This window comes from Camellia sinensis, chromosome 12 (assembly GCF_055761805.1).
Source record: "Camellia sinensis isolate YWXY chromosome 12, ASM5576180v1, whole genome shotgun sequence".
Lineage (NCBI taxonomy): Eukaryota > Viridiplantae > Streptophyta > Magnoliopsida > Ericales > Theaceae > Camellia > Camellia sinensis.
Window position 1 is genome coordinate 74,923,156 of NC_138972.1, and position 144,179 is coordinate 75,067,334.

Genomic DNA, 144,179 nt, shown 5'->3' on the forward strand with positions numbered 1-144,179 from the left:
ATTGATTGACCCTTGAGGTCCTATTGTTATTAAAACATTGTTACTCTATCAAATGTGCCACATGTTTGATTGAAATGGTTATTGATGTTAAGATTGATATTTGTAATAGTATTGAACTTCATTCATATAACCACTTTATTTTGTTATTACTCATTGGGCACTAGCTCACTATTTATGTATATATATAGGTGAGCAAGTTGAACATCAAGGATAAAGATCGTCTCTTAGTTACCCTATGGTCAGCCTTTTGTGGAGCTCCCTAGATGGAGCCAACTTGGACTCGTGAAGAGCCAAGCAAAGTTTTAAACCCCCCCTTCCCTCTTTTGTTATGAGACGTTGGTTGATTTTTGGTATAAGGGTTTTAGTGCATGTTGACAAGTTTGAATTTGTGGCTGACCATTTGTTTTTCTTTTTGAAAGCTTTTGTAATGTATATGCACTTACCTTTGGGAATGGCTGTAAGGTGTTAATGTGAACTCTTTTCACTTAAGCACAGCTTGATGGACTACTTCTATATTTAATTTGCTCCCGCTAAGCCCCATAATTCATATCAATTTAGTTTTGTCAATAGAGGCCGTAGGTAACCTATGATTACTGGCCAGTCATGACGCTAAACCTATAGGGGCAGGTTTGGGTCGTGACATCCAGGGTCGACCCTTGTCTACTACTGTGTTCTGGGTATTGCCACTAAAATATAAGATCGACACCACTACTTCCTAGGGTCAACCCTTGTCTGCTACACACATTAGTGTCTCAGCTTTTCTTCTTGAGGGTCGACACCACTGTCTTGAGAGTCGACTCCTGTGAGTTATTTTCAGAAATTTTGGTTCACTTTTAGGCCCAACTTTTTTGGGGTTTGACTTATTGTTTTCTTTGACTTTAAGGATATTATTCTACCACTATAAATAAACTCCCAAACACACTTTTCTCATTCACTTTTTCTCTCTCTCTTAGAAACTTAACATTTCTTACATAGATCTTTAGATCTACTTGGTTAGAGACATCTTTTCACCTTGGTCCTTTGAGAAAGATTGTAGATCTTGTCAAGGGCTTTCTTTTGATCCAAGAGTTTCGTGGTTTCATCGAATTTGAGTTTTTCAGAGTTCTCCTCTTCGCTTCAAGACATAGAGTCTATTTCCTAAACTCAAATATGAGTTCGGTAACATATTTGTGACGTATTTTATTATTTATATTTGGTAGTCATTTGGTTGATTTTGAAATGTTATTTTAGGCTTGAGGGTTTTGTGAAATTGGGGGATGTTGGGCTATGATTTACTACTACAATTATTTTCGGCAATCAAAAATGCATATGGATTTCTAAAAGTGGAAAAGCCGCAATTTGTAGAAAAAACCCTATATGCTATTGTTTTGGGAGTTGGATTGATTTTGGTAAATGGTTTGGTTGGAAAGAGATGGGAAGGAAACGGCTGTGGGATTTTGAAAATGGGTGTTGTTATTCTTTTGGAAAATATATCTATATTGTTATCTTTTAATTATTGCATTAGAGATAATCGTTTTGCTATCGGTGGAGAATAACATTGCCATGTGTTAAAAATTGCATATGGATTAGGCAATTTGAAATCATTCATATCATGAAGCATGTAATAGATTTTGAAAATGGAAACTGTATGCTTTGGAAAGAGGTTTTGGAAATTCTCACATTATGTTTTGGAACATTTGCATTGTTTTGGAAAAACAATATTTTGAGTTACATATATTGTACTATTGAAAAGGGTAAATAAAATGGTGAATCTGGGAAGTTAGTATTGTCTCGTTAAAATAAGTTGACATGAGTGTCCATGGTGAAAGTCCTAAAATCCGCACGTATACATGGGTGTCGATCATGTAGACAAAATTTCTATGAAATGGCAATAGTAGTGCTTGTATAGTCTACGTTTACATGGGTACCGGTTTACGATTTCCTACGGATGAAATTTCCGTGAAAGGTTGTATTTGTTTTGGAGATTTACCCATTTTATTTACTATTATGTTGGTTTTGGAACTGGACGTTTGGAAATATTTTGAGCAATGTATTTGCCTTTTGTTCAGCGATGTAGTCGCATTTGATTTAGCAATGTTTTTGCTGGTTGGTATTGAGATACATGGATTGGTTTTTGTAAAAAAAGATTTTATATCAAACAAATGATTTGAACTCGGAAAACATTTTTGATTAAACGTAAGGTTTTAGTAATTGGAAAGAAAGGATTTTGTTGAGAAATCAAATGGAGTTGAAAATGCATTTTGGGCATATTGTATATATGTATTGCATCATGATCATTTATGCTGGTGGAGCATGTTTAGTTTTTTAAATATTTTCTACTGGGCTTTTGCTCACCCTACGTGGCTGAAAATGTTTTTCAAGGGTACACATGTGGATGTGGACTAAGACGTGAAGCTGTGTTCGGAACCGTGTAGGGTGGTTATGTTGTTTGTAGGCCTAGGGCCATTTATATTATTTATTAGTTATGTGCCATTCTTGTAAAGGTTACACCCTTGTGTATGATGTAAGCCTTAAGGCGTTTAATTTGATTTTATAACATCTGTGCATGTTTTAGTTATAGAACATCCATTCAACTTAGTTTTTTAAATATTTTCTACTGGGCTTTTGCTCACCCTACGTGGCTGAAAATGTTTTTCAAGGGTACACATGTGGATGTGGACTAAGACGTGAAGCTGTGTTCGGAACCGTGTAGGGTGGTTATGTTGTTTGTAGGCCTAGGGCCATTTATATTATTTATTAGTTATGTGCCATTCTTGTAAAGGTTACACCCTTGTGTATGATGTAAGCCTTAAGGCGTTTAATTTGATTTTATAACATCTGTGCATGTTTTAGTTATATAACATCCATTCAACTTAGATGTTGTATCTAGGAATGTATAAAATCGGATAAACACATGTATTGTGTGACTATATTATATTCATTTACATGGGAGTTGTTATTTATTGTTCATCGTTAGGTGATTTATTCATGTGAGTCGAACTGTGTAAATCTAGGGCATGAAAATTTTGCTAGGAAAAGCTTTCTGTAGAAAAATGTTTTCCATTAAAAAAATGTTTTTTACCCAAATAAACGGAGCATAAGTGGCAAAGTGCAAATGTGATCATCAAAAAATGACATTATTGCCCTAATATTCAATAAATGTGTCACGTATTTTACATATGATCTGATTTTGTATAAATTTTTAACAAAGTCCTAACAAAAGGGGTTGAAAGAGAGTTTACCGTAATTTATCCAATTTGTTTTTATTAGTGTAGACATTAAAAAAACCCTCATTTTCATATCATTTTTATATTTGTAAATTTTTTTTTTTTTTTTGACATTCAAAAATTGTTTTGGGAATAGTTGGTCAAACTTTTTCATGTTAGTTTGCAATTTTTTATTTTTGAAAATTAAAAAAATTTACCAAATGCCCTCTAAATTCTACAAATCTTATAGAATATATTCATCACTAATTAATACTCATTTCCTATTTCTAGTTAGGATGATATTCTTTCTTGTAGCCCTGGATATTATGGATTATTGTTCATATCAACACAACTTTGCCTAAAAGAATTATTGTGGCCCTAATTTACATCAATCTTAAAAGTATATATACTAAAACATACAATTAGTTAATAGAGAAGTGAATTGTCATTTTTTTTTTTTTTTGTTCAAGATTATAGAATGTTAGTTTATTAGTAAGGTTCGATTACAATTAAAGAGGTCGCCTCTGCTCCATCAGCTTGAACCACTGACCTTGCCACATCCTAATTAAGGTGTGGCTACAAGACCACAAGACCACTGGGACAAAACCCAAGGTCCATTTTTCATAGGTCGGAAATGGTTCAAACCACTTTTTCATTAGCTACAATTGCATTAATTATTTTATTTTATTTTATTTATGTTCCTCTTGAGTAAGGAGAAGAAGTTCCATAACCATATCGAAAAGGAAAAATATGTTTAAATTATCTAAGGCATTCAAATGTTATATGAATGTATGACGGAAAGTCTTCATGTCTGAATTGAGGAAGTGATCGATCACAAGTAAATTTTTTATTGAAAGTTGAATCTACGGTTAGTTTTGAGAAAAGTGTATTCCTATGGGGTCATATGTCATTTAATTTAAAGTTCAATTTCTTTGGTGATGATAAAGGCATGTCTGGAAAAGTCACCAAGAAATTGGCCAGAAAGTCTCTAATGGCCGGCCAACGGTGGCAGCTAGTGGCAGTGAGATGAATATACAAATAGGTGATATTGAACAGATAAGTAAATAGATAAATGACATATATACAAATAATAAGATATTTGAAGAGATAGTTGAACATTTTAAAAATCAATTGCACATATAGGTGACACATGTATATATAGTGGCAATGAGATGAATAGATATGTCATATTGAACAGATAAGTAAATAGATAAGTGATATGTATACAAATCGTGAGACATTTGAAGATATAATTGAACTATTTAACAAATAGTTGCACATATACAGATAGGTGACATGTGTACAAATAGGGAGATATTTGAATAGATAGATAGATAGATAGATAGATAGATAGATAGGTAAGCTTTGAATAGATAGGTGTCCTTTTAGACAAATAATGTCCTTTTAGTTCAAAAAAAATTAAGTTTCGGCTTATTAGCCTAAGATTTCTAAAAATGGGCTAATGATTTCCATGCCTTGAAACTACTCATATTTAAGTTTATTTCAACTAGCCAAAAGAATAGGGATGATTATTCGGTAATCTGGGAATACAATCATGTAGTGTTTCATGGTAGTATGATTGGTGAAAAGGTGGAGTATTAATTATTTATGTTGGGTGATTGAGTAATATGAGGGGGCATAATAAATGGTGATTGGTGAAGGAGTACAACTACGTAATACTCCAAAATTATTGTATAATTTTCCTAAAAAAAAGGTTGTGCATAATTTTTTGTCGTGAAAAGCAAGGAGACATTCTCATTAGAGGGAGATTTCATAAGAAGAGAGAAATAGTCAATCCAATAAAAACATCCCACTAGATACACTAACCCAATGATTTTAGCCATGCCGGTGTGAGCAGCTCAACTCAAAAATAAAAAAATAAAAAAAATTCAAATCCAAAACGAAACACGTAATAAAATAAAATTTTATAAAATTTGTTGAGAAGTTTTCTAAGACTTTAGCCCAGGTATATATCAATGTTATCAAAAAACCTCTAATACCTTACAATTTATGGTAAATTATCATTAGGTACCAATAGTTTCACTTAATTTCCATAAAGTCTTATTGAAAATAAGTCCTAATAAAATCGTCGCTAAAAGTAAAAAAAAAAAAAATTGACGATTTTTTGCATATGTCGCTAAAAATTGATAATTAGTGACTTACAATAAGTGATGTTTATTTGTGACAAAATTTTCAAACTATCGCTGAAAGTTGAAAATTAGTGACATTTTTTTGTGACGATTTTTTTAAACTATTGCTAAAACTTATAATTAGTGACATTTTTTGCGACGAAATTTTCAAATTATCGCTGAAAATTAACAATTAATGACTTTTTTAATAGTGTTTGATGAAAAATGTCATTAATTATCATAGGACCTATTGGACAATAAGTCCACCTATAAAGACCTACACGCAAGTCCCAAAATTTATCTTTTGGAATGCATGTTCGAAATATGCATTTTTGTTTCAAAATTGTGAAATTAGAGATCCAAAGCCATCCTAAAAATATTTTCCAATATAACTTTAAAGGTCTGTCTGATTTGAAAAAATAAAGGGGCATTTACTAATAAATCTTATATCCATAACTTATAAACCATTTACTCCCATAAATATATATATATATTTTTAATGATCGAGGGTGTCCGGACTAGTTTACACGTACCTCGACTAATCTCGGGATCCACACAAAACGTCCTCCTCCATATGGATCATAGTTCCATAAATAATCTTATGAACCCACATAAGTCATTTCTCGCATTAAAATCTTCCAAATTAAGCATACCTACATTTGAAAATGTAATGAGGCGATAATACACACATTAGAATGATATTCCATTGTCACACTTCAAAAATGATACATTTGATAAAACCTTAATAAGACAATAGTGCACAAATGTCCCATTGTCACATTTTAAGAAGAATGACACATTCAACAAAAGTTTAATAAGACATTAATATACACATTAGATTGATGTTTCATTGTTACATTTTAAGAATGATACATTTGACAAGAGTTTAATAAGACAATAATACACAAATGTCTCATTGTCACATTTGATAAAAGTTTAATAAGACAATGGATCACATTGTCACATTTTAAGAACGATACATTTGGCAAAAGTTTAAAAACAATAGTGCACAAATAAAAATATATCCACATTTGTTGTCTCTAAGAAATATAGTAAAAGCACCTCATGATATACATTTTCAAATTCAATGGGACTTAATAGTTTACAGGAAAATTTATAGGACAATCCGGTATACACTTATGATGACTGGTGCGTATTTTGCTTTGCTCTCTTGAGGTTATGTTGGAATTCTCGTTGTTAAATGTCGGGTTTTCAAAGCGTGTTTCTGTCAACAGTTGGATTCGTTATTTCTGAGAACTTCTCCTTCAAATTTCACTCTTGTTTGTTTCAATTACGAGTTTTCACTCGTTGCGGAGGATGCGGGGTTGGCACCGGAGGATCGGGAAGAAGCTGGAGTTTTTCCGAATAGGAGGGCCAGGGCCGCACGTGCAAGGCCTTGGGCCACACGTGCGGGAGGCCAGGCCACACGTACAGGAAGCTGAGGCTTGGGTTGGAGCATACTGCCTAAAAGGCAAGTGCGAAAGTGTGGTGCAGAAGAGCCCGCATGTGCGGGGGTGAGAGTCGTACGTGCAAGAGAGGTGCTCCGCATGTGCGGCCAAGCGCATTTCTATCTCAATTTTCGTGCTTTTCAGCTATGTATTGCATTTTTGCCCGTTTTCACTTCATTTCTGATATATCTCTCTCTATACAATATTTTCTCTATTTTTCTCTCATCTCTCTCTACCCAAACCCACAAAACATTACATTTCTTTTCATCCCATGAAATCCATTGGGATTTTGATGCTAGTCCCTTATACCAAAATGATAAGCGTGTCGAGGGCTTCATCTTGACCGGTGGAGATCGTATTTCGGCGAGGTCGATTTTTGGGCTCTTTCTCCTCTTCTCTCTTGAGGTAGGGATTTCCTTGGTCTCTTTTCAATACCTCTTTTATAGATAGACATGTGGTATATTCTATTGCATAAAAATCATATTGTTATGGATTTTTGTTGAAAATCATGAATAGGGGTCCAAGATGGGTTGTGTGTGTGGTTGAGAATTGGGAATGTGTTGTTGTAGGATAAATTATGGGAAGTAGTTTAACTTGTTTACGTAGAGAGAAGGGTGAAGCCCTAATTTTACAAAAAAAAAATGCTCATTTGATAAAAGGGTTTTAATTGTGGGTTAATCATGTTATGAAATTAGAGATTTAAATGATGAATTTTTCATGATATGAACTTACGAAATTAATTGAGCCTCATAAATTCTTAACATTGACTTAGTGTTGTGCTATTCATAGTTGTTTGTAGTGAATTGATAACGTGTACATTGAAGAGGATGGAACTAACCATGAGTTTTGAATATTATTGTGTTACACTACCATTAAATAGAAGTTGAGTAAATCATAATTTTGTTGGCCATGATTGGAAATCCCTTATTTAAAATGAAAGAATGTGAGTTGGTCATACTCCTTTGTGAAAAGAAAAATAAATGAATTGAGGCAAAGGGTGGAGAAGATTAATGTAGAAGGAAAAGACAATTGATTTTGCAATGGAAGAATGGAATGCTAACTTTGTGTGAGTCTTGGAAATTAACTTGGGATTGAATCATAAATACTTAATTTCATTATTGTTGTAATTGGATCCAAAGTTCCATGTGAATTATTGTTATTAATGTGTAAGCGAATACGTGTTGCTTAGAGGTTTTGTCCTTGGTCATTGGTAGAGGATGACATTGTTGTGTTGGTTAGTTGTGTTTATGTATTACGTTTGTGGGTTGTACCTTATCATGTGGTGATGGTTGAGAATGTGTGTGTGTTGCGCTGATAATAAGAGGTACCATTCCCTTCCAGCTAGTGCCTAGAGAATTGGCTATGTGTGTTGCATTGATAATGAGAGGTATCATTCCCTTCCAGCTAGCGCCTGGAGAATTGGCTGCGTGTGTTGCGCTGATAATGAGAGGTACCATTCCCTTCCAACTAGCGCCTGGTAAATTGGCAAAGGTACCATTCCCTTCCTGTAATACCCCTGTCTCGTAATATGTTAATTGGTCCTTAATAAGATGTGATTATGTGTTTGTTATGGTTTTGTATGCCATTATGTGAAAATATGTGGTTTTGAATTTCTATCTGTTCACCGTAGGAATATCTGTTTGATTTTACCACTTCGGAAATTAAATTGGAGGCCTTATCGGCCGCAGAACCCGAAATTGATTACGCCATTGTGGTCGGCATAATTTTTAGAGCCTACGGTGAAATTTAATTAGAAATTGATTCGGGTCAGATTAAGTTGATTAAATTGATAATTTAGTGCCCAATTGTTTATTATTATTATTTTGGAATAGTGGGGTTTGATGCAAAAGGGCACTACACCCTCAATTCCTTCCCTTATGTGGCTTTGGCTGATTAAACTCTCTAGAGAGAGTGAGAGACCCGAAATTGAGAGAGAAAGGGGGAAATCATCTAAGTTTGCTCTTGAAGCTTTGGAGTCTTGAAGGCTAGCTCAAGAATTAACCATAGTTGTGAAGATTGAAGCTCCTAGGTGAGTGATCAACACCTAATTCATGAATTTGTGTATGTAATAATGTGAATTCGCAGAGGATATCTGATCAAGAACATGAATGGTGTTGAGTATGATGAAATTGAAGTTTATATGCACATGCATGCATAGAATTGCCATGAAAATGTATAATCTAGCATGTATTGAGTTAAACATGGAAATAAAGGTGTTAAATCTTACATGCAAGCATGTTTTTGTTGAGCTCCATGAGAATGAGCACCATTTGCATTATTTGGAATGAAAATGAAGTCAAGATTAGCATGCATGTTGAATAATTAAAGATAGGAGCTTTGGAAGGCATGAATGTGTATGATAGAATTGAGCTTGAATTAAATTAAGCCATGCATGTATTTGATTTATGAAATTGGGCTCCATGAAGATGTATTTTGGTGTTTATACCATGTTAGTACAAGTATATGTGAAATTGGAGCCACCAAAAGCATGGAATGACGGTTTGAATGTTGAAGGGAGCTCAAGAACACAATCTGGAAAACCCAGAATTTTGATGTCCGCTCGAGCGGGGAACCTGACGCTCGAGCGGAGAAATCGAGCTCCCAGCACTTTCTGCAGACATGGTTCCCGCTCGAGCGGGGAAGTTGACGCTCGAGCGGGGAGCTATGTAGACAGGCAGTCCGCTCGAGCGGCCGAGTTCACGCTCGAGCTGGAATTGAAGGCAACCAGTACTTTTGCAGACCTAAGGGTCCGCTCGAGCGGGGGAAGTCCACGCTCGAGCGGGGACCCTATTTTCTGAAATCCTGTTTTTGCATTTTGTGTTCTGTTTTCCGTTCTCTTTCACTTGCAAGCATTCTTAGGCTTATGTTAAGCATTGTAAATGAGCTAATGAGATAAGAATAAAGCCTAAAAGAGGAATATGTGAATTAAGGAACGGATTGAATTGTTAATGACCCCTTTTGTGTTCATGGAATGTGTAGGGTCAAGCTCCAGGGCGAATCCACAAGCCAATCACTGTGAGTAATATCAATATTTGAATGCTTGCGAATGTCCAATTGTTTAATCCCTTTTAAGCTTTATGAATTGCTAATTGGGTTTGTGGACATAAGTCTGATATGGATGAATGAATGGACCAAAGGTCGTTTTGATGTGAATGAATGGACCAAAGGTCGTTTTGATGTGAACGAATGGACCAAAGGTCGTTTTGATGTGAACGAATGGACCAAAGGTCGTTTTGATGTGAACGAATGGACCAAAGGTCGTTTTGATGTGAATGAATGGACCAAAGGTCGTTTTGATGTGAATGAATGGACCAAAGGTCGTTTTGAAATGAATGAATGGACCAAAGGTCGTTTTGATGTAAATGAATGGACCAAAGGTCGTCCTGATATAAATGAATGGACCAAAGGTCGTCCTGATGTAAATGAATGGACCAAAGGTCGTTTTGACACATGTGAGTGGGCCAAAGGCCGTTTTGACATGAATGAGTAGGCCGAAAGCCGTTTTGACATGAATGAATGGGTCGAAGGCCGTTTTGACAGAAATGAATGGGCCGAAGGCCGTTTTGACAGAAATGAATGGGCCGAAGGCCGTTTTGACATGAATGGAAATCTGAGTGGGCCAAAGGCCAGAATGGTTGGAACTACAGTCACTTGATTTGAATTTCGTATACTTATATATCTGTTAAGTAGAAATAGGAATTGGGCCTAAGGCCGTTTGGAACCTGTTGTTCTACATTGTTTACGTAATTTCTGTATTTGATATTATTCACTGGGCTATCGCTCACGCTCATTCATGTGTTTGTAGGTGAGCCCGGAGAAGTCCAAACCCAGCCCCAGTGAAGTCTGTGAGGAACAACAGAGGTTTTTGGAGAGTCAGCCCTTGCGTCTCACGCACGAGACCCGTCTTCGCCCTTCCGTTATGTATTTATATCTTGTCATGGTGGCGAAGTTTTTGATTATGTCTGTATATAGTTTCATGGGTTGACTTAGTTGGACGATCCTGTCTGTATAGAATTTTATGCTACTACATTTCTGACGTGAGTTATTAACATGAGTTGGTATGGAATGTTATGATGTGCATATAAGCACGGCTCTATGGGCAAAGTTTTAAATTTTGCTTCCCTTTTGGCCCCTTTACTCTGATGTGTTAAGTCTGTTTTGGTCTGAGGCCGTAGGTAATCTTAGGATTACTGGCCGGTTACGTCCTTAACCCATGGGGGCGGGTTCGGGTCGTGACACTTCCAGCTTGTTTCTGGTAAATTGGCAGTGCATTGTAGAGAGATGTATCATTGGCTTACCATGCTTTGGGCATGTAGAGCAAGGATTATTTATCATTGTTGTTTCAGTTTGACTGTTTGTGTCATGCATTATGGTGATTATGAATTGGTAATATTGAATTGCCTTATACGTTGAATGGATATGTTTATGCAAATTTGGACATGTTAGAAAGTGGATGAAGGAGTTTTCCTACCAATAGTTGGTTATTGAAAATGTCACTTTAATTTGAATTCAAGATTGAGAATGCAATGAACATGTGGAGTCGGACCATGGATATATAATGGGTTATAAGTAGTGTGAGGAAATCGGAGTTAGTGAGCGTGCTTTCACGAAAAAGAAATAAAAATGGATATTGTGGGGTGTTTGGTCTCAAATGGAGAAATTTCGGTTATTGTGTAATAATTGTTTAAATGGGAAATGGGTAGAAAAAGAGAAACTTGGTGTTGTTGAATAACTGAATGATTTTGAGAAAGTACGTATGTATGTATACTTTGGTTATAAAATGCCACATTATTTATATGGTATGAGATTAGCATTCGTGATCATAGCTATCTGTAAGTTGTTATTGTTGAGGATCATGTTGAGATCCCTACTGGACTTTATTTTCATCCCATGTTGTTAAATCTTTTTCAAGTGATTATCAGGATGTGCTAGAAGATTACGGATCTTCCTTATTTGTTGGCCACGGGGCCTCTATATGTATAGGCGGAATGCCATTGATGTAAGGGTTAAACCCTTCCTCTTGACTTAAATGATGTAAGCCTACGGGCAATTTATTTAGTTATGTTCATGTTGCATTCGTTTTCTATTCGCTTAAGAGAACTCTTCCTTATGTTTTCTTTATAAAAATGATGAGCTTCTGTATGCTATCTCTGAAATTGAATCTTTAATAATGGTTTTGGTAATGGAATCCGAATAATAAAAAGTGGGGCGTGACAACTTGGTATCAGAGCGAGCCGGGTTTGAATACCTTGGGCTTGTGGGAAGTGGTTTTTACCACAAAAGGGTTTGCTATGCTTGGTGAGGACGTTGCATATAGTTAGGATAAATGTTAGGGCTTATGTGTTGCATTTATGTGAGCATGGGATTACGTTTCTTGGATAGTACTTGTGGCCGGTGAACTTACTTTGAGGTCCTCTTGGAAACACGCCTGATCAACGTGGTTTCTGATAGGAATTCTTGGGAGTTCCGAGATGAGTGGCTATCCTTGTGAACTTGATTCGATTATGTGTTTAGATGTTTAAATTGTTTATATGCATTAGGAATTATATGTTTTGGGTTTAAGTGTGTTCTGTAACTTAGTGATGGTGAGCGTGTGCCTCTGGGAGGCCGTTGCGATGTGCACTTAGTTGATTTTATTTTTGAATTTTATAGGATGTCTGCACGAGGAAATAGAAGACGGATGAGTAGTAGGGGTGTCGGTAGAGGCATGGCAGTTCCCCTAGCACCTGTCGTTATAGCATCGGCTGTCAGCGAGGAAGTTACACGTGAGGTTGTGAAAGCGGTGCAAGACGCTCTAGCTCGCTATGAGGGGGACAACGGGCGTACCCTCAAGTTTACTAAGGAGTTTCTTCGCTCCAATCCACCGGAGTTTTTGGGAAAAGCAAGACCGTTGGAGGCAAAGAGTTGGCTGGAACAGATTACCAAGACTCTTGATATGCTCAGAGTCGAGGACGAGGGGTTGAGGGTTTCTTTGGCAACCTTCCAATTGAAAGGAGATGCAAACTATTAGTGGAAGTATGTGAAGGGTACCGTAGGTGCCGCGTGGGTTGCGTTTTTCGAGGCCTTCTTGGCCAAGTATTTCCCTCCTTCTACTTGGGAAAGGTTAAGGGAATAGTTCGTTGAGTTGCGCCAGGATGCTATTCCTTTAGCTCAGTTTGAGATGAGGTTCACTAGTTTGTCGAGGTTTGCTCCAGAGTTGGTGGCAACAGAGGAGCGTCGTTGTTACAAGTTTGAGAGGCGGTTACGTGATGATATTCAGGAGAAGGTGGTTGGATCTATGTGGAAGAATTATTTTGCTTTAGTTGAGGCGGCGGCCCATGTGGAGGCCATGGTTAGTAGTGTTGGTCAAGAGGAGGCCACTTCGGTAACTCCTACGGTTCATAAGCACTCTAGGCCTAGTAAGAGGTGGAGGCGAGTGCTTGCCTACTCCCAGACTCAGTCCTTGTCTTTGTCGGGGGTTTCGGACTCATCCGTTGGGAGGCCCAATGAGGTCCGGGCTCCAAATCAGGTTTAGAGTTGGGAGACCGCTATTTGTTTTGGTTGTGGTCAGCAGGGCTATGCTAGGCATTTCTGCCCTTGGCGTGCTAGTTCTTCGGTTGTTTTAGAGCCTAGTCAGACCTTGGCTCATCAATCCAGTCGGGCGTGTTATAGGTACCAAACCCGAGAAGGCCAGGCTTCGAGAGCTTCGCAAGGGTCGACTTTTCAACCAGCGTGGTAGTATCACCCTTGAGAGGGACTTTTGTTTTAGAGATCTATGTTATTAATTGTAAAACTTTTGTAGTTGATCGGTGCACTGTGGGAAGTTGAGGCACCATGGCTATGTGTTATATATGTATTATTGTTTGTTTACTCTCATGAGTTGGGGCATGCAATGAGTCTTGAACACTCTTTCATATATATGTGTGATGAAAAGTTGGTAAAGGTATTGATGATCCTAGTATTATTGTATATCAACTGTTGGATTTTGTGATAGTCTTGTGATGGCCTTTGATTTTTGACCAGTTTAGAAATGGTTGGTGGAGATTCAAAAGTCAGCGGAATTTTTGTGACTAGTGTAATGTTAGGATGAGGGCCAAGATTTTATTTTAAACCTTTGTTGTGTTAAGATTCAGGAAATATGGGACCTTAGAGTTTTGTGAAGATTTGGGAAGTAATGTAGGAATGACTAAGGGAGTGTGAGATTCACTTCTCGGAGGAGTGATGAATGGTTTGTGTTCCTAGGTAACGAGTATATCATGGGTAAGAATTGTCTCGAGTGACCGAAATCGTGTGATCGTCGTTGACCTACTCAGTCTTGTGTTGGGTATAAGAGTGTGTTGGCCATCTAGGCGTGTGAGTAGAATTCCTTTGGGAATGATATGTGGGTGTTTGAAGACCGGGAGAGGACACTCTCGAGTGATTAGTTAAGTTGATCGGTATCAAGGTGGGTGACAAACAGTCACTTTAGAATGGTTTAGATGTGGGTTATAAAGTTGAACTTTTGGAAAACTAGTACAAATTTGGCTAGAAGGCGGCGTGGTGCCGTGGGTTGTGCTTAGGGCGTTGAGCCTTACGTATGTGTGTGGCTATTAGTATGCCCTTATCTATGTAAATTTTTGAAGCCCGTGAATCGTGGTAAAGTGTTAGCTTCTTGGTTGGGATTACTCATAGGCCTTCGTGTGTCGATGGTCCTTTTTGGTTAATGTTTGTGTTGGTATGAAACTTTCGGAGTTTGGAAAGTTAAGTGTGTTGCATTATTTCTTTTAACACCATGATTCTTTCTATTTAATGTGGTTATAGAAATGTGGTTGTCTCATTGTGAAAACACTGTAAGTGTGATGGCTGTGATTGGGTGATGGTGGGGATTCACCGAGCGTGTTGAGAAAATAATTTGACAAGTGATTATGGTTTTGAAAATTTTCATGGCATTTTTTTTTAACAAAAACCCTTGGGGTGAGCTTTGAAGGTATGTGTTGGGAAAATGTTTGCAAATAACATGGTTTTACCCGAAGTTTATGTTATGAATTCAGAAAATCTGGACCAAAGGATTTTGATGTTCTAGCTCTCTTACTTCGTCTTGGTTTATCATCAGTTAAATCTTGTTGATCAAGACCATTACTAGTCTCTTCGGTTTGATTGTCATTAGTCTCTTAACTTTGTGCACAATCATAAGTTCTTTTTTGTGAACTTAATTCATGTCGTTTCTTGTAAGGAAAAACATTTTCAAAAAACACAACATTCTTTGACTCTATAATAGTGTTCACATTTATATTTGGTATTTCTGATTTATAAGTCAGAAACGGATATACACTACTATTCTGAGCATCACCAATAAACACACAATCTACTATTTTTTGTCCTATCTTAGTTTTTTTTCGAAACAAGAACTTCTACCTTTGCCGAACACCCCCACACTTTTAAGTATTTGTAGGAAGGTGGTCGACCTTTCCACAATTCATAAGGAGCGCTATTAGTTTTCTTGTGAGGTATTCTGTTAAGAACATAATTAGCAGACAATATTGCTTCCCCCCACAAGTTCTGCGGTAAGCTTGAACTTAGTAACATGGCATTCATCATTTCTTTAAGGGTTCTATTATTTCTTTCAGCAATTCCATTTTGTTGTGGAGAATAAGGTGTTGTAGTTTGGTGAATAATGTCATGTTGTGCACAAAATTCATTTAAATGTGCATCATATTCACCACCCCTATCACTTTCTAACCATTTTAATGGTTTTACCAAGTTGATTTTCAACTTCAGTTTTGTAGAGTTTAAACATTTCCATGGCTTCATTTTTACTTTTAAGTAAATATACATAACAATATCTTGTGCAATCATCGATAAATGTTATGAAATACTTTTTGCCTCCTCTAGTTTGAACAAATTTAAGATCACATATATCTGTATGAAAAGGTTCAGTTTTTCTTTCAATAGATTCAAATGGAGCATTAGTTAGTTTCGCTTCTACATAAATCTCACATTTGTGATTAGGATCAATTTCAAACTTTGATATATAATCCAAACTAATTAATCTACGCAAAGCATCGAAATTTACATATCCTAATCTACCATGCCATAAATTTGATTGAAGAATATAAGCAAAAGATGTGTTATTTTTATTAATAGAAAGTTTTGGCACAACAGTCATTACATTCAATTTGAAGAGACCATCATTCATGTATCCCTTACCAACATACATACCACTCTTTGTTAATACAAATTTATCAGACTCAAATACAAGCCTAAAACCATTTTTACTTAACAAAGAACCAGAAACTAAATTCTTTCAGATGTCTAGTACATGTAACACGTTGTTGAGGGTAAGTTCCTTCCTCGATGTCATCTTCATTATCACTTTCCCTTGTCCAACCACAGCAGAAGTAGATGAATTTTCCATGAAAAGTTGCTCACCATTTGCAGCCTCATTATAAGTAGTGAACATCTTCTTGTTCACATAAATGTGTCGAGTTGCCCCAGTGTTAACCAACCATTCCTTGGGATTTCCAACCAAATTAGCCTCAGACATTACAGCAGAGAGATTGATGTCATTCACCATGTTAGAGGTGTAATCAAGTTCTATCACATTGGATTGATTGGTAGTTTTTTGCTTGTATTCTTGCGATCCTTCTTAGGGCAGCGACAATCAGAAGCTCGATGTTCAGTCTTGCCACAGTTATAGCATTTTTCTTTGAACTTCTTTTTATCATTGTTGTCGCCTTGTTTAGGACCATCTTCAACAAATTTCCTCTTTTTGTTATGTGGTTTGGACACATGTTCAACCACATTAGCCTTGGACTCAATGGGATTTTTACCATTCATCTTTTCAGCTTTCCAGTTATCTTCCTTAATTCTCAGTCTTATAATCAGTTCATTCATGATCATCTCTTTGCGTTTATGTTTTAAATAATTTTTGAAATCTTTCCAAGCCGGTGGTAATTTTTCCACTAACGCAACGACTTGGAAAGACTCACTCAGAGACATACCCTCAGCATGAATATCATGCAAAATTAATTGAAAACTTTGAACTTGAGAAATTACTGTTTGGAAGTCTACCATAACAAAGTCAAGAAATTTACCAATGCCAAATTTCTTTGTACCGGTATCCTCTGTCTTGTATTTTTTCTCCAAAGAATCCCACAACTCTTTTGCTGTTTTCAGAGGGCTGTAAACATTATACAACATGTTGTCTAGGCCATTGAGGATGTAGTTTCTGCACAGAAAGTCAGAATGTTTCCAGGCATCTACAACGACAACAACTTGCCGATCACTTTCATCCTTTTTCAGTACTGGAGCCTCTTCACGGAGAAATCGGGCCAGATTTAAAGTTGTAAGATAGAACATCATTTTCTGCTACTATCTCTTAAACTCAGTGCCATTAAATTTTTCCTGTTTTTCTCCATGATTTATTGGAACTTAAACATGGTTATGGATAGGGACAGGAGTGGTTGTAACAATTGGAGTACCACTTTCAGTTGCAGTAGCCATAATATTTGATTACAAAATTTACAAAAACCAAAACACAAAGTAATTTTCTAGTTACTAAAACCAGAAAATAAATTATAATACAAAATAATTTTACTTTTCTAGTTACTAAAACCAGAAAAATAAAATACTATACACTAATTTTTTATAACACTGCTACACAAAATAATATTCTGAAATTGTTAATGACAACAGTATATTACTACTATTTGTCAAAGAAAATAAACAGTATATTACTACTATTTATCAAACAGTATATGGCTACTATTTGTATTTTTCAACCAGAATATCACTTTCTAAAGCACAAAAAAATTAATACAATGAAGATACAAAAAATAAATTTGTCTTAAGACTTTTAGACAATTTTCACTGTATTAAGAATAAATTCTGTTTGTGTACTTAACAACAAACAGAACACAGAAGAAATAAATGAAAGGAGAGAAGCTGTTTGATTACAAAAATCAAAACAGTATATAAAAATAAATAAATAAAAAATAGATTTTTATTTTGTTACAAAAACAAAATCAAAATCTAGAACAGGAAAAATAATTAAACAGAAAAGTAATTAAGGCACTTACCTTATTATTTCCTCGAACAAATTTTTAATCAAGTCCAGTGTTTAACACTATGTCCTTGAGACAGATTCATCGTCTCCACAGTGCTTTCAGATTGTGGACGTCTATCTCCTAGGATAAAATGATCAACAACAAATAATAGCAGCACTACAAATTATTTTCACAACGAACTCACTTTATGTTTACACTCTTTCTCACAGAAAAATAATGCAGCAAAATGCAAAGAGGGCAATGACAGAATTGAGTACGAAAGTTTAGTACAAATCCAAATAAAGGACTTGTCTATTTATAGGTGCAATGGTGGCTTTTAGATTTGAATTCAACAGGTACAGTACTTGTTCAGTTTGAATTAAACAGATACAAATCTGTTTGAATTTAAATTAAACAGGTAGGGTTTTGAACTAAATCTGTTCAAACAAACATAAAATCTATACAGAAAGGTGCATGCCAAAACTAAATTTTCCAACTAAAATTTGAATTCTAACGGTCAAAATTTATTTTCCAAAATTAAAAAATAAATACAAATGTTTTTGGCCCAAAAAGAATTAGTATTGGGTCGGACAAGCCCAAACCAACCTTACACCATGCATTCGAGCCCAAGCCCAGGCCCAACTCGACCGACTGCGTGTGTTTATTTTGGGTCCAATGGGTCTAGCCCACTTTGCCCATAACCTCTCCCTCTAAAAAACTTGAATGTCCCTTGCGCCTACCCCCAAGTTCCAAACTCAATCCTTATAAATCCACACAAAGTTTACCCATCAAACCAATGTGGGACAAACCTTTAATTCAAACCTTTAAGGAAACTTCACCAATATACCATTTCCATGGAGCTCACTTTGGCTTCAATTTTCTATTCACCTGATAATGGTTTTAAGCAACCAAACATACTACGTGAGTCACAACGCGGCATAAAATGCGTTACCACTTAGACCCGCCAACTTTGGCACATGAGTCCCACCTAAAAATTAGACCAAAGCTTAGGAAAAATCAGTTTTTCCAAAACCATTTCTAACAGTTTCCAACGATCCACATTCTAAATAACACACACACACACACATATATATATATATATATATTTCGTGTCAAATTCTATGTGGTCTCAATGGGGTGCAATAGTTATTGTGCAACTCTTCAGCCCAAGTTCCCAATAGATGCAGGATTGAATCTATGAGACTATTGAAAATTGATATCAATTGATCAAGAAAATTGGTTGTTATAGCCAATAATAATAAGTATTATGATGACTTTGACTATGGGTGTCTCTGCTTGCCATTCTTTTTCTTGGGGGGGAGGGGTTATATTAAGCCATCCTACTAGCATTGCAGTTAGTAAGAACCTTTCAATCACTACTCAACGTTAATTTACCGTGTATAGAATTGACTTTGATTATTCAACTTACAAGCGTTCAATTATGTAGAGAGAGAGAGAGAGAGAGAGAGAGAGAGAGAGAATGAGAGTGAAGGGAAACTAATACAAGTGATTAAGGGATAAAATATTTTTCTAATCATTTTTCAAAACATTTCTCAAATATTGCTAGCTTAGAAAGTAAATTGCATGTTACTAGTACTCATCAAAATAAATGAGCAGAAAATGTTCACAAGGACTGTGATGCAAAACATTCATAGTGCATGAGCTAGTCATCCCATTGGGAAGAGAAAACGTGTAGTTTCGGAGCGTTAGGATAACTTGACACACATTATTGGGAAACCCTATGCTACACACCCTTTCAAGATGTGTACCATATGCACGCTATCACAAATAGTGTAATTTTATCATAAAATTTTGTAATATCAATCGCAAAATGTGTAATTTTGCCACAAATTAAAGTAATAAAATGTTTAAAATTTTGTGGTTCATGTAACAAAAAGTTACGACATTTTTTGTTACGCCAATTTGTGGCGAGGTTACACATTTTATGGTTGATGTAACGAAATTTTGTGATAAAATTATGCCAATTTATGGTAGGGTGCATATGTGTACCACAAAATTTCCCTACATTAGTGGACACATTTCTTAATAGTTTAACCTTTTGAGAAAAAAATTCATTTAACACTATATCAGACCTCAAGTTAGTCTTGGATTCAAAGTCTCTCCGTTTGCATTTTGATCCCTATTTGCATTATTTGTTTCTTTCTTCTCTCTATGCACGGATCTTTGGTGACTTAACATTATCATCTCTTGTATATGTGTGTTCAATCGTTGCCCACAATTAGGTAGTGTTTGGTTTACTAAAATGGATTGGAATGGACTGATCATTTCTTCAAAATATTCATTCTCATATTTGGTTGACTGAAAAAAATAATGAAAAATATATTACAAATAGAATCATAATTCACTATTGTAAGGAAATGATCACTTTGTAGGGAAGCCTAAGGAATGATTGTTTCATTCCATTTCATCTCATTCCAGCAAGGGCGACGCTGCTGCATGGGTGATGGGGTCCCATCCAACTATCACCCTACAAAAAGCTTTGATTTTTCTTTTTTTTATACGGTAAAATTTTCATTTGATAACTAACTAATCCCATTAAATAAAAATAAGGGACCACATCCATTGGAAATCAAAATTCATTAGGAATCTAATCAGTGTGTTTGGTTTTAGTTTTTTGAAAACTGAATTTTTTATTTTTCGTGTTTTTTTGTTTTGAGTGAATATTTTTAAAATCTTAAGCATTTTTTAAAAAAAATTTTGGATATACCTTACTTATATATATCTAAAAAGTAAAATTTTTGTGAAAAAATATTTTAAAAAATTAATAAATATACAAAAATACAAAAATATACTGAATTTTCATATTTAGTGAATTTTTTAAAGATTTTTTTCACAAAAATTATACTTTTTAAGTGTATTTATGTTAGGTGCATTCAAAACTTTTTTTAAAAAATATTGCTTAAAATATTAAAAAAATCAGTAGAAACAAAAAAAAACGGAAAACAAGAAAATAGAATTTTCTTGAAAGTAAATTCTAAAAACTGAAAATAAATAGAGTGAATCATTCTCTATTACATTTTTATTTTCAACACTCAAAACAAATAAAAGATCAATAGTTAAGTGATTACTTCATTATGTATATGAAAAAGTATGTGTTTGACACTATTAATAATGAGGTCATCATGTAATAATTAAAAAAGATGACACCTCATCAAATACAATTGTAAAATTTTTATTTATTTATTTATTTTTGTTAAGATGATAGTATTTTATTAAAAGTTTATTTTACTTGAAGGTGGAGAAATTCAATTGTTAATTAGTTTAAAATGTTTTTTTTAAATAAAGTTTATGGAGTTTAAATTTTTTGAGCGACTGTTAGTAAAAATTATGCTGGGCCTTGATCAACAGCAACCGAGCAATAATTTAAACCAAACAATACTAGAACAATCAAGCAATTGTGATATTGGTTCGAATGCCTCAAAAGAATGAGGACTTCTTTGGATCAACTGGTGGTAACAAAGTAAACAAGCAAAATAAACTTCTTTGTATCAATTGATGGTAACAAAGTAGACAAGATAAACAAGAGTAATTTCAAATTGAAACTAGTGAAATTCACCAAGTTACAAAGTGTAAATTACAAAGGAAAACTACTCCTAAGCCTAAAAGCTAAGTGTTGTTGGATTGTTGATGCCTTTCTCTCTGCCAACTTTCAACTTTTATATTTTCCCTTGAAACTCTAGCCCATGATCCAACCTTGAAATTTGTTGGCTAATCCTTTCCCAAATACAGCAACTGCTTCTTCATCTTTCTCCAACACTTCACACAAACCTGCCATATGTCCCCCATGATCTCTAGCACTACCTTCGATAGAGGAAAACATTTTACTAAAGCCCATAACTACTTGTAACCTCCCTTGCTTCTTTAAACTTTTTATCTTTGGCCTAACTCCACTTTTAAACCTCCAGTCACTTCATCACACAATTTCCCTTCAATTAATGAACAAGATCGACAGAGGAAATTAAGCTTTCCAATTCACAAATATGGTTCCCTATAAATCAGTCTACCAAGACAATTAACCAATTGATAACTAGTTCATGACCCTCTCAGCCAATTGATGCACATGATCAAGTCCTTCACAGCACGTAGCCCCTTGATTGCTAAAAGACTTCATTTTGACTTCACTGCCATATGTCATAAGCAACTTTTCATTCCCTATCGACAAAAGAGTTACAAAAATGGGTGCAAATAGTGATCTCATCTATAAAATTTTCTAGAGTTGCCACTGGATTCTAATGAACCATACAGAACATTATTTATTGCCTTGCTTATATCGGAAAGGAGTACAATTTTAATCAAAAGACTATCAAAGACTTGAATTATGAGTCATGTCTTCCCTCTATAGGTGAAGCTAACAAGCCTATGTTAACAATTAACTGATGCGTGGTTATGAAGTTACACAATACTTACATTTTAAGGTTTTAAGCATGCTTTCAAGAGGAGCTACATGATCTTTCTTTCTTTACGTTTGAAATGATCAAGGGTTGTTTTGTTGGCTCAAAAAAGAGGGCGGTTGTTATGCTTAGTCAGTATCTGCTCATGCAGGAATTTTGCGTGGCCCTCGAGTAGATTAATCTCAAGTTCATTAATACATATTCTGAGTTTGGACTTGTACGCTTTTAGACTATAAAATAGAAGCATAAATTTTATGGACACCTAAAGACATAATAATGCAAACTTTTCAAATTTTGGTTTGTCGATGCAAGTTAGGTGAACATGATTTTGTGACTCTGTTGTTCCTTGGGACAATTATCATCAATTTACATTTTTGATATTATTTTTGAGTATTTTAAGTGCTGAGGACTTGAAAAGTATGAATGGATTTTTTTTTTTATCAGAGATTTTAAAACCCCATAGTTTTTTATTTGGTTTTTAATTTATTTTGCCTGTTTGTATTATAGATATTTTAAAACCAATGTTTTAGACTAGGTTCTTAATTTTATTTGCTATATATTAGTTTGGTATAGCGATTTTATCTGCCTAACCTTAATGTGTGAGATTTTTTTTTGATCTACTAGTATGTTGTCTGTGAATTTAGAATTTTCTTATTCATATTTTCTAAAATTTTCACCTTAAATGCAATAAACTTCTTAAGCGTGTCGAGATATCTAGCCTTTGCTCATTTTATGGTAATAATTCAACGACACTTCTTTGTTGACAAAAGTGGTCATGTGCATGATTATGAGTTCATCTGTATCAATTTGCTTTGTGTTAGACCTACATGTGCACATGTTTGAGACTGATGTCTAGAGATTGCGCCAGGAAAAAGGCATAAGCTTTTGCAGAATCAATGTTGTAGGAATGATTTGGATGCTTGAAATTGACTTTCTAGTGAATGTTTCTGTATGGTGAGGATGTTTTACAATGAGTTTGAATTGATTTTTTTTTTTTCTTACCAGAAGCCCTCCTTTTTTGTTTTTTGTTTTGTTTTATTTTTATTTTTATTTTTATTTTTGTTTTTGTTTTTGTTTTTGTTTTTATTTTTATTTTTATTTTTTGGTCAGCTAAAAGAAAAGATTTTTATTAATCAAAAGTAGATCAAGGAACTCACAAAGAGTGGGAACAAACACTGTATCATTATCAAAAACATAGCATCCCAACTATGTTGGCACCCTATGCATGATCAATCATGAGCAATTTCACAGTAAACCAAAAATGGAGAGGTTCCAATATAGCTACACCAGAAAGAAGTAGACCAGAAAAACAAAAAACATACGAAACAGAGCATAAGTTCAAGCCCCAGCACCATGCCTACACTGCTGCAAATTGAAGATTAGATCATAAACAGAATGCCCTTTTTGAGGTTTAGGGACTTTGTTGGCTTTTTTGGCTTTCGAAGGTTATTTTTGTAATTGTGAGCATGCCAGCAAGGATCAATCAGTCCTTACAGAAATTTAATTGCCAACCAATTATCAGACGATTTTGTTTTAGTTCTTTTAGTCTTAATGAAGAGGATTTTTACTGGTGACTTTGTTTAGGAGAATTAAGCAAACAATGATTAAATGAAGAACAATTGTAGTATTTCATTAAGCAAAATTGAAGACTTACAAAGATCTGAATCAGCCTCGTAGATGTTTACAGCAAGAAGCTACTTGAAAACTACTCCTATGAACGAAATGCAGAACAGGAATTTGAAGCACAGAAATGTAAAGAACAAGAAATGTCAAACTGGAAAATAATGTAAAGTAAAACTGGTTTTCTGGATCTAAGTCTGAGCCTTTTTTCTAGGGCCTTCTCTGCTATTTATACTTCTCAAAGATGACCATCGAACTGCACTTCCAACCGTCGAATTGCTCCTCCATAATCGCTGATCATGTTGCCTTATAATTAGCTCTACTATGCCATCACTTGCAGTTAGGCTTCCCTCTTAATTTTGAATTTGAATTTGAATGTGAGTAACCGTTGGAGCCACATCACTTTGCATCTTTTTGTTGATCCAATGCTATTCAGATCTTGTAATAACCAATACTAACTGCCACGTGTACGATCATGATCGAAAACTTGAATAGTCTTCCTGTATTACCCTTATTCTGCCACGCGTTGAATTGTAATTGGCTTATACAAAATATGTAGCCAACATTAACCCCCGCACTAATATACCCAATACTTGGTGATATTAGTGGATCAAGGTCTTTTATCTACGTCTTAGAATGTGCATGGACTTTGCATTCTTCCAGAAATGCAACCGTCATTCATCATTTGCATTAAAGTCTCTATTAATCTTTTGAACACCCCTACCACCTTAGTATTCGAACAAATTGATACATCTTTTATGGCCAAATCAATTTTCTCCTCTATTGATTGAGCACACGAAGATTCATCTGATGATGTTGTTCCTCCTCGAAAGAACCTCCATGCATTAATTAGCCACCTTTACCCACCTTTCTATATTCAAGTCATGGAAGCCTTTTCAAATTATTAACCCTTGGACTACGAACACACTGCCCCCAATCCTTTGATTCAAAAAACTGCAAATATGGACATGGAAAGCTCTTCTTCTAATTCACCCTTGGACTACGAATATATTGCCCTCAATCCTTTGATTCAGAAAGTTGCGAATATGGACATGGGAAGCTCTTCTTCTAATTCACAATCTTCTGCATGGGATAAGGCTGTGGCTTCTTCTTCCTCTGGGGCTTCTGATTGGGCAAGCTGGTCGGAACCTGAGGCCTGCGATTTAAGGGAGCGAGTTAATCACCATTTTGTCGAGTTCGCTAATCCTCTAGAATTTCCTTCCGATGCTCGAAGTTCCGTGGTTTATCCTTACGTGCCCATCGACCGCCGACGTAGTTTAGAGGACAATGTGCTTGTAGCATGGTACACATCCTCCATGCCTACAAAGATAGTACACGCTACCCAACGCCCAAAAGAGGCACAAGGGTACAACCCATCGTTCTTAGCCCAGAAGGCGAGGCTTTGCTCTTCTGACTGGCTCGATTATGTTAATGCCCTTCCCTCTCCTCTAGAAATGGAAGCTTTTGTACCTCCTCCTCCGCAAAATCCCTGCTGGACAGAGAGACTAAGGCTTGCCCTCTCTGCGGACAAGGTCTTTCCTCCTTCTAAACCTCCGCCTTCCCCTACTCCAGCTCAGCGAAAGCAAGCCCAACTTTTGCTTGCGTCCTTTTCTCAATTGCCTTTCAGTGTTCTTGAAGACGATGTTCCTCTCAAGAACCTTCGATGGGCATGTGATATTATGACTCGGGGTCACGTCCTCAACCCCCTCGCCCAAGCAGAGCTTCACATGTTTTTGGACCAACTCCCATTGCTTCATCATTGGCATTGGATTTCTGTGGCCACCACCCAATCTTTGGACCAACTTTCATCCCTCCGAGTTCATGCCCAGTACGAAGGAGAGAATCTCATCAAAGAATTCGATGACTTCAAGAATAAAGACTCTACGTACTGGGATGACTTGGATATGGACGAACTGGAACAAGGATTAAAAGAAACAGCGTTCGAGATAAAGGCTGAAGAGCTCTTTTATCAAGTGAGAGCACATCAACTTCAGCAGCCAATCTTGGAAGAAATAGAGGATAGAATAAAGAAAGAACAGAAATTCATTGACCATAGCTGGACCAAATTCCATGATCTTATTATTTATTCTATTCCTTACTTTTATAAGCTCGAATTTGTACCCAACGAGGGCCATTCGATGTAATTGTTTTTGCTTTAATACAGCTAAGACTTTTCTCTTTGTTTGGCATTGTTTGATTTTGTCTCCGTTTGTCTTTAAAAGAAAATTTAGGGCTTCTAACTGAACAATCTTATCCTTCGAATCTGGATTTAATCGTTTTAAATGAAGCACTAAAAAACCAACATGAACTTTTCCAATTTATGGAATACAGTTGACAGGTTTTTGCTGATTTTCATTTAGAATCAGTGTTTCAAATTTAACAATCTTAACCCTTAAAGCTTGTTTTAATCATAACCAAAATATGGTCATGGTTAATACGATCAATCAATTTTAAATCGACCATTTTGCCTCGAACAACAGTCCATACTTTCAAAAATATGGAAGCTCTTTTTGAGGGCTACACTGTTCTAGTCCGAAAAGACAATCCTTTCTGTATATATATAAACCAACTATTGGTTTTGATGTTTCGAACACCAATTCCCATCCTTAAGGGGTATCAAGTTTTGCTTCGAAGGACATTACTCTCATTAAGAAACTTAAAACATGTCTTTAATCCCTTTGAAATAAACAAATACTTGAGCATTCATACATCCTTAGGTATGGAATGTGCTTCGAAGTCGGCTTCTCAATTTCGAAACCGTTGTTATTTGACTTTTGGCGCCAAAATCTGGTTTCAAAGCCAAATATTTTATTTCGAAGTGGGCATCAACATCTGGGATGTGTTTTTCCCTCCAAAAGTATCAATATTGAAGGAAACTATTCGTATCTGTATTTTTAGTACTTTACGAATTACACGATATATTTTCCAGACACAAAGGTTTTTAAAACCCTTTTATTTCATGTTCTGAAATCACTCACTCGCTCAACACACAAACCCTTCCCCTCTATTAACCCTCTCTTCCTTGCTGCTTGCTACCAATGGATTCTTCTTCTCTGAAAGTGCTTGCTGGTGATCGTATAAATCCAACCATGGCTTTGAAAAGATGTATTGATGAAGAGATTGCCAAGTTAACAGCTGATGGGTCAAGTGCCATAGACAGACGCCTCTTCGTTTCTCGCCACAGCAACAAACAAGAATATGTCCTAGGTCCCATCTTTCGAGAAGCTCCTGCTCAACTTCCAGCTTTATACCCTCGCCTGGAGGACCACTTTCTTCTCTACGAAGGGGGGCTCGATTGGGGAAATTGGAGAATGACCCGACCTCACCGTTGCTGGCCGACATTGAGAGCTGAATGGGAGGAATAGTATGACAGAGTTGTGCTTGCAAGAGAAGATGACCTGTAAGAGCTCTGTATTCTCAACGCCCTTCGTCTTTCCAGGTTTACCATTCCTGAAAACCCTTTTTTGATTCCTGTTGTTCTTTGCTTTTGGAACATGGCTTTTAATTTTCTTCAGTTTTGGTGTGGCATGATGGCCCCCACCGTTCTTGATATCTGCCATCTCTTAAGGCTTTCACCCCTTAGTACTCCTTTTACTCCCAGCTACCCAAACCTCACTGTTAAGTTTTCCCTTCTACCCTTAAATTCCTCCTACAGTGACTTTGTAAAGGCTGAAAACAAAAGGGTAGGCCCGTGAGAGATAGAGAACTCTTTTCCATTATTTTATACTGGTTGTGTAAATTTCTCTTTTGTACATCATCTCAACGGATTATGCCTGAATTCGCCCCACTTGCGAAGGCACTTGTTTTGAAAAAACGCATAGCCTTGGCTCCTTATCTCTTAGGCCATGTTTATAGAGCATGTTCCCAATTTTGTGAGAAACCTCTTGATGTTAACCAAGAAGGTCCCTTTTGGGTGCTCCAACTCTAGCTCTTCGCCTACTTCACTGATTTGCATCCCATATGCTTAAAATTCCTTGTTCAGGATCCTAGCACTTATGGGGAGAAATATGCCAGAATTGTTCTTTATCCTGCTTCCTTTGCCTATTACCTCACCTTTTTTCACCAACTTATGAGGAGAAATATGCTAACAAAGGACCTGCTTGGCTGCAAACATTCTTGGCTAATAAAGAATGCTTCACCCCACCACACAAAGATATATGGGCTTCTATTTTGTTACCGAGGGAGCTGTTCATTGGCACTTTAAATCCTCAAGCTTATAAGTGTATATCTGAGGTATACTGCCCTTCTCAATTTGCCAGGCAATTTGGGTTTACTCAGGGGATTCCCGTTTCACTTTGCAACCTCTCGAATGTCCATCTTACGGCCAGAGACTTGAGAATACCCAAATTAAAACTAGAGGCGGCAACATTTAAACTGTTGAAAGAATTGAGTGAGTTCAAATTTCTCCCATTTCTTCCCTCTGGCTTGGCTTTGAAAAGATTTCAAAACTGGTGGACAGCCAATATGGAAGTGCGCCTATCAGTACACCCTCATGATTTGCTGATAGGGCTAGGAGTGCCTTCTAAGGCTAAACTAACAACAGTTGAAAACATAGCCTCTCTTTCCACAGCTGCCCAAACTGTTCCTATAGCCTCACTCCCTCCAGCTAGAGTTACTAGAGCTGTTTCGAAAAAGGGTAAGTATTTTCAAGTTCCTTTTCTTTTAGACTCTTTTGTTTGTTTCCTTTACACTCATACTTCTTGATGCAGGGTCTCCACAAGAAGAATCTCCTAAAAGAGCTGAAACTCTAGCTGCTTTCAAAGACAAACAACAGCAGAAAAAGAAAAGGAAGCTAATACTCACTCTTGAAGAATCTGAATCTCAGACTGAAGAGAGAGAGATTGAGAAAGAGCAAGAAATACCATTACAAAGAACAAAGAGAAAAAAGGTAGCTGTCTCTCCATCTGATTTGGTCGAAGACCCCACTCATGAGACAGCTGCCAAAGCAGTGGAAAAGGAACTTACTTCTGAAGAGCCTAAATCCCAGATTGAAGAGAGAGAGAGATTGAGAAAGAGCAGGAAATACCATTACCAAGAAGAAAGAGAAAGAAGATAACTACCTCTCTTTCTGATCTGGTCGAAGACCCCACTCATGAGGCAGCTGCCAAAGTAGTAGAGGATGAGCATTCCAGAGAAATAATTATTTTTCAAAGAGCTGAGAAAATGCAGCAGCAGCAACTATTAAGAGATGAAGTTGCTGCTGCTGATGCAATCCAAAGGGAAACTGCGAGAAGGCAACACATTGCTAAACACTATTCCTTTCGTAGCTTTCCCATTATTGCTATCACTTCTAAAACAAGTAATTTCTTTCATGCCTCTATTCTTTTCTTGTCAAATTCTTGGTATTGAGACTTGACATTACTTTGTACTTCTTCTTTTGCAGCAACAACTACTAAGCCTATTCTTCCAATAAGGACTCCCTCAGTTTCGGTCGAAGTTGATCAATTGCAAAATGTGAAGTCTATTCAGATAATACTCTCACTTCTTAGGCCTACATTCTCTGTACCCTCCTTGAGGCTAAGTATTCCTGCTTCTTTCCCTTCTGGCTTAACTCCATATCTCCTTCATTTGACTTTTGATTTATCTCAATTTAATTCTCTTTCAAGCCTTGCTTTTCCTCCTTCTCCTAAGGGAACTTCAGCCGCTGCTCCATCTCTGATGGTAGCTGATTCCCCTATAGAGGCTGCTGGCAGCTCTCCAACTCATAGTCTATTATCTCTGCCTAGTTCCAGCCCTTCTTCCCTCGACCTACTGGTGGCTAGAACTATAGAAACTGCTGAAGATGCTCTACCTATTTCTCCAATCCCTATGCAGTCCTTTGTGCCTTTCACCAAAGCTCTTTCTACACCCTTCATGTCCATAGATGAGGTAGACATCTTCGAAGCTAGACTAGCTAGTCTCTTCGATATACCTTCTACCTCTCCAATAGCTAATGATGAGACTGAGCCATTAGTTCTGGCTGATTCCTTGCTAAAAATTTTTGAGAGCTCTTCCACCAGTAGTAAGACTTCTTCGCCTCTGATAGACTTGGATAGCTGTCTGGAGCTGTTGACATCCTTTTCGAGGATCCCTTTTGAGGCCTTACAGAGGCTTATAATAAGAAACGGCTTCCTTCAGTGCTGCAAACTCATTGAGCAATCCGGCATGACTGTCTCAAGCCATTTATCTCAGGCAGCAGCCACTATTGACTTTTACATCAACATTTGTCATGCTGCCAAGGCTGTAGAGGAGAAATTGGTTAGAGACCAGAGCTTTGTTTCCACAGTACATACTGACGTATCAGAGTTAAAGGAACAACATTCCTCTGTCTCCCACTTTCGAACTTAACTACTGGAGAAGAAAGCTCAACTTAAGGAGGAGCTATCCGCAGTTAACCAGGACTTAATCCGAACTGACACCAAGTTACAGATTACCAATCAAGGACTGGCCGATCGAAAGCAGGAAATGACCACAGCCATCCAGTTGTTTTCATCATTTAAGAATAGAACATCCATTGTAAAAGAATAACTGAGACATTGTACTGACTTTTGGACCAATTTATGGCAAAAATGTATTCAACTCTTTATGAAAAACAAATTCTCATTTATCATTTGAGTATTCTTATGTTCTTGTACTCAGTGTTTATTTTATTCCTTGTGTTTCCCATATGGTTGGAAAGTAAGGCTTCGAATATCTGCCATTAATCTTTTTGGGATGTACATATCTATTCAGATTTCTCAAATGGTATGCTCCAAAAGGTAAGACTTTATGAACTTGATATGGTCCTTCCCAGTTAGGTGACCATTTGCCAAACTTATGGCTTTTAATCCCTATTGGGAGTATTGTCTTCCATACCAAATCACCTTCATCAAAGCCAATGTGTTTGACTTTTTTATTATAGTTTTTGGCTGCTTTCTTCTTTTGGAAAAGAATGCTATTTAATGCCAAAATTCTAGCTTCATCTATACTTTCTAACTCCAAGCATATACTCTGATGGTATTGCTCAAGATCTAACTGGTCTTGGCATCTTACCCTCAAGGACTTAACATTAATTTCCACAGGTAACACTGCATCATGCCCATATACTAAGGCATAAGGAGTGACTCCTGTGCTTGACCTTGGGGAAGTTCTATAAGCCCACAATACATCCAACAATAAGTTATGCCAATCCCTAGGATTGTCTTCCATAACCTTTTGTATTCCTTTTTTCAAAGACTTATTGGATGATTCAGCTTGACCATTGGCTTGTGCATAATAGGGGGTGAAATTAACAAGGCTAATTCCAAACTCTGCCACAAAAGACTTTATCATTTTCCCATCAAATATAGTCCTATTATCAACAGTTATAGGCTGTGAGATACCAAATCTATGGATTAAATCCTTAATTAATCCAATGACCTCAGTCTGGTCTACAGTCTTATATGGCTTAACTTCGACCCACTTAGTGAAGTAATCAGTGGCCACGAAAATGAAACAATGATGCTTTGAAGAGAGTGGGTGTATTTTCCCCATCATATCCATGGCCCATCCTCTAAATGGCCAAGGCTTCATTACTGCATGCAAGTCAGTTATGGGCACATGCCTTATTGTGCCATGCTTTTGGCATGCCTGGCAACCTCTTGCATATTCTATGCAGTCTTTAAGGATAGTTGGCCAATAGTAGGAATGCCTTCGAAGTAACCATCTCATCTTCACACCAGGCTGATGAGCACCACAGATGCCTTCATGAACCTCAACCATAGTTGTCAATGCTTCTTTTGGCCTAAACATTCCGACAATAAACCATCTCCCTCCCCCTCTTTTGTAGAGAGCATTACCATACATCATGTATTGCATGGATTGCAATTTAATTTTTCTGCTGGCCTTCGAAGATGGGCCAGCCAAGTACTGCATTATTTTATGCCTCCAATCTTGTTCTTGTAAGTCATTATGATTGACTTCCAGGACCAGATTCCTTTTATTTAAGGATAGTATTAATTTCTGATATATTGTTTGGCTTATGTCCCTTTGAGTATTATCCCTTCTCTTGAAATTCGAAGCATTCTGAGCCACATCATTAGCTTTATTATTCAAGAACTGGGACATGAGTCACATTTGCTATTTGAAATTGAGAAAGCAGATGTAATGCAGCAACATAGTATGGCAACATGTTTATACTTTGACATTTGAATATCCCTTTCACTTGGTTAACTACCAATTGAGAATCTCCATATATGTCAACTGCATGAACTTGTAATCCAATAAGAATTTCCAGTCCCATTATTAAGGCTTCATATTCAGCTTGATTATTGGAACAAGTAATTTCATCCACTCTGAAACCATGCATGGTTTTTATTCCTTGTGGTGACTTAACTACCACACCAATTCCCATCAAACCATTGGCTTTTGATCCATCGAACCACATTTGCCATGGTTCAACACTAGCCATACCAAGTTCCATTATCTCTTGGCTTTCTGTTTGAGATGGATGATCTGCCAAAAAATTAGTTAAAACTTGTCCTTTTACTGCCTTTTGGGGAACATATTCTAAATGAAATTCTGATAAGGCTAGTATCCATTTGCCAATTCTTCCCCTCAATATAGGTCTAGATAACATATACTTAACCAAATTTGTGGTTGCAATTATCAAGATAGTTGTAGGCAAAAGATAGTATCTTAATTTCATTGCAGTAAAATACAATGCAAGGCATAGTTTTTCTACAGCTAAATATTTATATTCACAAGAATTTAGAGACCTACTAAGGTAATAAACAGCTTGCTCCTTGCCTTCTTCATTGTCTTGGGCTAAGAAAGCTCCCAATGAATCCTTTGCTGCAGCTATGTACAACTTCAAGGGCTTATCACCCTTTGGTGGCATCAGTATTGGAGGGTTGGCCAAGTAGGCTTTGATTCCTTCGAAAGCAGTTTGATGCTCTACTGTCCACACAAATTACTCTTCATCTTTTAGCCTTAACAAGGAAGAAAATACTTTAGTTTTCCCTGCAGTATTAGAAATGAATCTTTGAAGAAAATTAACCTGTCCAAGGAACTTTTGTAATTCTTTCTTACTTGATAGAGGTCTGGCTTCAATGATGGCTTTGGCTTTATTCTGGTCAATCTGTATTTCTTTCTTGTGTACTACATAGCCCAAGAAGTTTCCAGATGATACGCCAAAAGCACACTTAAGAGGATTAAGTTTCAACTTAAACTTTCTCATTCTTTCAAAAGCTGCTTCTAAGTGAAACAAATGCTCCTCCATGGATTGGGATTTCACTACAATGTCATCAATATAACACTCTAAATACCCTCCAATGAGGTCATGAAAGATAGTGTTCATAGCCCTCTGATATGTAACCCCAGCATTCTTCAGGCCAAATGGCATTTTAACCCATTCGAAGGTGCCAATATTCCCAAGACACCTGAATGCTGTCTTGTGGACATCCTCCTCTGCAATGCAGATTTGGTTATAACCAAAGTGTCCATCCATCATTGATAAAACTTGATGCCCTGCTGAATGGTCTACCAATAAATCTACTATAGACATAGGATACTCATCTTTTGGAGTTGTTAGATTTAAGTTTTTGAAATCAATACATTCCCTCATTTTACCATTCTTCTTAACTACAGGCACAATATTGGATAGCCATTCAACATCCCTGGCTATCCTAATAAAGCCTACCTTGAGTAGTCTAAGAATTTCCTCCTTAACTTTCTGAATCACTTATGGACTCATTCTTCTTAGTTTTTGCTTGCATCGCTTGAAATTAGGCCTCATAGGGAGTCTATGTTCCACTAATGACCTATCCAATCCTGGTAGTTCATTATAAGACCATGTAAAACAATCTTTATATTTCTTCAAAACAACCAACAACTGGTCCCTATCAAGAGCATTCAACCGAGCACTTATATATGTGGACTGTTGTATAGAATCTTCCCCTAAATTTACTTCTTCTAAGGGGTCTTGTATCTGAGAACTTACTGAAGTTCCTTCTTTGATTCCTCCTGCCTTTGAAGCAATCTTTTTGCTTTGTTCTGCTCCCAGCTTCTTTGATTCAACATCTTTACCCTCCTCCTCATAGACAAAGTCTGTCCATAAAGCTTCTTCCTGTATCTCCTGGACTTTTGTTTCAATGTCCAATGCACAGTATTTATCAAGGGCCAAAACTCTGGCCTGTTGCTGCTCTTGCTTACAGCCAATTGTCATGGCTTCTTTCTCTTGCTCTTGCACTTTCTGGACTATTGATTTTACATCCAATATTGAGAACTTAATTAGAGGCAAAGACTTGGCTTCTTGGGCTTCATCTTTTTGCCTACAACCAAGCATCATTGTCATCCTTAACGACAAACTCTTCATCAGCACTCTCCTGGACTAAGTGCTTCAGGTGTGCCAATTCCTCATCAGCCGTCACTTCGGCTGAGCCATCAGGTTTTCTCAGTATACTGAGTGGTGTCACTTCCTTAATATACAATTTGGCCTTTGCAAAGTCTGCACAGGTTATGAAGGGTTGAGGATCTGCATCAATTTCCTCTGTCTCTCCATTGCCCAAGGCCATCATTATCTTCTGATACAAAGAGGAAGGCACACACTTGTTAGTGTGAATCCAATCTCTACCAAGTAAAGCATTGTACTTAGCATTACTGTCGATAACGAAGAATGCTGTCATGCTGTCCCTGGTTCCCACACTCAAGTTGATGGGTAAAATTCCCTGAGCCATCTGTTTGTCTCCAGAAAAGCCAACAATGGTTGTGCTGGTTGGGATTAACCTGGGGTTCTTTTTCCCTAGTTTCTTTAAGGAAGATTTCGGAAGCAGGTTCACTGCTGCCCCATTATCCACCAAGACTCGATTCAATTGTATCCCATCGAAGAAGGCCTTGATATACAAAGGCTTGACATGCCGTGTCATAGATGTCGATGGATACTCAAAAGGATACGAGAGGTTAATACTCACCTCTTCTTCACTCTCGTATTCAGTTTCCATTGGGGTAGCCATTCCGAATTCATCTTGCACCATGCTCACTTGTGAGTCTTCACTAGAGACTGGAATTGGGTCAAATTCTTGACCCTCTTGGTTCTCATTTTCAGCTTGGAATTCATGTGGTAGTATGTGTACCATATTCACTGATACTGGAGGAAACAAGCCAAATTGGATTGCTGGTTGCACCTGTTTCTCCTTTTGGTCACCTTGTTCAGGTACTTCAGAAGCATCTTCCATGCTACATTATGGCATTTTATTACTAACAAACTCCTTTGAATGGTCTGTTTCGACTGGTTTTTCAACAAAAATGTCTGTTCAGCCATGAAGGCTTCAAGCATTTCTTCCTCAACCATTTCTTTCTTTTGGCCTAGGCCAACTTCTTCCTCTGTCTCGCTATCACTCTCCATCAAAGCCTTCTCCAATCCTGCTAAACTGGACTTCTCTCTGGCTTTTAGTTCAAAGTAAACTTTGGCCAACTGTTCTCTGCTGCAACCTATTTTGTCTTACAGAGTTGATTTAGAAGTATGGTCTAACTTTGGATTCTTTTTTCCTTCTGTCTGGATCAATGAAGAGCTTTCTCCACTTTCTTTCAGGTCTTTCTGGTACTGAGTGTACCTACGCTGAATCTTCCTCCTTTGTGATCTAGAAATTATGGGGACCATGTTTGGTTCCTTTGTTTTTGGATGCTTTAGTAACACCCAATTGTTTGGGGCCACCAGGGGAGGTTTAACCATCCTACCCAGATCTCCAAAAGCATTTCTTTGGGCAGGTATCTCCCTAGGTTTGTTCTGCATGACAAACTAATCTGGGACTCCAGGTACCCATGAACACCCCAATTCAGTGGTTGAGCTGTCTCTTTCTTATTTCGAATTCAGTTTTGAAGCTGCCTATGAATGCTATTGTTTAGCCCTGACTCCTTGTTTTGGGCCTAATTCAAGCCTTCCACAAAGGTGGCCACTTTCCATCTTGTGCGAGGCAGGTATGGGGGGCCAATTTCTGGCTTTGATCCCATAACTTGAGCCTATTTTAGCCCTTCTTTCAAGATGATTGCCCTCCACTCTGTAATAGTTGGTAGGTCTAGACTCATGTAGAGGCCTCTTACCCTTTGATTGCACTCTAATAGCTGCTGATTCAGCCATGAATGCCTACTGCCTGGGAGAAGGTGGATATGGCCTTTTGTTATAAGCACTAGTCGGTTTAGGATGTCTCTGCACATCCTTGTAGTATTGTTTCCTATCAATCAGGAGCCCTTTCAACCACTTATAGCTCAACCTACGCCTGGGACACATTCTTTGGATAACTGCTGCCTCTAAGGAATCATCATCCAGTGCTTCTTCATCAGAGCCTTTTCCCTGACTTGTAGAGCCTTGTCCAACAACTGGTAGACTTCTAGTGTCTTTCTTGACAGTAGCCTAGCTAGCAACATGCATTTGCACATTAACCTCTTCCAATTCCTTCAAAGATAAATTCTGGAAGTCTGGTACAACGACATTAGCTGTACTTTCTCCAACTTCTGGGAATGGATTACTGTCAATCCCCATGGCCTTTTCTGCTTTAGCTGGGAATTTTAAACTTCATTTTCGAATTTGTTCTTGGATCCTATCTCGAAAAACAATACAGTTTTTAGTCGAGTGAGACCAAGAATTATGCCATTTACAATACACTTTTCCTTTAAGTTCATCTGGAGATGGAATTTTGACTCTTTTTGGTAACTTAAGGAAGTTAGCCACAAGCAATGATCAAAAATGTCATCTGCCTTTGTTAAATCGAAAGAGTATTTCCTATGAAGGTCTTTTTTTTTAAACTAATGGTCAACTGTTGTGTCCTTATGAATTAATGCATCACAGATCACGGGTTCTTTCCCCATAATCTCTGTTGCATCAATCTCATAATTAAGATCTCTATAATATGTCTTGTACGATGCATTATTTCGATCTTGTTCCTCCTCTAGTAATGCTTCATACCTAAACACCTTATAAGTTAGTTCCACTAAGTCTCTGAACTCAGTTGAGTCAAATTTCTTTCGAAGCCTAAACTCTAAGCCATTTTGAGCCAATCTCACGAATTCTGGCTCTAGTAGGATGACCCTACATTTGTTTCGTGCTCTTTTAAATCTGGCAATGAATTGAGCAGCCTTTTCATCAGGCCTTTGGCTCAACCTTGCCAAATCTGCCATGGAAACCTTTGGCTCTGTTTGGAAGAATTGGGCATGAAATGCTTCTTCCATTTGTTGCCAAGTCTGGATGGAACCAGGTGTACGGTTAATATATCATACGAAGGCTGCCGCTGTAAGAGAATTTGGGAACAATCTTAACTTCATGTAATCATTATTGGTAAATTCACCACATTGAGCAGCAAACTTAGCAATATGCTCTACTGGTTTTCATTTCCATAAAAAAAGGCAAAGTTTGGTATCCTGAATCCTCTTGGGTATTCATGTACCCTATCCACCCATTCTGGATATGGTTTCCTGTACACAAGAGTTTGAACCTCTCGAGCCATTGGTCCACACATCTCTCTAATAATATCAGCAATTTGGTCCCTAAGGACCATATTTTGTGCCTGTTGAACCACTACTAGAGGAACAAACACAGGATTTGGTGGACACCCTTTTGCCTGTGGTCCTCTTGGTCCATAAGGTGGTATATTTGGGACTGGCTGTCTGTGTGGTGCCGGTTGCTGTTGGGGTTGTAAGTAACCCCTTTGAGCCTGTCCTGCGAAAGGACCTGCGAAAGGTGCTGGAACAGGTGTTATGTCTCTTCCATTTGTAGGAAAACCTTCCAACCCCCCAGGTATAAATTCGAATAAAGGATTAGTGAACCCCCTCGTGCCAGGTATGGCTTCGAATATGGGATTTGGGACCATTCTTATGCCATTTTCTTGTACTGGGCCAGATCCGCCAACTTGCATGGCTTCACTGTTAAGTACTGATGCATTTTGGCTTGCCATAGGCCTCGAAATAGGTTCATACCAAGACTGAGGTGATGGTTTTTCATAGTTTTGATTACTAGTTTGACCATTAGAATGTCCATTAATTTGCATAAGCTGTTTATCTCTAGCCAATCTTTGCTGAGGGACATTTGAAATTTCCTCCATGTGTCTTGTGTTTGTTGGTTGGTGGGTATTCATTCGATCCAAAAAGGATGTTGCCCATCTTTCCATTGTGTTCATTAACTGCTGTCCCATAGCATATACTAGGCTACCCCATAGATTTATTGGCTGAGTAGATGGAATAGTGGATGGTCCAATTCCTTGGCCTCGTCCAATATTATGAACATGTGGTACTTATTCCAAAGTGCTAGTCTGTTCAACCATAGGTTCTAATGAACTGGGTGTTTCCACAGGATGTGTTATCACATTATCCTCTAGATTAGGCACTTCTACCTCTCCTTCCACGCCTTCTTCCAAGCATTCATTTTCTCCTTGTCTCCTACGTCTAGCCAATTCAATTAGTCTCACCGGGCGTGCCAAAAATATATGTTGGCTTTTTTGGCTTTCAAAGGTTATTTTTGTAATTGTGAGCATGCCAGCAAGGATCAATCAGTCCTTACAGAAATTTAATTGCCAACCAATTATCAGACGATTATGTTTTAGTTCTTTCAGCCTCAATGAAGAGGACTTTTACTGGTGGCTTTGTTTAGGAGAATTAAGCAAACAATGATTAAATGAAGAACCGTTATAGTATTTCATTAAGCAAAATGAAAGACTTACAAAGATCTGAATCAGCCTCGTAGAGATTTACAGTAACAAGCTACTTGAAAACTACTCCTATGAACGAAATGCAGAACATGAATTTGAAGCATAGAAATGTAAAGAACAAGAAATGTAAAACTGGAAAATAATGTAAAGTAAAACTGGTTTTCTGGTTCTGAGTCTGAGCCTTTTTTCTGGGGCCTTCTCTACTATTTATACTTCTCAAAGATGACCATCGAACTGCACTTCCAACCGTCGAATTGCTCCTCCATGATCGCTGATCATGTTGCCTTATAATTAGCTCCACTATGCCATCACTTGCAGTTAGGCTTCCCTCCTAATTTTGAATTTGAATGTGAGTAACCGTTGGAGCCACATCACTTTGCATCTTTTTGCTAATCTAATGCTACTCAGATCTCGTAATAACCAATATTAACTGTCACATGTATGATCATGAACGAAAACTTGAATAGTCTGCCGGTACACGACTAGAAAAAGGAGCATTTGACACGGAACAATTTGCGACGGTTTAAGTGCCATCGCAAAAGCTTGCTTTTTGCGACGGTTTAAGTGCCGTCACGGAATTTATAGTTTTTGCGATGGAAAAAGTTAAACCATGGCAAAAAATAAGGTTATATGCGACGATAAGTTAAACGTGGCAAAAATTTTCTGGTTTTAATTTTTTTTTTCCTGTTTTGCGACGCTCTTTTGCCAATCCGTCACAAAATTTTACTTTTTTCTCTTTCATTTGTGACAGCCTTAATATCGTCACAAATAATAATTCCTAATTTCGCGCCAAAGCCCCCTCTCCCACTCTCCCTCTTTCCTGATATTCCCAAATTCTCTGTTATCTTTTCAGATTAAAAAAAAAAAGAAAAAAGCCCTAATCTCACTGCTCTCTCCCTCCCTCTTACCCAGTCGTCACTCTATCTCTCTTGCACCGACAACAGCAGCGTCTAGGTAACCAACCCTCTTCTTTCCTCTCGCTCTTGCTCACGCATACCCCCCTCTTACCAAGTCGTCGTTCTGTCTCTCTTGTAGCGGCAACAATAGCGTCTGTAGCAGCGACAACAACTGCATCTGTACTAGCGGCAACAGCGTCTCTCTTGTAGTGGCAACAACAGCGTCTCTCTGGTTCTCCCTCCGGCATCTAGGTATGGCCTTCCTTTGCTTTCCTCTGCTCTCCTCTGCCCTTCTATTTTCTTTGTGTTGAACCGCTATAAATTATTTGCTACAATGACATGCTATATGATATTTGAGTAACAAATGGGCTATTGTAATCTGGTTCTGTTGTGTAATCAACAACTTTGTCTCTTTGTTCAGGGATGCTATGTCTGCATTGTTATAGGGTACTGTGAAGGAGGAGATATATAAGTTATTTGTGTTGCTTAATGTAACAACCCTCATCACTGTTCACCGATTAACTACTGATTATGATTGGTAACTGAATTGATTGAAGTACTGAACTGACTGACTGAAATCTGGAACTGAATTGATTAAGTATATCTGTTTAATTGTATGTCTATCTGTTGACTGTTTGATTATCTGTTCATGCATTTGTGTTTAAATTGCGGATTGAAGGCCTTATCGGCGACTGAATCCGGAATTGATCGATGTTCTATGATCCTTAGAATTAATGTGATTTTATGGCATATTCAGTTAAAATGTGATTTGGTACGATTAAATTAGGTTAATTATTGATAAATTGCACAACTTAGACTTAATTGCAATATTGCCATCCTTAGTGGCCCACTACCTCAACATATTGAGCCTTGTACACAATTAGACAAACTTTTCTTCAGCCCCATTTGAGCACAAAATCGATCTAGAGAGAGAGAGTGAGAGAATTGATGTGTTCTTGAGGGATTTGCTTGGAATCTTGAGGATATTGTAGAAAACTTGCAACATTGAGCCTTCATACCTCTAATTCAAGACTTAGGTAAGGATTTCACCTTCTCATTGTTGAATTCGAGCTAGTCCTTGCATGGTTCATGTCTAATTGAGGAGCTAAGTCATAATTTAGTTCTAACATGTTGAATTATAGCTTAATTCATGCATGCATGTTTGAATTGTTGAGTTGTGAGTTGATTTCATGATAAAATGTTACATGCATGTTCATATTGTGTTTAAGTCCATGATTTCATCTTGTCCTTGGAAGAATTGGCTCATTAGAGCATGAAATTGAAGCTTTGAAATGGTTTAAATTCATGCATGTTATGTTTGATTTATGTTCATGAAAATTGGTTTAAAATTGAGTTGAATTGATCTTCCTTTTGGGCTTTGGTTTTACAAATTGAGCTTTGAATCATGTTATTCTATGTATTTACAAATGTTTTCTGGGAAAAGGGCCCAAAGGAATTGGTTTTAATGCATTTGAACTTGGTTTGAGCTTGGAAGTTCAAATCTGGAAATTCCAGATTTTGAACTTCCGCTCGAGCGGGGGGAAGTGGCGCTCGAGCGAGAAATTCGTGCTCCCAGTACTTTGCACTGTTTTGATGTCCGCTCGAGCGGAATAATTAACGCTCGAGCGGGACCTTGTATCTCACGCTCGAGCGGCTATCGAGCGCCCATCGAGCGTGATTTTCACACATCCAGTACTTTTGCCCTGTTTTGCAGAACGCTCGAGCGTAAAAGTCTACGCTCGAGCGGATACCTTTGTCTGCATTTCCGCTCGAGCGGAGTAACCTACGCTCGAGCGTGACCCCTGTTTTCTGAAAATTCTGAAAATGTTTTCTGAATGCTTTGCATCCTCATCCCATCCTAGGCATTCTTAGGCCTAGTTTAAGACATCTTAATGAGGATATAGATGTAGAACACACCGAGGCAAATTAGGGATTAAGTTATTATATTTCCCAACTATGTAGCTTAGTGCGTGTTCAATCTGTAACTGTGTAGGGTTAGCGACTGGGGACGCGCTCTAACTTTACTGTAGCCCAGAACTCTGTGAGTAACAACTGTGTAAAGATACGTTCAAAATGATTATCTTCTGAACAATTGAACTGTACTGCTTTCTGAACTGATATTGTTAATTAAATGAATGTATGTCCTATATTCTGTACTGTATTGTGGCATCCTTAGCAACTACTGTTTACTGTTACTGTTACAGAGATCTCTGTCGGTTCCCTTGTTAGAACCACTACTGTTACTGATTGATGGCCATCATTTACTGTTCGGTCTTTTAAGACCTACTGTTTACTGTACTGTTATGCTAATGGATGTACCACATATGACCGAATGACTGATATACTGAATTAACGAACTGTTTTCATTACTGTAAGGACATTCATTCTTAACCTCTTTACGCATTACGTTATTCACTGGGCTTTAGCTCACTGCTCATATATATATGTAGGTGTACAAGCACCAGACCGTGGCTAGAAGCGTTGGGGTAACTCCAGTTTTGTCGAGCCAACCTATGTGCCTCACTGCGAGGTTCCGAGCCTGTCAAGCTATGACTTAGGGGTGTTTTAATTTTCCTCGTTTGTCTCTGTAACTGTTTTGTAAACTGTATAGACTGTTACTGTACTGTTTAATAGGGATTAGGTCCCTGAACTGAATGATTGTATATATGTACATACTGTTCTGTATTGTTCATGTATATGTGTATGAAAAATCTTTTTGCATACAGACTCACAGCTCATTGGACATTGTTTACTTACTGTATTGGCTTCCGCCAGCCCCTGTACTCTGTATTACTGTTCTACTGTTAAGCAGGCCTTCGATAATCCCAGATTACTGGCCGGTTACGGTACTAAACCCATAAGGGCGAGTTTGGGTCGTGACACTTAAATAATTTATTAGAAAATAGCTAAATCATTTGTTTGGATGTGATGCAATCTTGCTTTCATGTGACCTTTGAGTAGTTTCCCTTCTTTATTGATATAGGGCGGAAGCTATTAAAAGAGCCAATGGTGTTCATTTTCCTGAAGAGGTTTTTATCTGGCTGCCAACTTTACACTTTCTTTTCTAATTTATAATTTTCACTTTTATTTATTTATTTGGTTTTTTATACAAACTTTCCAAACTTAAAATACTTCCATTTCATTCCTCAATGTTGAATTACATGCAGAAACTCTGTAAGTGGCTAGTTCAACTTCTGATGGCATTGGATTACTTGCATACACACCATATCCTTCATCGTGATGTCAAGGTTAGTTGCCTCTCTATGTGATTTGTAAAGTTTTAAGTGAAGTGTTATATCTCTGAAATCTCAAGGGTTGTTCTGCACTGCTGATGTTTCACACTTGCTTCAGTGTTCGAATATATTTTTGACAAAAGATCAGGACATACGCCTAGGTAAATGAAGTCTTACCATATTCTTGCCATTCCTGACTGCACCTTCATAATTTTGTTAATGATAATTTTGTGTTATTTTATTAGAGGTATTAAAATATATTTGGTTGCAGGTGATTTTGGTTTTGCTAAGATGTTGACTTCTGATGATCTTGCTTCCTCTGTGAGTATCTAAAATCATTGTTTTAGCTTTATGTTTGTTCTTCTGTATAATCTAATTGCTCTGATGTATCGGCTTCAATTGCAGGTGGTGGAAACTCCTAGTTATATGTGTCCTGAACTTCTCGCTGATATACCTTATGGTTCAAAGTCAGCTATCTGGTCTTTAGGCAAACTCCAAATCATTTTTGAACTTTTCAGCTCATCTGTTCTAAATGTGTCCATTTCTTTGCCGATCATTTATTACATTCCTAATTTGTGTTATTCAGGATGCTGCATATTTGAAATGGCTGCCCACAAGGCTACTTTTAAAGCTTTTGTAAGTCATGGATTTGTCATTTGAATAGTTAAGGATTGATTCATTATCCTCATGAAACTTAGACATTTAATTTAATCTTTATGAATTTGGAATGCTTAGTATATTTCCATCTAATGTTTGTTATATGCAATTGTTTAGGGACTTGCGTTTAATGCAAGATCATTAATGAAGTCATTGTATTGGCATTTATCTTTCTCCTGTTGTTTATTTTACATTTTTTAGTGATCTGATGATTGATGTAGGTAGATAGTCTTGATTTCTTTGTGAGGACCATCTTTGCCTGGCTAGGAGCTGGGTATGCAAGGTGTTAAAAGATTAAGTCAATGCAAATCATTTTGAAAACTGTGGAAATATAATTACCTAAAGATTCCAGTGTGCAATCCTGTGGAGCAACTTTGCATCTGAATTTAAACAACTAATTTTGAGGGCCTATTGGTGACCCATGGAAAGAATGTATTAAAACTGAGTGTGGATATTGGCAAGAATCTTCGATGAGCTTATTAAAAAAACTAAAATTTGAACCGTTGCAATTGATGTTTGATCCCAAAGAGTTTGATCGTATCTCTTGTAGTGACAACTTCATTCTTTAAATGGACTAGTGGTGGAAAAAGTAAATTTCATTAGAAAGATTCAAATCATTGTTATAGTTAGAATAATATAGACTTGTTTAGTGAACCCCAAGGGATTGGCCAAGCCGTAAAGACTTGAAAATAAGATCTAAGGTCTCGAGTTCAAGTTACCCCTAGGGGGCCACTAGAGGTTTGCCCTATCGTTAACTTCAGCGACCTAGGACCTAGGATTAATTGAGGTGTGGGCATGCTGGCCTGAACACCCAATTATCAAAAATATAGACTTGTTTGGTGAGAGAAATATGGGTTGACAATTAATTCCTCTACATGGTATTGTAATAATGGTTTCCACCTCTCTTTTTGGGTAAATCAGAATTGTTTGTTATTCTAGGTTTTGGTCTTTTAATGATAATATGTTTTTGTTTCCTATGACCAGGATATGCAAGCTCTTATCAACAAAATAAATAAATCAATTGTGGCTCCACTACCGACCATGTATTCTGCTGCATTGTGAGTTTGTCATCTTGTTCCTGCACAGGGGTTTTATGTTATTCCGAGCATCATTCTTTTTGTTTCTATTATTTGCAGTTACAAATGACTTCTTTTGTTTTACTGATTTGTTTATTGATCTTTTTCCAGTCGAGGGCTTATTAAAATTATGTTACGCAAGAATCCAGAACTTAGACCAAGTGTATGTAATAATCTATATTTAATTGTTCCTTCTACATGTGTACATGCAAAATAATCTTAGTGACTTCACAACGACTATGATATTCACTATAGGATGGTCATCCAAGGTGATCTTGAGGCCGAAATATGATATATTCATAATCCAATTTCATGGGTCAAGCTGATATAACTTTAAACTTTTCATATATATATATATGAGTCATGATGGGAAGGCCATTCTTTGAAAGGATGGTAAATTATCTATATGATCATGTGGTTTCTGGGAACATATAACCTGATTTCCTTCATAAATTCTCCGATCCAAATGGCATAGAAGTTTCCATATTTATACCTTTCTTGTTGGAGAGGCGACTGTTTCTTTCACCAAAGCATACCATGTTTCCTGGAACAACCCCGTTCCTTCTCTTTTCATTCTAATTGGCCTTAGATGTTGAGCTTTTGTGCATTCGATTATGGTAAATGGAATTGGGTATGCTTATCAAGAGTGTGCATTATTCCAAAATGCCACAATCATTTGGAGTGTATCAACCTGGGTTGGTGTATCTAATACATTCCCTTTACTATGGAATGTTTGGTGCCATGATAAAAGCTCAGTCTTCCTTGTGAGAAGCTACTAGTGCATAAATGAAGTAATATAAAAGTTAGGTCTGTATCCAGATTGTGCTCTCTCAGCGCCATTGATTAACAGGACTACCACGGGGTAATATTTAATGTTCTTTAATTATGGCAGATTGAGAGAATTTCCAACATTTTTGCTGAGGTACTGTAAACTCAAAGCATGACTAGGCCACATCTAATAATCTTCTGAATTTGAGGAAATGACTTGTCGTAACCAACAACTGGCCCTTCCGTATTCACACAGACACACACACGCAAGGTTTAGGTGCTTGATTATGTATTATAAAAGTTCCATTTGAAAATCGTAAGGACAAACTTGAACTGTTGAACACATTGCAAGTTTAAACCATATCGTAGTGCATGTCATGTGGAGCAGATAATATTAAGTCGGAGTAGGAACGTGGCTTTAACTTTGTTTATTTGGAGCTCTTTTCCCCTTTCAAGTGTGTAGCTTTGTTTTGCCAGGCTGCAGATTTGCTCAGGCACCCACATCTTCAACCATACATTCTGAAGATCCATGTCAAATCTAATAGCCCTAGACGGAATACTTTACCAGCACAATGGTCTGATTCCAACACTACAAGAAAAACTAGACTTCTCAAGCCTGAAGCTGTTACCAAGCTTACAGACAGAGAGAGACGACAATCATATAGTAACGACAGGGCCTTGAATCCTAGCATATCTGGAACTGAACTGGACTCTCCATGTTCTTCTCAGAGAGCACGCCATTGTCCAAGATTTTTTAATAAAAAGTTCTCAGAATTATCTAGTGGCAGTGTCCATGAAGCTATTGGTGTTGAAATGTAAACAGCCACAAAGTTTTCAAGTGCTGCCAAGACCCCAAGATTGACTCCAGCAAAAACGTCGGCAACTCCAAGGAGACAAATAGCTCCTCCGAAGATATCAAACATTGGTGAAAATTGTGATTCGGTAAGTTATAGACAAGTGATATAGATACAGAATTGAGAGCTTTCCTTATTTTTGGGAATTTTCTCCAAAATGAAAACTTTCTAGTCATGCTTTTTCTCATGGACTCCAACAATAATTGGAGATGGCAGGTATAATGGTCTGAACTTGGATTAATTGTTAGAAAAATATCTTATATTTGAATGATTATGAAACCATCCCATCCAACCCTGTTACTTCAGACTGATTTTTTTAGTGCGAGTGCTCATGATAAACCTTTGAATAGGATAGTAACATATCATCTAATCATTGTGATCTTTCTTCTTGTTGACCATATTTTATGCCCATTAAGTAGTGGGTCATAATTTTATAAAAAAGGAAAAAAGAAAAGAAAATAAAAACCATAGATATTGTACTCGATCTAATGCTCTGGCTTTGTAGATCAAATGCAAAACTAGTCTTAAAAGCTAAGAAACTCTCAATGGTACACTTACATTTGCAGGTTCCTGTGACGCATACTCCAGCAAGCAAACCTTTCCAACCAACTCGCAGAGCATCTCTTCCATTATCAACTAGAGCTACAACATTTGAATCGCCTTATAATCCCAATGGTGGTCTCTTGAGCAGTGTCAGATCTCCAGACGTCTCTGTCAATGCTCCGCGAATTGACAGAGTGATTGAATTCCCCATAGCCTCTTCTGAAGAACCCATGTTTTCCATCTACAGACCTTCTTCAACATCTGCTCATTGCTGTACAACCTCACCAACAAGTGGTGACCGTTCAATCACAAAAGACAAATGTATAGTCCAGATTCTAGACAGGACATTTGCCAAGCCATACAAAGCTGATGCTAATCGTGTAGCTCCAAGAAGTGGAAGTGAATGCTCAGAGCAGAATCCAACAACTGTTGTTTCAAGTCGTTCATCTTCTGATTCTCGGCAGCGTCGGTTCGCCACCTCATCATACCAACAACGTGCCGAGGCATTAGAAGGATTGCTCGAATTCAGTGCACAGCTCTTGCAGCAGGAAAGGTTTAATGAGCTTGGAGTGTTACTGAAGCCATTTGGACCCGGGAAGGTTTCTCAGGGAAACTGCTATTTGGTTGACTAAGAGCTTCAAGGAAACTGTCGTCTAGCAGGACACTAAAACCATGTTCAGCACAGCCTCTGCGGAGAATGTGTAAATGTTATAAATTATGAATCCCTCATATGACTGGTCACTGTAGGTTGGAATCTCATCTTCCCATTAATGGGAAAGTGTATGCGAACTTTTTAAGTTCATGAAAAAGTTGAAGATTTTGAATTTTCTTCCTGTTATTGCATCATGCCCTTATTTTCACTTCTTTGTACTAGCTAAAAAAAGAAAAAGTATGCTAGTATCCATGGTCTCCTAAATTTATCTACTTTTTTTATTGTTGACCATGGCAAGTTTTGTGAGATTTGTAGGTGGTGATGCTGAAGATGAAGAGCAGTCATGTTGCAGGAATCATCACCCCGGAAAAAAGGTAAGTACCAACACTGATCCCATCTCATCCCTTGCTTGAATGAAGTGCCAATTGTGAGTGCATCTAATGCTCATCATGGTAGGAAAGTATTGGCAGAGAAGTTAAATTGATGGCATGGATAGGTTTGTGGCAAAATAGTGTGGCATGGATAGATTTGTGGCAATGTGGGATAATGTTTGTGACACTTGAAACACCATTCTTAAATAAATATATCTCTAATGATGTTGAGTGTTGCATATTAATTGTTGATTTCTATGGAAGTCAACTAATTTAGACTCAATCCCGGCCACATTAGTGTGGGTGGGTAAATCAAGAGTGATGGTTGAAGAGTCTTTAACAGTATTCATATATAATTTTGGGGAGTTTTCAAAATTAGGTTTACTTTTTTTGGGGGGTGAAAGTCTTTATTCTTATATATGAACTAGTATATGAACAGTGTGATGCGCAGGCTAAATAAATAATTAAAAGTAATTTTAAAATTAAATAATAACATAAAATTTATTTAAAAGTATAAAAAATAATTTAGAATGAATTATATTTTAACCATCGTATTAGAATATATATTGCTGTTGTTATGTTATTAATTGTATATTTTAAATTCACTATAAGAAATAGTGTTATAATTTAGGTGGTAAATATGAAAAAAAAATAGAATAAATTTAAAAAATTATATTTATGATAAAATAAAAATAAATTTCATCTAAGAACAGTTGGAGAAGTTGTGGGAAGATACATTGTGTGGTACTCGATTCATGTATATGTTACAATCTTATTTATTTATTTATTGAAATAAATATCAAATGTTTTACATTTTCTGTAAGCTTGAAATTAATTATATTGTAAATGATTTTTTTTTTTGATTTTTTTTTTCAGGTGCAATCTTTTTGAGTACGTGATGATACTTTCACATATCGATATTAGAGTTTACAATCTTATTTATTTTTATTTTTTTTTGAAAAAAACATTAAATGTTTTACATTTTCTGTAAGCTTGAAATTAATTATATTGTAAACGATTTTTTTTTTTTGTTTTTTTTTTTTTTTTTTTTGCAGGTGCAACCCTTTTGCATACGTGATGATATCTTCGCATATCGATATTAGAGTTTACAGTCTTATTTATTTATTTATTTTTAAAAAAAATTATCAAATGTTTTACATTTTCTGTAAACTTGAAAATAATTATGTTGTAAATGATGATTTTTTTTCTTTTTTGTTTCTTTTTGCAGATGCAAACCTTTTGAGTACGTGATATCTTCGCATATCGATATGGGAGCTTATTATTGATATCAAAACAAGCTACATTATGTCTGTTTTTATTTTTTTATTTCTATTGTCGATACTAAAAATTTGAGTTCTTGAATTTCAAAAATTATTAGTATTGTTAGAGGTTATTTTATATATTTTTGTAAATAATATTTGATTGACAATTGTTACAAAGTACATATATTATTCTTGGTATATGATTTTTTGAATGTGAATTTGGATGTGGATGTGGATGTATTTTTAAAAATATTAATAATTTGTATAGGAAATATTTAATAAAATATGATTTTATAAAAAATAATTTTATTGCAACAATAATAAACCGCCGCTAATGTAATTCTCATTTCCTTATATTTTATTTGCGACGGGTTAACCTATCGCATATATGTATTAGTTCTAATCTTTTGCGACGGTTTCAACTGTCGTAAATAAATTTTTTGCGACGGTTTAAACTGTTGCCAATACAGTATTAACTTAATACTACTTTTTTGGCGACGCCTTAGACCATCGCTAATAATACTTTTTGCGACGGCAAATACCGTCCCAAAAAAGATTTTTTGCGACGGCAATCAACATCGTCACTGAAAATGTCATTTTTTCCCCTTTTTTTGTGTCAAGCGAAATCGTCGCAAATATTTTTTGTCATGCCCCTTTCTGCCACCCTCCATTTTCCGTACTGCTCCGTCGCAAAAAGTCTTTTGCGACGATATATGGACCTTTTGCGACGTTTGAGACCGTCGCAAAAAGTCCGATTTTTAGTAGTGGTATTACCTTTATTCTGCCACGCGTCGAATTGTAATTGGCTTATACAAAATATGTAGCCAACAGACTTACAAAAATTTAGCGTTCCTTTGTTTATTCAAGAGAATGAGGTTGAAATATGAACGATTAAAGTGAAGAAAAAAAAATTAAAAATGATAAAAATAAAAGAGACAAACTGTAATTTACCAAAATATATTTTCCAAATCTCAATGAAATATTTGTAAGGATTGTTTTGGGAAATGGTTTATCAACTGTTTATTAGGGAAAAAACATAAAAAATAGATAAAAAAATATGATCTAATAATAAGTCAATAAAACTGACTGAACTTAAAAAAAGTTAACTTCTATTAACTTAAAGGATTGTTTGTGATGTTTTAAATAAGTGTATTTTTTGATTTTTTATGAAATATGGATTGAGTTTAAAGTAATATGGTAGAGAGGTGATGTGACTTAAATAAGATAATGTGACTTAAATAGTTTAGTAACTTTTGACTTTTTGATTTTTTTTCTAATTTAAATCATATCATTTCTTTGTTTATTTATTTTTTATATACGTTTAAAAAAAAAAAAAAACTAAATCCCAAAATGATTATTCCCAATTAACAAAACAAAGTTGTCCTTTACTGAATGATCATTTCCATGGTATAAATACCCGAAGAACGTAATTTTGTGAAACCGACCGTGACTATATCACAACATCGTCCCCTTTCCTCTTACGCATGACGATGCTCTCCGATGTATCTTCTTCCTTGGTCCGTCTCAACATCGGTGAGCAACCCTCGATCTCTCCCTCTTTCTTTCTTGTTGAATTTTCATGTGAACACTCTCTTTAATATGGAATTAACTTCTTAATTTATGATATTGGAATCGAAAACCCTAATTTTATTGATTTGTAATTGAAACTATGATCTATCAAAAGAAATTTTCAGCTCCAGAAATGCCCTAGTCTTCTTAATTTGGTACCAATTGGCTGGTTTCAATGCCTGATTTTCACTCCTGTTTCAATTCATTGCATTCGTTAACTTTCTCTCACTACAAGTACACACATATGTAAACATTTGTGTCACTAAATTGACAAGACACATTTAGTTTCATGACCATGGTGGCATGTTGTTTGCAAATGATGATGTCGTAGTGGATGAAATGAAGCTAAAAGAGGAGTTGAAGCTAAATTAGAATTTTGAAGACTAGTAGTTAATGCTATATTAGAAATTTGGAGGACTAAAATTGAATAAATAAATATTGCAGAGAAGTCAATGTCAAAAATCAAGAGATAGCAAATAGTGAATGAACAATTTCATTGTTCAAGTTTGGTCATTAATAAGGATAAAGAGGTTGGAGAAGATGTGAGCCATAAAATTAAAGCAGGTTTCACTCAAGTGGAGGGGTGTCTCTAGGATACTATGCGATTGATGATTAACAACAAAATTGAAGGGAAAATTTCAAGGATACTTACCAATCAGTCTTATTAACTAAACTTATTTACCTACTGGTCCTGAATGATAGATTTATCACTGTAAATTTATTCATAAAAATAAGAGATATTGATAAATTTATCAATAGGACATAATGGATATTAAGTCCCAAAAGTAGGATTTATTGGTAATTTATCCAATATTTTTATGGAATAATTATAAGCCTGATGATGCTTTATGAGACAAAATGTTGAACAATTAAGAAACAATACATTAATAAAATGAGTATAGTTGAGACAAGAATACTAACATGGATGTGTAGTAAGATAATAAAAGATGCAAATGAATACATTGGTGAAAGTAGAACCTATTGAAGATAAGATAACAAATTAAGATGATTTGGTCATGTACAACAATGATTTGTAGTCTATGAAGCATGGACACTTCAAAATCAGTGCCGTGGCAGTGTCCGACACGCGGACACGCCGGGGACACGTACTGGCGTGTCCCTTTAATTTAATGATTTTTTTGGAAGGGGACACGGCAGGGACACGCGTGTCCATTTTGGGACACGCCATGGGACACGGCGGGGCTCAGTTTTAAATTTATTATATTTATTTGGGGTCAAAGTGTAATATTTAAAAAATAAAAAATAAATAAAAAAAAACATGTGTAAAAGCCCTAAATCGAACAAAGAAAGAGTGAAGGAAGTCAGTCAGACCTTGCGAAGACCTCTCTCTCTCAGTCGAAGACCCTGTCTCTCTGTTGAAGTCGATCGAAACCCTCCGAAGTCAATCAAAGCCCTCCGATCCACTCGTCTTAGTCTCTGTCTCAATCGATCCACTCGTCTGCCTCAATCTCCACTCGTCTTAGTCTCTGTCTCAGACCTCCGATCCAGACGACTTCGAAGGTAAGCCCCCCCCTCTCTCTCTCTCTCTCTCTCTCTCTTTCTCTTTCGCTCTCTTTCTCTTTTTCTCTTTGCTCTCTGCTCAGCTCAGTGCTCTTGACTGAGTTAGATTTAGATTTTTATTTTTATTTTTTAATACGTTTATATATATAAATATATATGCAAGATTTTATTTTATTTTATTTTATTTTGTTTGTAATTATATGTTAATATATATGTATATATAAAACTTTTTTTTTTTTTGTTTGTAATTATATGTTAATATGTACGTATATATATCTAAAAAAATTATAGGTTTATATACATAATGGTTATAATTTATATATAATGTTAATGTTGATGTTAATTTATAATGGTTCTCATTTTTTTTTTTTTTTGAAATCATTCTAATGTTAATGTTAATTTATAATGGTGATAATTTATAGGAAAAATATCTAGCTCAAATTCTGCCAGTAACACACAATCTGCATTTGATGCTGAAGATGATAAGCCATTGTGGAAATATGTGACTAGATTAGAAAAAACTGGTGCAAGAGGAGGGAACTATACTTTTCAATGTGCTTATGTGAAGAATATTATTGGATGTTGAATTTTTCCCCTTATATTTATTATTGGATGTTAAATCTTTTACCTCTCTTATATTTATTGAATTAATGTTACTATGTTAGTGTTTGTTAATTTTGATTTAGGATGAATGTAATATGAATCTACATAACACATAAAAATTAAAAAATAAATAAAAAATTCGCCGTGTCCCCCGCCCTGTCCGTATCCGTGTCCGTGCTTCATAGTTTGTAGTTGTAATGACAAGGAAGAGTAACATGATCATTATTAATAGAAATGCTAAGGAGGAGGGAAAACTTAAATTGATATGGATGTTGTTGTAAGAAATGATATGAATTTATTTAATTCAACTGAATATAATATAACCCTTGACAGGATAGAATAATAGAATTATAGAATAACCTAGTTATGTTCATAGCTGCTGAATTTTTGTGTGCATTGTGTCTCAATTTCAAAGGGGGAAAAAAGTTTTGCACGACCGTTGACACATTAACTCAAAGGGAGCCCGATTCAATGCTTGCTGCAATGTTCAGTGGACGTCACACTGTCTGTCACGATTCTGAGAAGGTATACACAAAGGATAAAAACACTCTGTATGCTTGTTTTCATTATTATTCCGACAATTTTTTATGCCAGGATTGGTAGGCTGGAAAGAGGGGAGGAAAGAAAATGGTGGGGGGTGAAGGGAAAGAAGGGAGGGTTTCCTCCATTTGGTATGGGAGGAGAGAAGGGAGGATCCCCTTTCCTCTTGGGCCCACCAATGCCCATTTGTCCAAAAGTGGGCAGATTGGGGGGAGAGAAAATGTTGGTCCCTTGGTGTGTTTTTAAAAGGTGCAAAGCCCTCTATTTTACACTATCATTCTCCGCTTCCTTTTGCGAAGAAAGAAAATCCAATCCATTCCCTAAAGTACCTACTTTCCTACCTTCTTTCCTTCCCTTTTTCTTCCTTTCCATCCTCTCTACTAAACACAGCTTTTGTAGTTTTCCACTGTATGCTGTTTGGATTAACCCTTGGGTATCGTCGCCAAAATTCATTTACACTCTGTGGATGGTGGATGATGAAATTTAGCCATGTGCTAGTTTAGGGCTTATTTGGTAACATGTTTATAGTTTTTTTGTTTATATTTACAAAAATTTTGAAAACTATAAACAAAAACTCATTTAGCATGTATTTTCATCTTTAAAAACTTGTAAACAGTTTACACAATTTACTAAATTTTTGTAACCACTTCACTTGTTTAAGAATTTTTTTTTCCTACCCCTCTGGCCACCACCCATTGCTTTTCATCACCACCTCTAGTCACTATCAACGATGGCCTCCTCTAACAACCACCTTCAGCTACCATTGACAACAACTGCCTTTGGCCACCACCTTTTGCCGGAATCTATCTCTGGCGGTTGACCTCCATCTCTGATCATTAGCAACCACCTTCGTCCTCCACCTTTGGCGGCCGATAACAAGCCATTGCCATACAACCTCCAATCACCACATTTGTGCGGCCAATATCCACATCTGGCTATAACAAGCGACTACTGATAACCACTTTCGGCCACCACCTTGATGGAGCCAAATCAAGAAATGAATTTCATTAGAGAGAGAAAATCCCAAAATGGGTACAAGAGCTCTCAAGCTCTGAAATATTTAATATCAAAATATCATAAACCGAATACTAGAGGGGCCTAACCACCTATTATAGAATAAAAAACCCAACTAACTCTAACCAACTCTTATGGTTCTAAAACATAACAACCATATCACACCTCCTGCTAGCCACCCCTTTCACTTGTTTTCAAAACAAAATTTTAAAACTCATGTGTACCAAACATGTTTTTGCTTTCATTTTTACCAAAAATAAACATAAAACATTTTAATGTTTTTAGTAAACTAAAACAATAAATTGGAGACGTTACCAAATGGCACCTTAGTGTGAAGCTAGACATGGCAGTTTAGCTAAACTTCAAAGCGATGCTTTAATATTCTCTAGAATTGCCTTTGTTTTGTTTTTTGCTAACTCAGGGAAAACAAGAATAGCCATTGTCATTTTCATGTGTCACTTGTAAATTGGAACACAGTGCACCAGACTTTATTTTATCACTCTAATCTTCTAGGATGCTCATGCTAGATTTCTATTTTTGAGGTTCCTGTGTAAATAAATTATAAAGGGTTTTGATAGTGACTTAATTTTATAGAAAGGGGTGTTAATATCCTGTAGAATTAAATAACTGTATGGATACATCTTCCTCCATTTATGTGAAAATGAATGAATTCTTTGTTCATATGGGCTTCTTGCAGGGGTATGTCTTTGTTGATAGGGATGGTAAACATTTTCGTCATGTTTTGAATTGGTTGAGGGATGGTGTTGTTCCCACACTGAAAGATGCTGAATATTCAGAGCTTCTACGGGAGGCAGAATATTATCAGCTTCTTGTAAGCCATTCTGTCTTCAATATGGAAATTATCCATTATGCATTGGTTGTATAGCTTTATTCTCAGCATTGTTTGAAGGCCATTTAACCAAGTGAATGCATCTAATTGATGACATGTTCTTGCTGCCTCTGATTGTCTAGGCAATGGAACAATGATGATTGCCAGATTTTTAAGCTTTCTTTCTTCCTTTTCCTTCATCTCTTTTGGTATTTTCTCATGTTGTTACTTTTTTATTTGTTATCTTCATATCCATATCGTATTATATAATTATTCTCCATTCTATGTGAAAAAGGTCTAGTTTTGGTGGATTTTCCTGAACTTCAGTTTGTCAAAGAATGCCAACTTGAGAAGTTCTGTATCTTTGGAAGGGAACTGATATATTTTGATACATTGCAATATAGGAAGCCCTAGTCCATGGGCAAACAAGACTCGGATGGGGAGTGAGAGTGAATTGAAAAGTTTGACACAAATAAGAAGTGGGAGTTGCTAATAGAACCCCCACTATTTACTTTGGACCCCTCATCCCTTTTATTTATTTTTTAATTACAATTTTACCTTAATGTGAGTTTCCCATATTGTCCCCATCCTTAACCTCCCCATCCTTAACCTCCCCAACCCTAACTCAAACCCCACTCGCCCCCACTAGCTTGGGCCACCTCCCCCACCAGTTTTGGCCGCTTCCCCTGTCCCTCCCCTCCCCTCCCCTCCCCTCCCCTCCTGTCCCATCCATTCCATCCCCTCTTTGGCAACCCTTCCTACCCTCGCTGCCCCTCTCTAGCCCTTCCCAGCCTCCTTCGCCCCTCCCCTTCCCTCCTGAGTTGCCCCCCGCCCCCTGCCCTCTGTCTAATGCTACGAGCCATAACACTGCAAATCTACCCTTCCCTCATTCCTCATCTTTGCCGCCTAAACCCTAGATCTCTTCTTCTTCCCTGCCTAAACCCTACATTTCAGATCTAGGGTTTAGGCGGCAAAGAAAGAGAGGTGGCGTGGCTGGGAGTTGTCAGGAAGGAAGGGGTTTGGGGAAGGGTTATAGTGGGGAGGAAGAGGGGGCTGGGGGAGGGGGAGGGGGAGGGAAAGGGGGAAAAGGGTTGGGAGAGGATAGTTGGAGGGGGAGAGGAGGACTGGGGAGGTTTGTCAGGCATGGGGGAGGACTGAAAGAGGGTCGCTGGAGGAAGAGGAGGGCTGGGGGTTTGGCGAAGTAAGGTTGCAATGGTGGGATCCAAACGGTAGAGCTAGGATTATGGTGGTTGCTCGAAGAAAAAAGAGAGGGGATCAATTTTGGGGTGTGGGGGATTCAAAGAAATAGGAGGTTCAAAGTAAATAGGTGGGGGCAAATAGCAGCTCAATTGCCATTGTAGAGATCTCTGCAAACAATTTTGGAACCATACATTATCATGCGCTCGAAGCTCTTTTTCTTTTGATATTTTACTCGTATACACCTTTGTTGATGTACTTCTTAAATTGGATAAATTACAAATACACCCCTGACGTTTGATTAAAATACAAATCGCCCCCTATGATTTTAAAAATTACATTCCACTCCCTGAGGTTTCTAATTTCATGACAAATTGCCCCTTTTATTAATACATTATCAAGTCAATTAACAGTTTTTAATGATGTTAGAAATATGTTTCAATTAATAATTTAAGTAATTTTATTATTGTATAGGAGAGCAATTATGAATTTCATTTTTTCAATTAATTCTGTTAAATAAAAAATTATGACAAGGGGGTATTCGTAATTTTTCAAATCACAAGGGGCAATCTGTATTTTAAGAAAACCTTAGGGGGTGTATTTGTAATTTACCCTCTTAAATTTTGGTTCTTAATAGGAGTTTTTTAAGATCAATGATTCTTCAAACTCAACACTGTCAAGGCTATTTCTGTAATGAAATTTCATATTATATTTTCTTGGACATGCCTGAATAAGATGCAATCCATATGCTTGTTGATGTATGCAAAAGTGTCATACAATATAATCATATTTCTTTTCCTCTTTTTTATGTTTTTGGTTTTTCTCAAATAAAACATTTTGGGATCTCTTCATGAGAGACTACTGTTTGTGTGTATCTACTTGGTCAACTGTTGTCTATTTTAATGAGTTCTTTTATGTTTGATTCCAGGGATTAATAGATGGAATCAATGCTGTTTTGGATAAGAGGAAGGATAATGAGGAGTTGGATACTGAATTGACACGTACTGATATAATTAAATGCATACAATTTGAAAAAGTCAAGTTTCGAGGAGTGAACCTTTCTGGCCTTGATCTTTCTAAGCTGGTAATATTCCTTACTAGATTTTGGTTCTTATGGATATTTCTGCTAGCTAGATTTTGGTTCTTAAAGGAATTGGTTATGTTGCCATCAGCTACTCTGCACATTCGTGCATGCATGAACATAGTTCCTAGCAGTGATTATGCTACAGATAGTCTGGACCAACTGCTTGTTTTGTTGTGGCAGTTGTCAAATTGAGAATTGTATTGTGAATTAAAATCCTAATTTTGCGAATTGTGAATCGAATTGAATGGAGAATCATTAAAATTTAGAAGAAATTGTATTAAATGATATTAAACAATCGCATATATGAAAAAGAAGAAGAAATAAATTGATTTTGGCACATGTTATAAAATAATTCTTATGCAAGGACATGATTACACCATCTAATTAGGAAGACGTTGCCTTCATAAAAAGAGATATGGGTTCCACCAACCATAAAATTATTCAAAAATAATTATGTTATCTCTCGACATTCAAAAAATGGACTTAGGAACCTTATATTTCTTATAATAATAAATAAGAAAGGATTAAGTGGGATCTTTTTTTATTTATTTATTTTTATTTTTATAAATCTATTACACTTTAAAAGGTGCATATGTTTATTGTTTAAAAAAAGAAGATTGTGGAACTAGTTTAACTAACCTGACCCATGTAATATTGAACAATTTGAACTATATTTATTTCACTAACATAACAATTGCTAATTCATGTGAGTAATTCACTTTAATCTTAAACAATCTTAGAAGATGTATTATGATATTTTTTTTGAGTAAAAGTTAAAAAAAATGTGGAAAAAAGGTTAAGAACATGTTCGGGCTGACTAGTTGTGATTTGAATCTTATGAAAAACTCTTTGATCACTGAAATAACAACAAATTATGTATAGATATTGGTTATTTTCGTACTAAACACTCTTAGAAGTTATATTATGTCATTTTCACTAAAACAAAGAGGTAAAAATGGTCACAATCTGTCGGACACAATAATTTCAAGAATTGCATGTATTGTAAAAAGTAAATCGAATCGTAAATCAATTGTGAATCGTGCGATTCCCCATAGATTGTATCCCATAATATATTCACTCATAGATTTGTATCGACTCTGCATAAATCGGGAATCAAATCATGAATTGAATTGCAAATTGTAAGATTATGTTAAAAGATGTAATTACTTTGAAACTCATTTTGCTAGGTTGGGTGAAAGAATAAAAAGCTGTCTATTTAGGTTTTCTGAAGGAATACTTGAAATGAGTTTGTTTGTCACTGGCGTATGACCATTTGTTCCTCATCCTTTTCTTGAGAACTCCTCTACGAGGTTTAAAGATGTAAGATAAAAACTACAATGAGATACTACTCCTCTTGACATGTTTTGTTTATATGCAGGACCTGTCTTTTGTGGACTTCAGTTATGCATGTCTTAAAAATGTATTCTTCTCACGTGCAAACCTTCAATGTGCGAAATTTAAGGTTTGCTCCAATGTTGTTTATGCATTATTTCTGTTGTAAATGGTTATTATTGGTTTTGAAGAGTTGCATATTAATTTTAATTTTTGGGGGTAAATTACAATGACTTCCTTTGAGGTTATAAGAAATTATAGTTAGCCCCACACTCTTGGCATAGTTACTTTCTTCCGATAATTGCCATCTTAACCGAGCCAACAGATAATGTTAAGTACTTTTTTGCCTTTCTTCATCTTGAGAAAATTACTATTTTACCCTTTCTCTACCCAATCCTAACCTTAGGTGACCCCTACCCAGTTTTTGCCTTTTTCCTTCAACCATTGCCGCTACCTCTCTACAACTGTGTCTCGTACCTTTGACTCCTCTACCTCTCTGCTATCTTATTTCTTGTCCTCTCTCTCACTGATGCCTCACCTTAACCCATTGTTGATCAGATCTCAAAGGATCATTCATTGCAGGCTAGAAATGCAATTAGATCTTGGGTTTCCATTGTCAATCAGATCTGGAGTGAAGTGGGTGATGCGAATCAGATTTGGGGGATGAAGGGTTTGGGTGATGTTGAGTCTCCATTGCAATTGCCACTATCACGCTCTTCCCCGTGTCAACCTAAGTCGGTGCATCATCGAAAAAAACCTACACAATAATGAAGTGGAGTCCCTTTTCTCTTTCTCTCTCTGCAGTAGACCCATCACCTTCTGTGTTTTTTGTCTTTAGTGTTGCTGCCAAAACTCTTCTTAGAAGTTCTTAGAAGTTAAGGTCCATGAATATTGGACGTTAATATAAACAACAGGTTAAAGGTCCAGTAGGGAAAGGGGTTATCCATTATAAATAACCAAACCAAACCAAGCCTTAAGTCCCATCAAATGGGGTCGGCTACATGAATCCTTCTCCTCCACGTTGCCCTATCAAAGGCCATTTCATTAGTCAAATTAAGTAGATTCATATCTCTATTTATAACGCTAGTCAACGTTAATCTAGGCCTACCCCGTCCCCTAACACTTCCATCTACCGTTACAGCATCGCATCTCTTCACTACTGCCTCTGTTGGTCTCCGTTGAATATGACCAAACCATCTCAAACGATTCTCTCTCAACTTATCTTCTATCGGTGCTACTCCTACCCATTCCCGAATACACTCATTCCTAATCCTGTCCTGTCTAGTCTTACCACACATCCACCTTAGCATCCTCATCTCAGCCACACTCATCTTATCTACATGTTGTTTCTTAGTTGCCCAACACTCCGTCCCATACAACATAGCTGGTCTAATAGCCGTTCTATAAAACTTACCTTTTAGTAGGGCTGAGCAAGGAATCCGTAAAATCCGTAATCCGATCCAGTCCAGTCCAATCCGATAGGTTTGGATTGGTTTTTTGAATCCGCGGTTCGGTTCCGGATTGAATAATTAAAAATCCGTAGTTCACGGATTGGTTCCGGATTGAATCCCACGGTTTCGGATTGGAACCGATCCGGACCGTATACAAATAGTCTATATTTTTATTATAAATCCTCCCCCATAGTATCTTTTCTTATTCTATGTAAAATCTAAACTCAAACCTAAAACCGTATAATATCTTCTTTTATTACTTTTGTTTGTTAGTTTTAAGTTTTAATTTGCAATGGTCTAAATACTTAAGGTGAAACCAGTTTTCTTATGGTTGTTTAAATTCTAGAACAGTATGTCGTTATTATAGAAAAACATGCTGCTATTATGGAACTAATATAGCGCTATGTTTATATTTTTATGAAATTCAAGTGTTATATATATATTTTTGTTATTTAATTATGTGAATCCGTGGTCCTAAACCGATCCAATCCGTATTTAAATGGATTGGTTCGGATTGGTTCCATGATTTAAACGGATTGGATTGGTTCCAATTTTTTAGGAACCGTAAATAATGGATTGGTCCTAGTTTTACCCCAATCCAGTCTAATCCGGACCATGCTCACCCCTACCTTTTAGTCTAGTGGGTATTCGTTTATCGCACAATACCCCAGACGCACTTCTCCACTTACACTATCCCGCCTTAATCCTATGGGCCACATCTATATCAATCTCTCCCGCTGTTGTGATAATCGACCCTAAATAACGAAAATGTTCACTCTTAGGCAGTTCTTGGTTCTCAATCTTCATTTCTCCTCTCCTTTCATTGTTACTGTTACTAAATTTACACTCCATGTACTCTGTCTTAGTTCTGCTTATCCGAAATCCTTTAGATTCAAGAGTTTTTCTCCAAATCTCTAACTTTGTGTTAACTCCTTCTCTAGTCTCATCCACTAACACAATATCGTCTGCAAAAAGCATACACCATGGCACGTCATCCTGAATATTTATCGTCAACTCGTCCATAACTAAAGCAAAAAGATAAGGACTTAAGGTAGATCCTTGGTGTAACCCTACAGTGATAGGAAATTCATTTGTTTCTCCAGCTGGCGATCTAATAGTGGTCACCACCCCTTCATACATGTCCCTAATCACGTCAATGTAGCCTTTTGTCACCCCTTTCTTCTCTAACGCCCACCATATTATATCTCGGGGCACTCTGTCATATGCTTTCTCAAGGTCGATAAACACCATATGAATGTCTCTTTTCTTTTATTTTCTTTATACTTTTCTATTACTCTCCTCAAAAGATAAATCGCTTCCATTGTTGACCTACCAGGCATAAACCCAAATTGATTCTCTGACACCTCTGTTATGTCTCGCAATCGGCGTTCCATCACCCTCTCCCACACTTTCATCATATGACACATTAGCTTAATTCCTCTATAATTACCAGTAGGGATAAAAAATTACCAGTGACAACTTTATAAAAAAAAGTACTTTGCAGCAATAAGGAAAGAAAGTGACTTCGTAATGCTTGAATTATCTTCTCTCTATCTTTCCTCATCTCTTTTGTAGTTCCTCAGATTCCCTAATAAATATTTAATATTTTTCTTTGTTCTTATTAATTTTTTTTCTTGATAAAAAGAGGAGACTAGAAAAGTCCTTTTTCTGATATTACTAATAGGTTTTGAAACAACTAATTGTTTCTGTGCGTTTCTGTGTGTTTCAGTGGAAACATTGAAATTTTGCTATTCCACTAACATTTTGTTTCAGTTTTCTAGCAAACAAAAAGGTTTCAGTCGTTTCGATGGAAACAAAACGAAACCTTGTTCCTTGTAGTCTCCATGTGCATTTGATCATTGAATCATTTTTTAACCTTTCTTGCAGGATGTTGATGCTGAGGGTTCCATTTTCCACAATGCAACTTTGCGCGAGTAAGGAATGACAAAATGCTAATTTTGCTTTTGTTTGTACATGTTGCTTAAATTTTGTAGTAATCTTCATCCATCATTTTTGGATAGTATTTACTTTTATATGGATTGCCACCTTATTGATTTTTTCTTGCCTAGGGAAGATGTGAATTCACGGGGGCAAATCTTCGTGGTGCTTTATTAGCTGGAGCTTATCTTCAAAGTGCAAACTTACAAGGCAATTGTCTTATTTTCTTATTATGATAATCTTACAGTAATCTCTCTGTCTTTTTTATAATATCAGAGCTTTGTTACATGGACTTAGTACGAGTAATTGGTCTAGGTGCTGGTGCGGTGGATGTGTGTCCAAGTGTCAATTTATGAACCCAAATCTTGGGGTGGATATGTATGAAAAAAGTTGGGTATGGGTACAGAGACACATCTTAAACACTTATGTTTGATTGAACGGACTGGAAAATGGGGGATTAGAATCCATCGGACTTGAATCCTGGGACTGTGAATCCCCCGGACTATTTGGTCGGATTGGATATGTATCCTGTGTTTGTTTTTTCATGGGATTAGATGTCTGGATAGGACTATTTTCAGTGAATCCAACGTTTGGTTGGACTGGATAGGATAAATGAACAAAAGACTATTTTACCCTTTTTCAATTGTTTACTATGTAATAGCAATATTAAACATATCTTTAATATTTTAATTATTTTTAGTAAACATTAAACATACTAATGGTTAAATTTTGTTTAAAGATATTTAAACATACTAATATTGATAAAAAAATTTGACTGGTATAGATTATTTTTATTTAAACAAATAAAAATTTATTGTTGAAATTAAACATAATAATGGTTAAATGTTTAAATTTTTATTTAAACAATTAACATTGAAATTATTTTGATGTACAGATTATGTTTAAACAATTAACAATTAACAATTAAATAAATGTTGATGTATAGATTATGTTTAAACAATTAACAAATGTTGATGTAATTAACAATTAACAAATGTAGATGTAATCAAATGTTGACGTATTAAAACATAATTTAATAGATGTTAAATAAATATACATGTTGATGTACAGATGTTGAAATAATTTAATAAACATGTTGATGTACAAATGTTTAAATGTTTAAATAAAACATAATTTAAATAAATGAAATTATTTATTGTTGAAATTAAACATTTAATTGTTTAAATAAAACATCTATTAAAACATCTATTAAATTTAAACAATGAAATTAAATAAAACATAAACAAAATTTTAAAATAAAACATCAATAAAATATCTATAAAAAATTATTTTAAAAAATTAAATAAATAAAACATTAATAAAAAGTTAAATAAAATTATTTTATTTTTAAATTGAGACATTTAAATTTTATTGAATTTTATTAAATATAATACATAATTAAATAGTAGAGGGTCAAAATGGTCATTTTCGCATATAATCCAAACAGTGATTAGTCCCCCACTTTCTGTCCCACCCCCCCCCAGGACAGGATAGTCCCCCATATGGGGGACATGGAGTCCGGCCGGACATGGAGTCCGCCGGGCTAAAAAAAAATCAAACGACGGATAAGGTGCACTATTTGGATTACAATCCAAATAGTGGATAGTCCCCCCTCCTAATCCCCCCAATCAAACACACCCTTAATATATTGTATATTATATAATATTTGGAAATGCATTTCAAATTAAATGGGATTTAGAAAAAAATATGCAATTTATATATCTTCATGTGAGGAGCTATAAATGTTTCTTTACTGGTAAATGTGAATGTCTTCTTACATCATATAAATTAAGACGATCCAAGTGTCTAAATTAGGTATGGGTGGTGGATAGATATCCTACACGAAAAATGCTTGAGACTCGCATTTTTGAAGACCCCCACAACCCCCTTTGGATCTCCACCATTGATGTATGTATGGGATCCACTCATGTATGTGTGGGGGCCCACACCATCAATGGTGGAGATTCAAAAGGGGTTGTGGGGGTCTCCAAAAAATGGGAGTCTCAATCATTGTTGTATCCTACACCCTTATCCTTGTTATATCCGGTTGACATGGGTACACTGAGGAAGTAGAAGGGTTCATGTAACACAGAATATTAACATAACATTTCCTTACAATTGTTACTGGAGCAGTGGTCAGTCAGATTAGGTTTTGTCATATTATTGATGGAGCCCTGTTTTGGCTTGGTTTTCAACCACAGAATTTCTATGACATTCCTTCAAATTCAGTTTCTTCTTTAAAACTGGTGCATCAAATTCCTTTGGGCTTGTACTTAAGTAGGTTTAGAAACTACTCAGCTCATGGCTCAGAATTTTTTTTCAAGATGTCCAAATCTCACTTTCTCGTAACACCCACCTGCCCATTACCCCCACATCCTGGTTGCCCACTGGGCTCTATACATTTGTCTTGTTTTTTAAGAGAAGTGACTTAAGTTTAATGGTTAACTTGTGTTTTTGCACCTCATTCCTTTTAGTTTCTCTTTTATGCTCCTTTCGCTCTCAAATCTGCAACTTTTTTTCCTTGTCTATGTTTGTTGTCAGCACACCGGCATTTTGCTCCCTAACATTCATTATTTTGCTTCTCTCTCTCTAGCTTACTAGAGTAGCAAATTTTCTTCATGCTCTCACACAATTCTCAGAGAACTAGGCTCTCTCCTCTCTCTCTTACCTAAGACTCAAAATAAGGTTGGTTTACCTCTCTCGATTAATATAAAGAAATTTGGGAGGGCCTATTGCGAGGGAACTTTCTTTCACAACCTATCTCTCACTCTCTCTCTCTCTCTCTCACACGCGCGCGCGCGCGCACGCACACACACACAAACACACACACATACATTTAAAAAGTGTCCTCTTGCCAAGAATCCTAGCTTCTCCCATGGTTCCCATTGTATGAGATGATAAAGAAACGCATACCCGCAAGAATCACTGGTGCCAACAGTAGTCAGCAGTTGTAAAAATTGATGATAGATGAGGAGAATTCATATATTTGTAATACAAACAAGAAGTCATTATCTTATTTACTCAGCTTTCTCAGTGGAACCTTGGTGGGCCTGAAGAAGATGACTTGATGGACCAAAAATTCATATCATATTTATTATTCATATGTTTCTATAATTATGGAAACTTTTGTTAAGTTACCAATTTTCCCGAAAGCCTAAGCTATTAGGAAATGGGCCCAACAATATATAGCAAGCTATATAACACCCTCCCTCATGTGCAACCCCGACTTGCATGTGGAGAGACAAACAAAGAACCAAACAAAAGGAGAAGCAAACAACCAAACAGAGAGGAAACCAGATGGGGACATAATACCAAATGCTTACGGAGAGACTTTTAGGAAATGAGCCCCAAGACCGTGTAACATGGTATTAGAGTTGGAGTACTGAGGAATGGATAGGGAGGGTGTGAAGCGAAGTCCTACATCACCTGAATGCTAAAGTAATATTAAGCATATAAGCGTGAGGGCAACCTCACCTTAATAGCTAGCTTTTGGGGTAAGTTCTACCCAAGACCGTGTAACAATTTTAAAATAAATTCAACATGAAAGCAAGTAGAAAAGTAAACAGCAAACTTTCGTTGTCATAACTTCTTTGAAAGCAAGCAGGTCCTCTGTTTTCCTATAATTGTGGTTGATTGTTTTCTTGTTTAAATCTTATTCACAGATCACATACTTCTATTTTTTAGAGCAGATGTTTGCCATTATAAAGATTCATTGAATCTAAAATTGTCAAATCTTCGCAGATGCTTGTTTAATAGATTGTAGCTTCTGTGGGGCAGACCTGCGTTCTGCGCACCTACAGGTTCAGCATTTTTGAATACTTGAATTATGCAGTTCGATCATTTTTAGATCTTGCCCTTTTCTCTTAGAAATTTGGCATCAACATATGAGCTATCAGTTTGCTATTAAAATAAGAGAGCAAAAACAGCTAGTGATAAGTCTTTGTTTATTTCATGCATGGGCTGTCAATTTTCTTTACTTTTTTCCCCCTTATTTTTTCCTGGCACTTGACCTTGGTCAATTGGTCAAATCTAACAATATATATGACTGGTATTGGCCTCGTTTGGGAAGCTTGTTATTTTAGTAGGTTATTTTAGTTTTTAGCTATTTTAGTAGACTAAAATTTTTGTGTTTGGAAAGATGATTGGATTTTTTTGTAGTTGGATGTGATGTTTGTGAGAAAAAGTGAAATGATTTTGGGTTTGATGTGACATTTTGTCTTATTGGCTATTTTAGCGTATTTTGTTTTTTTGTTTTTTTTGTAGATTTTAGCCCCCAAAAAGCCAAAAAATCTCTTGCCAAACAAAGCCATTGGCTAAGAAGCATGAATGTGGTGACGCGATGCGACACGACATGACACAGAAATTTTGAAAAAAATAGGACACAAGACGTGAGCGATACACACAAGATATATAGTTTTATAGCTGTTCAAAAAGATACGTAGTTTTATAGTTTATTATATGTTGTGCATATGTTTATTTTAAATAATTGAAACATGCAACATGACACTAATGCCTAAAGTTGAAAGGAGAAGGGATTAATATGTATAAATTTACATTATTTTTTATTTATCATTGTATCTAAGTTATTTTATTCAAACTTATAATATGTTTCATGTGTATTTAAGTGAGAGACACGTGTGTCCAAGTCTTCAATTTTTTTAACAATTAGGCATTTGAATGTGTATTCGACATGTGTCGGGAAGTGATTGAAGTGTGTCGGTGTCTAATATGGACATGCGACCTTTTTTTTTTTTTGAGCAACAACAAAATTTTATTAAAACAGAAAAGAAAAAGAGGACAAGAAGTCCTCATACAAGGAAAGAAAAGAGAAGAAGAAAAAGCAAAACAAAATCGCAAAACTCGAAACCCTAAGGATGGCAAACAGCAGCCCAATCCCTAGAGATCAAAAACAAAGGGATTCCTTTAAAAGGAGTAGATACAAATGCCCAAAATGAAGTCAAGTATTCCGTCCTATCCCACAAAGCCTCTACACTTACTTCCTTGCCTTCAAAGATCCGAGCATTTCTCTCCAACCATATAACCCAGAAAATAGCAAAAATAATGCTTATCCACAATGTTTTGACTTTCTTGGTACTCCCAAACCCATCAAACCTAATAAGAAGCATATGCATACACTCCCATGGAACAACCCACTGCACATCACATAAACTGAAAAGACGCTGCCATAATACAAAAGCCATCGGGCAATGAAGAAAAAGATGATCCGCTGCCTCCAAATTTCTCTTGCACATCACACATCATTGAAGGCATAGAAAGTGATTAGGCCTTCTCTTCTGGAAAACATCATTAGTTGTAACACCCTTTTGAGCCAAAGACCACATGAAAAACTTCACTTTATGAGGGACACCCACTTTCCAAATTTTCTTATGAAAAAAGAACAAAGGAACTGAGGGATTATCAATAATCTTATCAAAAAAGGATTTACATGAAAAGACTCCTGAAAAAACAAGATTTCAGACCCTACTATCACAAGATGAAGAAAGAGAAACCTCCTCGAGCACTACCAACAAAGATGCCAACTCCCCTGCCTCCCTATTATTCAAGTTTCTAATGAGATCAAAATTCCAAGAGATGGGTGCCATAGAAGAGCAAGCCACCAACGCTATTGACACATTTGGAGAACGAGCCAACTTGTAAAGAAAGGGAAAAGATCTAGCAAACGAAGTATCCCCTAACCAAATATCCTCTCAAAACCGGACATTCTCCCCATTCTCCACTTTGAATGAAAAAAAATTAGACACAAGAGGATACAAACGAGAAATGGATTTCCACAGTGAACGACAATTGCCTCTATTAACCACATTAGAATCCCTACCATTGGATTGAACTCCATACTTGCTTTTAATAACTAAACACCATAACGATTCACTTTCAAGAGGAAATCTCCACAACCACTTGCCCAAGAAAACAATATTCCTAGCAACGATGTTTCCAATAGCCAAGCCACCTTTTGCCCTAGAAAGAGAAACAGTCTCCCACCTAACCAAATGAACCCCTTTACCCTCATCACACCCTTCCCAGAGAAAATCCCTCATCGGTTTCTCAATCTTTTTTGCAATGCTAACCAGAATTTTGAAAAGGGACAGGAAATAAATAGGAACAGATCCTAATACGGATTGTACCAACGTATACCTCCCTCCCTCCCTCCCTCCCTTAGACAACAACGCTCGCTTCCATCCCTCCAATCTTTTCTCAATTTTGACAAGAACAAGTTCCCAAAAAGACGTCAATCTAGGATCAGCTCCCAACGAAAGCCCCAGATATTTGAGAGGAAAGGAATCAATTGAACATCCCAACATAGCCGCCACCCTATGCACATGACTATCGTCCAAATTAATACCCATAACACTGCTCTTGCTAAGATTGACCTTGAGGCCCGACACAATTTCAAAAATTCTCAGAATTATTAGCAAACTCTCCACCTTGCTTTCCTCCTTTGATGAGAAGAATATAGTATCATCCGCAAATTATAAATGAGTAACCCCAATCCTATCCCTTCTCACCACAAACCCCTCAATGACACCCTTATCCTTAGCTAAATCAATAATCCGACCCAACACATCAGCAACTAAAATAAACAAAAATGGTGATAAAGGATCACCCTGTCTTAGACCTCTAGATGCTTGAAAAAAAATCCCCCGCCTTGCCATTCACAATGACTGCCATATTGCATGATGACAAGCACCCCCAAATCCACATTCTCCATCTAACGCCAAACCGCTTCCTTTCCAAAACAAAATCCACGGTATAATGGGTTGAGTCCTTAGGTTCAATTTTCATTGTTGATATATATACTTTTTAACAAGTTAAAAACAAGAAAGTTTCATGATATGCTAATTTTTCTTGTGTGAAATTTCTTATTGCTGAATTCCAAATATTGTCGAAGTAGCAGTTGTTCTTTGTCTAGATTCATGATTTGGTATTTTGGAGGTTGCAAGAATATATGAAACTTTCTTACTCAATTTCAGACTGCGGATCTTACTAATGCCAACTTGGAAGGAGCTAATCTAGAAGGGGCCAACTTAAAGGTAAAATCTCGTCGTCACTGTCTTGACTCACAAAAATTTCTGCATAGAAATGAATTTATTATTGGGTTTACACATAACAGATGGATGGATGGATGGAAGTGTAAAAGATTTGAAAATGACTAAATATTTTCCTTTAACCTCAATTATATGGAGATTCACGGTAGTTTTCTTTTAATTTGAATATTAGGGGTGTTACAGGTGTACATTGTTCGGTTTAGTCTAGTTATGAAGTTGTAGAAAGTACTGACCAGGGTTAGTGGTTCTCTGGGGAGTGGCAAAACACCAGTGGTGTCAAAGAAAAACCCATGCACTTACAAGCTTTTAATTTTTTTTATTTTATCTATTCAAGAAACTAGAGGAAAAGAGTCCTTTCTGGTTTTTGGAAATCATATTGCTCCATGCATATTGGTGATTTAATTTACTTTATAAATGCTTCGCAGAAATCACTTAACTAATATGTGTGAAGGAGTTCAATTGTCTGTATTTCGTTTATATATCAAAGTTGTAAAGTGCTTATGATGATCCTATAAATAATATAAATATATATATATATATATTTTGGAACCTTTGGTATGCAATTTTAGTTTTTCTGTTATTCAATGAAGAAAATTATTTGTTTATATACCCTTATTGGAATTACATTCCACATTTGGCCATTCTAGTAGTATGGTACATATTAGAAAATAATGTGGTGGTTGTGTACGTGTGGGTGGGGGGTTGGCTCTGGAGGTTACAAAGCTTATTTGATTGGTAACTTGTGTGAATTTGTTTCATTTTTTGGTACTGCTTATTTTTATTTCAGGGTGCAAAGTTGAGTAATGCCAATTTGAGGGGTGCAAACCTTCAACGAGCTTATTTACGACATGTCAATCTTCGTGAAACCGTAAGTATAGCTGCAACTATTGCACATTAAGAATTTGTATGTCTATTACAGAAACCATTCTCATTTTTTTAGCCTTTAGGTATTTGAGTATGCATAAGATTGAATAGCAAGGAACTGCCTTTTCATTCTTTGAATTGTTTAATATGTTGAGAATTGTACATATAAAAAGAGATTTTTTTTTTTTTTTTTTTTTTTTGGAGGGGGGGGGGGGGTGTGGAGTTGGGGTTTTCCCTTATTTCTCTTGTTTTTCTAGAGAAGAGAGAGATTGCATTATAAAGAGGTATTTTAGGTCCCTTTGGTGAAATATCTGTTTTTGTTTTTAGAAAGTCTGGTAACAAAAGGTAGAAGAGATTCAGTTACTTTTTATTTTTTATTTTTTTGATAAATAAAACCAAACTTTTATTAAAAACGCATCAAGCTGATGCAAACAAATACAGAGAAACCATCTTTTATTAGGGAAAACTAATCATAAACAAAGCTAACCAATCACATCTTCTAGAAAATCCAAAAAAACAAATAAATCCGGATCAACCTTCCTCTCCACCTAACTATACATAACCACTAAAAGATGATTTTGTAACCAAACAACCCCATGAGCAACGTCTAAAAAAGTACGCCGATTCCGCTCCAACCAAACAAGCCACATCAAACAAAACGGCGCCAACGCCCAAATCCGCCGCCGGCGACGCCCAAACCTAGCACCCCACCACGCCCAAAGCATATCCAACACCCCCTTAGGTTGAACCCAAGCAATACCAAAAAAAGAACAAATAAAACCCCACAATTGAGAAGTCACGAAACAGTGAAGAAACAAATGATCCACCGACTCAGCAGCACGAAAACACATGCAACACCGATTCATTAAAACATGACCATGCCTCATTAAGTTGTCCAAAGTAAGATTCTGGCCTAAAGCGACCGTCTACATAAAGAAAACCACCTTAGACGGAACACTCGGTAACCAAACACTCTTCCAAGGAGAAGGAAAACCATCATCCCCCACCAAACCTTTATAGAAAGATGCAACTGAAAACCTCCTTTTTGCCCCCACTCTAGACCACTCCATAACATCTTGACTTAGAAAATATGAGGAAGAAGAACTCCGAAAATATGAGGAAGAAGGAATATATTTCTCACTTAGAAAATATGAGGAAGAAGAACTCCGAAAATATGAGGAAGAAGGAATATATTTCTGTTATATTCAAAACTTCTTATTTTACAAGACCAAATGACACTCCTTATATAGGAGATATTACAAACATCATTATAACCCATTATATGCCACTTACATATTATATATTACCATTATCTACCACTATCATATTATATACATGCCACTATCTACCACCAACACCACTATCATATTCTATACATGCCACTATCTACCACCAACACCACTATCATATTCTATACATGCCACTATCTACCACCAACACCACTATCATATGCCACTATCTTATTATATGCATTAACACAAATTTCCAGCACTCCCCCTCAAGCTGGTTTGAAGATATCTTCCATAGCCAGCTTGCTAGTCAGCTTATCAAATTGCTTCTTGTGTAGTCCCTTCGTTAGCACATCAGCTAATTGTTCACCTGTTGGAAGGTAGGTCATACAGATTATGCCAGCATTGATTTTCTCCTTGATGAAATTGTAAAATTTGATGTATAGAGAAATAGAGAGAATGAATTATGTATTATTGATTGATATAATGTTCTTTTTATTACAATGATTCATGATTCCTATATATAGAAGAGGGTGAGTGTGTAGTAGGTAAGGAGTAGGTGAAGTGGAGGTGGTAGTGGTGTAGTGGGTTAGGTTTAGTGGAGTAGGTTTAAGTGGGTGAAGTAGGTGATAGGTTTTAACAGCCCCCCGCAAACTCAAGGGGGATAGGAACTAGCCAACTTGAGTTTGGAGAGAGTAACAAAACAAGAAAATACATAAAAATAAAAGAGGATAAGAGACACTGTATGGTCGTGTCAAACCATTGGTGAAGACACTGGATGGTGGTGTCATAACGTTGTAGAGGACACTGTATGGGGGTGTCATAACCATGTAGAGGACACTGTATGGTGGTGTCATAACGGTGTAGAGGACACTGGATGGCGGTGTCAGACCGATATAGAAGACAGTTTATGGGGTCATGTCGGACCGTTGTAGCAGACACTGTGTGGTCGTGTCAGACCGATGTAGAAGACAGTTTATGGGGTCATGTCGGACCGATGTAGAAGATAGTTTACGGGGTCATGTCGGACCGTTGTAACAGACACTGTTGTGACAGTTGTTGTGACAGTTTACGGAGTCTTGCTGGACCCTTGTAGAAACTAACCGGAATCAATGTCGGGACAGTTTACAGAGTCTTGTCGGACCCTTGTAGAAACTAACCGGAATCAATGTCGGGACAGTTTACAGAGTCTTGTCGGACCCTTGTAGAAACTAACCGGAATCTATGTCGGGACAGTTTACAGAGTCTTGTCGGACCCATAAAGGAGCTAACCGGAATCAATGTCGGGACAGTTTACAAAGTCTTGTCGGACCCATAAAGGAGCTAATCGGAATCAATGTCGGGACAGTTTACAGAGTCTTGTCGGACCCTTAAAAAGTCGCACCCTCAAAAGGTGTGCCCAATCTTTCAAAAAGGCGTGCCATCAAAAGGCGTGCCCAATCCATAAAAAGGCGTGCCATCAAAAGGCGTGCCCAATCCATAAAAAGACGTGCCATCAAAAGGTGCGCCAGACACGCGGCGATGCACGTGATCGACAGTGCGCGTGTCGGCCTCTTCGTCATGTGCTATATAAATGAAGGCGGAGGCTGAGAGAACATGTGGAAATCAAACCAGTCTGAAACCTCTGAAAAAACTCTTCGTGGGCTGAGAGAGATACACTGGTAACACTCTGTAAACACTCTGTAACCAACCCATCTCTGAAACACTCAGCAACCATAACATGGCCTCTTCTTCCCGTCCAGCTACCCAGAACATGGCCTCCTCTTCCCGTGGTCTGCTTACGCTCTTTCCAGAACTGAACGAGTCCACAAGAGAAATAACTGGTGCGGTGGCCAGTGAACCCCAACTAAACACTTCTGGGTTTGCTCCTTTGAACTTTCCGATGCGGTCGGTGGAGCAAAAAATGGCGGTGCAAACTGATATTGAGGCCAATCAGTATACTCTGAAGTCATGTGTGGAAACCATGACTGCGGTTACAAATTTGTCGAACCGGCTGCAGAGTAGGGCAAATGAGGTGCAGCAGTTAAACTCCCAGCTGGCTCTGCTCCAACGCATGTATAAGGATGCGCGAGCAGAGATAAGTGTGCTAAAGGCGGAAAATAAGGAGCTGAAGCGGAAGGCCACCGTGATGTTCCGATTTGGAGGTCCGCCATATGCTGCAGTAGAGGAGTATGGTGGAGTGATCGTGCCCAGTGGAGTGGGAAACACGGAGGCAACACCGTCAAGGGCCGCCCAGGACGGAGGCAAGAAGAAAAGACCGGCGGCAGAGTAGAGAAGAAAAATCCCACCTGTGAATGTGGGTGTTTGTTTGTTTGTTTGTTTTTTTTTTTTTGTATGTGGAAACATGGTGATCGGGGTGAGCCCTGACATGAATAAAATGAGTTTGGTGTGCAGATCTTCCTGCGTCTTTTTTTGTTTTTGTTTTTGTTTTTGTTTTTGTTTTTTTTTTTTTTAAAAGAAAAGAAAATTGAAGAGAAGTGTGTGAATGTGAAAGTAATAAAAAATTAAAAAAGAAATGGGAGATTTAAAGTTGTGGGCGGGTGTGTTGGTTGCTTTTCAAAAGATGGAGTAAAAAAGTTGAGTGGGGAACATGAGTGTGTGGAAAGAATGAAAAAGAAAAAGGATGGGTTGGATTTGTACAAAATAATAATAAAATAAATGAGTGGAGAAGGTTGGAAAAGGGAAGAGAAAAAGAAAGAAAGGCAAAGTATTGGTTTGTTTTGGATTCCAAGTAACAATGGAGAGAAACACTCTGGTGAGGAAGCCTCACACATCCACTGCGTGCTCACGGCTTTGAAGAGACCCACTTTCCAGAACTTCGACCACTGCAAGCACTCCACCTTCTTCAGATGTCAATGCTGTTCTGCCCTCATCAAAACCCACTAAAGATTCCATAAGTGTGGAAGGTCCAGCCAGTACATCTCCACTTGTGTAGATACAATTACAGGGTCAACGACTAAAGCTCTAACTGGGAACTGCTTGAGACAGTGATGAAGAACCTTGACTATGCCAATGGAAGGAAGCATGCCTGTTTTCACAATATCAACATTCATGTCAAACAGCACGGACTTTAATTGCTCTGCAACAAAATCCTCGGGCACAATGTTCACACCCTGAACTCCAATGGTGTTCTGAGCAGTGACAGCTGTGATCACAGTGGAACAGTACACTCCACGGGCTGCACAAGCCTTGAGAGGGTTATGATTTGTATAGGGAAATGAAATCCGGCGGGCGGTCAAGGCAAGGTTGCCGCCCGCCGGAAGGCGAAGAACACCAAGAGCTTAACCTATAGCTCTGATACCATGTAAAATTTGATGTATAGAGAAATAGAGAGAATGAATTATGTATTATTGATTGATATAATGTTCTTTTTATTACAATGATTCATGATTCCTATATATAGAAGAGGGTGAGTGTGTAGTAGGTAAGGAGTAGGTGAAGTGGAGGTGGTAGTGGTGTAGTGGGTTAGGTTTAGTGGAGTAGGTTTAAGTGGGTGAAGTAGGTGATAGGTTTTAACAGAAATGTTTATCCACTTCTATATGTTTTGTGCGATCATGTAGAACTGGATTATGAGCTATAGATATAGCTGCTTTGTTGTCACAATAGACCTTCATAGGTGTCGGGTGAGAAAGCTTTAATTCTTCAAGAATTCTTTTAATCCACATTACTTCACAGATTCCATGGGCAACAGCTCTGAACTCTGCTTCTGCACTACTTCTAGCTACCACATTCTGTTTTTTACTCCGCCATGTAACTAGGTTCCCACCTACAAAGGAGCAGTATCCGGATGTTGATCTCCTGTCTGTAACACTTCCTGCCCAGTCTGCATCTGTGTATACTTCAACTTGAAGATGTCCATGTTTCTTGAACAGTAAGCCTCTCCCTGGAGTTCCTTTCAAATATCTTAAGATCTTATAAACGGCCTCAAAGTGCTCTGCCCCTGGTGAGTGCATGAATTGACTTACCATGCTGACTGCAAAGGCAATATCAGGCCGCGTATGAGACAAGTAAATCAATTTCCCGACAAGTCGCTGATATTGTTCCCTCTCTTTGACTTCTTCAGCCTTAGCAGCTTGTAACTTCAAGTTAGGCTCGATCGGAGTCTCCACCATCTTACAACCAAGCATACCTGTTTCTCCAAGGAGATCAAGAACATATTTTCTCTTATTAACGAATATACCTTCCTTGGATCTTGCAAATTCCATTCCGAGGAAATACTTGAGGGCTCCCAGATCCTTAATGTGAAATTCTTTTGCGAGTTTCTCTTTGAGGGCTGCTAACTCTGCTTCATCATTACCAGTTAAAATGATGTCATCAACATAAACAATCAAAATTGCAATTTTACTGTTTTTTGAATGTTTATAAAATATTGTGTGATTTGCTTGACTCTGCGAGAAGCCACAACTGATAACTGCCTTCCCAAAGCGTTCAAACCACGCTCTTGGTGATTGTTTGAGTCCGTATAATGACTTGTTCAATCTGCATACTCTATCGCTTCCAAGTCTCTGCTCAAATCCCGGCGGTAGGCTCATGAACACCTCCTCTTCAAGATCACCATTGAGAAATGCATTTTTAATGTCAAGTTGATGTAGAGGCCAATCTGAATTTACTGCAAGAGATAACAGTACTCTGATGGAATTTATTTTAGCAACAGGAGCAAACGTCTCCTGATAGTCGATCCCATAAGTTTGAGTGAAGCCTTTAGCCACCAGTCTCGCCTTGTATCTCTCAACGCTTCCATCTGCGTTACATTTTATCGTAAACACCCATTTACACCCAACTGTTTTCTTGTCTTTGGGTAGATCAACTATCTCCCAAGTACCACTTCTCCTTAAAGCATTCATCTCCTCCATGACTGCTAATTTCCAATTCGGATCATCCAATGCTTCCTGTATATTCCTTGGAACAAACAAGTGTGAAATCCTAGATGTGAAAGCTCTATGGTTTTTAGACAGTCTTTGATAGGAGAGGTAATTTGCAATAGGATGTTTAATGCAATTTCGGACACCTTTCCTAATTGCTATAGGAACATCAAGGTCGGAAATAGAAGGAATAGGATTACCTAAAATTTCGATGCCAGAACTCGGGTGGACATTCGGGTCATTAGGATGGACATTCGGGTCATTATTCCTCAGATGAAATCGCTTCCTAGTATAAACCTGAAGCTCAGGATTTAGATCATTTTGTAGTACTTCTCCCCCTAAACAAGAATCTTCTTGACTAGGCACCATAGAACTTGGTTCTCCTAAGTGATCATTATCAGACAGATGTGGTTTTTGTGTAGGATAAATGACATTGGGGAGCGGGATAGAAATATCCCAAAAACGGTTTTCTACTCCACTTGTCTCCCCCTGAAGAGAAGTGTTGGGGAAATAGGATTTTGTTTCCACAAATGACACATCCATACTCACATGAAATTTCTTGGTTTGAGGATCGAAACACTTATACCCCTTTTTGTTTGAGGAATAACCCAAAAAAACACATTTTATAGCACGGGAGTCAAGTTTTGAACGAAATTGACTAGGAACATGAACATAGGCAGTACATCCAACAACTTTGGCGGGTAAATCAGAAAACAACCTCGTGTCAGGAAAAAAAGTTTTGAGACAATCGAAAGGTGTTTTATATGTTAACACCTTTGTAGGCATCCTGTTTATCAAATAAGAGGCTGTTAAAATTGCTTCACCCCATAAATATTTAGGAACATGCATGTAAAACATTATAGCACGTGCTACTTCAAGTAGATGTTTATTTTTTCGTTCTGCAATGCCATTTTGTTGAGGGGTATCCCGACATGTAAATTGATGAAAAATTCCCTTTTTTTTCAAAAACTCACCCAACTGCTCATTGAAATATTCTGTTCCATTATCAGAATGTAAAATACCAATTTTGGTTTGAAATTGGTTTTCAATCATATTGTAAAAATTTGTGAATAAATTTTTCACGTCAGATTTTTTATTCATCAAATAAATCCAACATAAGCGGGTATGGTCATCAATAAATGTAACAAACCATCTTTTACCAGAAAGAGTAGTGATTTTAGAAGGGCCCCAAACATCACTATGAATCAAATAAAAAGGTTTGGAAGCCTGGTAAGGTTTTGGCAAATAAGTAGAGCGATGAAATTTTGCAAAAATGCAACTTTCACAATGAAAAGAAGAACAATCAATCCCTTTAAATAATTCTGGAAATAAATGTTTCAGATAAAGAAAATTATGATGTCCTAGCCTATAGTGCCATAGCATTATTTTTTCTCGAACAGAGATTGAACTAGTACTATTAAAGCTCTGAGCTTTTTTATTACTAGCAGGTACTTCATCAAAGTAGTAAAGACCTTCAAGCATCCTAGCACGCCCAATCATCATCCCCGAGTTCTGGTCCTGAAATTCACAATGGGATTCAAAAAATGTAACACGACAATTAGAATCCTTAGATAGTTTACTGACAGACAAAAGGTTACAGGCTAAGTTGGGGACGTGAAGAACAGCATTGAGATTAATTTTCTCAGTTAGTTTAATAAATCCTTTTCCTGCAATAGGTGAAAAACTACCATCGGCTATTCTGATTTTGTCATGACCAGAACAAGGGAAATAGGTACTAAATAAATGGGAAAAACTAGTCATGTGATCGGAGGCACCGGAATCTATGATCCACGGAGAGAAGTTTAGGCAAGAGAAGGCTTTAGGATTTCTACCTGTTTGTGCCAACAAAACACTAGGAGTACCGGATGAGGAGTTGGATTTTATCAGCTTTAAGAGTTGATCAATCTGCTCTTTGTTGAAGGGACTTGAATCGGCTTCATTAGCGGTAGGAAAGCCACGATTCTTCTCTCCTTGTTTGCTGCTTTTCCAGTTGACAGGTTTGCCATGGATCTTCCAACACGTTTCGCGTGTATGGCGAGGCTTGTTGCAAAAATCACACCAGACCCGTGGTTTATCATCAAACCTGCATTGGTAATTTGCAGCCTTGTTGGCCGCAGCATCGCTAATTAAAGCAGAAATTTCAATTGATTCACCAGTACCTTTTTTCTTAAGCATGACGCTCCTTCGGCTCTCTTCCCTTCTGACTTCGGCAAATACTTCGCCAATGGATGGGAGAGGAGGTCTGCCAATAATTCTTCCTCGCACTTCATCGAACTCAATGTTGAGGCCGGCAAGAAACTTGTAAATACGGCTGTCTTCCACAGTTTTCTTGTGGTGGTTGCAGTCGTCAACGGATTTCCATTCGTATGTGTTGAAGATGTCAAGATCCTGCCACAACCTTTTCAACGAATTGAAATATTTGGTGACGGAATCATCTCCTTGACGAATCTCTCCCAACTTCAAAGTTAATTCGAAAACTTGAGATTGATTTCCTAGGTCAGAATACATCTGACTAACATTATCCCACAATTCTTGTGCAGTAGGATAGCACATGTAATTAGAGCTTATATCCTCCTCCATGGAATTGACCAACCATGTCATAACCATGGAGTTTTCAGCGTCCCAACTGTCGAACAGCGGATCATTAACAGCAGGAGCCTTCTTGTCACCAGTGATATAACCGATCTTTCCTTGCCCACGGATATACATCCGGACAGATTGTGACCAGCGGAGAAAATTATCACCATTTAGGCGGATGGTGGTGATTTGGACGGAGTGAGAGTTGGACGTTTTCACCGGAATGGCAGCGGCAGGGATTGAAGTGGTTTCGGACGTGACTTCCGACATGGCTATGACGGTTTTAGGGCTGCTGTGTTTTTTGTAGCTCTGATACCAACTTAGAAAATATGAGGAAGAAGAACTCCGAAAATATGAGGAAGAAGGAATATATTTCTCACTTAGAAAATATGAGGAAGAAGAACTCCGAAAATATGAGGAAGAAGGAATATATTTCTGTTATATTCAAAACTTCTTATTTTACAAGACCAAATGACACTCCTTATATAGGAGATATTACAAACATCATTATAACCCATTATATGCCACTTACATATTATATATTACCATTATCTACCACTATCATATTATATACATGCCACTATCTACCACCAACACCACTATCATATTCTATACATGCCACTATCTACCACCAACACCACTATCATATTCTATACATGCCACTATCTACCACCAACACCACTATCATATGCCACTATCTTATTATATGCATTAACACAAATTTCCAACATCTTGTCCCCCTCCCCCCCCCCCCAATTTATACCCAACCCATATAAAACACCCCACAACTCTACCAACTGAGCAACCTTCCAATCATGCACCGCACGCCGCAACTGAATATCCCACACCACCACATCACCACCCCCTCAATAAGATGCCACCGCGCCTTCCGATCAGTCACAATATGAAAAATCAACGGAAAACGGACCTCCAGAGACTCCCCCTCACACCACTGATCCTTCCAAAACCGCACCCGCAACCCATTGCCCACCCGAAACACTACCCACCTCCAAAACTCCTCCCGACCCATCCAAATCCCTTTCCAAAGCCCATAGCCATGCGTAGTGAGCACATCCCCCGAAATCCAATTCCCCCTTCCCACCCCATACCTAGAAACCACCACCCTCCACAAAAACTTGTCTGCCTCCAAGGCAAACCGCCACAACCATTTCTCTAACAAAGCCTGATTAAAAGGCACCAACCTCGTCACCCCCAACCCCCCTGCATGCTTAGGTTGACAAATCCTCCCCCACTCAACCAAATGATACCTAAATTCATCAGCACTACTACCCCACAGAAAATCCCTCTGAAGCTTCTCCAAACGATGCGCGACTGATAGAGGAAGAACATGGACCGACATAAAATAAGTCGGAATACTACTCAACACACTTTTAATCAACGTCAACCGACTGCCCTTAGACAAATACTGCCTCTTCCAACCCGCCAGACGGCGCTGTACACGCTCCACCACCCATCCCACACCCCTTTCACCTTGAAAGAGGCACCTAACGACAAACCCAAATAACTAACCGGCAAAACTGACATCCTACACCCCAAGACAGCAGCTAAAACTGGTAACCGTTCAACCTCCCCAACTGGAATAAGCTCCAACTTCGGCAAATTAACCCGTAAGCCTGATACTGCCTCAAAACATAACAACACACAATGCAAATAACCCACCTGCTCGACATCAGCCCCGTAAAAGATCAGAGCGTCATCCGCATATAATAAATGAGATACAATAAGAGACACCCCAGACAACGATCCCACAGCAAAGCCCCCTAGGAGACCCCCACGCACAGCTCTATCCAACAATCTACTCAACGCCTCCATCACTAAAATAAATAACAGAGGTGACAACGGATCCCCCTGGCGACGACCCCGATACGTCGGAAAAAAACCTGCTGGAGATCCATTAATCAAGACAGACATCCGCACAGTCGAAACATAGAACTTAATCCAATGGCACCAAGTATCCCCAAAACCCATCCGATCCAACATGTACATGAGAAAATTTCAATTAACGTTGTCATATGTCTTCTCAATATCCAATTTGTAAATCAGACCGGGGTATTGTTGTCGAATCTGAGAATCCATACACTCATTGGCAACCAACACAGCATCCAAAATCTGCCTGCCTCCAACAAATGCATTCTGAGACTCAAATACCTCAGCCTTTAAAATCCCTCTAAGTCTATTAGCAAGAACTTTAGCTAAAATTTTATACACACTGCCCAACAAACTAATAGGCCGGAAATCACGAACATCCTCAGCCCCTCCTTTCTTCGGAATCAAAGCCAAAAAAGTCGCATTAAAACTTTTTTCAAATTGACCAGATTGGTAAAAAGCCTTGAAAGTTGCCATCACATCACCCTTCACCATACTTTTTATTTTTTATATTGTGGAAACTAATTGCGAAATGGAAAAGTTGAATTTGGGATTCAAACTTGTTTCCAAAAGACATGAAAACACAAGGGAGGTTGGCAAAGAAAAAAAACCTCCCCCCCTCGTCTTTCCAATCTCGATTCTACACACATTGCTCTCACCACACTGCCACACCCTTCCCCCTTCCGCCACCCCACCTCATTTTTCCAATTGCACAAAAATTTCACACAAACACACAAAAATGACACAGTCGTTGGGAGAGGATCTCGACAAAAATCCCACCTCATTGCTCCAACGCACAAAACAAAAATCACTTGAATGGGGATCGCAATCTTGAATATGTTGGATCTTGAATAGGGTCCCAAATTTATTGAAAGGATGTTGTAAATGGAAGGGGAAGGGGAAGGGGAGGGGGAGGGGGAGGAAGCACCGGAGTAGGAGCAAAGCAGATGGTCGTAAATGGGAGAAGGGGGAAGTGTTCTATGGTCAACTTCATGGTATAGTGGATGATGGATGGTTTTGACCAGCTAGATTGATAAAAATGGTGATGATGATTTGGTGTAGAAAGTTCAAAGTTAGGATTAACATTCACTTGAAAGAATGAATGAGAGTGCCACATGTCCTGCCAAAAATATATCAATTAAATAAATTAACGGGAATAGACACAGAGTTGGAATTGTGTAATTTAAAAAATTTGAGTTTTATTTGAAAAAATTAAAAATCCAAGGTTTAATTTGTTGTAAGGGTCAAATTTAATTCTTTTTAAATGTAATTTCCCCAAATATTTAAAACCATAATTTATTCTCTCTTGACATTCGAAAAATAAACCTAAAAACCCTAAAATGTATGTATATTTGTTGTTTAAAACAAATTTTTTTTTGTGGGTCCTCTGTGTTTGACCGACTGAAACTAATGGATCTTATTAGATCCTATTATATGAGAAGCTATGTAGTAAGTCTGTATCACTTACCCCGTGGCTGTGTGCCTACCTTATAGCAAGGGGGCACACAAATCATTTTGACTAAAATGTAGGAGAAAAAGTAGGAGAAACTAGTTACATGGTCTTATACAATTGGAAGGGTACAACACGTAGGATATTAGGCTGACTTATTAGATAATTTTTGCTGCTATACATTTTGATCACCAAAATAGCAACAACTCATGCATGGTGTTGATTATTTTCTTGCTGACTCTTAGAAGTTGTATTGTGACATTTTTACAAAAAAATGTAAAATTGGATAGAGATCTGGTGGATCCAATAGTTTCAAGAATCACATGAATTTTAACAATGCTTGAAAAAGCCCAATCTGTGTTTTCATTTTGGGGGCTAGTTTTCGTTTCTTGTCTTATTGGATTTGTCTGATCTTTTTCCTTTCCCCTGTCCTAATGAATTCACCTGGCTTCATTTTGTAATTATATTTTGTGGTGTTGCTTTCAGCATTTGGAAGGTGCAAAGCTGGATGGTGCCAATTTGCTTGGAGCAATCAGATAACACTTCAAGCGACACAATAATGATCCATTGCAGGTTTCCATTATCTTTGCTTTCGCCATAAATAACTTGTATCCAAACCCTATTCTCTCACCCCTTTCTCTTTCTACCATTAGATATTAATGCGCAGAATTGTGTATAGCTCTAAACCATGATTGATTTTAAATGACATTAGCTGTGTGTGGGTGTGGATTGCTGTGTACTGGGAACTTCCCTATGTGCTGATAAAGTTTGCCAAATGCCAATATGTCGATGCCATATAAATTCTGTTGATAATTGTCGAGATTTGGTAGATTGCAGTAGTTAGTGCGATGCTTGTATGCAACTCTAACGATTTACGAAAACTGTAAGAAGACATGAGTGCTGGCCTGAACTAGAAGAATAAATTTGTTTTGGGTTGGTTGAGATGGATGACGTTTGGGAAGAATGTGATGATGGAATTGGACATGTAGCAGGATATTAAGTATAGTCCATGTATGAACTTGTGAGTTTACTGAAGCCTTAGTCCTAATCTTCAGCTAATAAAAATGACAATGGTGATTCAGCAGTCATTGTGCAGTGTTGAGAGTTGCATTCGTAAGGTTTGCATGTCAGCCCCATTAAATCCGACCCCCATAGATCTTTGTTCTAGGGTGAGGGTTTTGAATTTCTTTGTATTTTTGCAATATGTTACTGAAATTTGGATTCGTTTGACCCCTAGGGTTTGGTAATGAATGGCATTTTGAGCTTTGCCTAATAATCTTTGCATACATATATAGTGTAATTAGGACACTTGTTCTGCGGTTGGTCCCAAAGGGTGTCAAAGTGTTTCGTGCGATTTGAACTTGTGAGGTATGGTTTTTATGGTGCTTAGTAGGACTTAACTTGCCACTTAGCTTATTGCTTGGGGTTGGTTTGACCAACTTTTAATTGGTTTAAATGTGGATATGAACTGAACTTGCCACTTAACTTGTCTTGGGGTTGGTATGACAAACTCTTAAGTGGTTTAAATGTGGATATGAAAAGAAAAATAATTGAAAATCGAGGAATATTTGGTTAAATATGGAAGAAAAGAAAAAAACTTGGGTAGAATTACAGTTGGCTCGGATTGGTTTGGGGTGACATCGCTTGTGGTAGACTACATTTGGGCTAGGTTCTCCTTACAAAACTTGGGTGTCCCAAGGTTCAAACTCAAGTATAAACCCAGAGTATATAAGCGTCACATTAGTTCCTTCCTTACCTAATGTGGGACAAGCTTTTCTAGTTTTGTTTCAACTATGCTGAAATGGTGCACTTCCCTTTGATCCATTAAATTGGATGTATGGAGCCTACTCAAAATTTAGCTCGAACTTTACAAAAATTTATGGCTTCAAAATCATTTTTTCAACACAATGTTACGTGGTGTTTCAAAATTACTGAATATTTTTTTTTTCAATGACTCAATAATGAAATGGGTCAAGTTTTATTCTCAAGGGATTCTAATATAAGTATTTGATATTCATGGAGCGTGTAATCTACCTTATATATATGATAAAATATATTTATTGTTTATAAAGTATGTCTTGTGTGTTATTTTATTCCTTTATTTTTTTTAAAAAAATATTGTGTTATTTTTTTTTAGTCCTTCAAATTTTAATTTTGTTAGATCTGTTTTTGAAGTTCTTTATTTGATGCAAATTAGTTTAATTCTAAACTGCCATTTAAATTGTAAATGAAATAATTATAAATTTCAAGTATGGTCTCTAAAGTATACATGTGTTATTTTGGTCTCTATTTATTTATTTATTATTATTATTTTTTTTGGCCAAACACACTATTGGTCTCTAAAATTTAATTGTCAATTTCTTCCCTCAATATTGCAAAGTTATGTTTTATCTTCTTCATCAATGTTTTGGAATTAAATTGGCAAATTTTAAAACTTTACGGTCAATATGTGTATTTTATTAATTATTTAGACTGTTCACTTGAAATTGGATCGAATTAAAAATTTTATAAACAAAATTGACAACAGTATCAAAGTGATACAAATTACATACTTGTTTTGTCCTATATTGGACTAATTCACCAGATAGGAAAACAACTCTGGTTATCTTTGGTTTCAATTTCATAAACAATTTTAATTTTTTTTTTTAAAAAATAGAAATTATTTTTAAAAAAATCCTAAATTTTTTTTTTTTGTGTTCTCAAAAAATGAAAAATTATATTAAAAAAAATAGTGTATTTTTTATTTATCATATTTTTAGTATATTAATTTATAATTTTTGAAAACCATACACCTTTTTTTCAATTTTTGAAATTAATTTTTGAGAGCTCAAAAATTATAATTTGTTTGGTTTACAATTTTTTCAATCTCCTCGCTCCTTTTGTTCTCTTGCATTCTACACATTAGCTAATCACTTTTTCTCTCATACCTATCTATTCAACTACAAACAAATTACATCCAAATTACAAAATTCCAAACTACAGAACAACTACAAAAATACAAAATTATTTTCAAAATATCTAACTAAATAAAATTTTAAATTTTGAAATTTTTTTTCAAAAATTTATCTTTCAAAACCAAACCAAACGTAACCGGAAAAAGCTAAAACACAACGAAAGATGCCAAATTTAAGATAAAGAAAACCAGAAGCCAATGCAAGTTGTTTCCTTACTAACATTATGCACTGTCTCAGGCTTGGCCCTGCAAAATTTGAAAGTTTTAAGCTATTGCCAGTGTAACCAAGCACATCTCTCTTTTGTTTTATGAATTTGTGTATAGCCTCTTAAGCAGTAGCGGCTCAAACATTCTTGAGGTCTTGGCCAAAAATCAAAATAGAACCTTTTTCACCAAGTCTTTGGAAAAATGCAGCTTTAGACCAAATAAATAAAATTAACCAAAAAAAAAAAAAGGTCAACTCGAGCATAACTCTAATGTATAAATTTGACATCACATTAACTGTTAGCAAAGGTTGTTGAGACTGCTGATGATATGATGTAAATAATTTCTAGTGTAAATTACACTTTAACCCTTATAATTTGACTTAAATTTCATTTTATCACTATTGTTTTAATTTGAATAATTTAATCTTTATACTTTAAGTTCATTTTCACTTTGTCATTCAGTTTAAATTTCTGTTAATTTCTTATAAGTGGACATCTTAGGAGTTTAATAAGCGTTCTAAAATTGTTAATTTTAACTTCTAACTTTAATAAAAGAATCAAATTAAAACTAGATTTAAAAGGATCACAGTGAAATTTAAGTCAAATTATAGGATTAGAAATGTAATTTACCCTAGTTTCAACTAATAAACAATTCCGATTAATAGTACTGTTGAGTGGCCTTCATGACACATCTGTCTAATGGGCTTATATGCAGTACATATATTTAGAGGAGGCAGATTCCCTCTGGACTGGAGGGAGCTGTTTGAACCTTTGGAGCTCATTACAGGCTCCATTTTGATAATTTGAATCATTTATTTTGTTAGATATTTTGTATATTTCATTTACACAAAAAATTAGGTCAATATCATAATCGTAATAGTTTTTCACTCCAAAAAAAAGGGAACAATTGTGTTTTAAAAAAAAAAACCATATATTTTTTTGGTGACAATAAATTGAACAAGCTATAATTATCGGATTGACCTAATTTTGTGTGTGGATAAAATATATGAAGTACCCGACAAAATGAACGGTTTGAATAATTGAAACGAGACCCGTGGTGAACCCTACGTGCCCAAACAGCAGACTGGAGGGACTCTTTGGTGTGAATTTTGCAAAACTTTATTGATAATTAAGACATTATGAAGCCCAAAGTAGGAACATTAACCTTACTTTTGCTGTTCTTTCAAACAACAATTGCCGAACCCAAATTTACTTGATGGACCTAAACCTCAGAAGTAATTTGCAGAGAGTGGTTACTAAGCCCAAATTCACTTGATGGACTTAATATTTGATGTCATTTAAAATTAAAGCTGACTACAATTAGGTAGCATCTCATGTGATGGCTTATAGTCTATTAACCACCAAGTATTCTATATATATATATATATATATATATTTTTTTTTTTTTACAAACTGATATAACACTTGAGTTATTTCTATATAATTGGGTAAATTACATTGGTAATTTCTATATTTTGATCTTTTTTTCATTTTGATTTTTATAGTTTCAATTGATTCGATTTTGGCTCTGAATTTATGATTTTGTCTCAATTTAGTCCAATTCATTAAAATTGTTATAACATTTTTTTATGAAAAATGTGTTCATGTGCAGCATAGGTCATGTTTTAGAAGCAAAATTATAAATTTATTTAAGTCAATGAATTAATCTTAACTAACTCAATGATTGTTTTTTGTCAAAAATTCTAATAACTTTATCAAATAAACTAAATTGATACAAAATTTAAAATTAAAGGTCAAAATTAAGTTAATTGAAAATTTAATGACAAAAATGACATAATATTAATAAAATATAGAGACTATCGATGTAATTTTCGACATTAATTTTCAACAATTTCATTTCAAATACTTAAATTGTATCACTTTACGTCACACAAGTTTGTGAAAAATAATTTGTTTGTGTAGCATTTTTCTTAAAATCTCAAGTTTTTGACAACTAGAAAGGTTTAGTAATTATTGTTTCCATTGGTGGCTCTATAAATTTTCATGAGTGGTGTCATTTCCATATTTTTTAGTATTATTTTCAATATTTTCTTGATGAAGAATAATTAAAAAATTGAAAATACTCATCATTAATTTTTTATTTATTTATAAATAAAGGTAAATTACAAGGTTGGTCCCTCTGTGAAATTTCATTTTAAATCTTCAAGTTTTTAGTTAAACCTTACATTTTTAATTTTTTTATAATGTGATTCTTTCATCACATACAATTAGAATTTTAAACAGAAAAAATACCACGTACAACTCGCATGGAATTTTTAGCAATTTTCGCACAATAAAAAATGAATAAATTGCATTGGTGGTCCCTATGATTTTTTTTTTTTTTTTTGATTTCTACACTGGTCCTTCTAGTTTTTCACTATTTGTTTTTCTATTCAAAATGTTAGTGGCGCCTGATGGAATAATAATATTGTAATAAAACTAAAAGTATAGGATTCAAATTATTCAAATTCAAATTAAAATTCAATAATAAAATTTTAAAAACTGAATTAAGACCTACTTTAATGATATAAAAAGTGCATTGAGTAAAAAAAACTATAAGATTTATTAATTTATACAGGCATTACCCCAAATAATATAACATAGTATTATAAAAACTATGTAATTGTGTTTTTTATACAAGTTATGTTTTATTTGGTTTACTGGATTGAGATAGAATGGAATGGAATTATCATGCATTAAGTTTCTCTATGGAATGATAATTCTTTTACAATAGTGAATGGTGATTCTATTGACAGTGTATTTTTAATTATTTTTTAGTCAATCAAACATGTAAATAAATATTTTAATGAAATAATTATTTTATTTCAATGAATTTAACATTACTTAAAGATTTTGAGAATTCTCAAGAAATACAGGGTTCAAAGAATAAAATAAGAGGGTTCATTAACAACATTGCTCACTTTTGTTGGTAAAACTTCACATATCTAATACTCATTTTGCAAATTTCAGTGGGTTCACATGAACCCTCTCTGTTCAATGTGCCGTAGCCCCTGATTGTTTCAAGTTTTTTTTATGACAAAAATGTAACAGAAGGTTTTGGGATAAAAAGAAACCAACATTAAGTTTGTTACCTTGAAACCTGGAAAAAGCATACTCTACATTGTGTTTATAAAGCACATAAGGTGGGTTTTACATCAAATAGCTCCAATAACAACATTCTCATTGCTTGATGCATAGTTTTATATATATGGCTTTTGTGGAGACATATTTTTAGGGTTGTCCACGTGGTCAAGGTTGTTAGCTAAGGTGCCATGTAGATGAACTAAGTTGCAGAGATACGGTGCTACCATATCAGAATCTCAGACATTCGGATAGAGGACAAGAATCCTGGATGACATCAAGCTACCTATTTGGATAGAGATGGGATTCTTGAGGAAGTTCATCTTAATTTGAATAATGTGAGTTGTGATAGATGTTATCCTTGTAAAGGATAGAGTCCCATGAAATAAGACTTCTAGGGGAAGTTGGACATTGATTATTATAAAAGTAAGACACCCCGTGAGTTTAAGGTATGCTTTTATTTGAGATATTTTTTCTTGTCCATTGAGCACTTGTGTGACATCTTTGAGAGATTATTTGACTGACTTGATCATCGAATTGCCCCCGAATGGACGAACCACCGCGATATTCTCATCTTCTTGTTGGTAGGTGGTTGACTTAATCTATTCTATCTCATGCTCTCCAGCTAAGTTCTCTGTTTAGTTGTGTGGTCGGAAATCAACACGCACAATTTGGCACCGTCTGTGAGAACTTAGTAAGAATAGATGGCCAACATCTGGCAAGGAGGACGAGAAGGATCATCTTGATTCTTGGTTCTTGGTTTTTGACGAGTGGACATTTGAGTCCTTGTTTCATGAAGCCGATGATTCATGATCTTAGTCTGAGGAGTATTTCTAGCATGTTGTTTAGCTGACATGTTGAAAGATCAGACAATATAGGTTCTATCACCTCATGTTGGGGACATATTTTTTGGGTTGTCCACGTGGCCGAGGTTGTTAGCCTAGGTGCTACATGGATGGACCAAGTCGCCGAGATATGATGTAATCATATCTGAATCCGAGATATTCGAATAGAGGACAAGAGTCCTAGATGACATCAAACTACCAATTTGGATAGAGATGAGATTTTTGAGAAAGTTCATCTTAATCTGAATAGTGTGAGTTATGATAAATGTTTGTCTTGTAAAGGAAAGAGTCCCATGAAGTAAGACTTCTAGGAGAAGTTAGACATTGATCATTATAAAAGTGAGGCATCCACGTGGGTCTAAGGTATGCTTTGACTTGTGCATTGAGTACTTATTTGATATCTTTGATAGATAAGTTGACTGACTTGATTATCGGAGTGCCCCTGGGGTGGACTAGCCACTGCGGAATTTCTTGTCTTTTTGTGCACTGGTGCTGGCTTAATCTATTTTGCTACGTGCTCTCCAACTAAGTTCCCTGTTTGGTTGTGAGGTCAGAAAGTAACACCTATAGGCAAAAAGGCCTTTGGAGCAGGTTTCATCTCTTTGGTTTGGTAGTAGACATTATAGTGGGGACATGGGATTCCTTACCTAGTTGAAAAGTAGAGGGAGGTTAGTATTGGAGCTTTTGTGGTTTACAAAGCAAAATGGTCCTGAGTTTGCTTGTCTCATGAATGCTGAAAGTAATTTATTTTTTGTTTTGTTTTATATTGAAGTGTAGATATGTGTAATTGAGTTCATTTGTTGCATGAAATGAAACAGGCAAGTGGGTGACACGGGAAGAAGCATTTGCTGCATCTGAAGCTTCTTCAACTTCAGCTAAAAAAAAGCCCATTTTGAAAAAACTACTGTCAGCTTTAGAGGGTAGATCGACTTCGGAAAACAAAGATGCTGCAAAATATTAGGCAACTCCCTAGGTTGGTTTATCTTTGCATCCCATATCTCTTGTTGCAAGATTTCATATTAATTGATATTTGATTACAATTTGGATTGTATGTGGATTTTGTGGAACAATTTGGAGTACTCTGTTTCTTCTTGTTGTTTTTGTTATAGGGTTTGGTTTAATCTCTACATCACATTTCTCTTGTTGCAAGATTTCATATGAATTGATAACAATTTGGAGTGCATTTGAATTTTGGTAAACTTAAAGTACTCTGTATCATTATATCTTCCTCTTCTCATCACATCATTCTTATTCAGGTAATTGCTCTTGATGATCAGATGTGTAGCTGGAGAAGGAAATATAGAGTATGCTTTTAGTTGAAATGGGCTTGAAGAATCTTGCATTTCCTTTTGAAGTATAAGGTCAAATTTTGTTTCACTTTTGTCCTTCACTCTTAGTGCTCTTCAATAATTTTGGTTCTTTAAACCAGCCCCACTTGCTTTTTAGTTGTGTTTATGATACTGTAGTATTTTTTTCTTGGAATTGTCGCTGTACCTACTTACATGTTCTATGGTTGCCTTTTCCAAGGTTGAGGATACCATCGTGCTTGCACTGGCACAACAGCGGCATGCAAATGCAGTTCGACTATCTGGTTTGAGTTTGCCTTATACGCGCTGGTGACGGGCTTGATGGTTGATACCTGCTTTAATTGTTAAACTCCCTCGCAGTTTCTGGTTTCTATTTGAAACCACTACTGTTGCCTAATTTTTATGAATATAAGTCCTCTCTTAAGTGAGGCACCGAAAAGTCATCATTATCCCATATAGACTTTTGTGTTGCACAATTCAAATAATACATGGTTTCAATTTTTCTTGATTGGAGTTGCCCTTTTATCAGAATTGGTGTCCAAATCAGCAGCCTCTTGTCAATCTCATTTTCATGTTGTGCATAATATGTTTTTATCATTTGAGCATGTTAGCCAATCCCAGAACATTGGAATTATGGCTTTATTGACATGAGATGACTTAATTTTAGCATATATGGTTGTATGTATAAACTATAGGCTATAGCTTATTTTCTGGAAATTATTCCCCGAAAAGTACTATTACCATTAAGTTTTGCAAGGTATAACACTCGGTTAAGAGATTTTCATTTTCAAAAGTGTTAGAACAAGCTACTGGTAGAATTTGTTTTAACAATCACCTCAGACGAATAAGAAAATGTCCCTACCAAAAAATTGTAGTATTCCAAGCTTGTCTTTTTCATAGTTTTGCTTCACTCTTGGTGATATCATATAATAGTTCTTTCTGTTTCACTCTTTTTCTGTCTTGATATGGACATGAATGTGTTTCTTTAACTTGCAAGTCTTTCACTATTTCAGGGCATGTTCCTGCTAATCTGGACACTAATGAAACTACTTTGAGCAAGCTTGAATATTTTTTTTGATGTTTTTTTGTGATAATATGTATATTACTGGACGCTTAACTTACAGAATGCCCTGATTTCTATTTTTGTTCCATCTTATTCTGTTATTAGGCAGTCTCAAAATTTGAGAATGCATTAAAACTTTGCTATTGATAGAATTATGGATCATCCATGATGAATGAGTATTAAGTTTGAAGTCTTTGTTCCCCTGTAGAACTGAGCCAGGAAGAGTCTGAAGCTGTTCTTTTTAAAAAGGTTTGGTATTTATGTCCCACTATTTTTTGTGTTAATATTGCTAATTGCTACTTGTATATAATATTGACAGTTGTATAGCTTTCTCTTTTCTCTTTTTTGCTTTCGGTGGTAATGCCCATCATTTGGAATCCAATGTATATTGCTTCTCTCTATAAAGAGAGAGTTGATTTCTCTTGTAATTACAGAACACACAATACAGAAAACATTTTGCTCTCTAGCTTCTCTCATTCTTTGCTCTCTAGCTTCTCTCTCAAACTAATCTTTCATGGTATCAGAGCCCATCAACTTGTTCGAAATTTTCTCCTGAGTCCAACGGCACCAAGCCCGTTCTCAGAAAAGCCAACACGCGCCCACACGCGCCGCCCTTAGCCTCTGCGCGTCAACACGACCGCCACCACGCTCACACGCGCCAACACGCGCCAACTCCTGTCGCTCACTTCCGCCACGCGCCCACACGCGCCCACACATCCGCGGCTCCCATACGCCGCGCCTGCTACCGTACGCGTACCATGCGCCACTTTGCTAGTGTGCACCCGCGTGCGCCAAACCAGCTACCGTGCGCCGCGCCTGCGCCTGTCTGCTAACGTGCACCGTTGCCTTCCTGCTAACGTGCTCCTCCCTGCACTCTGCTAACGTGCGCCGCTGACATCATTGCTGACATCATCTCTGTCCAGCATACCTTTCCTTGCTATTTTCGACCTTCCGGACTCACTGGTACACTCTGTTTTACCTAATTTTGCTCCTACGGATCTATTTCTATTACTTTCACCCTACTCAACGAGTATTATGGATCGTCATGATGCCTCCCATCCCATTTCCGTCATTTTAAATGGTTCAAACTATGTTCTGTGGGCCCAAGCTATGTCCTCTTTTCTCAAAGGCAAGAAGCTCTGGCGAATTGTCACCGGGGATGTGGCTAAACCAGTAAAAGACAGTGCCACTACTGAAACTCCTGTTCATACTGCTACATATGAAGACCGACTTGAGGAATGGGACAGTAAGAATTACCAAATCATTACCTGGTTTCGTAATACCTCTATTACCTCTATCAGTCTTCAATTTGGCCGCTTTCAGCTTGACTCTGTAACTACTCCTGCGAAAGACATCTGGGATTTTTTGAAAGAACGATACCAGACTACTGGTCTTGCCCATCAATATCAACTTCAGAACCAACTTCACCGCATGCGCCAAGAATCCACTCAGTCCATTAATGACTTCCTTTCTCAAATGTACTCTGTTTGGGATCAGCTTGCTCTTTCCGAACCAGCATGGCATGACCCCGAAGATGCCGTTTTATTTACTATCCATCGCAACCAGCAAAGGTTGGTGTAATTTCTCATGGCTCTTACCTCATCTTTTGAGCCCGTACGTGCCTCCCTGCTTCATCGCCATCCATTGCCCACTCTTGAACAAGCAATTTCTGAGTTGCTATCCGAGGAGACTCGTCTCGGTACTCTTCAAACACATCATGTGGACTCTGTTCTTGCCACTCCTCCGTCCCGGCCATCATTTCCCCAGCGAACTACTGCTTGCCTCTACTGTCAGAATCGGGGCCTTCCTTCAACCCATCTCCTGGTCCATTGCCCCGTCAGATCCTGCCGCTACTGCAACAAACTTGGTCCTGGCCATCTGCAACAGGATTGTTTTCGCAATCCCTCTCGCTCATCCTCCAATAGCCACTCCTCTCGCGGTGGCTCTTCTCGGGGAAACTTTCACCGTTCTGGCAATCAGTCTCATCACACTGCTGCTGCTGCTTCCGGGAATCAGTCTCACCACACTGACACTGCCACCTCTGCCGGGTTCTCTGAGTCACCTACTCCATCTACCCCTCGCTTTTCTCCAACAGATGTAGAGGCCATGCTCAAACAGCTTCTCTCCCCATCTGGTACACCTCCTCCTACTGCTTTGTCTGTCATTCCAGGTAACTCTTCTTGGTATTTTGACTCTGCCTGTTGTAATCATATGACCTCCAGTTCTACTATTTTTTCTTCCTTCTCTTCCTCTCCTCATATTCCCTCAATACATACTGCTGATGGTTCTCTCATGTTTGTTCGTCATGTTGGTACTGTTTCCACCTCTTCTTTATCCATACCTCACGTTTATCATATCCCTGCTCTTACCTTAAACCTTATTTCCATTGGTCAATTATGTGAACTTGGTCTAACTGTCACATTTTCTGCTACTGATTGTTTGGTACAGGACCCTCAGACAGGGCAGACTATTGGGATCGGCCGTAAGCATGGACGTCTCTATGAACTCATTCATCTTCATGTTCCTGCCTCTCCTCAAATTGCTGCTCCTACATCTACTTCCTCATTATCTCCCTTTCATCTTTGGCATTGTCGCTTAGGGCATATTTCTGTTAATCGCTTAAGGTCTTTGGTTTCTAGTGGACAGCTGGGTCATGTAATTCCCGATAATTTCGATTGTATACCCTGTCAACTTGCCAAACAACCTGCTTTATCATTTAATAAAAGTACTTCTGTTTCTCTTGCACCTTTTGATCTTATACATTCGGACATTTGGGGACCCTCACCTACTACTACTATGGGGGGATCCCGCTATTTTGTTGTTTTTATTGATGATTTTTCCCGGTTTACTTGGCTTTTTCTCATGAAACATAGGTCTGAATTGAAACACATTTATTATCGTTTTGCACAAATGGTCCACACCCAATTTTCCAAAACCATCAAAATTTTTCGCTCTGACAATGCTATGGAATACCGGGATTCCGATTTCCTTTCCTTTCTTCAGCATCATGGTACATTGCCTCATCGTTCCTGTGCTGGCACATCTCAGCAAAATGGCCGCGCTGAACGGAAACATAGGCATATTCTTGACACTACTCGCGCTCTCCTTCTCTCTTCTTCCTGCCCTGAAAACTTTTGGGGAGAAGCTGCCCTCACTGCTGTCTACACTATCAACTGTGCTCCTACACCTGTCATCCATAATCAAACTCCTTTTGAACGTCTGCATGGCACTCCCCCTCCGTACGCCAATCTCCGGGTTTTTGGCTCTGCCTGCTTTGTTCTACTTCAATCCCATGAACACACCAAGCTTGAACCTCGCTCTCGTCTTTGTTGCTTTCTTGGGTACGGCATTGAACATAAAGGCTTCCGCTGTTGGGATCCTATCTCTCAACGTCTTCGTATATCCCGCCATGTCGTTTTCTGGGAACACCAAATGTTTTCCTCGCTATCCTCTTTTCACTTACCCGGACTTTCCACTACTGCACTATTTACTAATCCTTCCATCGATCTTTTCTCTGCTGATTTTGATACAGGTTCCTCCTCCATCGAGACGCCCTTGCTCACCCCTGATCCTGTCCAGCCTGCTCTACCTGAAGGTCTGCCTCTTGCTACCACACCTCCTTCTCCACTGGCTCTTCCTCTCACCAATCCTCCTCCAGATCGACCACGCCGGGTAACTCAACCTCCTATCCATCTTCGTGATTATATTGTTGGATCTGCTGCCTTCTCTACTTATGAACCAACCTCCTATCGTGAGGCTTGTACTAATCCTCTTTGGCAGCAAGCTATGACTGATGAACTCCATGCCTTGGAAAAAGCTCATACTTGGGATCTTGTTGATCTTCCTCCTGGCAAGACTGCAATTGGCTGCAAATGGGTTTACAAAATCAAAACACATTCTGATGGCTCTATTGAACGCTACAAAGCTCGTCTTGTTGCCAAGGGCTTCAACCAAGAATATGGCATTGATTATGAGGAGACATTCTCTCCTGTTGCTCGGCTTACATCTGTTCGCAGTTTACTTACTGTTGCTACTGCTCGCCACTGGGGGCTCTTTCAGATGGATGTCAAAAATGCTTTCCTCAATGGTCATCTCCTTGAGGAGGTCTACATGCAACCTCCACCTGGGTCTACTTTTCCACCTCATCAGGTTTGCAAACTACAGCGTGCTCTCTATGGTCTCAAGCAAGCACCTCGTGCTTGGTTTGCTACGTTCAGTTCTACCATTCTTGCCTTCGGATTCACCTCTAGTTCCTATGACTCTGCTCTCTTTATCCGGACTACTTCTCATGGTACTACTCTTCTTCTTCTATATGTGGATGATATGATTATCACTGGTAATGATACAGCTGGTATTCTCCACCTCAAACAATTTCTCCACCAACAATTTGAGATGAAGGACCTTGGTACTCTTAACTACTTCTTAGGCCTTGAAGTATCTCATGATTCTACTGGTTCCTATTTGTCCCAAGCCAAATATGCATCCGATCTTCTGGCTCGTGCTGGTCTTACTGATTGCAAAACTGCCTCTACTCCGATTGATCCTCAGATTCGTCTCACTCCTCTCGATGGCACTCTTCTCTCTGATGCTACTCTTTATCGCCAGCTCGTCGGCAGTCTTGTTTATCTCACAGTCACCCGTCCTGACATTGCCTATGCTGTTCACATTGTCAGTCAGTACATGTCGGCTCCTCGCACTCCCCACTATACTGCTCTACTCCGCATCCTTCGCTATCTCAAAGGCACTCTGTTCCATGGTCTTCACTTCTCGGCTTCTTCCTCTCTTGACCTACGTGCCTTTTCCGATGCTGATTGGGCTGGGGATCCTACGGATCGACGCTCCACCACGGGATTCTGCTTCTTCTTAGGGGATTCTCTTCTTGCTTGGCGTAGCAAAAAACAATCTCTCACTGCCCGCTCTAGCACCGAAGCTGAATACCGAGCTCTTGCTGACACTACTCAGGAACTTCTCTGGCTTCGCTGGCTCCTTGCTGATATGGGCGTTTCTTCATCTACTCCTACCCCTCTCTACTGTGACAATCGGAGTGCTATTCAGATTGCTCACAATGATGTTTTTCATGATCGCACCAAACATATTGAGATTGATTGTCATTTCATTCGCCAACATGTTACTTGTGGAACTGTTCATCTTCTTCCTATTGCTTCAGTCGATCAACCCGCTGATATCTTCACTAAAGCTCATCCTCCTGGCCGCTTTACTGATCTTGTTTCCAAACTCAACTTGGTAGATGCTTTCCCTCCTTGAGTTTGCGGGGGGCTGTTAATATTGCTAATTGCTACTTGTATACAATATTGACAGTTGTATAGCTTTCTCTTTTCTCTTTTTTGCTTTCGGTGGTAATGCCCATCATTTGGAATCCAATGTATATTGCTTCTCTCTATAAAGAGAGAGTTGATTTCTCTTGTAATTACAGAACACACAATACAGAAAACATTTTGCTCTCTAGCTTCTCTCATTCTTTGCTCTCTAGCTTCTCTCTCAAACTAATCTTTCATTTTGTATGAGTCATGCTAATTTATATATGTCAGACTCCTCCGGTTGCTCGCTGAAGTACATATTTCAAGTGGTTGAGAATTCTAATTATTGTGCTTCCTCATAGTATATTGTTTCTGTGTGAGATCATTTTGTTTACTAAGTATAGAAACAACCTCATTTCTTCCCAATTATGAACGACAGAAGTAATTTGAATCCTAATTGAGAATCAGAACCAAGTAAAATTCTGAAACACAAATACTGAGTTCCACTCTACATCTTTCTATCCATCTCTAGCTTTGTCAATGATTTGGACACTTAGCATGCCTTGCCATGAAGAGATGTGTTACATTTGAAGATCGTCACTTTTCTTTTCATCTCTATTTTCATCCGTTGCCTCTATAGAATTTCGTGTACAAGTTAGAACTACATAGTTTAAGAATTCTTGGTCAAACAATGACCTCAATTTAGTATTTTGCATGATTTCAAATTTTATATTATTTTTGCACAAATGATTTTTACGTTAAACTGATATGTCTAATCTTGGTAGTGTTATTCTTGTTTGTGTCACTTTTAACTTGGATAGGCATGGCTTACGTATTTTTGGAAAAGAGCCGAAGTCCATCGTATAGAAGAGGAGATTGCCGAAAAGAGAAATGAGAGGACATGGTTTTCGTATGATTCTTTATTTTGTATGGAATTTTTATTTTACGGTAAATTACACTTTGCACCCCTGTACTTTGCATCAAATCTCATTTTGGCCCCTATATATGAAATCATGACAACTAACCTTTTGTACTTTTAGTCAAATTTCACTTTGGTCCCTGCACATGAAATTGTGAGAATTAACCCCCTGTACTTTTGATAAAATTTCAGTTTATTCTTACACAAGTATCGATGTTCCATTTCTGTTACTCAATTGTTTATTTGTTTAACAGAATCTAATCATGTGATAAGAATGTCATTTCGACGTTAGGGTAAGAAAGGAAACTCATCTACATTTTCTACTAATACACACTTTATCCAAAATTTTATATCAAAATAGGACTGTAATAGGTTAAAACAAAACGCAGTTTGTGAACAATTAAGAAGATGAACTACTCCCTCAGACCCAAAATATTAGTCCCTTATTCCATTATTCATTGTCCTAAAATATTAGTCTATTTTCAAAAATCAAGGACTAAAATAATATGAATTTTCTATTTTGCCCTTCTTTTAAAGTCATTAACAATACAAAAAGTACAATTATGACAATTGATATTTCCCAAAAAAATGTACTATCAAAGGGTAATTTTGAAAAATCAATTTTTTTTTTTAAAATGCAATAATTGTACTACCAAAAAAAGTTAGATTCCTCAAAAGAGACTAGTATTTTGGGATAGAGAGAGTAGGACTTTTTATAAATTGGAATCACGAAACTCAATTTTTCACGATAATACAGTATTTTGTCTATTCATTTTTCTTTCTATTTGATTTTTTTTGTTGCATTTTTTTTTTAATTTCAAAAACTCTACTTTCTTCCCAATTTTTACCATGCGAACATATATATTGTATTATATAATTCTCATGTGCTTAGTGTAATTTACTCATTATTTTAGGTTGGAATATACTTAGTTTGTATGGAATTTGACAGTAAAAGTTATTCTTTTTTGGATGGTTAGAAGTGAAATGGATGCAAATTGTGGAATGATTGATAATATATGTATTGTTTTGTTGATATACATGGTATATGTTGCACGGAATATATATAGGTTGTGGACAAATTAATAAAAAAATATATATAAAATCATGTTTTTGGCAACTAAACAATTGGTAGCCAAAAAGAAAGTAAATATTTTTAGCAACTAAATAGTTAGTAACTAAAAAATAATAAAATGATTTTTTTTTTGGCGCCTAAATATTTAGTAGCCATAAAAAAAGCAAACTTTAGCCGACTAAGACTTTAGGGGCTAAAAAAAAAATGAAAAAAAAAAATTTGGCGACTAAAACTTTAGTATCCAAAAAAAAAAAAAAAATTCAAACTTTAGGTGACTAAAACGTTTAGTAGCTAAAACAAATGAGATGAGCAAAAAAAAAAATTGGCGACTAAAACTTTAGTCGTCCTAAATAATTTCAGTTTTTTGCAACTAAATGTTTTAGTCGCTAAAATGCGATATTAGTTTTTTTTGAAAGTTTTTGGCAATTAAAAAATTAGTCTACAATTGAGGACTTTCAGCGACTAAACTATTTTCAGTTGCCAATTACCATTCGCGAGAATTATTCAATGACTAATCTAGCGACCAAAAATTTTAATCGCAAAAAAGTTTTGGTGACTAAAAACTAACTTTTGGCACTAAAAATTTAGTCGCCAAAAGTGTCATTTGTTGTAGTGCACACGACTTTACATTTTTATTGATCCTACTTTTATATCTAATCCAAGAAATTCTATTTCTCTTTTAGCTTAGATACATTTCTTTTCTCCTAATACTATTTTGTGCTTCTCATATTTATCTGTTGCTCAATCGTTCTAGAAAATATTAAGATATCATCTATATATACAAGACAAATATTACTTAATTCCTTAAATATATTATCCATTATTCTTTGAAATATTTGTGGAGCATTTTTTAATCCAAATGGTAGTTTGGCCATTCATAGTGACCTTGTGGTGTGCTAAAGTCTATCCAAAGAATACTTTCTTTGTCCATTTTTATTTGGTGATAACCGTTTTTGCAATCTGTTTTCGAGAATCAAAAGACATCCTGTATTTTATTAAAAATGCCTTGCTTATTAGGAATAAAATAACTTTCTTTTTTGGTATTTTCGTTTAATTTTTTATAATTTATTACCATTTTAGCTTTTCTCCTTTTCATTTCAGCATGATTTCTTACTACAAAAGCTATATTACTATGAGGGCTATAACAATCTCTAATTAATCCGTTTGTTTTAAGGTCTTCTATTTCAATTTTAAACTCTTTTATATCATTATAAGTATAATCATTTGCTTCACTCAAATTATCATATTTGGATCTTCTGACTCTATTTAGCTATACTTTTATCTTTATACCAATATTTTAGTGGATTATGGTCGTATAATTCCTTGCACCTTTCTGTACTTTTCTTTTTTGAATTTCCTCTATAATAGCGAGTTCTTTAATACCAAGCTCGTTAATAATTAATGTAGTTTCATGATTGGTTAATAATTAATGAAATTAATTGTTTAATGTGTTATTGCAGTTTTTAACTTTTGAACTTCGACTCGTTGATTATTTATTGTAAATATTACATAATGTAAGGTTAGTGTACAAGGACTATATAATCGTTGGAAATTGTTTATGATTAAATCATGTGATGGTTGATAGGTTACCCATGATTTTGGAATGACAAAACTTACCGATTGAATTTGGACTACTAAATTTTCTATGACTTCTTTATGAACCATTGTACTATTATTTGCGATTCTAACTATTAATGGTTGATTTTGCTTTGTCCACGTATATTCGGAAAAGAATTTCCTTTTCCAAAGCATATTGAACAACCACTATCTAAATATGCATATGATTCATAATTATTAAATCCTTAGATACATATTTGTTGGCTACATATTTTGTAAAAGCCAGTTACAGTTCGACACGTGGCATAGTAAGGGTAATAAAGGAAGGTTATTCAAGCCTTTAATCCTGATCGTACACGTGACAATAAACATTGGTCCTCACATGATCCGAGTAACACTAGATCAAATAAACGGGATGCAAGATGACGTGTCTTCAAACGGTTACTCATATTCAAATCTAAGTACAAGAGGGAAGCTCAACTGCCAGTAATGGCGTAATGGAGCTACTTGTAAGGAAGCATGACCAGCGATCATGGAGGAGCAGGTCGACAGTTCGAAGTGCAGTTCGAAGGTCATCACTGACGAGTATAAATAGCAGGGTAGCCCCCAGAAAGAGGGACGGACTCAGACCATACAAACCAGTCATTTACTTCATATATTTTCTTTCCAGTCATTTACATTTCCAGTCCTTAAATACCTGTTCTTTAAATACCTGCACTTTAAATACTCGCACTGCACTTCGATTCATAGGAGTAGCTTCAAGTAGATTCAAGTAGATTGCTGTTGTAAACCTCTCCGAGGCTGAGTTCGGACCGTTGTAAGTGTTCATTTTTATGAAATACTTCAATTGTTCTTCATATTACTGTTATTTCTCTTAATTTCTCCTAAGTCAAGCCACCAGTAAAAGTCCTCTTCATTGAGGCTGAAAAGAACTAAAACACAATCGTCTGATAATTGGTTGGCAATTATAATTTCTGTAAGGACTGATTGATCCTTGCTGGCACGCTCACATTCACAAAAATACCCTTCGAAAAGCCAAAAAGCCAACATATATTTTTGGCACGCCCGGTGGGACTTAATTAAAAATGGCTAGAAGAAGACGACAAGGAGAAAATGAACGCTTCGAAGAAGGCGTGGAAGGAGAGGTAGAAATACCAAATCCAGAGGATAATGTGGTAACACATCCTGTGGAAACTCCTATATTGTCAGAACCCATGGTCGAGCAGACCAGTACTTCTGGACAAGAACCATATGTTCATATTATTGGACAAAACCAAGGAATTGGACCGTCCACTATGCCAACAAATCCATGGGATGGTTTAGTGAATGCCATGGGACAACAACTAATGAACACAATGGAAAGGTGGGCAACATCCTTTTTGGATCGAATGAATAACCACCAACCAACAAACACAAGACAAACGGAGGAAGTTGTAAATGTCCCCCAACAAAGATTGGCTAGAGAAAAACAGCCTATGCAAGTTAATGGTCAAACTAGTACCCAAAACTTTGAAAGACCATCACCTCAGTCTTGGTATGAACCCATTTCAAGGCCTATAGCAGGCCAAAATACCTCAGCACTTAATAATGAAGCCACACAAGTTGGTGGATCTGGCCAAGTACAAGAAATTGGTGTAAGAATGGTTACAAATCCTATGTTCGAAGCCATACCTGGCACAAGAGGGTACACCAATCCCTTATTCGAATTTACACCCGGGGGGTTGGAGGGTTTTCCTACAAATGGTAGAGACACGACACCTGTCCCAGCACCTGTTGCAGGTCCTTTCGCAGGTCATGCTCAAAGAGGTTACCCATACCCTCAACAGCAACCTGCACCGCAAGGACAACCAGCCCCAAATTTACCACCTTATGGACCAAGAGGACCACAAGCACAAGTTTATCCACCAAATCCTGTGTTTGCTCCTCCAGTAGTGGTTCAGCAGGCACAAAATATGGTCCCTAGAGACCAGATTGTTGATATTGTTAGGGAGATATGTGGACCAATGGCTCGGGGGGTCCAGACTCCTATATACAGAAAACCATACCCAGAATGGGTAGATAGGGTACATGAATACCCAAGGGGATTCAGGATACCAGATTTTACCCTTTTTTATGGGACTGGAAATCAATCAACGATAGAACATATTGCTAGATTTGCTGCTCAATGCGGTGAATTCACTAACCATGATTATATGAAATTGAGATTATTTCCAAATTCCCTAACGGGAGGAGCATTTGTATGGTACATCAACCTTACACCTGGCTCCATTCAAAATTGGCAACAAATGGAAGAGGCATTTCATGCCCAATTCTTCCAATCAGAACCAGAAGTATCTATGGCAGATTTGGCTAGGTTGAGTCAAAGGCCTGAAGAAAAGGCTACTCAGTTTATTGCCAGATTTAAAAGGGCTCGAAATAAATGTAGAGTCATCCTGCCAGAGCCAGAATTCGTCAGATTGGCTCAAAATGGTTTAGAATTCAGGCTTCGAAAGAAGTTTGATTCAACTGAATTCAGAGATTTGGTCGAACTGACCTATAAGGTGTCTCGATATGAAACATTATTAGAAGAGGAACAAGATCGAAATAATGCATCATATAAGACATATTATAGAGATCCTAATTATGAAATAGATGCAGCAGAGATTGTAGGCAAAGAACCTGTAATCTGTGAAGCATTAATTCGTAAGGATACAACTATAGACCAGCAGTTTAAAAAGAAAGACTTTCACAGAAAATACTCTTTCGATTTAACAAAAGCAGATGACATCTTTGATCATTTGCTCGCGGCTAATTTCCTTAAGTTGCCTAAAGGAGTAAAACTACCATCTCCGGATGAACTGAAAGGAAAAGTATACTGTAAATGGCATAATTCTTGGTCTCACTCGACTAAAAACTGCATTGTTTTTCGAGACAGGATCCAAGAACAGATTCGGAAAGGAAGTTTGAAGTTCTCAGCTAAAACAGAAAAAGCCATGGGAATTGACAGTGATCCCTTTCCAGAAGTTGGAGAGGCAGCAGCCAATGTCATTACATCAGATTTCCAGAACTTGTCCCTGACAGAATTGGAGGAAGTCAATGTGCAGATGCATGTTGCTAATCAAACCAACGTCAAGAAGAATACTAGAAGACTACCAGTTATTGAACAAGGTTCCTCACACCAGATGGAATGTTCTGATGAAGAGTCACTGGATGATGATTCTTTAGAAGCAGCAGTGATGCAGAGAATGTGCCCCAGGTGCAGACTCAGTTACAAGTGGTTGAAGGGGCTTCCAACTGATGGGAAGCAATACTACAGGGATGTTCAGAGACGTCCTAAATCAACCAATGCTTACAACAAAAGGCCGTATCCGGCTAGTGATAGGCAGAGACCACCAGTGGTTGAGCCTGTGGTAAACAGAATGCATGACAAAGGCAAGGAACTCTTGCATGAATCCAGACCACATAACTATTATAGAATGCAGAGTAGCCATTCTGAAAGAAAGCTGGAGAGGAGTTCAGTCCATGGAATCAAAGCCAGAGATTGGCTCCCTAGATCAGTTTCACGCAGGTCAGAAAATGGTCACCCTTATCGAAGGTCTGAACCAGATTCAAAACATGAGGACAAAACCAAGCACTTACCTTCACGGCCAGTTTCGAAGATGGCTTCGAAGGTGGAAAAAGGCAGGTCAGCTTCTGAATCAGTAAGCTCATGGGTACCTGGGGTCCCGGATTGGTTTGTAATGCAAAACAAACCTAGGGAGGTACGGGCTTATGGAGATACTGTAAACCAAGGCAGGATGATCAAGCCTCCTATGGTGGCTCCGAACAACTGGGTACTGCTTAAACACCCAAAGACGAGGGAACCCGACATGATCCCAGTCATCTCAAGATCACAGAGGAGAAAAATTCAGCGCAGGTACACCCAGTACCAAAAGGATCTGAAGGAAGGTGGAGAAAATTCTTCATCAGTCAAAACGGAAGGGAGGAAGAACCTAAAATCAGACCATGCTCCAAAGCCAGTTCCACAGAGCACAGTGGTTTGCAGCCGAGAACAGTTGGCCAAGGTTCATTCTGAACTGAAAACCAGAGAAAAGGCCAGTTTGGTAGGGTTGGAGAAAGCTCTGATGGAAACAGATAGTGAGACTGAAGAAGAGATTAGCGTGAGTCAGAAGAAAGAAGTTGTGGAGGAAGAGATGTTTGAAGCCTTCATGGCTGAGCAAACGTTTCTGACTAAAGAGCCAGTTGAAAAAAATCCTTCGAAGGGATCAGTTAGTGATGAAATACCAGAATGCATCATGCAGGATGTTTCTGAGGGAGTCAACCAAAGTAACCAAGAGGGGAAACAAGTACAGCCAGCCATCCAGTTTGGCTCGTTTCCCCCAGTATCAGTAAACATGGTGCACATATTGCCACAAGAATTTCAAGCTGGAGATGAGAATCAAGAGGGGCAGGAAGCTGACCCAGTTCAGATCTCCAGTGAAGATTCACAAGCAAGTATGGTGCAAGATAACTTCGAAATGGTCATCCCGATGGAAGATGGATATGAGAGTGAAGAGGTGGTAAGCATCAATCTATCATATCCATTTGAGTACCCCTCGGATTCGATGACACAGCACGTCAGGCCCTTGTACATCAAAGCTTTCTTTGATGGGGTACAGCTGAACCGAGTCCTAGTAGACAATGGGGCAGCAGTGAACCTTCTCCCGAAATCTTCTTTGAAGAAACTAGGGAAAAAGAATCCCAGGTTGATACCAACCAGCACAACCATTGCTGGATTTGCTGGAGATAAACAAATGGCTCAGGGGATTCTACCCATTAATTTAAGTGTGGGAACCAGGGATTGTATGACAGCATTTTTCGTAATCGACAGTAATGCTAAATACAATGCTTTGCTTGGAAGGGACTGGATCCACACTAACAAGTGTGTGCCTTCTTCTTTACATCAGAAAATCATGATGGCCTTGGGCAATGGAGAGACAGAGGAGATCGACGCAGATCCTCAACCCTTCATAGCCTGTGCAGACTTTGCGGAGGCTAAATTGTATATTGAGGGAGTGACACCTCTCAGTATACTGTTGAAAGATGACAATTCAGCCGAAGTGACGGCTGATGAAGAGGTGACACACCTGAAGCACTTAGTCCAAAAAAGTGCTGGTGAAGAGGTTGTCCTTAGAGATGACAATGATGCCTGGTTATAGGCAAAGAGAGGAATCACCAGAAGCCAAGTCCTTGGCTTTGATCAAGTTTTCAGCATTGGACATAAAAGCAATAGTCCAGAAAGTTCAGGAGCAAGAGAGAGAGGCCATGATAATTGGCTGCAAACAGCAGCAGCAACAGGCTAGAGTCTTGACTCTTGGTAAGTACTGTGCCTTGGACATTGAAACAAAAGTCCAAGAAATACAGGAAGAGGAAGCCTTGTGGACAGATTTTGTCTATGAGGAGGAGGGCAGAGATATTGAACTGAAGAACTTAGGGGCAGAACCAAGCTCGAAGATCACTTCAAAGGCAGCAGAAACTAGAGGGAGTTCTCATGCACAAGATCCTTTAGAAGAAGTAAATCTAGGGGAAGGTTCTGTACAACAGCCCACTTATGTAAGTGCTTGTTTGAATGATCTGGACAGAAACCAGCTTTTGGTTGTTCTGAAGAAATACAAAGATTGCTTTGCATGGTCTTATAATGAACTACCAGGATTGGACAGGTCATTAGTGGAACATAGGCTCCCTATGAAGCCTAATTTCAGGCCCTATAAGCAGAGACCAAGAAGGATGAGTCCAGAAGTAATTCAGAAGGTCAAGGAAGAGATCCTTAGACTCCTCAAGGCAGGTTTTATTAGAACAGCCAGGTATGTTGAGTGGCTATCTAATATTGTGCCTGTAGTCAAGAAGAATGGCAAAATGAGGGTATGTATCGATTTCAGAAATTTAAATCTAGCAACTCCCAAAGATGAGTACCCTATGCCTATAGTGGACTTGCTGGTAGATAGTTCAGCAGGTCACCAAGTCTTGTCAATGATGGATGGGCATTCCGGCTACAACCAAATATGCATTGCAGAGGAAGATATCCACAAGACAGCGTTCAGATGTCCTGGGAATATTGGCACCTTTGAGTGGGTTAAAATGCCATTTGGTCTAAAGAATGCTGGAGCTACATACCAAAGAGCCATGAACACTATCTTTCATGATCTTATTGGAGGATATCTGGAATGTTATATTGATGATATTGTAGTTAAATCCCAATCCATGAAAGAGCACCTGTTTCACTTAGAAGCAGCTTTTGAAAGGATGAGGAAGTTCAAGTTAAAGCTCAATCCTCTTAAATGTGCTTTTGGGGTATCATCTGGAAATTTCTTGGGCTATGTTGTTCACAAGAAAGGAATACAGATTGATCAGAATAAAGCCAAAGCAATCATCGAAGCCAAACCCCCATCAAGTAAGAAAGAATTACAAAGGTTCCTTGGGCAGGTTAACTTTCTTCGAAGGTTCATTTCTAACACTGCAGGGAAAACTAAAATATTTTCTTCCTTGTTAAGGCTGAAAGATGAAGAGGAATTTGTGTGGACAGCAGAGCATCAGATTGCTTTCGAAGGTATCAAGGCCTATTTGGCTAAACCTCCAGTGCTGATGCCACCAAAGGGGAACAAGCCCTTGAAGTTATACATAGCTGCAGCAGAGGATTCATTGGGAGCTTTCTTAGCCCAAGATAATGAAGAAGGCAAGGAGCAAGCTATTTATTACCTTAGTAGGTTTTTAAGTTCGTGTGAATGTAAATACTCAGCTGTTGAAAAGCTGTGTCTTGCTTTGTATTTTGCTGCAATAAAATTAAGATATTATCTTTTGCCTACAACTGTCTTGGTAATTGCAACCACAGATTTGGTTAAATATATGTTATCTAGACCAATGTTGAGGGGAAGAATTGGCAAATGGATACTTGCCTTATCAGAATTTCATCTAGAATATGTCCCTCAAAGGGCAGTAAAAGGGCAGGTTTTAGCCAATTTCTTGGCAGACCATCCATCTCAAACTGAGAACCAGGAGATCATGGAACTTGGTATGACCAGTGTTGAGCCATGGCAAATGTGGTTCGATGGGTCGAAAGCAAATGGGTTAATTGGAATTGGTATTGTAATCAAGTCTCCACAGGGGACAGAAACTACCCATGGTTTTAGAGTGGATGAAGCTACCTGTTCCAATAACCAGGCTGAATATGAAGCCTTAATTGTGGGACTAGAGATTCTTATTGGATTACAAGTACATGCAGTTGACATATTTGGGGATTCTCAATTGGTGATTAACCAAGTGAAAGGAATTTTCAAGTGTCAAAGCATAAGTATCTTGCCATATTATGTTGTTGCATTACATTTGCTTTCTCAGTTTCAAATAGCAAATGTAACCCATGTTCCAAGATTCTTGAACAATAGAGCCAATGATGTGGCTCAAAAGGCTTCGAACTTCAAGAGAAGGGATAATACCCAAAGGGACATAAGCCAAACAACATATCAGAGATTAATTCAACCTTTGAATAAAAGGAATGTGATCTTGGAAGTCAATCATAATGACTTACAAGAACAAGATTGGAGGCATCCAATAATGCAGTACTTGGCTGGTCCATCTTCGAAGGCCAGTAGAAAAGTTAAATTGCAGTCTATGCAATATATGATATATGGTAATGCTCTCTACAAAAGGGGGGGAGATGGCTTATTGTTGGAATGTCTAGGCCCTAAAGAAGCATTAACAGCCATGGCTGAGGTTCATGAAGGCATCTGTGGTGCTCATCAACCTGGTGTAAAAATGAGATGGTTGCTTCGAAGGCATTCCTATTATTGGCCAACCATTCTTAAAGACTGCATAGAATATGCAAAGGGGTGTCAGGCATGTCAAAAGCATGGCACAATAAGGCACGTGCCCATAACTGACCTACATGCAGTAGTAAAGCCTTGGCCATTCAGAGGGTGGGCCATGGATATGATGGGAAAAATACACCCACCTTCTTCGAAACATCATTGTTTCATTCTAGTGGCCACTGACTACTTCACTAAATGGGTCGAAGCTAAGCCATACAAGGCTGTAGACCAAACAGAGGTTATTGGTTTTATTAAAGATTTGATCCATAGATTTGGAATCCCGCAAACCATAACAGTTGATAATGGAACTGTGTTTGATGGGAAGATGGTGAAGGCTTTTGCGGCAGAATTTGGAATTAGCCTTGTTAATTCCACACCCTATTATGCACAAGCTAATGGTCAAGCTGAGTCATCCAATAAGTCCTTGAAAAAAGGAATACAAAAGGTTGTGGATGACAATCCCAGGGATTGGCATAACCTATTGTTGGATGTTCTGTGGGCATATAGAACCTCACCGAGGTCAAGCACAGGGGTCACTCCTTATGCCTTGGTGTATGGACATGACGCAGTCTTACCAGTGGAGATTAATGTCAAATCTTTGAGAGTAAGATGTCAAGATCAATTGAATCCTGAACAATACCATCAAAGTATGTGCTTAGAATTAGAAGGCATAGATGAAGCCAGAATTTTGGCATTAAATAGCATTCTTTTCCAAAAGAAGAAAGCAGCCGAGAATTATAATAAGAAAGTCAAACACATTGGCTTTGATGAAGGTGATTTGGTATGGAAGACAATACTCCCAATTGGGATTAAAAGCCATAAGTTTGGCAAATGGTCACCTAATTGGGAAGGTCCATATCAAATTCATAGGGTTCTGCCTTTCGGAGCATACCATTTAAGAAATTTGAATGGTTATGTACATCCCAAAAAGATTAATGGCAGATATCTAAAACCTTATTTTCCAACTGTTTGGGAGACACAAGGGATAGAGTAAACACCATATGCAAAAACACAAAGCTTGTTCAAATTATATTCAAAATAGTGTGCTTTCATAAAGAATCAAGTACATTATGCCACAAGTTGGCCCAAAAATCATTACAATGCTTTAATTGTTTTTGTACAATAGCTTTCCTATTACTAAGGGAAGGAAATAATTGAATAGCTGCAGCCATGTTTTCTTTTCGATCAGCCAGTCCTTGATTGGTGATGTGCAATTTCTTATCAGTTCGAACCAAGGCTTGGTTTACTGCAGCTAACTCCTCTTCGAGCTGAGCTTTCTTCTCCAGAAGTTGGACTCGAAAGTGGGAGGCAGAAGAGTGTTGTTCTTTCAGAGTTGATACTTCAGTATGCACCTGAGAAACAAAACTCTGGTCCTTAACCAGCTTATCATCCGCAGCTTTAGCAGCATGGCAAATGTTGAGATAGAAATCAATAGTAGCTGCAGCCTGAGATAGATGACTTGAAACACTCATGGCAGACTGCTCAGCAATGTTACAGCATTGAAGGAACCCGTTCCTGATGATAGGCCTTTGTAGAGCCTCGAAGGGGATCCTCGAAAAGGAAGTCAACAGTTGCAAGCATGTGTCCAAATCTACTAAAGGTACAAAAGGCTTGTTGCTGGAGGAAGGAGAACTCTCGAAGATTTCCAAAAGGGAGTTAGCCAAGGCTAATGGCTCAGCTTCAGTAGTAGAAGTAGGAGAGGTAGAAGGAATGTCAAAAAGACTAGCTAGTCTTTCTTCAAAAATGTCTACCTCATCCCTTGACATGAAGGGCATAGAGAGTGTTGTGGTGGAAGACACAAAGGGCTGCATAGGGATGGGAGAAACAGATGGAGCATCTTTGGCAGCCTCTATGGTCTTGGCCACCAGCAAATCAAGTGAGGAAGGGCTGGAAGTAGGCATTGGTGATGAGTCATGAATTGGAAAATTATCGGCATCCCCTGAAGGAGAATCAACTGCCATGCGAGATGAAGTAGCAGTAGGAGGAAGAGTGAGGATCGAAGAAACAAACTGAGGCAGATCAAGAGTCAAGAAAGGGAGGTATGGCTCTAAGCCAAGGAAAAGAGATGCAGGGATACTCGGCCTCGGTAAAGACGTATCGAATATAGGCTTAGGAAGTGGGAGCGTGATTTGAATGGTTTTCACGCGTTGCATCTGATCAACTTCGACTGAAATTGGGGAAGTTTCCGTTGGGAAGATTAATGCAGTGGTCGTTGCTGTAAAAAGAAGAAAATGTGAGGTAATGTCAAGTCTTAGTCTTGAAAAGTCGACAAGAAAAGAATAAAGGCATGCAGGAACTTACTTGTCCCAAGGAATTGTTGCTGCTGCCTCTCCTCAGCTCTTTCAAGAACAACTATGGCTTTGGGATATTCTTGTTCTACAACCTCATGGATGGGATCTTCAAACGAGCTGGTAGCTAGAACAGTGATCTTCCTCCTCTTTCTTATTACTTGAGCAATTGTCTCGGAATCAGAATCTTCGGTAAAATCGGAAGGAGAAACGGTAATTTTTCTTCTCCTTTTCCTTTGAGTTGGAATCATTCGCTCCTCCATTGTCTTCTCGACCTTTTTAGGTTGGGGTCCAGACTCTTCAAAAGTGAGCTTCTCCTCTTCTTCCCTAGCGGCTATCCCCTCTTGAGCCAATTGAGGGTCTCTTTTGTTTCTTTTCAAGGGAGACTCCTGTTCTTGATCATTTTCTTCTTCCTCCATCTCTGGAAGTTCAGTTTTTTCCCTTTCTAGCTCAAAGAGTCTCTTCTTCTTTTGTTGTTGACCACCTTCATAAAAGAAGGATTAGAGATAAGATAGCAAGCATTATATGAAGAGGTTAGAGAAAAGGAGAAAGGGGTACATACTTCGAGTGACCCTGGGAGGAATTGAAGCAGCAGAAGTAAACTGAGTTGTAGCAGTTACTGTAATTGGAATAGTGGAAGAAATGACAGTCTCAGCTTCTTTGGGCTTGGGCACATCCAGCACCTCCAATAGGTTTTGAGAGGAGATGGCCAAATAAACTTCCATGTTGCTCACCCACCAATTTTGATATCTCTTCAATACAGTACCATGAGGGGAGAAAGGGATGAACTCAAAACTGGCCAAATCATCCATAAACTTGAAGGTTGCCTCTTCTAATCTCGATTTTCGAACCTTCAAATCCCTCTTAGTAAGACTCAGATTGGTGTTGCTGCAAAGAGGTATTGGAACTCCTTGTGTGAGGCCAAATTGTCTAGCAAATTGAGCAGGACAATAAGGCTCAGCTATGCATTTATAGGCTCTGGGGTTGGTGGTCCCAATAAACAGTTCCCTAGGGATCAGTAGGGAAGCCCACATATCTTTATGAATAGGCAAAGCACAGAGCCTATCACTAAGGAAGTGATTTAACCAGGTTGGACCTATGCTAGCTTCGAAGGGACGGAAACGATGATCAGGAAGAGCAGCTGGTAGTTGATGAAAGAAGGAGAAATAAAAGGCAAAAGTAGCTGGATAAAGTGAAGCATTGGCCAGTTTTATGCCATGAGTGAGGGAGTGTAGCCCAGAAAATTTAAGACATTTGGATTGTAGTTCAGAAAAATAGGCAAAGAGCCAAAGCTGAAGAATCCAAAATGGTCCCCCTTGATTGGCATCTAGGGGTTTCTCACAAAAGAGGGAACAAACTCTATATACATGACCCAGAATGTATGGGGCTAAGGCTATTCTTTTCTGCAAAACCAAGGCTTTGGCAAGAGGAGCAAATTCGAGCATGATTCTTTGGGAGGAGGTGCAGAAAAGAAATTTGCAAAGCCAATATAATAAAAAGGAAAAGAATTCCCTATCAGTTACTGGACCCATTCTTTTGTTCTCGACTCTAACAAAATCACTGTAAGATACATTAAGAGAGGGGAGGGAGAAAGGGACTACTAAGTCAGGAAAATCTGGTGTGATGGGGGTACCAATGGGGGATACTCCTAATAGGTGGCAAATATCAAGAACAGTGGGAGCCATCATCCCACACCTAAACTGAAAGAAATTGAAAATAGGGTTCCAGAAACATAAAGCAGCGGGGATTAGAAAAGGGTCTTCTGGGATAGTTACCCTAGATAGTCGAAGAGCATCAAGAAGGCAGAGTTCTTGAAGGTCCAATGTCCTAGCAGGGACAACTCGGTCGTACCATTCTTGCCACTCTGGTCTCATCGTGGGCCAGCATCGGTGAGGACGATTGACTTTCCAGCCTTGCCAGTCGAGACCACCTTCATACAGAAGGCATTGATTCTCCAAGCGAGGATATAGGGCGGGAAGCTCGGAAGGGATCTCCTTGAAAATAGGTCCTAGCACGTACTCTCGCTGCACATGGCGACGAGGGATAAAGAAACGCCCATCGATAGCACTTTTCTCATCACCCTTGTATTTCTCACATTCAGCATCAATAAGCCGCTTCAAAGCCACAGATGAGCTTACGCGCTCTATGGTCGGAACTTTTGATGGGGAAGAAGCCATTGATCGTGGGTTTTCGGAAAATATAGAAGGGAGTAGAGAGAAATGGAAATCCAAAGGGGATTTGAATGTGTAAGCAATTCCGGGGCACAGAGTGAAAAGGTTTTAAATAACTTTTGTGTGCGGGGATACATCTCGTAAGTCATTAAGTACTAAAACGTGCGAAAACAAGGAATCTCTTTCAACATCGATAATTTCTGGAGGGAAAAGCACATTGATGCCAGCTTCGAAGCCACATTTTTGCGCTAAAATTTCAAACAAAAACGGCTTCGAAATGCAGGAGCCGACTTCGAAGCATACTGCATGCTTAAAAATGTCTGAATATTCAAAGTATTGGTCTACTTCAAAAAATCTAAAGACCTGTTCGAAGTGATAACATTCGAAGCAAGCCCTAGAACTCTTTAAGGAAAAAAAGGGCATTGTTCGGAACATCCAAACCAGTTATTGGTTTGAGCAAGAAGGAATTACCATAGTTTGCCCTTCGAAGCCAAAAGAGATCAGTTTCAAATTGATTGGCTATATCAACTATGACCATATATTGGTTACAGTTAATATAAAGTCATTAAAATCAAAGTACTAAAATGATATCTGCCAGAATTGTCAATTTTACTCCATGAATTGGAAGAAGACATGATTGGTTCTTTTAGTACTTCATTAAACAGTTGATTCGAAGTATGAAATTGTTCAATTCAAAGTTATGAGTTAGCTTTTAGAGATAAAAGGAAACAGAGTCAAACAGTGTTAAGTACAGAAAGACTTTGTTTATTACATTAAGTAACTCTATCTCGGTACAAATTCAAGCTCATAAAAATAAGGAATAGAATAAATAACAAGGTCATGAAATTTTGTCCAGCAATGGTCAATAAATTTCTGTTCTTTCTTTATTATTTCTTCTATTTCTTCTAAAGTCGATTGCATAAGCTGATGAGCCCTCACTTCATAATAGAGTTCTTCAGCCTTTGCTTCGAAGGCCTCTTCCCTCGATTTTTGTTCCAAGTCATCCATAACCAAACCATCCCAGTACGTAGAATCTTTATTCCTGAAGTCATCGAGCTCTTCGATGAGATTCTCTGCTTCATATTGGGCATGAATTCGGAGAGATAAAAGTTCATCCAGATTTTGGATGGTGATCTTAGAATTCTGATGCCAGTAGAGGAGCACTGGGAGTTGGTCCAAAAACAAATGGAGCTCTGCTTGAGCAAGAGGGTTGAGGACATGACCCCTAGTGAGGATATCACAAGCCCATTGGAAATTCTTAAGAGGAATATCATCCTCAAGAACATTGAAGGGCAGGTGGGAGAAAGCCGCAAGCAAAAGTTGAGCTTGCTTTCGCTCGGCTGGAGAAGGGGGTGACGGAGGTTGGTAAGGTGGAAAGACTTTGTCCATTGGAAGGGCAAGTCTTAGTTTTTCTGTCCAGGAAAGGATGGGAGGAGGAGAAGGAGAAGATGATTCTGCTTCAGAAGACGAAGGGGAAGGAGCAGGTGTTTCTATCTCAGAGGATGCAGATGCAGAAGAAGGTGTGGATGCTTCTATTATGGGAGATGGCACGGGAACAGAAGGAGCAAAAGCATTAATATAGTCAAGCCAATCAGAAGAACAAATCTTCGCCTTTTTGGCTAAAAATGAAGGGGTATACCCTTGTGCTTCTTCTGAACGTTGGGCAGGATGCATTATCTTCGTAGGCATGGAAGAAGTATACCAAGCCACAAGCAGATTCTCCTCCAAGCTACGTCGAAGGTCAATGGGCGCGTAAGGGTAAACCACTGAGCTTCGAGCGTAGGAGGGAAACTCCAGAGGGTCAGTAAACTCAACAAAATGATGATTGATTCGCTCCCTTAGATCATAAGTCTCAGGAGAGGACCAGATTGTCCAGCCAGAAGCTCCAGAGGATGAAGAGGTCACAATTTCATCCCATGCAGAGGTCTGTGAAGAAGAGTTTCCTAGATCCATATTTTCAACTTGTCGAAGCAAAGGCTCGAGGGTAGTTCGGTCAGAATACAAAGGGAGCTTAGGGGAAGAATTCTTTGTATCTGTAAGTTTGTAAACCAAGGGATTAAAAGCAATATGTTCATAGTCCAGAGGTTTATAATCTACAAAAGCCTCCATTACCTGAATATAGAAGGGCGGGTAAAGGTGGCTAATGAATGCGTGGAGGTTCTTTCGAGGGGGAACAACATCACTCAAAGGCTCTTCATATGCTTGATCAATAGAAAGGGAAGTTGATGCAGCCATAACCTGTTCGAATACTAAGGTATTGGGATGTTCGACGAGTTAATGTAGATGATCTCCAAATGGATGACGGTTGTATTTCCAGAATATGGACTTCATACACGTTCTGGAAGCGCGGGAAAATTGCAATCCACTAATATCACCAAGTATTGGGTATATTAGTGCGGGGGGTAATGTTGGCTACATATTTTGTAAAAGCCAGTTACAGTTCGACACGTGGCATAGTAAGGGTAATAAAGGAAGGTTATTCAAGCCTTTAATCCTGATCGTACACGTGACAATAAACATTGGTCCTCACATGATCCGAGTAACACTAGATCAAATAAACGGGATGCAAGATGACGTGTCTTCAAACGGTTACTCATATTCAAATCTAAGTACAAGAGGGAAGCTCAACTGCCAGTAATGGCGTAATGGAGCTACTTGTAAGGAAGCATGACCAGCGATCATGGAGGAGCAGGTCGACAGTTCGAAGTGCAGTTCGAAGGTCATCACTGACGAGTATAAATAGCAGGGTAGCCCCCAGAAAGAGGGACGGACTCAGACCATACAAACCAGTCATTTACTTCATATATTTTCTTTCCAGTCATTTACATTTCCAGTCCTTAAATACCTGTTCTTTAAATACCTGCACTTTAAATACTCGCACTGCACTTCGATTCATAGGAGTAGCTTCAAGTAGATTCAAGTAGATTGCTGTTGTAAACCTCTCCGAGGCTGAGTTCGGACCGTTGTAAGTGTTCATTTTTATGAAATACTTCAATTGTTCTTCATATTACTGTTATTTCTCTTAATTTCTCCTAAGTCAAGCCACCAGTAAAAGTCCTCTTCATTGAGGCTGAAAAGAACTAAAACACAATCGTCTGATAATTGGTTGGCAATTATAATTTCTGTAAGGACTGATTGATCCTTGCTGGCACGCTCACATTCACAAAAATACCCTTCGAAAAGCCAAAAAGCCAACAATATTGTAATAGGAATACATCTACTATTTACATTTGTGTACGCAATTGACATTTTATTTTGGTCATTTCTTTTCTTATTGAGTAATGTTAGAGGCCCCAAAAATTCTACTAAAAGTTTTACCAAATGTCTCACATGGGTGTGGGACCCACACAATATTATATCTATTGACAAATTTATCATATTCTCTTTGTGTCTCTTCCTTATCTTCTTTAGTCCATCCCATTAAATTTTCTTCATCTTTATACACCGGCAAACTAGTAGTCCTATAACCTACTATTTTTTTGCTTGTTGAATTTCTTCCAGATAATATACTAGAATTGTTAATTGACTGTCTTTCAGGTATTATAGGTATCCATGAGATGACTATCGGAAATTACACTTGTGTTATCACTAGCTTCATTATTTTCAGACGTAGACGCACCTAGAGCTTCTATTTTAATATTTTCTTCATTATCAATTTTTATTATATTTTGTTTTTTTGTAATACCTATTGGATTATTAAAACTTATTATCCAATTTTGTTTTAATTTGATTTCACTAGGATTTGTTCTTTTAGACATTATTTTATTAATGGATATTCCAGTTATTGGTTCGAATTTATCTGCCTCTATTATTCTATGTTGTATTTTTGAATCTATTGTATTGTCTAATTTATATATGATTTTTCAAAATATTCTTAGTGGATAGATTGTTTCATACATCTCTATTCCTACAGTTTTTAATTTTAAAGTTAAAAATCTATTAATAAATCCATCTTTTAAACTAGTGTAATATCCAGGTTTGCAATTAAATCCTATTGATACTCCACACTAGTTACTTTTTATTCCACTAATTATTGATCTTCCGAAATTTCTTTATCTAATATCATATAGAAATGCATACATATCTACGTTTTGTCCTTTATCGAATAATGGTGTAATTTGTATTTGTATGCTACCTGTTGAAAAAATGATTTAATATAGGCATATTTTTTAGCCCAAATTTGAGTGGGCCCCAAACATTGTTTGGAGTGGGTCCGAAGAGGTGAAGACAGAACGTCAAAACCATTTATGAGTGAATGGGAAGTTGACGTCGTTTTTCGAGTCTAACATTAATTTTTTTTTTAGATAAAATTCATTTGAATTTTTTCAATAAAAAATTATTGTGGGAATTTAATTTAATTCTAAATTTCAAATTTTTTGGTTCCTGAGTGGTTTCCTAAAGTTTGTACCTCTTTCTTTATTTATTAAACTATTCAAATCTTTTAATATATATATATACATATTCTAATTGTTTAGTATATATATACCAAATAGTTTAATAATAAATTTTCCAAACAGGTGGAAGGAATCTGTTCCACTAAGGGCTCATTTTTTCCATTTGTTTGAAATTTTGTTCTGACCAACGGTCAATTCATATATTCAAATTGTGAATAGTTTTGCACCTATTGACTTCGGGGTTTGGTACCTGTTCGGGGCTTTGGAAATTTGCCTATAAATACAATCTGATTCCAGCAGTCTAGGGGTCAGAAAAAATTCAATCTGTTATTTTTGTTGGAAATGGTTAATTTTTTCCTAAGTTAGGTTTATTTTTAGGTGGGCCCCGAGTGTCGATTAACTCGGGTTAAAGTGGTAACGCGTTCTATGCCGCGTTGTGATTCACGTGGTATATTTGGTTGCTCAAAACCATTACCGAGTGAATGGGAAATTGAAGCCAAAGTGTGCTCCATGAAAAATGGAGTTTTGGTGGAAATTCCTTAAGGTTGTAAATTGGCTTGTCCCACATTGATTTGGTGGGAGGTTTTGAAAGGGTTTATAAGGCTTAGGGTGAGATACTTGGGGTGTGCCCCAAGGGGTACCCAAGTGTTTTAGAGGGAGAGGTTATGGGCAAAATGGGCTAGACCCATTGGACCCAAAAATCACCACACACGCGCGCGCGCGCCGCCGCCGCCGTCCGTCCGGTCGGGCGGGCGGGCTGGGCTGGGCTTGGGCGCGGGTGCGTGGTGTGTGGTGGTTGGGTTGGGCTTCTAATCTTTTTGGGCCAAAAACATTTGAATTTAATTTTATTTTTATTAAAATAAAATCCATAATTCAAATTAAATTGGTTTGGATTTTTTGTTCATCCAAACAGGGCCCTTCCCGGTTTCAAACAGAAATAACCTGTTTTGGAAATAGTGCACACCCAAACAGGGCCCTTCCCGGTTTCAAACAGAAATAAACTGTTTTGGAATTAATGCACACCCAAACAGGGCCCTTCCCGTTTTGCTATCTGTTTGAATTCAAATCCAACAGGTATCATACCTGTTCAATTCAAAACCAAGAGTTACATACCTGTTTAATTCAAAATGAAGAGCCACCTTCACATCTATAAATAGGGCCACCCTCATTTGATGTTTGGATTCAGAAATTTCGTATTTCACTTCTGTTTTCTATTCTTCATCTTGCTGCATTTTATTTTTCAAAAGAAAGAGTGTAAACACTTAGTGTGTTCGTGAGGCAAACAATTAGTAGTGCTGCTATTGTTTGTGGAAGATCATTTCATCCTGGGAGATAGACGTCCGAATTCTGAAAGCACCGTGGAGAGGACGAATCTGTCTTAAGGACACAGTGTTAAACACTGGACTTGATCAGAAAAATAATTCGAAGAAATTAAATCAAGTAAGTTATTTAATTACTTTCAGTGTTGTTTTTATTTGTTCATTTATTCAGATTTTAATTTTGTTTTTGTAACAAAATAAAATCTGTTTGTTTTTTATTTATTTATTTTTATTTCGAGTTTGATTTTTGTAATCAAACATATTCTCTCCTTTTTCTCTATTTCTTTTATTCTGGTTGTTGTTTTGTACACAACAGAATTAAATCCTTTTAAATACGGTGAAGATTGTCCAACAATCTTAAGACAGATTCCTTTTTGGGTATCTTCATTGTATTTAATTTTCTGTGTTTTCAAATTAATATTCTGGTTGGAAAAACAAATAGTGATTTATGCTATTTGACAGATAGTAGTAATATACTGTCTCTTTTCTTTGACAACTACTAGTAGTACGATACTGGTGTCATTAACAATTCAGAATATTATTTGGTATTACAGAAAATTCTTGTGATATTTTATTTTTCTAGTTTTTGTAACAAGGAAAATAAAATTATTTTGTTGTTATAATTATTTTCTGGTTTTAGTAACTAGAAAATTAATTTGTGTTTTAATATTTTCTGATTTTTGTAATCAGAGATTATGGCTACTGCAACTGAAACTGCATCTGGCAGTGATACTCCTATTGTTACACCTACATCGGTCCCTATCCAGAACCATGTTCATGTACCAATCAATCATGGAGAAAAACCGGAAAAATTTAATGGTACCGAGTTTAAGAGATGGCAGCAGAAGATGCTGTTCTATCTTACAACTCTTAATTTGGCCCGGTTTCTCCATGAAGAGGCTCCAGCACTTAAAGAGGGTGAAAGTGATCGGCAAGTTGTTGCCGCTGTAGATGCTTGGAAACATTCAGATTTCCTGTGCAGAAACTACATCCTAAATGGCCTTGACAATATGCTGTATAATGTATACAGTCCTCTGAAAACAGCAAAAGAATTGTGGGATTCTTTGGAGAAGAAATACAAGACAGAAGATGCCGGCACGAAGAAATTTGTCGTCGGTAAATTTCTGGACTTTGTTATGGTAGACTCCCAAACGGTAATATCTCAAGTTCAAAGTTTTCAAATAATTTTGCATGATATTCATTCAGAAGGTATGTCTCTTAGCGAGTCATTCCAAGTCGCAGCTTTAGTGGAAAAGTTACCACCGGCTTGGAAAGATTTCAAAAATTATTTAAAACATAAACGCAAAGAGATGACTATGGATGAATTGATTGTAAGGTTAAGAATTGAAGAAGATAACCGAAAGGCTGAAAAGAGGAATGGGAAAAATCCCATTGAGTCCAAGGCAAATGTGGTTGAACAAGTTCATAAACCACATAACAAAAAGAGAAAGTTTACTGGAGATGGTCCTAAACAAGGCGATAGTAGTAAGAAGTTCAAAGGAAAATGCTATAACTGTGGCAAAACTGGACATCGAGCTTCTGACTGCCGCCGCCCTAAAAAGAATCATGGAAGTACAAGTAAGAAGACCACCAATCAGGCCAATGTAACAGAATTGGATTACATCTCTGACGGAGTGAATGACATCAACCTCTCTGCTGTGGTGTCTGAGGCTAACTTGGTTGGAAATCCCAAAGAGTGGTGGGTTGACACTGGAGCAACTCGTCACATATGTGCGGACAAGAAGATGTTCACTACCTACAATGAGGCTGCAAATGGTGAACAACTTTTCATGGGAAATTCTTCTACTTCTGCTGTGGCTGGACAAGGGAAAGTAATCTTGAAGATGACATCAGGGAAAGAACTGACCCTCAACAACGTACTACATGTACCTGACATCCGGAAGAATTTAGTTTCTGGGTCTTTGTTAAGTAAAAATGGTTTTAGGCTTGTATTTGAGTCTGATAAGTTTGTATTAACAAAGAGTGGTATGTATGTTGGTAAGGGATACATGAGTGATGGTCTCTTTAAGTTAAATGTAATGACAGTTGTACCGAAAGTTGCTATGAATAAGAATAACACATCTTTTGTTTATATTCTTGAGTCAAATTTATGGCATGGTAGATTAGGACATGTGAATTTTGATGCTTTGCGTAGATTAATTGGTTTAGATTATATACCAAAGTTTGAAATTAATCCTAATCATAAATGTGAAATTTGTGTAGAAGCGAAACTAACTAAGGCTCCATTTAAATCGGTTGAAAGAAAAACCGAACCTCTAGAATTAATTCACACTGATGTATGTGATTTAAAGTTTATTCAAACTAGAGGTGGCAAAAAGTATTTTATAACATTTATCGATGATTGCACAAGATATTGTTATGTTTATTTACTTAGAAGTAAAGATGAAGCCTTAGAAATGTTTAAACTCTACAAAACAGAAGTTGAAAATCAACTTGGTAAAACCATTAAAATGGTTAGAAGTGATAGGGGTGGTGAATATGATGCACCATTAAATGAATTTTGTGCACAACATGGCATTATTCACCAAACTACAGCCCCTTATTCTCCACAGCAAAATGGAATTGCTGAAAGGAAGAATAGAACTCTAAAAGAAATGATGAATGCCATGTTACTAAGTTCAGGCTTACCACAGAACTTGTGGGGGGAAGCAATATTGTCTGCTAATTATGTTCTTAATAGAATACCCCACAAGAAAACCAAAAGCATTCCTTATGAATTGTGGAAAGGTCGACCACCTTCCTACAAATACTTAAAAGTGTGGGGGTGTTTGGCAAAAGTTGAAGTACCTGTTCCTAAAAAGACTAAGATTGGACCAAAAACAATAGACTGTGTGTTTATTGGTTATGCTCAGAATAGTAGTGCATATCGGTTTCTGACTTATAAATCAGATATACCTGATATAAATGTGAACACTATTATAGAGTCAAGGAATGCTGTGTTTTTTGAACATGTCTTTCCTTACAAGAAAGGACAGGAATTAAGTTCACAGAAAAGAACTTATGATTGTACACAAAGTCAAGAGACTAATGACAATCAAACACAAGAGACTAGTAATAGTCTCGACCAACAGGATTTAACTAATGATGAACCAAGACGAAGTAAGAGAGCAAGAACATCAAAATCCTTTGGTCCAGATTTTCTGACATACTTGTTAGAAAATGAACCTCAAAGCTTTAAGGCAGCAATGACAGGTCCTGAAGCACCTTTGTGGAAAGAGGCTGTTAATAATGAAATTGAATCCATTATGCAGAATCATACTTGGGAATTGGTGGATCTTCCACCAGGTTCTAAACCTCTTGGATATAAATGGATATTCAAGAGAAAAATGAAAACAGATGGTTCAATTGACAAGTATAAAGCAAGACTTGTTGTTAAAGGTTACAGACAAAAGGAAGGTCTGGACTATTTTGACACATATTCCCCTGTGACAAGAATAACATCCATTCGCATGCTTATTGCTATAGCAGCGTTGTTTAATTTAGAAATACATCAAATGGATGTTAAGACAGCTTTCTTAAACGGTGATCTAAATGAAGAGATCTATATGGAACAACCCGAAGGGTTTGTAGTATCAGGGCAAGAAAAGAAAGTTTGTCGACTTGTAAAATCCCTTTATGGATTAAAACAAGCACCTAAGCAATGGCATGAAAAATTTGATCATGCAATGCTTACTAATGGGTTTAAGATAAACGAATGTGACAAATGCGTCTATGTTAAAAACACTGACCAAGGATATGTCATAGTTTGTCTTTATGTGGATGACATGCTTATCATTGGAAGCAGTCAAAACATGATCAAATCAACTAAGCAGATGCTTAACAAGAGATTTGATATGAAAGATATGGGGGTCGCAGATGTTATATTAGGAATGAAAATTACTAAAACATCTGACGGATATGCATTATCTCAATCTCATTATATTGAGAAAATTCTTGATAAATTTATCAAGGATGATTTGAATTTAGCTAGAACACCTGTAGACATCAGTCTTTATTTATCGAAAAATAAAGGTGATGCAGTGTCTCAGTTAAAATACTCCCAAATCATTGGAAGCCTAATGTACCTAATGAATTGTACTCGTCCTGATATAGCTTATGCTATAAGTAAATTGAGTAGGTACACTAGTAACCCTGGAGAAGACCATTGGAAAGCGATCATTCGAGTTCTTAGATATCTAAGATTTACTCATGATCAAGGTTTGAACTTTACTCGATATCCAGCAGTACTCGAAGGTTATTGTGATGCCAATTGGATATCAGATACTAAAGATTCAAAATCCACTAGTGGATATGTTTTTACTCTAGGAGGCGCTGCTGTTTCTTGGAAGTCCACGAAACAAACTTGCATCGCACGATCCACAATGGAATCCGAGTTTATTGCTTTAGACAAAGCAGGTGAAGAAGCAGAATGGCTTCGTCACTTCTTAGAAGACATTCCAATGTGGCCAAAACCTGTGCCAGCTATTTGCATTCATTGTGATAGTCAATCTGCAATAGGCAGGGCACAGAATCACATGTATAACGGTAAGTCACGACATATACGTCGTCGACATAATACCGTAAGGCAATTGTTGTCAAACGGAATAATCTCAATAGATTATATAAAATCTAAAGAGAATATTGCGGATCCGTTAACAAAAGGTTTGACAAAAGAGCTAGTGTATAGTTCATCAAAGGGGATGGGATTAAAGCCTATTACATAAGAGTCGTCATACTGGTAACCCTACTTATATGACTGGAGATCCCAAGAACTAAGTTCAAAGGGACAACTAAGTTATGTATGGCTCGCCAGAAATCACCAAGGGATTAAAATTCCTACCCATTCCTATGGTGAGAGTGATATCTGCAACATATGTTGTCTGCAGGGGTATAAGGATAAGCTTTGCTTTTAATGATTACTTATATCTTGATTAAGGCATAAAATCAAGACGAGTATAAAGAGATACTCACAATAAGAATCACCTATATGAGTGTTGAACTGGGGCCGGTTCTATGAGAATGAAGAGGCTAAATTCTCTAGAAACACTTATGAAAACCAGGTGCGTTCAAGGCCAAAATGAACACAACAGTGAGAACCACGATGTGTTAGAAGATATTTTGTGTGAAATCTATTGTCTTGGCTTACACAAACGGCTGAACAATTCAAGGCATCGCGTCCATTGGTTAGCCAGTAAGTCCGATAGGTTATCACTAGGGAAGGTTCAAAGCCGAAAACTACCTATCCTGATGCAAGATATTTTCGACTTATACTCTTTCGTTAAGTCTGCATATTGTTGCATTTCCGTTGTCATCAAATTCCATTCATGTGGGGGATTGTTGGAAATGGTTAATTTTTTCCTAAGTTAGGTTTATTTTTAGGTGGGCCCCGAGTGTCGATTAACTCGGGTTAAAGTGGTAACGCGTTCTATGCCGCGTTGTGATTCACGTGGTATATTTGGTTGCTCAAAACCATTACCGAGTGAATGGGAAATTGAAGCCAAAGTGTGCTCCATGAAAAATGGAGTTTTGGTGGAAATTCCTTAAGGTTGTAAATTGGCTTGTCCCACATTGATTTGGTGGGAGGTTTTGAAAGGGTTTATAAGGCTTAGGGTGAGATACTTGGGGTGTGCCCCAAGGGGTACCCAAGTGTTTTAGAGGGAGAGGTTATGGGCAAAATGGGCTAGACCCATTGGACCCAAAAATCACCACACACGCGCGCGCGCGCCGCCGCCGCCGTCCGTCCGGTCGGGCGGGCGGGCTGGGCTGGGCTTGGGCGCGGGTGCGTGGTGTGTGGTTGGGTTGGGCTTCTAATCTTTTTGGGCCAAAAACATTTGAATTTAATTTTATTTTTATTAAAATAAAATCCATAATTCAAATTAAATTGGTTTGGATTTTTTGTTCATCCAAACAGGGCCCTTCCCGGTTTCAAACAGAAATAACCTGTTTTGGAAATAGTGCACACCCAAACAGGGCCCTTCCCGGTTTCAAACAGAAATAAACTGTTTTGGAATTAATGCACACCCAAACAGGGCCCTTCCCGTTTTGCTATCTGTTTGAATTCAAATCCAACAGGTATCATACCTGTTCAATTCAAAACCAAGAGTTACATACCTGTTTAATTCAAAATGAAGAGCCACCTTCACATCTATAAATAGGGCCACCCTCATTTGATGTTTGGATTCAGAAATTTCGTATTTCACTTCTGTTTTCTATTCTTCATCTTGCTGCATTTTATTTTTCAAAAGAAAGAGTGTAAACACTTAGTGTGTTCGTGAGGCAAACAATTAGTAGTGCTGCTATTGTTTGTGGAAGATCATTTCATCCTGGGAGATAGACGTCCGAATTCTGAAAGCACCGTGGAGAGGACGAATCTGTCTTAAGGACACAGTGTTAAACACTGGACTTGATCAGAAAAATAATTCGAAGAAATTAAATCAAGTAAGTTATTTAATTACTTTCAGTGTTGTTTTTATTTGTTCATTTATTCAGATTTTAATTTTGTTTTTGTAACAAAATAAAATCTGTTTGTTTTTTATTTATTTATTTTTATTTCGAGTTTGATTTTTGTAATCAAACATATTCTCTCCTTTTTCTCTATTTCTTTTATTCTGGTTGTTGTTTTGTACACAACAGAATTAAATCCTTTTAAATACGGTGAAGATTGTCCAACAATTTTGTCTCTTTGCTGTCTAATTTTCTCTCTAGTGCATTTATTCTTCATATTTAGTTTTAGAATAATTTAAAGAGAGTATAGATCACAGGTTTAATTCGCCGAACAAATTTATTTGAAGTGCTTCAACAAATAAATTTGTGAAGATCATTGTATCCTGGGAGATAGACGGCACTCAACCGTAAGTACCGTAGCGGGGCAAATCTGTCTTAAGGACAGAGTGTCACACACTCGACTTGGTCTTGAATTATTTATTCGGTTCAACGAAATAAATTCTGTAAGATTTATTTTATTTTGTTTAATTTAATTTCAATTTATTTTATTTACACAGAAGATTGTTCCAACAATCTTAAGACAGATTCGAATTATTCTGTTTACAGAATTTTTCGTTTGTTTTCTTTTCTCTTTCTTCTTTTAAGAAAATCATTTTCTGTGGATTTACAAAATAATATTCTGGTTAGAAAAACAAATAGTGATTATATGCTATTTGACAGATAGTAGTAATATACTGTCTCTTTTTTTTTTACAACAACTAGTAGTACGATACTGGTGCCATTAACAATTCAGAATATATTTTTGTGAAATTTTTTCATAAATTAATTTTGGTTTTTTAGAAATTATTTTCTGAGTTTTCATTAAATAAAATTTTGTTTTTAGTATTTTAATTATTGAAGTGTTACTGAAATTAATTTTCTGTGTGGAATTAATTTGGTTAAATAAAAATTTATTTTATTTCCAAATTAATTGAAAGATAAAAGTTATTTTCTTATTTCTTTTATTTTACAGAATTTAATTTATTGTGTGGAATTAATGTGGTTAAATAAAATTTTATTTTTATTTCGAAATAAATTGAAAAATAAAAGTTATATTCTTATTTCTTTTATTTTACAGAATTTAATTTTCTGTGGGGAATTATTTTGGTTAAATAAAATTTTATTTTATTTCCAAATTAATTGAAAAATAAAAGTTATATTCTTATTTCTTTTATTTTACAGAATTTAATTTTCTGTGTGGAATTAATTTGTTTAAATAAAATTTTATTTTATTTTCAAATTAATTGGAAAATAAAAGTTACATTCTTGTTTCTTTTATCTTTACAGAATTTAATTCTGTGAATTTGGTTTAATTTTCTATGTAGTGTAAATTCTAATTATAATTTTGTTTTATACATTAGAATTGATGGCTACTGAGCTAATGCCCAAACAAGTACTACTGTGGTGGTTGCGATTGCACCAATCCCCTCTCCTGTGATGACAGTACCAATAAATCATGGAGAGAAGCCAGAGAAGTTCTCAGAAACTGATTTTAAAAAATGGCAACAGAAAATATTGTTCTATCTTACAACTCTGAACCTAGCTCGTTTCCTCCGTGAAGATGCTCCTATCCTGAAAGATGATGAAACCGACAGGTAAGTGGTTGCTGCGGTTGATGCTTGGAAACATGCCGATTTCCTTTGCCGGAACTACATCTTGAACGGACTTGACAACATATTATACAACGTCTATAGTCCAATCAAGACAGCAAAAGAACTTTGGGAATCGTTGGAAAAAAAGTACAAAACGGAAGATGTCAGCTCAAAGAAATTTGTGGTAGGTAGATTCCTGAATTTTGTAATGGTTGATTCAAAAACTGTGATCAGCCAAACTTAAGATTTCCAACTCATTCTGCATGACATTCACGCAGAAGGCATGTCTCTCGGTGAATCCTTCCAAGTTGCAGCCTTAATTGAAAAATTACCAAAAGGCTGGAAAGAATTCCAGAACTACCTCAAACACAAGCGCAAAGAAATTTCTATGGACGAGTTAATTGTGCGTTTAAGGATTGAGAAGGACAACCGCAATTCTGAAAAGCGGGCTGGTAAGAATCCTATGGAGTCTAAGGCAAATGTGGTGGAACATGCTTCAAAAACCAAGAAACGAAAGTCTTCTAGAGAAAGTTCATCACAATGCTCTAAAACGGGGGAAAATAAAAAGTACAAGTTTAATGGCAAATGTTGCATCTGTGACAAAGAGGGACATCGGACCAAAGATTTCCGTAGCAAAGGCAAAAACAAAAGAAGAACAAGCAAGAAGCTTGCTCAAGCCCATATAACTGAAGTGGACAATATTTTCAATGGTGTCGATGACATCAATCTTTCTGCAGTTGTTTCCGAGGCAAATCTTGTCGGAAATCCTAAAGAATGGTGGGTGGACACTGGTGCTACTCGCCATATTTGTGCCGACAAAAAGATATTCACATTTTATTCTTCAGTGGACAATGGTGAACAACTTTTTATGGGTAACTCCTTAACTTCCAAAGTTGAAGAACAAGGAAAGATTGTACTCAACATGACATCTGGAAAGGAACTCACTCTCAATAATGTGCTGCATGTATCGGACATTCGCAAGAATCTTGTTTCCGAATCTTTGTTGAGTAAGAATAGGTTTAGGCTAGTATTTGAGAGTGATAAATTTGTACTTACTAAGAATGGGATGTATGTAGGAAAATGTTGCATGTCTGATGGCTTTTTCAAGTTAAATGTAATGACCGTTGTACCCTCAGTTATTAATAATACTACATATTCTTCTTACTTGCTTGAGTCTTCAAATTTATGGCATGGTAGACTAGGACATGTTAATTATGAATCTTTGTGTAGATTAATTAATATGTAATGTTTACCTAAATTTGACATTGATTCAAATCATAAATGTGAAATTTGTGTTGAGGCTAAATTATCTAAAACTCATTTTCATTCAATTGAAAGAAGTACGGAACTACTTGAATTAATTCATAGTGACATTTGTGATTTTAAATCAATTCAAACTAGAGGTGGGAAAAAGTATTTTATCACTTTTATAGATGACTATACTAGATATAGTTATGTTTATTTAATTCGAACCAAGGATGAAATTTTGGAAACTTTCATTCAATATAAGAATGAAGTTGAAAATCAACTTGGTAAGAAAATCAAGAAATTTAGAAGTGATATAGGTGGTGAATATGAGTCACCTTTTAGTGAGTTTTGTAAAAAATGTGGAATAATTCATCAAACCACCGCTCCTTACTCACCTCAGCAAAATGGAATTGCTGAAAAGAAAAATAGGACTTTAAAAGAAATGATGAATGTCATGTTAATAAGTTCTGGATTACCTCAGAGCTTATGGAGGGAAGCAATACTTTCTGCAAATTATATACTTAATAAAGTATCCCGAAAGAAAGTGAATTAAACACCTTATGAATTGTGGCATGGAAGAGTACCATCCTACAAATACTTGAAAATGTGGGGGTGTTTGGCTAAAGTGGCTATTCCTAGTCCTAAAAAGACTAAGATAGGTCCGAAGACCATTGATTGCATTTTCATTGGTTATGCCAAGAATAGTAGTGCATATCGATTTTTGATTCATAAATCAGAACATTCCGAAATACATGTAAATACTATTATTGAATCTCGGAATGCATCTTTCTTTGAACATGTATTTCCAAAGAAGACTGGACAAGAGACTAGTAACAATAAAAGATCTCATGATGCCATTACTAATCAGGATCAAGAACATGATCAAGAACAAGAGCAAGAGTTAGACCAAAATGAGGAAGAGGAACCTAGGCGTAGTAAACGTGCTAGAATCTCAAAATCTTTTGGTCCAAATTTTCTAACATATTTGTTAGAAAATGAGCCTTTCACTTTTAAAGATGCTATATCCAGTCCTGAAGCTCCTTTATGGAAAGAAGCTGTCAACAGTGAAGTTGAATCCATCTTGCAAAATCACACTTGGAAATTAGTGGACTTGCCACCAGGTTATAAACCTCTTGGGTACAAGTGGATTTTCAAAAGGAAAATGAAAGCAGATGGATCAATTGACAAATACAAGGCAAGACTTGTGGTTAAAGGTTTTAGACAAAAAGAAGGTCTTGATTACTTTGACACATACTCACCGGTTACTAGAATAACATCCATTAGAATGCTAATTTCCATTGCATCTCTATACAATCTAGAAATTCATCAAATGGATGTGAAAACCGCTTTCTTAAATGAAGAAATTTACATGGAACAACCAGAAGGTTTTTCTGTTCTAGGGAAAGAAAAGAAAGTGTGTAAATTGGTTAAATCATTATATGGTTTAAAACAAGCACCAAAGCAATGGCATGAGAAATTTGACAAAGTAATGATGTCAAATGGATTTAAAATTAACGATTGTGACAAATGTATTTATATTAAAAACACAGACAAAGGTTATGTCATTGTATGTCTTTATGTGGATGATGTGTTCATCATAGGTAGTAATAATGATATGATTAAAACTACAAAGAAAATGTTGAATAAACATTTTGACATGAAGGACATGGACATTGCTGATGTAATTCTTGGTATGAAAATTACCAAAACATCAGAAGGATATGCTTTGTCACAATCTCATTACATTGGGAAAATACTTAACAAATTCAGCAAAGATGATGATCATCTTGCTAGAATACCTGTAAATGTTAATTTGTATCTTTCTAAGAATATACAGGAAAGTTTTTCTCAATTAGAGTATACCCAAATTATTGGAAGCTTAATGTACTTGATGAACTGCACTCGCCCAGATATAGCTTATGTAGTAAGTAAATTAAGTAGATATATGAATAATCTGGGAGTAGAACACTGGAAAACAATTATAAGGGTTCTTAGATATCTCCGATTTACTCGTAACATTGAGCTTAATTATACTAGATATCCAACAGTACTTGAAGGATACTGTGATGCAAATTGGATATCGGATACAAGAGACTCGAAGTCCACCAGTGGGTATGTCTTTACTCTTGGTGGGGCGGCTGTATCTTGGAAATCTTCCAAACAGACTTGTATTGCTAGGTCTACTATGGAATTTGAATTCATAGCCTTAGACAAAGCAGGGGAAGAGGCAGAATGGCTTCGCCACTTCCTTGAAGATATTTCAATATGGCCAAAATCAGTGCCTGCTATATGCATACATTGTGATAGTCAATCAGCTATAGGTAGAGCACAGGGTCATATGTATAACGGTAAGTCACGACACATTCCTCGTCGACATAACACTGGAAGACAACTACTCTCTAATGGAGTTATTTCCATAGAATATGTTAAGTCTAAAGACAACATAGCGGATCCACTAACTAAAGAGTTAGCAAGAGAGTTAGTTGAGAATTCATCAAGGGGAATGGGACTTAAGCCTATTAAATAAGAGTTACCACAACGGCAACCCAACCTAGTTGACTGGAGATCCCAAGATCTAGGTTCAAAGGGACAACCGAGTTGTGATTGACTCAGAAGGATCACTGGGGAGTCTAACTCCTACACATTTCTTTGATGAAATAGTGATGTCTGCAGGGTTTGAGGTTAAGTAAAATTTTAATGATTCTTATATCTAGGTAAACCTAGTAGAGTATGGCAGGATACTCTTCATAAGAATCACCTATGTGAGTGCGAACTGGGCCGGTTCTATGAGATTTGTGCAGGGCTACAAGTCTTTAGAGCACTCATGAAAGACCAGGTTGTTCAGGGCCAAAATGAACACAATAATGAGAACTAAATTGTGTCTGGGGATATACTGTGTGAGTTCTATTGTCTTAGTTTACACAAACGGCTGAACAGTTCAAGACATCATGTTCACTAGTTAGCTAGTAAATCCGATAGTGTCTCACAAGGGAAGGTTCAAAGCCAAAAGCTACATATCCTTTGCAGAATATTTTCAATTTCTATACTCTCTGTATTTAGATCATGTTGTTGCATTTTCTCCCCGTCAAATTCCATTCATGTGGGGGATTGTTGGAAAAATGGTTTAATATAGACATATTTTTTAGCCCAAATTTGAGTGGGCCCCAAACGTTGTTTGGAGTGGGTCCGAAGAGGTGAAGACAGAACGTCAAAACTATTTATGAGTGAATAGGAAGTTGACGTCGTTTTTCGAGTTTAACATTAACTTTTTTTAGATAAAATTCATTTGAATTTTTTCAATAAAAAATTATTGTGAGAATTTAATTTAATTCTAAATTTCAAATTTTGGGGTTCCTAAATGGTTTTCTAAAGTTTGTACCTCTTCTTTTATTTATTAAACTATTCAAATCTTTTAATATATATATATATATATTCTAATTGTTTAGTATATTTATACCAAATAGTTTAATAATAAATTTTCCAAATAGGTGGAAGGAATCTGTTCCACTAACTGCTCATTTTTTCCATTTGTTTGAAATTTTATTCTGATCAACGGTCAATTCATATATTCAAATTGTGAATAGTTTTGCACCTGTTGACTTTGGGGTTTGGTACCTGTTCGGGGCTTTGGAAATTTGCCTATAAATACAATCTGATTCCAGCAGTCTAGGGGTCGAAAAAAATTCAGTCTGTTATTTTGTCTCATTGCTGTCTAATTTTCTCTCTAGTGCATTTATTCTTCATATTTAGTTTTAGAATAATTTAAAGAAAGTATAGATCACAGGTTTAGTTCGCCGAACAAATTTGTTTGAAGTGCTTCTACAAATTTGTGAAGATCATTGTATCCTGGGAGATAGACGCCACTCAACCGTAAGCACCGTAGCGGGGCAAATCTGTCTTAAGGACAGAGTGTCACACACTCAACTTGGTCTTGAATTATTTATTTGATTCAACGAAATAAATTTAGTAAGATTTATTTTATTTTGTTTGATTTAATTTCAGTTTATTTTATTTACACAGAAGATTGTTCCAACACTACCTATATATAGATATCGATATTTACCTTATTTATTATGTATTAATATATTTGCATAATTTTTTAAATTTATTTCTCCTACATCATATTCGTAATCTCTAATTTCTAAGTCTCCTTCCATTTTTTCACATATACCTTTACTTTTTAAATGAAAATTTTAATTTTTGATGTGTTTCTTCTTTATGTATTATTGGTAATATCTAATCTTTACTTATTTCTTTTTACTAAGAATCTTCTATTACAAATTGTTCTCCTCTAAATTCTCCTATTCTTATTTCTTTAGTCATTATAAAATTTATTTTTTCATCAGAATTACTATAATCTTCACTTTCAATTTCACCTACTTCTATTTCTTCCGCAATTATTTCTACTATTCATTTATTATTTTCTAAAACTAATTTTAATGCTTCTTTTTCTTCTAGTTCAATATAATCCTAAAGTTTCTATTATTTTATTATTATTTTTATTTTTACATTTGTGGGGATATATTTTCTGTATACCAACACGTGGCATGGTGACGCCGACGTGTCAGCCGAGGTGCCACGTGCCCTGGTAGTTAAGCCGAGGTAATCTTGGAGAAGCCGAGGTCATCTCCGAAGATATCGGAATCCGAGATATGGGGCAAGAGTCCTAAGGCACAAAGGGGATTGAACCAAGATAAGGATAAAACTCTCAAGGAGTTTATCTATATCACTTAAAAGAGTCCAGAGTAAACAGTGAACTAGAATCCATAGAAGTCATACTTCTAGTGGGACTTGGATTGAGTATATTATAAAAGAGAGGCACCCCCATGGGTCTAAGGTATGTAACTTATACTTTGAGTATTCAATTTAGTACTTGATTATCTTTGAGAGATATACTGACTTGATCGTCGGAGTGCCCCCGGGTGGAAGAGCCACCGCCGGAACTTTTTCTTTCTGTTTCAGGTTACTTTAGCCATCTATTCTGCTTGTGCTCTCCAGCTGATCACTAAACGGGCAGTGTGGTCAGATTTTCACCCACACAACATTGATTTGAATAATACCCTCCTTCACCACACGCCCAATATTTGCAAGTTTTTTTTTACCTCCTGGGCAATAAATATTTTTCCTGAAAAATCTTATTCATTTATAAGAATTAAAATGTTTTTTTTATATTTTTTTCCTCATTATTTATTAAAACTTTTCTTTTTGTAGAATGTTTTCTTTTTCTTACAATTTTTCTTTCTCGAAGGTTTACAACCCCATGAGTTAGTTGATTGCCAACAATATAAATATTGCTTTTTCATTTTTCTTCTTTGTTTTATTTTTAAACATCCTTGTTCTACATTCTCCAAGATACCTAATTCTATGACCTAAAGAGTCTTGCATGTTGTCGCCCAATTCTTTAAACTACTTTTCATATTTTCTTCTACATTAATATTTGTAAGATGTGGTAAGTTATGGAAAAAAAAATCACAGATATAATATATTCCATATTTCTATATTATTTAATTTTCTAATCCATTCTCTTGCTCGTTTTTCTTCATTCCAATATTTTTCTACAAACTCTTACTCGATATATTTTACAAATGTATTGAACATACCCTCAGGAGTGGGTTCAGCTGCTAATGCCTCTTTATCACTTGCTTTCAGATTGTCGTACCAACTTGCTACTATGCCTGTGAAGCTATGTTCAATATAATTTAAAAAACTTTGTATGCTCCAGCTGCTACTATGAATATTTAGAACATGGTGCATGCCTCTTTTCTATTGTTTTAATACTTCATTAATATTTGTTGCACAATCAATATCCAGTAAATAACCAGTATTACTAATTTCTTTCAATCGTACTTCTCTTTAAAATATTTCTTGTCTGGGCATAAAATTTGCATAACTAGGTGTTCCTCCCCTATCATAGGATCCTTTATTTAAATAATTGTAATGTCCAATTCTTCTCCTATGATCATAATTTCTAGTATCTCCCTTCATTTGTTGACTAGTAAAATTTCTAAAGTCTGGGTGGTTTAGATTTGTTGAAGTGGGTAAACTTGCTTCTTTTGGTTTAACCACTACATTTCGGTGTCATCATTATTTGTTTCTTTGAATTTTTCTAGTATATTATTTTCTGTGTTCCATTTCCCTAGATTGATTAATCCCAACTAGATATAAAGATCTTCTTCAATTTCGATTATACTATTATTTATTTTTTCTAAGACATAATTATCCATTTTATCTAATTTATCGGCTATTTCTAATATTTTTTAATATTTAACTTCATTATTTTTTTTTTCTGCCATTACTTCTAATTCTTCTAAGCTGTATCCATTTTTTTTGTTTTTTAGGTGATATTAATTCAAAAGATTCCTTCGGAGAGTTTCCCTAAAAGGATAAGGGTAAATACTTTTGGTATTTTCTTGATGATTTTCTACAATAGCTACTTGCTTACCTTTATCTAATAATAGATGTCTAACTACGTTTATTACCTCTAATTGATTATCTTTAAGATTTTTGTTAAGTTCTTTTAATAATCTAATTATTGTATTATTTTGTTCTATTATTATTTGTAGTGCAATACTATTATTTAGATTATCTTATTCCATTTCTTCACAATATCTAATATTCATATATTAAGATTGGCAAGGTTGAGAAATTAGGCTCTGATATCAATTCTAAACGTAGTTTAATTTAATATTAATTCTCGTAAAAAATTTCGATCATATTCTAAACTTGCTTTTTTTTAAGGATATTGCTCTGTTAAGTTTAGCAATTCTCTAGCTATAATTTATCATAGATTGTCCTGAAACAATTGTAAAAAGAGATTGTAATCTTGCTAATTCACTTTCTAATTCAGAAATAGACGCTAAAGTATCATGAATTTGTGCTCTAAGTCCTTCAATTAAAAGCATGTAATTCCTAATTATTAACTCTCACATGTTTATAATTTTTTCTTAATATATATGTGTATATATTGTAATTTTATTAACTTTTGAGGTCACTTATAGAAAATTTTTGGTGATGAGGCCCTTTTTTTTTTTTTTTTTTGTGGTGATGAGGCTTGATGAGTTGGATTTTGATTGATGAGGTGCGCGTCCACTGGGTTTCCTTGCTAATTCGGACGTCACTTTTTCGGTTGATGAGGAATTGCCCAGTTGAAATTTCAAAGCATAATTTGTTTATTCTAAGCGCATATAATTAGACATAAAATTATTCAACATAATAATAATAATAATAATAATAATAATAATAATTTAAAATTCACTCTTTTTTTCCCTACAAATTTAAAATAAAAAGGGTAAATTACACTTACACCTTCTGAGGTTTGAGTTTAATACATATCATTCCTGACGTTTGAGAAATTACACTAACTCCATGTCATTGTAATTATTTAAACAGAATGAAGATATTAAACTCATGCACTCTCTCTTTTTTCACTTTACTTACTTTCTCTTTTTTTTTCTCCTTTCCTTTACTTTTTTTTTAATGTAATTTTCGCTATTTTTTTACTAGGAGTTATTATCTTTTATATAAGCAGGAGGTTTGTGAAATAAGACTATTAACCACATAGGTAAAAATGTAATTTCTAAAATGGGTGTCAATGAAGATAAGACTATTAACCACAATAAGACTATTAATGTCAATGTAATTTACCCAAATAAAAAATGCGTTGGCTTCTGTTCAGTCCTTAATCGGACTGGACCTTAATCGGACTGGACCGTGCTATTGGGCCCGTGGGGGCCCACCACGGGTCCCGTTTTGATAATCTGAACCGTTCAATGTGTAGAACTCGTCGAGTACTATAAGTTTGTAAAAAATCACATTAATCGGATATCGGTAACTATGTGATCAAATCAGATTTTTGTCAACCATTTATTTATTCACCGTCCATTTTTTTTATACAAAACTGATTTGATTACATAGCTACCGATATCCGATTAACGTGATTTTTTACAGGCTTATAATACTCGACGAGTTCTACACATTGAACGGTTTAGATTATCAAAACAGAACCCGTGGTGGACCTCCACAAACCTAACAATACAATACAATTCGATTAAAGACGGGACAGAAATCAAACCCAATAAAAAACATCATATATTAGAGTTAGGACTGACATTGTCCTGCACTTTTTCAGGCCTAATTTGTAATAATTGGTCGAGTTTGAAGACAGCATTTTACCCGATGTGGCCCAAAATTTCTTATTTGGAAACAGCATTGTACTCGATCTGGCCCAAAATTTCTTATAGGTATTATATTTATATATCGTATAATATTTTTATTTTATTTATTTTTCTTATAGGTATAATATTTTTATTTTATGTTATTTAAATTTATTCTTAATAGATTAAAAGAATTTATTTTTGGAGAAAGGAAAACATTTAATAAGCACTTCAAGTACCGTATTATTTACTTTCAAATTATTACTGTGGTGGCGAAAAATTGAACCGCCTTGATTGGAACGACACTTTGGCGTGAACGCGGTTGAAACCATAGGCAGAGCCACATAGGACTCGGGAGGGTCACATTTTCCCTTGAGTTTTGGAATTTTTTTTTTTAAACATAAAGAAAATATTTTAAATAAAAAAATTTATAAAAATATTATTTAAAGTGAAATGTCAATAATATTTTTAAATTTATGAAAATAATAATGGTTATTTTGATTGAAAATATAGAGACTATGATAAATCGTATTATTATCTATAAAAATTTTAATATAATGGTGATTTCTATCATTATTGATATGCAAACATAATTAATTTCAATAAAGATATGAAATTTATTGGATTGTTAGCTACATTTGACATGTGGAGTTTATCTTTCATGTGTTTCTTTCTATTCATAACTAAAATGACCACTATATAAATTATAATCAAGCAACACGTCTTCAATTATAAAATAAAAATAAAATTACAATAGGTCATAATCAAAATAACAACAACAAAAAGTTATAACTAAATTATATCTAACACTATAATGTATTATAATTAAAGACTACGAAGATCATAATTGTGACATATGATAGACACTTTTTTTGCAGTATGTTTTATTGAATTTCTCTATTAAAATATATAATTTCTATCTCAACGTATCTTATTTTTTAATTTTTCAATCCACCTATAAAATAGTTACTCCCCAATATTTATATAAAATTTAATCTCAAATCCTTTAATTTAAAATTCACATTTGTCCAAATGAACTCTTAACATTTAAGTTTAGTAATATCTCATTGTTGTTTATTATTGAAAAAAAAAATTAATATTGTCATTAATTTGTGCTCCCTCTGCATTGAATTCCTTGCTACGCCACTAGTTAAACCACACACGAAACACTTAAGAAAATATGAAGAACCTGACTGGTGGGCTGCTAGGGAACTCTTCAATGCTTAAGTTAGAAAGCTTGAAAGTAATGCAGCAAAATAATATAAGAATAGGAGCAACCCAAAATGATTGTGATTCATAGTCTACATTTTTCCTCACTTGGTATGGCTTTATATAACCTCCAAAGTGACTGTTGGAGTTGGTTCCACTTTTCCTACCACTCTTAATGTTCAGCTCACTTTTTGTGGGATCATGTACCACTATCGTGGATTTTTAGGAGTGGTTGATCCTTAAAGTATGGACCAAGCTTTGACCAAGTCTGCCCCTGAGGGCCATGATTTCTGGATCTAGCCTTCTGGCCTAGACCCTTGAACCTTTGAATCTGGTCCTGCACCTCTGGTTCTGGATTTGCATGTTTGGACCTGGACCTTTAGTCCTAGTACCTTGATCTACTTTAGTTCTCTGGTCTTGGTCCCTTAGTCTTTTGGACCTGTTGTTCTGTTATTCTGGATTTGTACTTCAGCTCATTTTCGCCTTCCACAATTGCCCCCAACTCGAACTTTTCCAAGCCTAGTCATAGAGGAAAGTTAGAGTTCATCCAAGGCAGAACTATCTATATTAGAGAGGAAAGATTCAGCTGTTAATTAGCAGACTTTCTTATACTTAAGCAATTTAAATGAAAGAACATAACTACAATCTGAGCTGAATAGTTTAAGTTTCTTGTACGTAGGTAATTTCTAAAAACTAGACCTAAGTGAAAGAACATAAGTACAATCCAAGTTGGATTGTCCAACTTTCTTGTACTTAGCAAATTATTGGAAATTGCACCTAAGTGAAATAATATATGTACAATCTGAGCTGGATTGTCCAACTTTCTTGTACTTAGGTAATTTCTGCAAATTAGACCTAAGTGAAATAACATAACTACAATATGAGCTGGATCGTTCAACTTTCTTATACATAGGTAATTTCTAGAAATTTCACCTAAGTAAGAGCATCTCCAATGGTTTGCCATTGGAGATGCCAAAGCCATTTTATAGCAGGTGTCAAACAAAAGTGTTATCTAATGGTAAGTTTTGACAGCTACTATCTTTGGCAAATGCCAAAGCTTGTATGTCAAGTCACCAAAACCAACCGTTTCCTCCCTCCCTCCCTCATCATCCTTCCCAGCAAAAAGTTCCAAAATAGAAGAAAAATTCACCCCAAAATCCACCCATAAATAAATAAATTTTGTAGTTAAAATTTCAGAATCAATAAATCAATCTGAAGTTAAAAAAAAAAAATGAATTTCAAGAATTTCAAGCAATATGAATGAATCAATTTCAGCAATTTCAATTAATTAATTTTAGAAATTTCAAGCAATGAATTTCAAAAAAAAAAAAATTGAATTTCAACAAGAGAAATATTACTAAAATTGAACTTCAGCAAGAGAAATATCACTAAAATTGAATTTCGGTAAGCGGAATATCATAAAAAATGCTTGCAATTTGAAGAGGAATTTGGCTTTATCTTCTTCATCTTCATGTTTGGATCATCTTTATTACGGCTTTGAGTTGATCTTCTTCGTCTTCTTTGGATGGTCTTCATTAGGGTTTCGGTGTTGGATCGTTGGAGAAGAGGTTTAGAACAGAGGGAGAGATAGATCAAAGAGGGAAAGAGAGGATCATTTTGGTTAGGGTTAGGGTTTCGATCGTTGGAAAAGAGAGTTTAGAACGGAGGGAGAGAAAGATCGAAGGGGAAGACGGTGAGAAGAAAGCGAAAGATAGGGGGCTGTGGTAGAGAAGAGGGTTGGAGAAGAAATAAGGAAATTTAGGGTTTGATGGTTGGAGATTGGCGGTGGGTGTGGTGGTGGTTCTATTGGTTATGGTGGTGGTTGTAGTCATGAAGAAGGTGAGAAATAGAAGGAGAGAGTAAGTGAGGAAGAATAGAGACAGTGAGAAAGAGGGAGAGAGATGAAGACTGGTTCTAAAGACCAAATAGACAGAGAGATAGAGAGAGAGAGAGAGAGAGAGAGAGAGAGATAAAGGTGCTTCTAGATGGTTCATCTAAACCATTGGATTATAAATAATCCAGCGGTGCTCTTTTGTCCCTTTGTATTGCACATGAATTATATATAATAAAAAAAAATTAATTTTTTAAATTTTTTTATATTTGTCTAATCGGGTACAATATAAATTTTTAATTTTTAATTTTTTTTAAAAAAAAGGTCTCAAACGACAAAAAATAAATAAAAAAAAAATCAAACAATATCTACTAAATTGGAGAGAAAGTTGGTTGAGATTTGCCAAAATAGCATGTGACCATTGGAGCACCATTGCTATAATTTGACAATTTACTACTATTCATTGTCAAATTATAGCAATGACAATACTATTATAGCAAATACCATTAGAGATGCTCTAAAAGAACATAACTACAATCCGAATTGGATTGTCCAATTTTCTTGTACTGTGAAAACCCACATTTAATTATTCTTAAAAAAAACAAATAAATTAATTAATTAATTAATTAATTAATTAATTAATTTTATCCAGAGTCTATCTGAAATGTATATTAGTGTAAAAGTTAGTTTTAAATTGACCCAATTCAATCACTAACAAAGACATTATTAAGAATAATAATTTTGTGGGTGTTCAATATTTGTTGTTTATAAATTATTTTAAGGGAGACTTATTTATAAGTCCTTTTTTAGACACTTATACTAAGCTAAGTCCTGTGTAATTTCTTATAGAGTCTCAAGTCCTATTTAGATAGGAATGTATTCCACAAGATCCTACATAAATGTAACGTGACGTGACACCTACATAAACGTAACGTAACGTGACACCTACATAAACGTAACGTAACGTGTCACGTTACGTTTCGCAAACTTAATGAGTTTTTATTTTTTTAAATTGAATGTGAAAATGTTGCTGGTTTATGTTGGCGTCACGTTACATTTCATATAAATATGATTTATGGTAACATTCAATTTCCTAAATTGACTGTTACCATAGATTATAGGTGTCACGTTACGTTTATGTAGGTGTCACGTTACGTTTATGTAGGTGTCACAGGTGTCACGTTACGTTACGTTTATATAGATATGATCTATGGTAACATTCAATTTCCTATATATGGTTTTACTATTATTTATGATATTAACAACTAATATTGAGGGTAAATGTGTCAACAAACTTCTCACAGGACTTATGGGAACATAAGTTTTTTAGTAGGATTATATGTAGCATAAGTCTCCCTAATAAGACTTATAAATAATTTTCCCTTATTTTAATTAGGATTCGATATGATAATTATTCTTACTAAATACTTTAATTAAAAATCTTAGTGTATCAATTTTCAGAAACTCACACAAATACACACACGCACACACAAAAAAATAAAAAAAATCAAACCTTTACAGATTTTGGTGGCAACTTTCCACATGTTGGTTTGCATGTTTGTTTAGGGAAGAAGAGCTCATTATGCTCTTGGAATTGAGGGAAAGAGAGCTTAGAATGAAGAGAAAGAAAGAGAGAGAGCCTCAGAGAAGTGGCCTCTATATATTCATACCACACACAGTGTTTATACACATTGTGTTCGTCGACTAATCAGAAAAAAAAAAAAAAAAAGGAAATTCTTGTGGAAGAAGAGGAGGAGGTTGAGGTTGCATATTTTCCTACAATTTCATTATTCCATTTCAATCCTACAACTAAGTAAGAAAACCCTTCCAATCCTCTCTTCTTCTTTTTTTTTAATTGTTGAAATTTTCAGATTTTATTCATATGATAAAATGACTAATTTATAGATAGAAATTTTTATATATATGTATGTAAATTTTGTGATGTGTATATCAAATATTTGAAAATATTGATAGTCTTAAAATCATGGTATTATTGTAAAAATAGGCTTGCATGTGTAGTTCATACCATTATAGAGTGAATTGAAGAATTTATTTTGCCCTTGAATCTGCCAGAAAATTTGTACGAATTGTTAGACAATTTTATACTCAAAATTTGAAAAATATTTCTTCTACGAAGTTGTTGACAATGATGTCTTGTTCATCCAAAAAATGTTTCAACAATTATGGAGTTTTGTACGAATTTATACAAATTTTTAACCAAATCTGGAGCTATAGGCAGATTTTATTATGTGTTTTAAAAATCATTAAAAAATTTATATTAAACCAAATCTGGTAATTTCTAAGCAAAAAATGAAATTTGAGAAGTCTAGTTTCATAATAAATTTTTAGATTATAGAATTGATTTATAAATTTAAGTATGGAATTAATTTAAGAAAATGTGATAAATCTGTGTCATGAACATTCTTGGAATTTTTAAGAATTATTTATAATTTATTTTTGGAAAATGCTTTCTGAAAAATGACCATAACATGTTTATTGAGTATTCTGTAGATTTATATTAATTTTAGAGTTGCATAAGTAATTTATTTATAATTTTATTTGCAAGATATGCATTCTGAAAATTTTGGCAGATCAAGGAGGAATCAAAAAATTATCTCTTCAATTGTTTCTTTGGACTAAAATTTAATATTGTGCTAATCTAATCTTGTAGATTAAAAATCCATGCATGTGTGTGATTATGATTTATTTCTTATTTTTGGTATCTACATTATTATTTCATACCATGGTTTAAATAAATTATTTATTTAAATTTTGTACATTTGTTTACTATTGTATGACATGTGTAATATTTTATGTTGGAAATTTTAATGAGTTGATATAACATTATTGGTAATTAAACATTGAATTATTGTGAATATCTCAACAAGTAAAGAAACACGAAATTTAACCAATGATACATTAAATTTTAAAAGTGATGGGGTGAGCCCGGTTTAGAATCTTGTGTAAGTGAATTGCGAACCCTAACATGGCACGGGAAAGTATTTCGGCTCGTATCGGTGTAGGCGATATAAGGTTGGTGGTGTGGGTGTCACAACATAGACCGTTCCCTTAGGCAGACCGTGATGTCACAACTCGGGTACGTAACCCTGGTACGTGGGCATCATTGATAGTTACAGTAAGTAACATTTAAATATTTGACCTAGTGGGAGTCAGAATTGCCCGTGGCCATTGCCTAGTGGTTGGGTGGAAATAGTACTTTGCGGGGAGTTACTTAAATTTATCCAATAAACTAAATCTATGAAAATTTAAAAGGAAAGGTGGGCATATTCCTTATGATGAAATACTGCTTCCGTTTGTTATATTTTTTTTTAATTGATTTATTATTATCTATTGTTATTATTTCAACTGATAACATTCATTTTATGCTTACTAAATGTTACTTGTTATTTTGTTACTACACATTATTCATAAATTGTGAGTATTATTATCGGGGTGAGTATTTTTGGGTTATAGTATCTTATTGAGCTTGTCGCTCACTGGCATTACCGTTGCCCTGGCGTTTTATGCCAGGTACCAAAGTAAACACCGAGGCCTCGCAAGGCGACACTCAGCCTTGGTTAGCTTGAGGAGTGCCAAGTTCCATGAACTATTTTCTAAAATTTCTAGTTTTTCTCTAGTTTTCTTTTTATATTTGTGTCATTTCTTTTATGTACTAAGACTAAGTTGTGATGTAAGAACTTTAAATTTTGGGTTGTTAATTAATGGATGTTAGTAATATTGGTGGCAATGTTAATTTTAAATTCTAAATCTTATTATGATGTCCTTAAATTTTGGGGTGTCACAACATGGTATCAGAGCTTAGGTTGAGAAACCCTTGAGACCTTGGGAAACCCTAAACTTACTTGTTAAATAACTTATTAGTGGTTATAGTGAGCATTTTTAGTTACTAAGTAAAAAAAAAAAAATTGGATTTTTGTAGATGGCAAATGAAAATCAAAATGGATGGTTGGAAGAAGAACCTGAGATGTTAGATGAGCCTATTGACTGGGAAGAGGATCTAGAGGAGGATCCAGAGAAAGACCCCGAAGAAGAGCCAGAAGAGAACTTGGAATTAGAGAAGAACTTGAGATGTTAGATGAGCCTATTGATTGGAAAGAGGATCCAGAGCAGGACCTAAAAGAAGTGCCAGAAGAGAACTTGGAAGAAGAGTTGGAAGTAAGAGTTGAGGGTAATTCCGATCCTGAGTTTGACTGTGATAAGGAAATGGTGGAGTCCGATCCTGAATCCTCGATAGATGATGGCCCTGAGGCGGCCTTGAGGCATATGATGGTGCCACCCGTCCTGCCATATGGAAAGACAGTATTTGTGAGGGTTACCCCTACTAAGATGTGCTATTGGAGGAGCTCGCCTAGAAGGGATATGTTTATCGGGCCAATCCAAGTAAGAGAATATCTGGACAATAATTTCTATCGAGTATGGAACCTACCTCCATAGTACGTTGCAAACAAGGGTGATGCGTTTTTATTACAAGATATCCGGACTACCCAGCCTCTTTTCGGTCACGTTGTCCGAACCCTAGACCCATTGGTGAATTTTTATAGAGCTGCCACGTATCACGAGATCCCTACCTACGTGATTAGACGAATGGTGGGTCAGAATGGGGTACGGATGGTCCTTGTCCGCTGGGAGTGTTACGGGCTACCCGATGAGGCATGGGAGTTTGAGGAAACAGTGCATCAACGTTGTGCCCATTTGCTTAGTTAGGAAATGACAAGTGTAGAAGTTAGGACAACAACAAATTTTGTAGCACTTAATTGTAATAGTCCTAGCTTCTAACTTAGGGTTTGTGCTATTTTCCTTTTTCTTTTATGAATGCACTGATCTTTTATTATCATTAATGAAATCCTAGTATTTAAAAGTTTGTGTGTTGGACTATTTTACTTGCGGTTTATCAAAATAATAATAATAATAATAATACTAAATAATAATAATAATAATAATAATAATAATAATAATAATAATAATAATAATAATAATAATAATAATAATAAAATAAATGAATAAATAAATCAATGGTGGAACAATAATATCCTTCATACAGAAGATGGCAGGAAGAACTAGAGCAAATGGATCCAATGACAACAACAACAACAGCAACAACAACAACAGTGACGTCATGAATTTCGTTCTGGCAATTACTAATGAACTAAGAAACCAACCCAGCATGAAAACAACAAAGCATAATTAATAGCGAAATTTCAAAAACTCAGGCCCCAAAATTTTTTCGGAGAACCCAATCTCTACGCGGCTGAGGCATGGATAAGGCAAGTGAAGAAAATATTGGAGACGCTAGAGATTCAGAACGAGCAGGACCAAGTGTCCCTTGCTTCATTTCTCTTCGACGGGGAGGCCGATTTCTGGTGGACAATGATTAAGGAAAGTCGTCAGATGGTAGACCTCTCTTGGAGACAGTTCGAGGAATTGTTTATGGAAAAGTACTTCCCAAACTCAGTAAGGCAGGAGATGATCCAAGAATTTCTCCTACTGAAACAAAGGGGCATGACTATGACACAGTATGCCAATCGATTTGAGGCCCTTTCTCGCCATGTCACAACTATAGTGGCAAATGAAACAGATAAGGTAAAGCGCTTTGAGTGGGGACTCGAATTGGGGATCCAAGACAAGCTGGTTGCAGT

At 36.6% G+C, this 144,179-nt stretch overlaps 2 protein-coding genes, 1 long non-coding RNA gene and 1 pseudogene across 8 annotated transcripts; 3 read left to right on the top strand and 1 right to left on the bottom strand.

Annotated features, from left to right (window-relative positions):
• Positions 1–39,456: 39,456 nt before the first annotated feature.
• Positions 39,457–47,290, top strand: LOC114300056 (serine/threonine-protein kinase Nek2-like; annotated as a pseudogene). The gene is made up of 11 exons (XR_014345603.1): positions 39,457–39,578; positions 39,748–39,794; positions 42,310–42,355; positions 42,494–42,574; positions 42,678–42,720; positions 42,831–42,880; positions 42,965–43,195; positions 44,201–44,274; positions 44,404–44,455; positions 45,538–46,002; positions 46,481–47,290. The product of XR_014345603.1 is annotated as a serine/threonine-protein kinase Nek2-like (transcript).
• A 2,813-nt stretch (positions 47,291–50,103) lies between these two features.
• FIP2 (potassium channel tetramerization domain-containing protein / pentapeptide repeat-containing protein) lies at positions 50,104–82,566 on the top strand. Of its 5 annotated transcripts, none has more exons than XM_082897463.1 (12): positions 50,184–50,275; positions 51,602–51,832; positions 52,851–52,960; positions 54,687–54,821; positions 56,944–57,099; positions 58,478–58,561; positions 61,770–61,816; positions 61,957–62,030; positions 65,562–65,620; positions 68,810–68,869; positions 69,672–69,752; positions 82,240–82,566. In XM_082897463.1, the coding sequence occupies exons 3-12, from the start codon at positions 52,907–52,909 to the stop codon at positions 82,291–82,293; spliced, it is 804 nt and encodes a 267-aa protein (XP_082753589.1). In that variant the 5' UTR covers positions 50,184–50,275; positions 51,602–51,832; positions 52,851–52,906; the 3' UTR covers positions 82,294–82,566. The 5 variants fall into 5 exon arrangements, with proteins under 5 accessions (XP_028100708.1, XP_028100710.1, XP_082753591.1 ...); XM_082897464.1 differs by having other exon boundaries at positions 50,190–50,275; positions 50,756–51,832; XM_028244907.2 differs by lacking the exon at positions 51,602–51,832 and having other exon boundaries at positions 50,104–50,275.
• A 7,087-nt stretch (positions 82,567–89,653) lies between these two features.
• Positions 89,654–90,653, top strand: LOC114300053 (uncharacterized). Its single transcript, XR_003642537.2, has 3 exons — positions 89,654–89,811; positions 90,095–90,199; positions 90,366–90,653. It is a non-coding gene; the product is annotated as an uncharacterized LOC114300053 (long non-coding RNA).
• A 9,619-nt stretch (positions 90,654–100,272) lies between these two features.
• Positions 100,273–112,299, bottom strand: LOC145803667 (uncharacterized). Its single transcript, XM_082896985.1, has 4 exons — positions 112,061–112,299; positions 110,685–111,052; positions 110,136–110,606; positions 100,273–110,049 (listed from the first exon to the last, which is right to left on the bottom strand). Exons 1-4 carry the CDS (start codon positions 112,297–112,299, stop codon positions 108,884–108,886), a joined length of 2,244 nt encoding a protein of 747 aa, XP_082753111.1. The 3' UTR covers positions 100,273–108,883.
• Between the last annotated feature and the right edge of the window lie 31,880 nt (positions 112,300–144,179).

What these genes read in the sequence shown, in the direction of transcription:
- LOC145803667 (XM_082896985.1), bottom strand. Translation starts at nt 112,299, where the DNA reads ATGGCTTCTTCCCCATCAAAAGTTCCGACCATAGAGCGCGTAAGCTCA. An exon ending in TTGGAGAATCAATGCCTTCT is followed by an intron (nt 111,053 to 112,060) that starts GTATGAAGGTGG and finishes TCAATTTGCTAG; the next exon opens with ACAATTTGGCCTCACACAAG. An exon ending in GCAACAATTCCTTGGGACAA is followed by an intron (nt 110,050 to 110,135) that starts GTAAGTTCCTGC and finishes TTCTTTTTACAG; the next exon opens with CAACGACCACTGCATTAATC.
- FIP2 (XM_028244907.2), top strand. Translation starts at nt 50,227, where the DNA reads ATGACGATGCTCTCCGATGTATCTTCTTCCTTGGTCCGTCTCAACATC. An exon ending in CTTGGTCCGTCTCAACATCG is followed by an intron (nt 50,276 to 52,850) that starts GTGAGCAACCCT and finishes TCAATTTCAAAG; the next exon opens with GGGGAAAAAAGTTTTGCACG. An exon ending in TCAAAGTGCAAACTTACAAG is followed by an intron (nt 62,031 to 65,561) that starts GCAATTGTCTTA and finishes AAATCTTCGCAG; the next exon opens with ATGCTTGTTTAATAGATTGT.